Genomic DNA, 122,734 nt, shown 5'->3' with positions numbered 1-122,734 from the left:
AAGGATCTTAACAGCCTTGAACACTGGGCACTATCAAAAAATGAAAATCAATGGTGAAAAAATTTAGGCAAGAAAAACCAAATGCACAGGTATAGTATAGGTAGTACTTGGCTCAACAGCAGTAATTGTGAGAGGGATCTTGGGAGTCCTAGTGGACAATCGCTTAAATATGAGTGTGCTGCAGCTGCCAAAAAAGCCAACACAGATCATGTAAAGTATTAATACCATTTTATAATGCCTTAGTAAGGCCACACTTGGAATATTGCATCCAGTTTTGGTCAACACTAAATAAAAAAGTTGCTGAGACTTTAAAAAGTGTACAGAAGAGCAACAAATATGACTAGGGTACTGGAGGCTAAAACATACGAAGAATAGTTTCAGGAATTGGATGTGTCTAGTTTAATGAAAAGAAAATCTAGAAGTGGCATGATAGCAATGTTCCAATATTTGAGGTGCTACCACAAAGAAAGGAGGGTCAACTTATTCTCCAAGACACCTGGAGGCATGATAAGAAGCAATGGATGGAAACTGATCAAGGAGAAAGCAACCTAGAGAAGGAAAAAATTCCTGACACAACAATCAGTGGAATGACTTGCCTCCAGAGGTTGTGGGTGCTTCAACACTGGAGGTTTTTAAGAAGAGACTGGACAATTTATCTGAAATGGTAAAGGGTTTCCTGCTTGAACATAGGGTTGCACTAGAAGACCTCCAATGTCTCTTTCAACTCTGCTATCATTCTATTAATAGCAGAGATATCACAGCAATTACTTAGTGACCATTCAAATGTATGACAGATCCTCACCTCGAAAGCTACTTATGACCTGGTTTCAAAGATATGGCCACTTTCTCAAAGTCTTGGTTTGAGTGATTTGGGTCTATTGGGGGAGGGGGGATGATGGTGGTTTCTTCCCACAGTGCACTGCCTTTACTCCCCACCTTGGGCTATAAAGCAAGCCTTCAAATTGTGGCTGCTCCGAAATGGCACTCACTTGCAGAAAGAAGCAATGCATCCAAGTGATGGAACAGCTTACTCTCCTTTTCCAACATGGGCTCTGGAGCTTCCAAGTGAGAGATTGGTGATAGGGGTGCGGAAGAGGGTGTGGTACCTCAGGGTACCCACAAGAGAAGGCCCTTGTGGGAATCCCGAAGGGAGGGAACTAGACCACCCTGGTCCCTCAGGATGAGAGAGTCCTTGGAAAGCAAGGATTGCATGGACATCTCGGGGCCTTCCCCACTGTAAGGCACCATATGTCCTTTTTAATGACTGCATTGGGAAAAAGAATAATGTAGGAATTATTAAGCCAGGCAATCATGTGGGAACTTCATTTAACAGCCATCACACGTGACCATAATGGGCAGGCTCCATTATGGTTGTCAGTCAAGGATTACTTGTACTGGCAAGACTATGATTTTCCCAGTTGTAGTATAAGACAAAGCCGGACAGACTTAAAGAGAAGAAATTGTGAATTAAAGTTGGTAACAGAATGTTGAACTGCCAAATAGATTGGCTCTTTGAAATACCTTTCTGGACAAAAAGAGGACTTGGGATTGTCCACAAGTGCTCCAGACAGCTGCTCCTTGTGAGGAGACTGCAACAGTGTTCTTCAGTGGTTTTAGAGCTCTGGGAAATGAAGGAACACCATTTCTGGCGGATATTTGTAAACAATGGACTTACCAGTTAATTTTAAGAATCTCTGCCATTGTAGGTAGACTGTTTTAAAAATGATATGGAAGAAAAGCATGTTTTACCAGTCAAGACTGAGTGATTTAAATATGGTTTTGAAAATAATAGCTACAAGAATGATAAGGAAAAAATGCTACACAGGATATGCAAATTAAACTGGCTGTTGTTTTCATAAGGGATATACAAATAACAAACCAAAAGAGTGACCTGAATAACTTTCCCATACCGGATTTACAGGGGTGTGAAACTAGGTCCCCTCGTGGTACACCTTGGATAGCACTACAGCCGGAACTGAACAAACTAGCAACTGCTGGCAGCCAGATTACTCTATAGACTTTCCCTAGCTTTCAAAATACATGGCAACAAAAGCTATACACTAAATAAATAACTTGTATCAACAAGATTTGTTTAAAAAAAACTTATTAAAGTTTTGAAGAATTTTGTGAGAAGAAACAAAAAAACAATGAAAATAAATCAAGTTCTATGAAATTATTGGAAGGGATTTGTCAGCATAAAGAATCAGGACCATCCATGTAGATTACAGCATAAGAATTTATTGAAGCCTATACAAAAATATCTGCTCAACTAATTGTCATCACTAAATTGTGCTAGAAAAGGGTCAATGGAATTCAAGGGGGAGGGGACTGGACCTGGCTCATTTTGGCAACACAGGAACTCTAAACTGATGAGACATTTTATTCTGGCCCCCAGCTCTGCCTGCTCTTCTCCTACAGGATTAAAGATTAAGATTGTTAAAAGTAAAAGAAATAAATTTGGTTTATTTGATCAATGTCAAAATTGAGATATTGCTATTTTTGCTAAGCCTTATTTGACTTTTGCTGACTAGGATTAAATAATGAGGCTTTATAGTTTATAGATAAAATATGAGATGGGGAAGAAGGGGTAATTTTTTAAATATATTTTAAGAGAAAGAGATAAGTTATCAAAACTGTTTATACTTGTGATAAAGGGGTAGTAATTTCTTCCTATATATATATATATATATACATATACATACATACATACATACATATATATAATATATAAATATATATATTTATTTATTTATTTATTTATTTATTTATTTACATTTATATCCCGCCCTTCTCCAAAGACTCAGGGCGGCTTACAGTGTATAAGGCAATAGTCTCATTCTATTTGTATATTTTACAAAGTCAACTTATTGCCCCCCCAACAATCTGGGTCCTCATTTTACCTACCTTATAAAGGATGGAAGGCTGAGTCAACCTTGGGCCGGGCTTGAACCTGCAGTAATTGCAGGCTGCTGTGTTCTAATAACAGGCTTCTTACCAGCCTGAGCTATCACGGCCCTATATATATCCTTTCCCCCCCATATTCTTATTTTCTAGTTTCTTTTACTCTTTTGCATTTCCTATTTTTCATTCTCTTAGTTTTCTCCCCCAGTTTGTAGTAGCTTTAATCTGTTTAATGGTAATTTTTAATGCAATTTACTATAAAAAAGACAAAGATGAAGAAACAATGGTACTTAAAGAAAATTGTTGCGAAATACCAGGTGCTGCAAGAAGGACAAATCATTTAGTACTAGTGACATTAAAATAGATTTCTCCAAAGATGCACTTCTCAATGAAGCTAAAGCTCTGGTATCTGCAATGCAAATACAAGAGAAGATTCTGAGCTGGGGAAAATAAAAGGCAATTGAAAGAGTGTCTGACAGAAGAAAAGGTTTCTAGATCCTACATTTGATGACATAAGCATAAACTTAGAAAATTTCAAAAAGAGTTACTACCAGAAAATTCTGATGAAATTATTTCCATATTGGGTCCTGAAGAATCAGAAGAAACTAAATGACAATTCACACAACTCTGAGACTTTGTTTCAAATAAAAATGTAGTACTCTGAAACAACTAAGGTTTGTTTATATAATACAAAACCTTAAGTAACTGTATTTTCTAAAACAAATAAAGGGGCAGGCATTTATCTGTAACATTTTAATTTGGTTTCTCTTAGCAAAGAAAACCTGTTAAGAATTATTCATTTTGACAGCAATATCAGACATGTAAATGGAAAAGAAGGTTATATTTGTGTCCATGGATCTCTTAAGAATACAGTTGGTGTGTCTTGGACTAAAGAATTTAAAATAAAAAATGAATGATAAATGAAATCACTGAGAAAAGGAAGCAGGAGCAAGAGTATTCAGGAAGGAAATAATGCATTTGCTTCAGTAGCACATACTTAAACTAGTTATCATTCAGTTATGAGTTTCAAGGGCTGTTACGCAAATGACTTCTAGTCAAACCAATTAACATGGTGTAATGTGGAAGCCATATTTTGAGCTGTAATGTCTAGATTATTCCTAACAAGTATATTAATATAACCCCAATAACTAGATAAACTGCTTATTCTTTAGACTTGGTATAGAAATATTTTGTTTCTATCACTGGGTTCTTAAGCTTTGCCATAACGGATAACCTGACATAAAAAAAAAAACACTCTTCGTGGAATGGTTTAGGAGTTTTCCTAAATCCTAAATGCAAAACAATTCTGCAAGCAACATTGGTTCCTTGCTTTGTTGTAAGCAGAACAACGCAATAATTTAAAGAAGTGTCTTACCTGGATATCATCAGCTACCTCAATTAAATCCAGCAACTCTCAAACTGTTATGAATTCAAAAGAAGAATCTCACTAAATAAAATGGAGAACAGCTTTCATTCTTGTCCTACTGGTTGCTTTGTCTCCTGCACCCATCAGTATAAAGCATATGTCCCAAGGGGCTGGTTTAAGCTGTGGCTTTTGATATTCATGATTGGTTTCATAATCCTGATAAAAAAGAAAATCACTAGGATTATGAAATTGTTTTAATCCACTCCTGACCCTTCCATGTCTGTTGACTTCAGTGTGTAGGGAATGCTACAATAAATGCTGCCAATCAGCTTTGCTTTCTAAAAACATGCCCGCCTGATAACCTGTTAAATTGTGCTAAATGTGAGGTCTTTTCTCCCATTCATTAATTCTAAAAAATACTTCAATTTCCAGTATTATCCCCATTTCCAAATATCATCAAGTCTAAGTGGGGATGAAATAACATGAATTGCAGAGTTTTGTCTGCATGCTTATAATGTTGGAGGACATGTGACAGACTAGTAGGAGACATAATATTGTTTTGAGTTTCTAATATATAAAGATGGCAGAAGAAATGCATACTCTGTCATCCAGTATGTACTAGTTTGTAAGTTAAAATACCATTTTTGACTGAAAAGTTTTTAGTATGAATTTTTGCAACCTTCAGGTTTACCGAAGGAAAAGAAGTTTCACCATAGTCTGTACCCTTTCAAGTTCTTGAAACTTCTGCCTTTAAAAAGAAACCCCAATATAGGTAGTCTTCGACTTATAACCACCACTGGAACCAGAATTTCCATTGCTGAGCAAGGCAGTTGTTAAATGAGTCAAATCCGATTTTATGACTGTTGCCATGGTGGTTGAGCAAATCACTGCAGGTTAACTGAATCATGCAGTCATTATACAAATCTGGCTTCCCCCACTGACTCTGTTGTTGGAAGCTGGCTGAAAAGGTTGCAAATGGTGATCACATGACCTCGGGACACTACAACTGTAGTAAATATATGCTGGTTACCAAGGGGTCAAATTTGATCATGTGATAGCCTGGAGATGCTGTAATGTTCATAAGTGTGAGGACTGCTTGCAAGTTACTTTTTTCAGTGCCATTATAACTTCAAATGTCACTGAATGAATGGTTGTAAATTGAGGACTATCTGTACAAATAATCATTTTAAACCATTTAGATTCTGGCCAAAGAGATTGTTTAACAGACTGAACAAAGGTTTTTAAAGAGGGAGATGCAAAGATAATGGTTAAAATGATGAAGTCAATGGCAGAGGCCAATTTAGTCTCTGGACCCTTTTATAATTGGCATGAAACTACAGATTACCTCCAAGGAATACAATTTTCAAGGAAAAAAGGCTGTCCAGCCTTACATGTATAGCTATATATGCTTTTCATTGTGTACAGTGTCCAAGTGCTAAATTATTATTTTAGTATTTTTATACTTTAAAACAAATGAGTGACATTTCTCCTCTATGCATTAAATTGATCAGAACATATTTTACCCATTGCTCCCATCCCAGTTGATAGTGCCAGAAATAGTACTACAACGGGACAACAAAAAAACGGTATCAATCAACATTACAGTGACAGTATAGGATACAAGTGGAGCACAGTTAAGATGCTGGGCTTGTTGACTTGAAGGTTGGCAGTTCAAGACTCAAGTACTGCATGATGGAGTGAGCTCCCGTTCTTGCACTGCCCCCTAGAGTTGGACACCACTGAACAGGGGAAACTTTTATCTTTTTATAGGAGACAGTCCTGAGCCATCGGATCTTGATTATTATTTCAACTGAGATTTTGAAACAAAATGGCCATATTGTTCTATTTGGGAGTGAACTGTGCTCACTGCCCACTCTACCTGACAGATAGATTAAAAATATAATGAACTCTATTGAACTCTATGAACTCTATTCTCTGAAATGAGAATGAAGAATGAACTATATATGGTAAGCCTTTTTGAATTAGATATGGTATTTGCACTCTTTAGTGTGAATATGTTCTGATATCTTCCTTTATGCTAATCATAAAATTTTACATACTTAACACTGTATAGATACATGTGTTTTGTTCTTAATGTTGATATTATTTACTCTTGGTTTATGCGTCAGTATATTAGCAATTAAAAAGTGAGGAAGCTTAATTCTCTTAATTTGGAAAACAAGCATTATATCCTAGCATAGGAGACCATTGGATTTAACTATTCTTCCACTTCCTGACTTGCCTTCATTGTCCAAACAGTGCTAAATGCTTTCCATAAATAAAAGCTGTTGTATCTGAAAACAACATTTCTTCCCTAACTTTTGGAAGGGCTGTTTTAGCACCATGTTACACATTAGGTTTGTAAAGCACTTTGGAATTGATTCAAAAAAGGTACTTTGGAGTCTGTGAGAATACAAACATAGCACCATATATCTTTAAGGTAACCCAGGATTTTCTTCTTCTTGTATTTGCTGCAAAAGAATAACATGGCTGCTATTCTTTGGGAAAGTTGAATTTAATGGATGATATACTTGGACAACACTAATATGGGATTCTTTACTGCAACAGGTTCAAATGATATGATGATCTACTGGGGAGCATCAATTAAGTTGCTCAGGTAGTGAAAAAACAATATTCGCTGTCTAAAGTTCAACCTCACCAACTTTTTTTTTTGTTTAAAAAAGAAACAAACATGGTCAGCATTGATAGAAATGTAATCACGATTATTTACAATTCTGTCTTAAAGGCAGAATAGAAATCTAATCTGTAAGTAATAAATGTGTAAAAATAGTCTTGTGGATGCCCTAGTCAATTACATAAGGCTTACACAGGTGTGATCTATGTGCCTGATGTGATCAACATCAATGTGTAAGAATAAAAATCAACCATTAAAGACGCATATAACATACAAAAGCAAACAGGCAAGTAGTCATTGGAAAACAAAGCTTGTAATAATGAAAAAGACAGATTAATAAATCAATCACTTGTTCCTTTTAAAGCACAAACCACATTAACTCTTTTTATACAACCATCTAAGAACTATGAAACAGTACCACATTGTGCATTTTTTAAACCTACTTATCAAGAAAGTTAATTCCACACTTCAGAAAAGTCTTATATCCATGGGGGGAGAGTAGGGGAGGGAGAAGGAGACAGCTAAAAGCGCAATCACAGAAAACATCATTATGAGTCCAAGCAAGCGGCAAGTCTTTTCTTCACCTTTTCCACTGAACCAAAAGAGGAGTGGAGAAGGGGATAGAGAAAGGAAAAAAGTAAAGAGAAAAGCACCCACAAGAGGACTATATCACATTCCATAGTTACTTTTGACACCTACAGTTCGGGGTTTTGTAATATATAATCATTATTTAGACCAACACACCAATAAGGTGAAAAATGGGAATGAGATATATCTCAATATAGCAGCAGGGCAAAGTTGGATCTCAAAAGGAAAGTTTGTTGCCATCTCCAATTGCTTTTTGAAGAATTCTTAACAGTATAAGGCCAAAGGCTTAAACATGGTGGAGATAATTTAGAGTTTAGCATGGTAAATGGACTAATCTATTGGCATATTTAGATACGAAGACTGCAGTTCATAGCCTAGTTATCAACCTATAGCACCTTTACTCTACTTATTACAGCAGCGTAAAGAAAGAAAAAATGTGATTTTTCGATCGAGTTAATAAAGATTTGGAAACAGGATATATCCAAATGCACACCTTCCAATCAGAACTAACATAAATATTTTGGCAACATTGTTAGTGTCTTGTATATATTCATATACGAAGCAGAAAAAAATATAGGGGAAGGTATTAAAAGCATAAAAATGGCTCCCCCTCAAAGAAATCTTTCTTCCTTTTTAATAACCAGTGTTAAAAAATACAAACCTTATTAAGTCAGTACAATTTCTTCTAACACAACTGGTTTACAGAAAAATTTAACAAAAATTATATAGGGGGCTAATATAATTGCTCAACTCAGCATGGTGGTTAGAAAAGGAAATAGTTATGTCTTTCCTGACAATTGTACCAGTCCAATCGCATGATTCTGGATCTAACTATAGTAGTAGGTTCTAAAATCTAGAATTTCAATTTATGCCTTCTGGCTTTTTTATGATCCTTAGAGAAAAGTGGGAAAGTCAAGAGATCAAATTTGTTATATATCAACAGGAAATCTTCCTAGTCAAGTTACATTTTTCTTCCCTGCTCTTTGCAAATTTGTGATACTATAATATTAGAGGCCTTATCAATAATGCTTCCTTGAAAACAAAAATATGAGAACACAATCATGGATTAAAAATGTTCATGTGCATCTCTTGAAGAAGTTTAGAAATATCTAGATGTTGAAGACATTGCTTAATTTAGACATAGCACTTCTCCACAGAAAAGAAATACACTGGACACATTTTTGTCCAATTAAGAGGGTTTTTTTTTGTGGGGAGGGGGAAAGATGGACTTCCTTAATGATGAAATTGTCTGATGTTTTTAAAATATTTTAAAAGAAAATGATCTATACAAAGCTTCTACTACTACTACTTCCCTATAGGCTTGTGATCAATTTCAAGCCAAAGTCCAGAATAACACGATGGAATTTCCTCCTTAGACACCAGAATTATATACTTTTTCCTGAATATATGCTTTGCCTTCCAATATGCAAGCTTTTGTTTATTTTCCTACAAAGCACACTTGCTTGTGTCAATCAAAAAGATAAAGAAATCAGGTAATAAAAAGCAAAGCATTAAAACATAGGAGGGTTTTTTAAATGCTCAGAATAAAGCCTGAATCCATTACAATATTCCTACTCTCCACAACTCTGTAACCTTTATAGAGAATGGACAAAGAGCAAGGGACATATTTTAATTCAAATATAACAAATTCTTCTCTGACAAAACAAGGAGAAACTCATTTGAAAGAGGAAACCAAAAAACAGCAAAGTGCTTCTGCATATCCTCACAAAGATGCCTCTACAGTCTTCTTGACAAGAGTGTCAATTCCATTCCATTTCCAAAACAGGTAAACACTTAAAGCCATTAATTCCCATGAGGTTCATAGCTTCCTCTTATCCTCCTGTCATTTAGGTCAAAGAAAATCTAACCATTATGTAACGCTACATTAAATCTATTTGCCAGACATGGAAAAGGCCAAGTGTGTAAGCCAAAAGCATCAACCCTTTTTTCACGTCTTTAACTCTGTGAGGAAAAAAAATATCTTCTGAATATTTTTTTGCAAGTTACATGGCATTTCTCTACACTCCAGGAAAATGGAAACGGTATCCTGGCTATCTCAATATTCTATTTTAGTGATTCTAAAAGCTTTCTACATAAGAAATTCAGATAGACTGGTTTTAATGAACAATTCTGCACTAACCACCCGCAGGAAAATACAGTGAACTCTGGAGATAAACTTCTACATTAGGAAGAGAGACAAGTTTCAATTTCTTAAGTTAGGCTACCAAGCATGAATTCTTTAGGACACACATTTTTTTCCAAATATACAATTCAATTCAATCTAGGGCTTTTTGATGACAGCACCCTGTGGTGGGGGTGGGGGTGGGGGTGGTGTCTTAGTTAATGAACTTGGCTAATCATTACATAGATCCAAAAAAACAACAACTCAACATACAATTTATGAAAATTAGTCAAGTTCTCTAAATATAAATTAAATCTGGAACTTCACTTATGCACAAGGCAGTGATCTTTTTCAGTCAGATGATGGTGGCATGAAAAAAATTGTTAATTGTGGCATAATCTTCCTAATCTGATAGGCAAATTATTTCAGATTGCTGGTACTTCTAAATTTCTACCATCAGGTTACTCCTTCTGCTTAATACTCAAACGTCAGAATTCTTCAGTATATCCTGAATAAACCTTTCCCTGTTATATGTCTTTGGCTGGAGGAATTTAGGGGACGCATGATTTATTCAGATTAACATTCCTTAGGTAGAATGACCTCTCATATTTGTTTAACTGAATGTATAGGTAGTTGCCATTATTCACATGAAGTTCGGTAGTAGTCTATTATTATAATATGTTAAAAAAAAAACACCTCTCATTGAATTGCAGACTCATCTTGTTACAAAACAGCTTAGTGGGACTCCAAAATCCAACTTTTCTACTAGAACAGCCTGGTACTAGAATACCAAGCAATAACTGCTACACTGCAGAAGCACAAATAATGTACAACTCCAAGATCTACTTGCATTACGACCACAATGTCCTAAATCTTCTACCAAGTTAAAGCACAATAAAAAATAACTGTGATTTAAAGTTTCATTCTACAGCTCTCTTGCCTGTCAAGGAGTCCTGATTTGTAGTTAATTTGTTTTGCCAGAAGTTTGTTTTCTAGTTCCTTATGGCTACAGGCACATTATGCATACTATTTTTAAGTCACAGTTGCTTTACAAAGTAAGTCTTGTGAATGGCTTGAAAGATAAAATAAGGAAATAAATTATTATAGACGAGATTATTAACTTGGAAAGGAAAGGAAAAAAAGGAAAAAAGAGGAATCCTCTTTGCTTAAAATGCTTGTGATTTGTAAACCAAAGGAGATTGAACAGGAGAAAGGAACTAACACCATCTAAAAACCTAAACAAGAACAACACAGTCCTTGCTGTGAAATCCTATATCAGTATCAGACTTAAGCAAATCTGAAATAGCTTCTCCCAACATAGGGTGGTGATCTCACAAATGCACACATTGTGTAACAGAGTACAATAACTTTCATTTGCTAATATGAAATACAAATGCTTGGCATACACAACACAGGCTTTCTACTACAAGGAGAGGGAGTGGTCATCTTAAGCATTCATGCTGCTCTATCCTATGGATGCTGGATTTTTTTTAATATGGAATTAAAAAAAATAATCAACTGATAACTTTTTTAAAAAAGAATTTACTAAAGTGTATGACCATCTACCATAAGTCCAATTAGCAGTGCCACTCATAATGCTTGTAAAAGTTGGGCCTAGCACCACACTGGAAATCTAGGACTTGGGGCAGGTAGGTTTAAAAAATGAAACAAAAGTTAACCTGAGGATGTTCTTGGACAGTGATTGTCAGACAAGTTTTTGCCAAAGTATGGCAAAATATTTTATTTATTGAAAAAAATTAAAGAGCCCTTTCTGTAGCAATACCAACTTTCTCAATATTTAGAGACAACGCAGCCTCTGGATGACATAAATGACAAGCTGTTGAGTATCTGCCTGAACCCAGTATATACTGCTAAATGAGTAATCCTATATCCACTACAAGACAGGCCTTTGTCTCAATCAGTTTTGTTTTTCTCTTTTTTTAGCTGAAGTGAATGAACCATACATACAGGAACTCCCTATTTAAAAATGGGATAATGTCCTAGAGACTCAGCTCACTAAAATGAAAACCATTCTTAAATGTACAAACTAAGGCTTTCTTGCATGGATATCTGACAGACTACATCGGATTAGCTCTAGATTCTTTTTTCCAACAGAAATCTGAAGATCATGTTACTATTTCTGTGGAGGCACACGATAAAGAAGATCCAGCTAAGGAAGGTGACAAGATTTCTGGGACCAGCAGCAACAAGTAAAACTCAACAGAGTGACTTTGGCTTAAAATCAATCAATCAATAATAAGAAAAATAAAAATAATCAACTGATAACTTTTTTAAAAAAGAATTTACTAAAGTGTATGACCATCTACCATAAGTCCAATTAGCAGTGCCACTCATAATGCTTGTAAAAGTTGGGCCTAGCACCACACTGGAAATCTAGGACTTGGGGCAGGTAGGTTTAAAAAATGAAACAAAAGTTAACCTGAGGATGTTCTTGGACAGTGATTGTCAGACAAGTTTTTGCCAAAGTATGGCAAAATATTTTATTTATTGAAAAAAATTAAAGAGCCCTTTCTGTAGCAATACCAACTTTCTCAATATTTAGAGACAACGCAGCCTCTGGATGACATAAATGACAAGCTGTTGAGTATCTGCCTGAACCCAGTATATACTGCTAAATGAGTAATCCTATATCCACTACAAGACAGGCCTTTGTCTCAATCAGTTTTGTTTTTCTCTTTTTTTAGCTGAAGTGAATGAACCATACATACAGGAACTCCCTATTTAAAAATGGGATAATGTCCTAGAGACTCAGCTCACTAAAATGAAAACCATTCTTAAATGTACAAACTAAGGCTTTCTTGCATGGATATCTGACAGACTACATCGGATTAGCTCTAGATTCTTTTTTCCAACAGAAATCTGAAGATCATGTTACTATTTCTGTGGAGGCACACGTATAAAGAAGATCCAGCTAAGGAAGGTGACAAGATTTCTACGGGACCAGCAGCAACAAGTAAAACTCAACAGAGTGACTTTGGCTTAAAATCAATCAATCAATAATAAGAAAAATAAAAAAATAATCAGGTTAAGCTGGTGCAAGTTCTCTCAAAGAGGTATTTTAAAGGGCTTAACCTTGCAGCAAGAGAGATCCAGGATCTACATCCCCTTCTCCCCAACCACTTGCCTTTTTTTTTTCTTTTTTAAAGAGTTACCACCTTCATTGCACAGGACTCAGAAACCATTCTCATAAGGTTAACTATCATAAATAATATGAAAACTATGTGCAACAAATACATCATATTTCAAAAAAAAAAATATAAGAAAGTTACACCAAATTAAAAAGTAGCTTCGTGAATGAAGGTACTGCTCTAAGTGCACTTTCCCGGCAAGTGCAGCTAGTGCCTTGGCGCTGGATATGAAAGAAAACACCAAAAACCAGAGCGCGAGCCAGAGTTAAAAACGCCGGTCCAGTTTCAACCAGTCAAAACTGGACTGAGCAGAGACCGAATGATTTCTCAGTAAAGTCCCATTAGGGAGTCCAAATGATGCTTCTTCATCCAGATTGTATGTCCTTGAAGAGATTGTAAACAATCTTTAAGACAGCTCCTTCCTTAAATGTCCCTCTGATTGGCAAAACAAAGTTAGATTTATATTTTAAAAATAAGAAATCAAATTAAAACCAGAAGAAAAGAAAGGAAAACACAGTGAGCTTGTTGGAGTCCATAGGAACCGGTCCGGAAGAGCTCAGAAAATGTGTTCAGATTTTTCTCCTGTTTTTAGCTGGAACTATACCAGAGGATAGACTGGGTGGCAGTTGGGGTTGGGAAGGTAATAAAGCAAGAGAACATGAGGGATGTGGAACTTGACTCTGTGGCCATTTCATGTGTTTGCTTCATCATCTGTGTCTTCTATTAATACTTTGGTGTCATGAATCTTTGACCTGAGAAAACAGGAAATTAAACTTTGATTAATAATTTGTCAATCAATTAATCAATTAATCAATCTTTATTTGGTCATAGATCAGCAGTTAAAACCCAAGTCACAATTAATTAGGATAAAAGAGGAAAAGATAATTGCTCTAAAATATCTAAAAAGGATTAATCTGATTTTGTTTCTTTGACCACAGCTAAGTACTGCTGTGTAATTTGTACAGTATGCCATAGTATATCCATGAAACCCTTTTGGGTATTTTAAAACAATTAAATTTTAATTATTTATTTATCCTAGCAACATAAAACTGTTAACCTCACTGACTATTATTATTAGCAGATTTCATCTATCCCCTGACCCTATGCATTCAAAACACAATCTAAGCAGAAGAATTTTGATCAGGCATATTAATGTTTATTGAACTGAATAAATATTATATATCAACAGCTCCCTCTGCTGAGTACTTGCTAGTATGAAAAGAACCCAGAAGAAAAAGCATTTCTACTGAAATGAGCATTCATTGTAATCATTGTTGGTACAGAATAAGCAGTGATGCTCTATGATCAGAATATAATTTGCCACTGTTGCAAGCTCCTTGCCACAAATAGCTTTATTTTCTAAACAATTCAAATCAAAGGAGGCTTGCATGAGTCGAGCTGCGTATGTGTATGTGCCGGCCTGCCACTCACGTGGTCCGGTTGAGAATAGGCCACAGTCTGGTAGGCCATGGCCCAGAAGTTGGGGACCCCTGTGCATATACATAAACATATATATGTTTCTGTAGGTTTTCACGGGTATAGGTATGTAGGTCTTGGCATTTTCGGGTCTTTTCCCGTGTAAGGTTGAGAGTATCTTGGCAACGTTTCGACGAGGTCTCACCCATCATCTTCAGGCTGGTGTCTTCAGCTTCATGCTTCTCGAGCAAAGAGTGGTCGGAGCTGCCATCTCTCTATAAATACTGATGGGGAGGTGAGGAGTGTTGCTGTGAGCGGGTTGGTTGGCTGTGTGGTTGCATCTTGATTGGTAGATGGAGTGGGTGTTTGCAGATTGGTCGAGGTAGGGAGTGTTGCTGTGAGTGGGTTGGTTGGCTCTGTGGTTGCATCCTGATTGGTAGATGGAGTGGGTGTTTGCAGATTGGTCGGCTGTTTTGTAGCATCCTGTGTGGGTGTGGTCCTGGTCTTTTGTTCCTGAACTTTGGTGTTGTGGCCTCTGAAGTTCTGTGATGTGATGTCTTGAGCAGATGGCTGTGATGCAGCATCCCGGGTCCTGGTTTGGCTCCGAGTCCGAGGTCCTGTCATGTGTTCCAGGTGTGTGTCAGCCTGCTTTGTGTGGGGATCGGAGGGGGCGCAGCAGCCAGTGGTATCAGCATGGTCTGGCTTCTGGATGGTGGTTGTGTTTCATCTGTGGGATGGGTTTGGGTTTGAATCTGGTGTGGATGATTGGTGGTGGTGTTGTATGTTGTCCTGGGTCCGGGGTCAATTTTTGTGGCTGGGACTCATTTGTTGACCAAGGCTGATTTTCAGATGTCTGGTAGGTGGGAGGTGTCGTCCCGTTTGTTCATATTGTGGGGATGTTTCTCTATTTCAATGGCTTCCATAATTATTCTCTTGTTATAGTGTTCAGTTTTGGAGATTAATTTGGTTCCTTCAAAATCAATTTTGTGTCCTGTGGTTTTAAGGTGCTGGAAAAAGGAGGAGGTTTTTTCTTCTTTTCTGACTGCGTTTTTGTGTTCTGCGATGCATGCATTTATTCTCCTATTAGACCAATCTGCAAACACCCACTCCAACTACCAATCAGGATGCAACCATAGACCAACCAACCCGCTCACAGCAACACTCCCCACCTCAACCAATCTGCAAACACCCACTCCATCTACCAATCAAGATGCAGCCACACAGCCAACCAACCCGCTCACAGCAACACTCCCCACCTCCCCACCAGTATTTATAGAGAGATGGCAGCTCCGACCACTCTTTGCTCGAGAAGCACGAAGCCGAAGACACCAGCCTGAAGAGTGAGACCTTGTCGAAATGTCGCCAAGATACTCTCAACCTTACACGGGAAAAGATCTGAAAATGCCAAGACATATATATGTATATGTATATGTAAATTTGAGAAAATAAAATGAAATGGCATGTGAGAGAATTTAAATCTATGTATTAATTGGGATCCAAAATCAAGAAATGAAGGAGATTTTAAATGTAGCCTCCAAACTCCCACCCTCCCAAATCGGCATCCTTAATGTTCAAGCTCATATGAGCATTTGCTAGCACACTGAGCATACCTTCTGGTTGTGATATGCATTAAATAGAATGTTGCCCTGCAAAGTAATCTTTAGAGTCTGTAATCTGATTAGATTCTAGAATCTGATTAGATTCTAGTTTGTATACAAAAGCAGTAGGGTTCAGGTTCATTCTAATCTGGAAGGGGGGAAAAACTGTGCTATAAAAAGAAAAAAAATCTGTTACATGCTATGAACACGTGAGCTTGAATAAGGTGTGAGAGAACCGAAAAAGTGATAAGCCTTTAGAGACCCAAGAAAGAATGAGAATGCTGACTTGAGAATAGCTGCTTAGAAAGAGATCTGTTATTAATGTTTTATAGCAATGGCATGAATATAAATATAAAACCAAGCCTATTTATGATGAAAGATTGACAGGAAACAATTAGTGAAGGGTACAAGAGTGATCAAAAGTTTTGAATGTGAGACATACCATTTTTTGAAACTATCAAAAATAGATTTTGGGGGAAATGGACAAGGAAGAAGAGGGGAAAAGTGAAATGAGAATGAATTCAGGAAAATACAAATTCTTTATGAAAAATAATTAAAAATGTATTAATAGAAGGAATTAAAGAGGATGTGGAAGCTTCCTGCAAGAAAGTAAAACAATTATGTTATAAATTGCTATATAAGTATGAAGGTAAATAGGGAGTACAAAAAAGTATGCTTGTTGAAATAATAAAAAGTATGAGAAAATGTATATAAAAATGATTGCTGTGAAAAATGAGAATACCCAAACCCAGAGACAAACATATAAAATCAGTAAAGAAAAAGAATTTCAAAGAATAAAAATTAAAAGTGGCAGAGCAAATGAGCAATGTTTTGATGGAAATAAAAAACTTCTAGAAGTAGGAGAAGAGAGCTAGTCAAGTAACCGAGCCCTTAAACTTACCAAGCTCAGGCCCAGGAACACAGCCAAGTTTTTAAAGGCCAGTAGGGTTGGGGCCATTTCAGTCTCTGAGAGGAGGATATTTCATAAGGCAGGGGCTTATGAAATATCTTTGGATGATGGTCATTCTTTGATCATTTGGCTCATTTGATCATTTGGCTGATGATCACTCTTTGGCTAATGGGATCTGCAGCAGGCCCAATCCATTGGATCAATTTGGTTAGGTAAAAACTCTTGCAAAAAGTTGATCCCTCTTAAGTAACCTGGTCCCAAATCATGTAGGTGACGTAACGGTGACAACCAGCACCTTGAATTGGACCCAGAAACATGCTGGCAGACAGTGCAGCTCACAGAGTAATGATGTTACATTGTAGTGTAGCCAGCAACATTTATTAGACATGCAGCTCAATTTTACACCAACTGAAATTTCTGAATGCTCTTCAATGACAGCCCAATGTAGAGCATATTTCAGTAATCTAAGTGAGAGATCACAAAGGCATGGGTATAAAGTAAAATAATCAAACAATATAAGTAGTCTTTGATTTATGACCACAATTCAGACCAGAACTTCCATTGCTTAATATGCAATTGTTAAGTGAGTCATCACATAATCACACCTTAATTTATGTCCTTTCTGCCACAGTCATTAAGCAAATAATAGAGTGGTTAAGTGAATCATCTATTGACTTTGCTTATTGAAAACTGAGTGGGAAGGTCACAATAAGCAATCACGTGATCCTGGGATGCTGCAACTGTTGTAATTATATGCCAGTTGCCAAATATCAGAATATTTAGCTGCTGTAACAGCTGTAAATTACTTTTTTCAGTTTTGTTGTAACTTTGGTTGATAAATGAATGATCATAAGTCAAGGATTACCTGTACAGCTTAAAAAAAACATAGCCAAGCACTGGAACTAAAACCAACATTAAAAGATAATAAAACATGCTGGACTCACACACCCATGCTAACCCAGGCCTGGGGAAACAGCCAGACTTTTAGAACCCTCTGAATATAGTCAGGGTTGGGCCCAGATCTATCTTGGTAGGGGAAACAGTGTTCCCCTATCCTGTCCTGCTTTCTAGGTCTCATCAGATGACACTGAAGGAGCTGTGACTCCAAAAGAGTCTTAAAGAGCAATTCATCCAGGACTGTTAATAAGTCTGTTCCTTCTCAGTATTGTCTGGTAAGTCTGATATATAATTTTGTATCATCTGGATACTGATGATGCTTGAATTCAAATTTATTCAACAAGCTCATGAAGATGTTGAAGAAAAGAGATGATAGCCCACACACCAGCAACCTCAGGTTGAGGATCTGATTGTTCCTCTACTAAATCCAACCACAGAGAAAGGAGGGAAAGCACTGCAACATTGTATCTTCCACTCCAAATTCTCACAAGCAAGCTAGAAGGATACTCAGGTTGATGGGCTTGAAAGCTATTGAAAAATCAAGAAACCCAGGACAGTCGCTCTACCACCATCCCAAATTCTTAACATAACATAATAACAGAGTTGGAAGGGACCTTGGAGGTCTTCTAGTCCAACCCCCTGCCCAGGCAGGAAACTCTACACCATTTCAGACAAATGGCTATCCAACATTTTCTTAAAAATTTCCAGTGTTGGAGCATTCACAACTTCTGCAGGCAAGTTGTTCCACTTATTGATTGTTCTAACTGTCAGGAAATTTCTCCTTAGTTCTAAGTTGCTTCTCTCCTTGATTAGTTTCCAACCATTGCTTCTTGTTCTACCCTCAGGTGCTTAGGAGAATAGTTTGATTCCCTCTTCTTTGTGGCAACCCCTGAGATATTGGAACACTGCTATCATGTCTCCCCTGGTCCTTCTTTTTATTAAACTAGACATACTCAGTTCCTGCAACCATTCTTCATATGTTTTAGCCTCCAGTCCCCTAATCATCTTTGTTGCTCTTCTTTGCACTCTTTCTAGAGTCTCAATATCTTTTTTACATTGTGGCGACCAAAACTGAATGCAATATTCCAAATGTGGCCTTACCAAGGCATTATAAAGTGGTATTAACACTTCACGTGATCTTGATTCTATCCCTCTGTTTATGCAGCCTAGAACTGTGTTGGCTTTTTTGGCAGCTGCTGCACACTGCCGGCTCATATCTAAATGGTTGTCCACTAGGACTCCAAGATCCCTTTCACAGTTACTACTATTGAGCAAGGTACCACATATACGGTACCTGTGCATTTTGTGTTTTTTTTTTTTTTTTTTTTGCCTAAATGTAGAACCTTACTTTTTTCATTGTTGAATTTCATTTTGTTAGTTAGTGCCCAATGTTCAAGTCTGTCAAGATCCTTCTGTATCTTGAGCCTATCTTCTGAAGTGTTGGCTATTTCTGTCAGCTTGGTGCCATCTGCAAATTTGATGAGTTCCCCATCTATCCCCTCGTCCAAGTCATTGATGAAGATGTTGAAGAGTATTGGGCCTAAAACAGAGCCTTGGGGTACTCCACTGCATACTTCCCTCCATTTGGATATAGTTCCATTGAGGACTACACGTTGAGTGCGGTTGGTCAGCCAGTTGCGAATCCATCTGGTGGTGGTGTTGTCTAACCCACATTTTTCTATTTTATCTAGTAGTAGGTTATGATCTACTTTATCAAATGCTTTGCTGAAGTCCAAGTAAATTATATCGACAGCATTCCTTTGGTCCACTAATTTTGTCATTTTGCCACTAATTCACAACAAGTCAACCTGAAAAGCTATCAATGCTGTCTCCATACTATGTCTGTGCCTGAAATCTGACTGAAAGGAGTCCAGATAATCAGTTTCTTCCCTTTTTCATCTTCCATGAAAAGAAAAGATTGGAAACGTGATTAAAATTGTCCAGGATGCGTAGGTGCTTTTTGAGGAAAGGGTGCACCACTGCCTCCTTCGATTATAGCATGCATCCAGCTACCTGTAACCTCCCTAGAAGCCTTCATCAACTGGGAGTGTTGTTGCATAGTAGTATGAAGATGAAAAATTTGAAAAATGATAGTAAGCTAAAGAGCAAGAAAAAAATCAAAGAGGTAACAATGGATGTATTTTGAATTTCAGATGAGCTTTAAACAACTTTAACAAGAGGATTTGCTGCAGCATAATGATATGGCAAGTGCACTGTACTCGTTACATTTCATAAATTATGCTGTGTTAGATTGGGAGGTTAAAAGATCTTATATCTAATTTGAGGACAGAGGAAAAACTGAATACTGGCTGGAATTTAAAGCCAAAAGTTGTTCATTACTTTCTCAAATAGTTATTTCAATCAACAACCAATTAAAAGCTGCTAATAACAAAGCAAATGAATTCAAAATTCTCCTTGAAAAATATGTGATAAAATTACAAGAAAGGGGTATCAAAAGCTAAATCTCCAGAGGGTAGAGGATAGAATAACAAGCATTATACTAAAATGATTTAGACAGAACTGCAGCAAATGCAGCACTAATGGAGGCTGAGAAGGGAAAACAGACAATAAGGAAGATGACAAAATTCTTCATGCCTGCATGTCACTGTTTCACAAAGAAAGTGGGAAATGATACTGCATTATCTTCCTTGCCTAAGCACACAAGATTAAAAAGAGTGGCAACTTCCATATTTTCTAACAGGATAATGTTGTTGTGAATGAAATGCATAATAGAAGATCAATTATGCATTCTCTTACCCAGCTGCTGTAATTCAAGTAATCTGAGAGATATTATGTGGCTCCCAAATTACCACAGCTATAATAAAAATTATATTAAATTTAATCTGTAAACTGTCTTTGATGTATTAGAATAAAAAGATTTTTTATTGAGGTGATTTCAAATTATTCATGGTTGGGTTTTAAAAGATGACTGCATTTGATCTTTATTGAAATGCAGAAATCAATTTATGGCTGTAGGAATACAAGGTCATAACACTGATAATCATCTGAACATAAAACATGGCCTTTCAATTACTTTCAAGGTGAAATTATGTTGTATACAACTTCTCTGAACTGAGAATGGGAAGGCAGAAATGATTAAGAATTGCAACTTAATGCAACAAACATATGATGTAGTCCTTTAAAATTTCTCCCCAAATCATATTGTATTGATACTGGTGCTACTGAAGAATATACCTGTAAGAGCTGTTTCTGCTACAAAATAATTAAATTTGTTTAGCATCACCATTTTTCTTTCTATCTCTACTATTGTTTTTAGTTATTCTTTTATTTCTATTTTTTTTTATTTTCACTCCATATAATTTCATGTTTACTTTTTACTTATGTGAAAATCTTTAATAGAAAGAGTGTGTGTGTGTGTGTGTGTGTGTGTGTGTGTGTGTGTGTGTGTGTGTGTAAACTTTAACATCACCATAAAGAGAAGAGCAACAAAAACACCAAATAGAACAGCAATGGATCAGTATGGGGACAGGTCAAGGCCCCTATAGATAAAAATGAGCTATCATAATGCTGCACAAAATGGTGGAAGAAGGAAAAACCCAACAATGAACATGACACGAGGATAGATTGCCTAGAGTTAAACACACATTTACTTATAGGAGGAACTGTCCCTAGCTCTTATAAATCTGATAGCACATCCCATTGATATTTGTGTATAAATTTGTGTATAAACTCCTGTAACTAAAGCCTAGGAATATGCTTCATCCACAAGATAGCAAGCTATTGGAGGATATGATTGAAGATCATTTGGGGAATATCTTTTAGCTAGTATCTAGTCAGTATGCCCAGGTTACCAGTGATGGCAGTAGGAACAATGGAAGATGGGAGCTTCAATAGATTATTAGAAGACCGAGTTACATTTTGAATCTATGCAATAAGTTATGACCTTAACCAAAAGACTTATGCAAGAAACCAATGAATGTGCTTTGTTATAAGAGTTATAGCCCTGAGGGAGCTGGAATCACAGCAACTGCTTAATACTTCCCCTGGGTATTACTGTAGCTAGATTCATTACTTATTAGTAGTGAGTCACACTGTTATACATGTAAAATTATGCAGATTTGGTGTACAATATACACCAAATATAATATTAAATATTTCCAAGTATATTGTAATATTAAAACAATCTTAATTTCATGCTATATATACATGCTTATATGTCTATGTAGAAAATCTGTATGCAGCAGATGTTATGATATACTGAGCAAGGCAATAGATTTAAACTAGAATTGGATTTGGACAAAATACTGCATATAACTTGATAAATTATATTAACCTCTTTGTACTAGGCATCTTAATAGTTTAATCTAATTAGATACTGAATAATCACAAGAATATAAGAATACAAGAACTATGTCATATCCTTATCATAAATTCTAACCTGCCCGCAGTTAAGAAAGTTAGGTACATTCTGCTCTTGCCAATAGGCAGTGAATTACTAGTATCTAACGTGTCAACTTCACTTAGTATCTTAATGTACCGTATATACTCGAATATAAGCCGATCCGAGTATAAGCCGAGGTCCCCAATTTTACCCCAAAAAACTGGGGTAAACTGGGGACTCGAGTATAAGCCGAGGGAGGGAAATGAGGCAGCTACCGGTCAGGGAAAGCCTCCCTACCTCAGCCGAGAAGGCTGGCGGCCCCCGCCCGCCTCTCACTGCACCGCAGGGCTTCCCAGCTAATGCAAAAGCCCGCCAAGTTTGCACCATCCGTATAATGTGAAAAAGAAGAAAAAAACTCGAGTATAAGCCGTATATACTCGAGTATAAGCCGAGGGGACGTTTTTCAGCACAAAAAACGTGCTGAAAAACTCGGCTTATACTCGAGTATATATGGTAACTCTAAGTATCTTTATACCAACCACAGATTTCTTCTCCTTGAAAGCCTTCTGCCCTGAATGGAAAAAAAAAAAGCTACCCATGAATAAAGTTCAATCTACCAAAAATTCTCCATTTCTTGGAAATTGTAGGGCTCCAAGAAAAACGTGGCCTTCCTGTGTCTGTAACCTAGGACACAATTACTTCAAAGAGCAGATAGTACCTTGACATACTACATTTTCAAGGTTAATCTTCCCCATCTTCCAAAAAGCTGACTTTTTCCTGTCAAATACTGCAGAGGGTGAGAATGATCCATCCCAACAAAAGAATAGCATCATATGAGGAAAGGGAAGATCGATAAGCACAGCACAAGATTTAGAGAAAAAGATTTAGAATTCTCTGAAACACAAATGTCTAATGCCAACAACCCTGTGGTAATGGGTATGCCTACATGAGAGAAAATCCAGTTTATCAATTTATTTTCACTGATATTTAACTTCTGGCTACATGAAGAGCGTCTGCCTTAATCAAATTAAATTAAATATTACGTATATTAATTAAAATGCATTAAGAATTCTTAACCTTAGGAAAGTTGGGTATCAGAAAGCAATGTAAACTGGCTTCTTGTGGGGTGGAATGCAATAGAAAAAAATGGTCAGTTTTCTTTTACTTCTCCCATGTTAGATTTATTTATTAAATCTAATTTAGCCCCTTCCAATTTTATGCCCTTCAGAAAATTCAGCACTCCTTTTGATCATTTCAGCTAGGAATTCTGGAAATTGCAGTCCCAAGAATATCGAAGGGAAATACATGGAGAAAAGTTATTCTAATCAAATAAGAAACTCATTGGGCTATTGTGTAACACGTACTGTGAAGCAAGACGTGGTCTGTGCAAAGACACACTCTGGCTACGCTTCCAAACTCTATTTTTCTGGCGGTTTCGGACACCATCCTCCTGGTCCATCATCTGTTCAAGCAGGGTCTGATCATCTGCATTCAGTGGTGCCACTGAAATATCCCGGACAGCTCGGAATTCACCACAGTTATTCAGATGCTCATTCTCTAATCGGAAGAAATTCCACACAAACCGCCTGAAAAGTGGAAGATAATAGCAACTAAAACAAAGATTTGAAGATACTAACATAGAATAAGACTAATGCATAAATGTATTTTATAAGGAAAATCAATTTTCCACTTCTCCCCAAAAGAATGACAAATAAGAAAACTAAAGCCAGAGAATATTTGCATTAATTTTCCAATTGACTAATCAATAGATGTAAATTGAACGACAGTTTTTTAAAATATTATTATTATTATTATTATTATTATTATTATTATTATTATTATTATTATTATTATTATTATTATTATTATTATTAAATGTATTTGCTACCTAGCTCACCATAGGCCTGCTCTAGGTGGCTCACAACCATAAAAAACAAAGAAATAAAAACAAAGTATAAACAAAGTGAAAGTAAAATAATAGAATAAAATAAACAAGGGAAAAACCCAAAGAAAATACGTCTATATGACTAGCAAAAAAGTAAATAATGTAAATATAACAGGTCAAATACTGGAGAGAAAAAAGATCAAAATTTCAGTATAGTGAGTTGATGCGAGCATATGCTAAACTTGGATACTGAAGCCTAGTCCTACTACACAAATATTAAATCTAGGTTTGATCCCCAACAGATAAACCCAAATTCTCAAACTGTGGTAAAATGCAAATTACACTTTCATAGATATTTTAAAGCCCTTCCTAAAAATAATATGGAATTATATTAATTGGATTCTGGGATATTTCTAATAGTTATAAACGTAGAAGTTTCAAATTCTGAATGCTAGAAACCACATTCAAGGTCTTTTTTGATTTGCAGTTTCTGTCTGCATTTTAAAATGCTACATAATACTTTTTTTGAATGCTACAAGCATTGTTCATCTGAGTGGGCTGATTTAGAGCTGTAGAGAGAGAATAAAATATTTTTAATTATAGGGGATAAATGCAGTTATAATTATTTGCAAATAGGCCTTCCAAAGCTCAATAACTATGCTGTTAGTACAGTGTATCTTACCGGAAAACTTCTAGTGGTGCAAATACAGTAGCAATGATATCACCAGCAAATGGGTGAATTTCCATGGTAGTCAGAGAAATCTGGATAGTCCACGCAAAACGTAGAATCACATCCTCTACAATGGCACAGTAGTAATAGGCCTATTAAACAGACAAAATAGGCAGCTGTAATATCGAGGAATAATATCCACCAAATCAACCTCCAAATAAATATATACAAATAGAGATATCCAGTTCTTCATTTTCGGACTCTACCTTTGCAGTCATTTTTTATGGATATACGTACAGTATCATCGGAGATGAGCTAAATTTCTAGCTGTCAACTGGTTGAAGGACAAACATTATACTAAATAAAAGGGCAGAAACAGTTTTATTTCTGATAGTTTGCCGGTAAACTAATTTGATATTCTTTTCTAAACACAGGTAGTCTTTGACTTACAACCGTTATATCTAAGCTCACAATTTCCATTGCTAAGCAATGGTTAAGTGAGTTTTGCCCCATTTTATTATTTTTCTTGCCACCGTTGTTATGTGAATCACTGCCATTGTTAAGCTAGTAACACGGCTGTTAAGTGAATCTGGCTTCCCCATTGACTTTGCTTGTCAAAAGGTTGCAAAAGGTAATCAATCACATGACCCAGGGCCACTGAAACCGTCATAAGTTTGAGTCTTTTGCCAAGTGTCTGAATTTTTATCACGTGACTGTGGGGATGCTGCAAGTGGTTGTAAGTATGAAAAACAGCCGTAAGTCACTTTTTAAAGTACTGTTGGAACTTCAAATGGTCATTGAATGAATGGTTGTAAGTCAAGGACTATCTGTACCTGTTAAGGAACTATAGATCTTTCAAACCATACCATACCATACCATACTATACCATACCATACCATACCATACCATACCATACCTTACTTGTCGTTTACAATCTATTACTACAGTACTTGCAATAAAAATCTATTAACCAAAGACAACAATCATTTTAGTTTTTTGGTTCTATTGTACATTCTTCTGCTGGACAGTAATATAACTGCAAGAAATACTGTATACTTTCATTTTATGTTAGTGCCAAACATAAATATTTTGATGCCTTGAAAGATTTGCTGTCTCTTGCACATAAAAGCTTCTGCACAGTATATATCCTTTTTTTTTGGGCCAAACTACAACTTAATCAATTATTACGTTCCAGACATGCTCCCATCAGTTCAAACAAACCTAGGATCATCTCTAGAGCACCTGGTTATTGCTTTATGCCACTAAGATGTGGGGATGGGAGGAGATGACCAGTGAAAATGTGTGCATGTTTGAGAAACAGGAACAGAGAAAATGAAAGAGAAAATAATTAGCTGCTAAGGTGATGAAAGAAAAATTGAAATTAATCTTTTTGCTCTTTCAGAACTAATTCTTCATGTAGGTATCTACTTATTTTTGATCCTCCAACTATGTTTCAGCTTAATCAGTTCTCTCTTTCAAAACACATTTTTAAAGATAGTGTCTATCTACAATCTAGATAATGCTCAGTTTAAACAGAAATTATTAGCAGAAGCCCTCTAGAGCATGCACACTTAACAGTTGCAGTTTCTCATAAGCATTTCCAAATAAACACTGTCCATATACACACTTTTTGTGGGTATACAATCTCTTCCCGGAGGAAAGTATTTTCACCGGCGTTTTTGTCAAAAAGACCCCAGTCCATCTTCAAGTCCCAGATAAGAGTATAGCAGGAACTAATGAAGTAGAAGACAATCCACAAATAGAAGAATACTTGGTAGTCATTGTGTTTTTGAACTATAAGAAAGAAAAACAATAATGTTAAATAAGACTATATAGTACACACTTCACACCATAAAATGGAATTCAGTTAATTTTGGCAGTGGATGGTATTTTATATAAGTAGGAGCCCCTATAAGCACTGCATTTAAAGAAATACTAGTATCTGCTTTCCACATCTATAAAAAGCCTTGATTATTCACATCTGAATAATCACTTAGAATCTTATGAAAGTATAGCTGGTTAAAAGGAAGTTACCTTTACATGCTACAGGGAAGGATTACCAATGACATTCTGTACCACACCACACAAAGGTCATAAACACTCATCTTTGTACAGTCTGAGGATGTATGTTTATTTTTCTTTAAATGATTGAGGTTACTAACAGTTTCAGTACAGCTCTGCAATTCAGTGTTGTGTTCAAGTATTTAAATAGCTTACTCCTCCTAAGAATACATATTATTTGACTGTCTCAACCTTGTGTTCAACAGGCTGCATTGTATGTGTGTGTGTGTGTGTGTTTAATGATAACAAGATGGTGGGGCTATATACAGTATGTGAGTATTTCATTACAACTGTGGAGCATAAGAAAGTTTGTATAGTAATGAATAAGTACAGAATATCAATGAGTACATAACAACCAATTAAAAGAGTTTAAAATTACATACAGATCATATTTTTAAGGTGACACTACTCTCCAAAAAGGAACTTTATTGCCTATCTACACATTGAGAAAGATCATGTGAATAAGCCAAAAGGTTATTGAAGAGTGTTTTATGGATGGCTGAGACCAAAATAGCACTTTTGAGCTTGAATAAACAAAAAAAATTGTTATGTTTGGGTAAAGGCATTCCAGTAAAAGAACCTCATTCCATCTGTGAAATATGGTGATGGCACAATTGTGATTTGGATTTGCTTTACTATCTCTGGACCAGGATAGGTTGCCATCATTAATGGAACTATGTATTCTGAATTTTGCTAGCAAATTCTACAGGAAATTTTTAGGGTATTTGCTTGTAAATTGAAGCTAAAGAGAAAGTAGGCCACAACTGAAAAAACACAAGTCCTATGACCAAAGAACATTTAAAACAGAAAAAAATAAACGTTTTAAAACAGCCAAGTCAAAACCCTGATATAAATTTTAAGAAATGTGAAAGGATGAAGTGGGTAATTCTAGGAAGCTCACCAACCTCCCTAAATTGATGCGATTTTTAAGGAGAATGAGCTAAAATTCTCCCAAGGTGATGTGTAGAGTGATCAACAGATACTAGAAACATTTAATTACAGTCATTATACTGCTCAAAGGGGAAGACCAGTTAATGAAAGCAAAGGTTCACATACTTTTGCCGTATGCAAATATTTAGTTTTGGATTATTTTCTTCAATAAATAAAGGAACAAGTATAATGTTTTTGATTCACTAATTTAATTAGGTTCTCTTTAGCTACTTTTAGAACTTGTGTGGAAAACAGACCACATTTAGGTCATTATGTTACAGAAATATTAATAAAGGGTTCAAAAACGTTTTAAGTACTACTGTAAGTATACATGAATACTGGGGTTTTTTCTCTGTACTCTAAGAAAAATCACCGAGTGCCAATATAGTGAAAGAGCTAGGATTAGGATCAGAGAACTCCAGATTCTAGTCCAGCCTCAGTACTCTAAATGACTTTGTATCTGATACTATCCCTTAGGGAATTCACTTCAGGGATTGTTGCTATACAGGGAAAAAAATGAAGGGGGAGTTTTATGTGTGCTGCTTTAAACTCTAGCGAAAAGATGAGCAATCTAATAAAATATGCAAATAAATAGCCATGGCTTACAGTTTTAGCTGGTTAGAAACAAAACAAAGCTCCTTTTTTGTGCATAATACTAAGAAAATGACAAGCACCATCTGGGTTTGTACAGCAATTTCTACTGGTAGGAAATACTAACTGGAATAGTTCAGCAGTACACATGACACTCAATTCATCCACACATACATGAACCAGAATTACAGAAAATTATGTCTTATTTTAATGTGCTAATACAATGAATGCTTTTACCTTTAATGTTTAATCAAGGAAGCTTTTTCTGTCTTAATTAAGAACATTTTTCAACTAAATATGGTATATTTGATAAATATCAAACTGTCCCATTCTGTCAAGAAATAATAGCATTTTTTAAAGCTTTCACTTATAGTCATTAAATGATTAATAATAATTAAAGAGATCTTGAGGTAGTTGGACTGCTGATCAAATCTGTGTGCTTTTTATAAACACATTTTTAAAATATTAATATGTTTGACATGTTTATTTTTTAATAATTTTTGCTGCATGCTGCCCAGAATCACTTCTTATGAGATGGGCAGCTACATAAATTTGATAAAATAAATAAATTTTCTTTTGTTCTTTCATTTTATGGAGTAAGGTTGGGCCAAGGAAAAAATAACATTGAGCAACATTGGAAACAACAAAAGGAAAACAAAAATAGATAATCTCATAAATTACTTTGTAAAGATATTCCATAAGGATATTTTAAAAAGGAAAGTATGTAAGATTTCACATGCAATATAGAGATGCAAGCTCTGATTTTTAGAATGATACATTTAGGTAAACTCTATTTAACATGGCTTTTGATTGTTTAGTAAACCTATGAAACAATATTTGTTTGTTTGCTTAATTTATTTGCCAGCTATCTTGCCATGGGGCTACTCTAAGTGGCTTACAATAATAAAAAGGAAGAAAATGAAAGGCATGTAAACTGTACACAATGAAAATACATCAATATGATATCCAAAAAGATGGACAGGCGGAGAGCAGAGCAAAAAGGATCGGGGAAGTCTGCCATCAATCCAACAGTCACCTGCAGCATCAACCTCCCCCATTTGGTCCATAGGCCAACGAGCAGAACTTTAGGCTCTTGCAGAAGGATAGGAGGCTTCTGGTAGATCTTATCTTAAAGGGTAAAGTGTATGGGAAACCTGATTTAAATAATCATACCCTTAGTATGAAATAATTTATCTGACAACAAAGTATTTATCTGAGACAGCCAGATACTTTCCAAGAATAGCTTGATAATAAGAAATTGTGTATGTGAAATACATTAAGCTCTTACAGAAACTATTGCTTAAATGCAGATTGCTTTTGTTACTGTAACCAATAAGGATGCCATTCAAATTTTCTCCAGTAGATGGAAATGGATGCTTTCGCATATAAAACATGGAACTCAATGTTGCATGCAAAAAATTCAATTAAATAATGTCATCAATCCACTTAGCAGTTATCTACTAGGGTATTTTACAACAAAGAGTGAATAGAGATGGCATCCCTGGGGGAAAGGGGGAGTTTGATCCTTTTTAGACTAAATTCATGAAAATCATTCAGACCTAGTCAGGATTACTTTAAATTCTACATAGTGTATTAAATTAATACAGTATACTGTTTACACTAAAATATATATTAAATCTGTGTACAATATTGTTTCATCTAATTTTACATATGCATTTACATTTTATATACTAAAGTCTCCTCTATAATGGATTTTGGGTGCATGTTTTCATATAATTAGAAAAAACTGAATAGAGTTGCTTGACCATGAGATAAGTGGCATATAAATTGTCAACAAAGACATTCAAATACTGCTGAAATAGGGAGGTCCAATGCAAAAATTTATATAGGCAGAAGATAGCAAGTTTCTATCAAGCTATAATTGCTAGGCTCTTCACAAAAATTCTGCCACACAAATGCCAGTCTTTATGTGAACATGTAAACACTGAATAAATGAATATTCAAGTGCATTTTGTAGAAGACATAGCATAAATATTTAAAATTCAGATGGTATCAGCTTAAAAAAATAAATCATTATTTTGCATCAATTGTTTTTGATTACAATGAAGTCCAGTTACAACAGGGTCTGCAATTTTATACAATCCAGGACAGATTTAGTTTTTGAATGGAATGCACAGGATAAAGAATAAGGATAAAGAAATGTGTCCTCCCCACATATTAAAACTATATCCTTCTAATTCATTCAGAATTACTTTTCAGTATCAGTTTTTGGAAGTGTTCTGAGGTCTGCAGGTGGTCTAATCCTAAAACAAAACTATCCCTAATAGTAATTGGGGAGTTATGTACAATTTCATGTGTAAAGATATATTTGTTTTTGATTTTGTAATCATAAATCTCAAGTAACAAATGTGCCTGTTCCACTGTAACAGACCAACACACCGTATTAGACCTTGCAGCATTTTTCATAAATTGGCATATTTACTATCTTGATAATTTATAATAATGTATTCATCATTTATCTGCTTAACATGTAAGTTTTACTACCAGAATGTTTTTAGCCATAATGTCTGGTACTGTCTGGTTCGGTTCTGCAACCCAACAAGAAAAACACAGACTTCAGAGGATAATTAGAACTGCAGAAAAAACAATTGCTACCAACTTGCCTTCCATTGAGGACCTGTATACTGCACGAATCAAGAAGAGAGCCGTGAAAATATTTGCAGATCCCTCGCATCCTGGACATAAACTGTTTCAACTACTACCCTCAAAACGACGCTATAGAGCACTGCACACCAGAACAACTAGACACAAGAACAGTTTTTTCCCGAAGGCCATCACTCTGCTAAACAAATAATTCCCTCAACACTGTCAGACTATTTACTGAATCTGCACTACTATTAATCGTTTCATAGTTCCCATCACCAATCTCTTTCCACTTATGACTGTATGACTATAACTTGTTGCTGGCAATCCTTATGATTTATATTGATATATTGATCATCAATTGTGTTGTAAATGTTGTACCTTGATGAACGTATCTTTTCTTTTATGTACACTGAGAGCATATGCACCAAGACAAATTCCTTGTGTGTCCAATCACACTTGGCCAATAAAATTCTATTCTATTCTATTCTATTCTATGTAACAACCTCAAACTTTAAAGATGAATGCTAATAGCTGCATTCACACTTAATGATCAACTATAATATATGGTTATGTGCACACTGGAGTGATCCAATGCAAAGTGCCAGGATTTCAAAATAGCTTTTCTCCTCTATATGCATATGGAGAGCAATAAAAGCTTCAGTTTCACTGAAATAGATTGTTTTTTTTAAAAAAATCAGAAGCTACAGTTTAAAATAAACCTAGCTTTCCTAAACAAACCACAAAAACAATGCTAGCATGAAGTAGACTTATTTAGAAACTATCTACAATTAATTTTAAACAACAAAATCTGGTTTACACATTATGCTAAGCCATGATACAGTGTATCTATTCTGAAAGGATGGGAGCTTAGTTAATATGGAACACAACCACTATTACCTACCACTATTATGAACATAACCATAATAACTGCTACAATTACACTTATTCCTATTTTATTGCTATTATTGGCTGCATTTTTTTCTTTCAGAGAGAAGAAAATTGAAGATTTTACACAAATACTTAGCCATACATCTAAATTTAAATTATGGCTTACTATTATATGCAAGCCCTGTGCATGTCTCTTCATTTTCTTCCTTTGCAGGTGACAAAATTAATATAGATCAATTATAAATCATTTAGAATAATTTAACAGTAATGAGCAGATTTAATTAGTTGCAAATAGAAACTAAAACAAAGCAAACTAAATTGTCCTATGGTTCTCAGACCCCGTATTTTTGGAAAATGTCAAAAATGAAAGCTGAAAAATAAGGTGAGCTTTGCTTGGCTATTGTATTAGATATTTAATTCTGGGTTTCCATTTTAGAATTCTTAGGTAAAAGTAGATACTTTTGGAACCATGTGCTGTAAGAGAGAAACTATCTCTATCACTGATGATAACCTAGTCATCATGGGATGCAAATTATTTGCCTTACTATGTTTCCGAAGTATCCACAGGAAAATTAGGCAAATATTGAAGGAAGCATCTAAAAAGGGACTAAATATGAACAGCTAGACGAACATGAAGAAAATTACTGAAGACAAGATCACAGGAGCGCTCCTTATAATTTTCCCAAAGAGCCAACATTTTTCTGTCTGTTGCAAAAACTTTTGAATATGTAAAGGATCTAGAATTCAAATGATCCATTCTCCACATATATTTAAATTATTTTCAAAAACTGAGAAAGAAGAAAAATAAGGAGACACTTCTATTTAATTATTCTGGCAGAATTAAAATGTTCTTTTACTGGATCCTTAGGCCATAACTGTCTTCAGTAGTCATTAGGACACTATATTTTCTGTAGAATTTCTACAGTGCAACTATTGAAAACATATATAACCACAAATAAAGAAATCAGAAAGATTTCCAAGAAAAATCTTATAAAAAGGTATCCATTCCTGAACCATTTGGTCTCACCTTCTGAATGTTTGTCTACAATACCCTTAACATCTCTCTCAACATTCATGTTTCTAAGATTCAGTTACTACCTTTATTCCCTATTGTTTCTCCTCATTGGTATTCAGGAGATGTACCAAAATGATGTTGCTTTAGGCAAGCAATTATATCTCAATCTCCACTAGCGAATCCTAACAATTCTCTTCAATGCTATTCAGAACATTGATATTCCAAATAGAACCCTCAAGCACTACAATTCTCTTTTATTGGTTGAAATAAGCCATGGTACATGCACTTATAATGTCTGTCTGTATTTTTAAAAACACAGAATTTCTACTTTGTACTTTCATGTACAAAGACATTTGAAACTAAATCAACATACTGAATAAACACCAAACACTGCAGGTCTCAAATGTAAATTAATAAATGCAAGAAGTATTGTAAACAAATTACTGAATTTATCCTATTGTTAAACAATGGTACATTTGATATTATATTTGTTTGTGAAACATGGCTGAACTCATCCCTCCCTGACTCCATTATTTCAAACAAACAGTATCAAGTTTTTCAATCAGATCGTGAAAACCGCAGAGGTGGTGGAGTGGCTATCTTTTACAAAAAATCACTGAATCTAAAAAATATTCAAGTTGCACATAAACTTTCTCTTCCTGAAACTATTGTATGTGACCTGTCCTTTAACATCACACTTCGCTTCTTGCTATGCTACAGAGCCCCTGACTACGACATCGCTCATGCGAATATGTTAACCACACTGCTAACATGGGCTACCTCTTGCCCATATCCTCTCATCTTCCTGGGTGACCTAAATCTACCTTTTATTAACTGGATAACAAATGAATGTACAACTGAACCAATCCATACTATACTATACAATGCCGTTACAGACCTAGGTCTTGAACAACTAGTAACTAACAATACAAGACTCAACAACTGCCTTGACCTCATCTTTTGCAATAACACAAACTCAATTTATGGACTACAAATAAAAGAACCCTTTTCCAACAGTGACCACTGCATGATAGACTTTTGTCTCAATATACGCCCTCACATAAATCATCATAATAATAGTACTCCTAACTACAATTTCAAAATAGCCAACTATGCCCTTATGAACAACGACCTCTCATCTCTTGACTGGCAAAATCTATTCTCAAACTGTATCACTGCCGAAGACCACTATAGAGTTTTCCTACTTGAAATCAATAGAATCATCAAATTATACGTACCACAAATCACCACCAAAATAAAAAAAAACAAATTACCCATATCAATAAAAAAGTTTCAATCAAAAAAAAAATCCCTCTGGAGAAGAAACAAAAAGGGCTATGTAGCAAACTTCAAAAACTGCTACAGAAATATTTGCAACCAAAAACTGAATGCACCATTTACCACACAAAGCAAAAAGAAGATTCCAATCGTGCTTTTTATAATTTTGTGAACAATAAACTTAGAGAATCAAGATCCACCCCACCACTAAAAGAATCTAACGGTAAAGAATTTAATGATGAAACAATTAAAGCAAACCTCTTTAACAAATTCTTTGGCTCAGTCTTTGTTAACAGTGATGGCACATATCCGACATTCCCAAATCGTACCAACAATGAGTACAACAACTTAACACATATAGACTTCATAGAAGATAATGTTAAAAAAGCTCTTCGCAAACTGAAACCATTTTTATCTATTGAGCCTGATGGACTATGTGTATACTTCTTAAAAAAACTTTCCACTAATATAGCAGAACCCCTAAGCATAATCTTTAATAAAGCTTTCACGACTAGTTCCCTTCCCAAACTTTGGTCTCTAGCCACAGTCATCCCTATCTTCAAAAAAGGAGATCCCAGCCTAGTTGAAAATTACAGACCAATCTCTCTATGCTGCGTCACCTGCAAAGTAATGGAATCTATCATCAACCAATCCATTACCCTCCACCTAGAAACAAACAACCTACTCTCTAATAAACAATTTGGTTTCAGAAAAAAATTATCATGTAACTTACAACTTCTCCACTGCAAAAACATATGGACTACTAATCTTGATCAAGGCAAAGCAATAGATGCAATCTACATAGACTTCTGCAAAGCTTTTGACTCAGTAGTACATGATAAACTTCTCCTAAAACTAAAATCCTACGGCATTTCAGGACCTCTTCACAATTGGATAACTGCTTTCCTGTCAAACAGACAACAAGTGGTCAAAATTGGCAATGCTCTATCAAATCCTGCTCCTGTCAAAAGTGGCGTTTCTCAAGGCAACGTTCTTGGACCAACACTCTTCAAACTATACATAAATGATCTCTGTGATCATATCTCAAATTATTGTGTTCTCTTTGCTGACGATGTCAAACTATTTAACACCACCAACAATACTACTACCCTTCAAAAAGACCTTGACTTTGTATCTGATTGGTCTAAAACTTGGCAACTCCAAATCTCAACGAGCAAATGCTCAGTCTTACATATTGGGAAAAAGAACCCAAACACTAAGTACAAGCTTGATGGACATCACCTTACAGATGACCCCCACCCTGTTAAAGACCTTGGAGTTTTCATATCAAATGATCTAAGTGCCAAAGCCCACTGCAATTACATAGCAAAAAAGGCTTTAAGAGTTGTAAACCTAATTTTGCGTAGCTTCTTTTCCAAAAGCTGTACACTACTAACCAGAGCACACAAAACATTTGCTAGACCTATTCTTAAATACAGCTCACTGTCTGGAACCCATACCATATCTCTGACATTAATACAATTGAACACGTCCAGAAATATTTTACAAGAGGAGTTCTCTGCTCCTCTGTAAACAACAAAATACCTTATACCACCAGACTTGAAATCCTGGGATTAGAAAACTTAGAACTCCACCAACTCCGACAAGACTGTGTTTAACACACAGAATCATCTATTGCAATGTCCTTCCTGTTAAAGACTACTTCAGCTTTAATCGCAATAATACAAGAGCAAACAATATTCAAACTTAATGTTAACCGCTTCAATCTTGATTGCAGAAAATATGACTTTTGTAACAGAGTTGTTAACGCTTGGAACACACTACCTGACTCTGTGGTCTCTTCTCAAACTCCCAAAAGCTTTAATCAAAAACTGTCTACCATTGACCTCACCCCATTCCTAAGAGGACATAAGGGGCGTGCATAAGAGCACAAAAGTGCCTACCATTCCTGTCCTATTGTTTCCTTTCTTTATATATACGCTTATATGTTGTATGGTTGTTTCATGCTTATGCTTATATATACTGTTGTGACAAAATAAAATTTAAAAAAATGGATGTAGGAAAAGCTGTTATGTTTAATTCCTGTCAACTATTAGCAGTTTAAAATGCAGCAAGATAAGGAATGTTTTCTTATCTCTTTCAAAATAGTACTTGTTTCTATGGGATTTCTGTATGAAATTTGGGAAATTTCATTCTACTCCTATGGTTTAATAAATTTTTACTGTAACATTTCTAGCTATGATTTGCATACTTAATTCTTTTTATATGGTTATTATTCATGTTTCACAAAACATTTTAAGTAAAAGAACAAAATAGTTATTTGACATTTTAAAAATGTGTATTTTAACACCTATGTCTGATACATTGGACTAGTTTAATAATAATATTAACAATATATTTGCTACTAAATCGCCTGAAAACTAATAATGTAATATTTAGTAATTAAACAAGTAACTGATGTAATAGGGACTCCCTGCGATTAAAATTCTGGGAACCAGAGGTAGTCCTTATGACCATAATGGAGCCTGCCCATAATGGTTATAAGTTATAATGTAAATGATGTTGTAAATATTTATAATATTATAGTTTTTTGCGATGGTTGTTTAACAATCTTTGCAATTGTTAGACAAATGCTGCGGCTGTTAAGCAAACCAATGGTCACTATAAGTGTGATTTTGCCAAAAAATTGAAGTAATTACTGCTTCTTAGAAACTGTTGTAAAATCTGGTTACACAACCTTAGGACACAGCAAATGGCCATAAATGCAACTGTGTTGCTGAGCTATTTTCTTGTTGTGTCTTACTTGCTAATGGTTCTAATGATAGTAGAAATAAGGAAAGATTTTTTTATTGAATACAGGGTTTAGCAGTCATATCAGGCAGTTGACAGTTTCTGAGCAGGCAGGACAGATGTTTGCATCCATTTAAGCTTCCTTTAATTCCTTCATTTATAATTCCTTCATCTCTTTTTTATGGCAGGAATGGGAACTTTTCCATGAAGAAAAGTCTTCAGCTTCCTTTTCTCATTCTTTCCTTCCTTTCTATTGGTACTTGAATTCTTAGTTTCTTAGCATTTTTGCCTTCCAGCTTAGGTAATTCTCCCAAATTAGACAGAAACCTCTGTACCATTAACAGATGGTTAACCGATAGTAACTTCATCAAAATGAGAAATAGTTTTATACTGTAATTTTGAAAAGAAATTACATCCGAGTGTACTTTTTTGCACACTTTTACATGCTGCTATTGCTCAAAGGCTGGATTTGTCAGAAGGTTGTTGCAATAAAAAGTTCACTCTTCTATACTGAACAATCTCACAAAATGTGTTACTTGATTTCTGAAACATGTAAAAACGCATCAAAATACAAAAGTCAAAAAAGGTGCAAAAATTGAGGTATTCCTCAAGCTAACAATTGTCTCTCAAGTCTAATAGAATACATGTATAGTTTACATTGGCTATTTTAACAGGCAAACAAGTAGACAAGTGAGCATCACAAATTATAATGTTCCCTCTACAAAGTATAACTTTTTATGTGATTTTTCAGCTAATTCTTGTCGCTTACTGACTGCCTTGTTTGGTGGTCATTTGAAGTTATGATCTCATATTGATGTCCATGCAGTATCCATCATGTGATCACCATTAGGCCACTTCACCAACAGGCATTTACAGCCATTGTAGCATCCCATAGTCATTTTATTGCCATTTGTGTGCTATACAATGGGCTTGCAACAAACAGAATCAATTGGGGAAAGCAGCAGTGAAATTGGAAGTTACGGTTCTGTCAACCATGCCTGATTTGTTCAACGACCCATGGCAGAAGTGAGATCATAAATCTATTGCAGTCATGTGATGTTTCACTTAGTGACTGTGAGGTTTAATGATAGATCTGCCAATCCCAACTGTGGTCACTAAGCAAATCCTTATATACATTGTATAAATAGCCTCTATGTATACAGAATCATTTCTACACGACAGACTGTTAATACTGGATTTACTGCCAATGAATGTTTACTGTTAAATTATCTAGGAAAGTCAAACAATATATTCTGCTCAGTGTAACTGAGAGGAAAATAATCAATGCTGTGTGCTATCAAAAACTGGCACAGAACACAATGGCTATGATAAGCTTTCTGGGAGGGTCAGTCACTGTGGTTTCTGATAAATGTTGAACCATGATAGTGAGACTAAGAAACTGAGAGGTTATCAAAAACAGCCTTAATTTTAAAATTGCTAGAGACTGCCTGAATCAACAATTATCTTGTGGAAACCATTACCTTCAAGTCAGAGACTTTATATATTCAAGATATATCCAATTTAATTTCAAATTAGGCAATCACATTCTCAGAGCTAAACTGGGAAGCAAAGCATATATAAAAGACCTAAAAAGACAGGCATGGTAGAGCTGTCAATTTTGACTCATTCATTAAAAAAAATACGCAAAATTTGGTAAATTCTTATTAAAAAAGAAAGGAAAGTCATTCTCATTTATTTCTATCTTGGGAACCTTGGACTATATTCTGCAGTGTAATCCCAGGCAGAGTATTCATTATTTCTTTATTTCATCCCACAGATTTCCACACCTATTTAATCTCTCTCTTGCTTGCTGGCTCTCTTTCTCTCCCAGGGATTCTGTTTCTGGAATACAGCCAGAAATTTCAACATCAAAAAATCAATGAAGGAAAACAAGCCCATCAGAAAAGTTGTAATATGTTGAAGCAGCATCCACACAAAGTAGAATTCATTTCCAGAGTGGAAGCTTAGCGGCCTCACTTCTTCCTGAAATCAGTAACTGGCATATAAGAGCATAGGAAGGATAAGGCCAGTGATGGGGATAGGAAGGTTTAAAAAATAATGAATATTTTGGTTACCATGACAACCATGACAGCTCTCTTCTTTGGCAGAATTCTGACAGTAAGTGAACTGCTTCCTCCCCCATCCCCATCCATCTTTTCCTTCAAGTGAATATCCTTCAGAAACACACATCAATTCTAAATTCCAAAGATGCTTCTGCTTTTTTTCTAGTCATTTATATATCAATGCCTTGGAATAGGGCATGATATCATCTCTAAACTAGTTTCAACATTAAGTTTTGCTTAAACAAAAGACAAAGGAAAGAAAAAGAAAATTCAACATATTTTTGAAAGATGCATTCTAAAAAAGAGAATTTCAGTTTTAACAAAATCAAACTGTTGCTAAACAGACAGCAATAGTCTTTCCTAAAGAAGAAAGTTTACAAAGATTTAATATTATTAATAACTAATTACTGTGACAAAGACAGGGATTTGGTCTTTGAGTGCTTATACTTTGTAACCGAATCCAAATCTATTTAAATTGTAAATTTAATCTCACAATGATTAGAAATAAAGATAAATGGTATCATCCCCTGACTACCATAGAATTGTTCACATATAGCTACATGCTTAATCAATTCTCATAACATCTTTGGGTATGCTAATTTTACACCAAGCCTTTTATGCAAGTTTTTTGAAAGCCTAAGTTAAAAATTATAGAATGGAAGCAACTTAAAATTTACAAAATACTTTATCAAACTAATTATGTTAGTTTTAGGCAATAATTCAAATATTTTTGAATAAAAAGCAGCCTTTGGTGATATTGCAATGATGAGGAAATGGCAGTGTAAAGATCCAAAATGTCAGCCAAACTCACCACATCTCAGTAATAAGAGAAATGCACAATCATTATTTTTTATCCAGAATAATAAAAAATAAAGAATTATGAAAGTTACCATGTTACATTAAATGGGAATGTACCATGTCCCTCTCTGAGGCGGTATGTCAACTAATGAGATATGCCTCCTTTGCTGCTGTCACTGCCCTTTGAAATGAGTCCCCCCTCACTTCTGTTCAGATGGCTCGACCCTATTAGCCTTTCACACAGGCATGAAGACTTGACTTTCCTTCTGAGCATTGAGATAATTGAGAATTCCACTGAGAAAATGTCTGTCATGCTCAACTATGTGGATATGTATAATCATATTTTGATTTCTATTAGTTTTGACTTTGACTTGTGGATGCAACCAAGAGTCATCTGATCAGTTGGGTGGTCTTCAAATTTATTTAAATAAACGAATTTTAATACTAAGTTTATTTACCGATACTAAGTTTATTTATATTTGTTTTATATTGGAATATAAAATATTCGTTTTGAAGATGTAATAGACTATAATAGAGAAATGTGGCTGTTTAGAGAAATCAGACTACTTATTTTCTTGAGGTCTGATAAAATCCAGGCACATGAAGAGTGAATATTGGTCATTTGCTTGTACAAAGAGACAAGTGAAAATTCTATTTCACAGAAAAAAATATTTCACATGCTCTACCTTTGCCATTTATTATCCTATGTTAAACAATTTCTAATTCATGGTCATCTTCGCTGACTATAATTTTATCATGTCTTGAAAACATTTCCTCTATTTTCTTTTTATTAGAATGTTCAAGTATTATATAACCATTTATGCAACTCTGGAATTAGATTTATTTGCTCTGGGTTGTTTCCAGAATTCCAAATAATTCTAACTATATTAAAAAAAAATCTTCTCAGTACCTCATAAACAGGCCAGGCAAAGAAAGAAAAAAGCAAAGAATGGGATGCAGATATTTGAAACTGTCTTCTTTATCTAATCATAGAATTTTTTTTCTAATCATTTTTCATACTTTACTTTGTTTTATAGTAATTCTGGAAAAGATTTTGCTTGCATTTCAGTATCTAGTTAACCCAAAAGTAATGAAACTTACTTCTGGGTAGACCTGTATAAAAATGTATTGCCTATGAATTTGGTATAAGATGGCTGAAAACAATTTTTTTAAAGCTTTATTACTTTAAATATTTAAAGTAAATTTAAATTTAAATTTAAATTTTATACTACTTTATTTACTACTCAGAAATATTCTTCCATACCAGGAATCTCTCTCTCTCTTGACATACTGTACATATTATTCTTACTGAATAAACAAGTCTTACAAACCCTTTCCCTATATTTTTTCCATAATCTTTCTGAAGACAAGGGTTCTTCAGAGTGTGCTGCATTAGGCACCAGTGTTTTATGTTTCTGGAAGTAAGGAAAAAGTAGGATATTTCCTCTTAAAGCCCCACATATGCTTCAAGCAGCAGCATCCACCATTCCCTTCCACCTTGGCTTTTCCTCAAGGAAAACTTTTTTAATTTTGATGCAAGTGTAATGCTAATATCCTCGAAATTGCATGTAAACATTTGGATTTCACTATGATGTTTCAAGTGTTGATTCTTCTTCACTATCATCAAATTGGGAAGAAGATCTAGATTTCCATATGAAGCCTGATGCTCATCTTAAAAATTATTAAAAAATATAAGTCAACTGAAGAAAATTCAAAGTTTACTGGGGTGAAAATAATAGAACAAAGTTGGCAGTTTTTCTATTCTTACATGTAAGTGAAATATGTAAAAAAATGAATAAATCAGTATATATTTTAGAATAGTATTAAACCTCTTGACTGGAGTAACAGTTGAAAGAGGTGGGGTTGGGGGAAAATAAAGATGCCATAACTGCCTAAAGTACTAAGTGCTTTATTCTTCTGTAAAAACAACAAAAGGAAATCACTGTAGTTTCCACAGAGATGTGGGAACACAATGGTTCAGAGATCTCAGTCTGTAGATTAATAATTTAAAAGCAATTTCCTATTGTTTTGTACATATTTCTATTTCAGGCTGTCTGTGTTTGTGTGCCTGTGTATGTGTATGTGTGATCAATAGGTACTTTTTTAGAACTGGTTATTTTTCTTCACATTCATCAGACAATGATATATTTCAGCTTCATGCAGTAGTACTGGTATCAGAGGGGTAGTAATTACTACATACTTCTTGAAATATTATAGATTCTATGAGCTCAACTGTCTTTGTTTATAATAAAAAATACATTTGCATAAATCTTAAGAGACATTTAAAAATGGCACTGACTGTATAAACAGAACAACTGATTTAATTGGAAACAATTAGAATCAATGTACAGGCCTAACAGATTTAAAACTAATTTTATAACTCCTCTTGCATGTATGTTTATGGTACTTGCATTCTTATTTCATATTATGGAACCAAGGATGCATGTCTTCTCTGTCACAGCTCCTGTCCTCTGGAATAGCACTCATTCCATGATAGGTATGGCACCCAATCTCTTAGGATTCCAGAAGGTTCTTTAAGACCTGGCTCTGTTCTTAAGACTAGGATTTGATTGTTGTGAAGATCCTATTGTGTTCTTCTATTGTTGTAGCTGGGTTGTCTTTGGTCCAAGCTCTTATGTTTGAAGTTCTGTTTTTAACTATTTTAATTTTGATATGTTGTAAATCACCCAGAGTCTTTTGGATGAGGCAAATAATAAATTTAATAAATGAAGTAGATGATGATAATGATGGTATCTTTCCTATAATTAAAATTTTGGCAAACTCCTTTGGGAATAGAAAATGCTCTTTTTATGTAAATTGTGGGTGTATTAGTGTATGTGCATGTTTATGCATCATGTACCTGATAGTACTATAGAAAAACTATGCACTAATTTGGAAATAGGAACTGAAATGATATGATTGTCTAGAATTGTAATAAAAATACAATTGTTTTAATAAGTGAGTACAGAGGATTCACTTATTTCTGCTACTTTGTTCATTAAGTTCCATAGCAGAATGGGGAAAAAAACTAAATTTCTTTTACTCAATCTATTCAGTAGAAATTCTTAAAATTTACCATAAATATCTTAAATAGTTCTCAGCCAATGACTATTTGTTCAGCAATACTCTGAAGTTACAATAAAGCTGAACAAGTAGACTTACTACCAGTCTTAGAAGCTGCAATTGTTACAGTATCCCTGTGGTCACATGATCATAATTAGGAGGCTCACAATTATGATGGTCGCAGCATCTCGCAATTATGGATCACCATTTGAGACCTCCACTATCGGCTTCTGAGAAGCAGTCATTGGGAAAGCCAGGAGGGGATCACAAATGGCAATCACATGATGTTTTGCCCAATAACCAAAACTGGAACTGCTGTCATAAGCTGGTGTATTCATTTAGCCTTGGTTAGCAATGGAGTTTCTGATTCCAATTCCATCATTAACCAAGGACTATTTGTGACTCCTAAATACACACAGTCAAGAAGTCTATCAAATCTTGTGCTGGATAATGACCCCAGTAAAGTTAAGTAAGTAATTCTGAGAAATTTCAAATCAGCTGGCACTTAAAAACAGAGACCCTGAACTTATAAGCAAAGACTCCAAAATAATACCTTTGTGGGTGCTGTAAAGGGCTGCAAATGTCACCATAAAAAATGTGGTGGAGTATTTCCCAGCATTAACCAGATGGGGAAAGGCCCGTTTAGTATCACGGTATCGGCGCAGGCACTGGACAAATCTCAGCCAAGCAGGAATGCACTGAACAACTGCACGCACACCATAAGCATAGGTGTTGCAAATATGAACGCCTATAAAAAAAAACTTTCAAAAGGTAAGAAATCTCTAGGAAAATGATATTGTGAATTACAGATGAACAATTCCAGTTAACATTCAACAATATAAATCAAATACCTTAAAATGCCCAGACACGCATAACATATGTGTGTTCAGAGATAAGGGAATATTGGAAAATGAAAACTTAGCAAATAAATACAATTCTTTATTTCCATCCCACTCTATCCCCAGTAAAAGAGATAATGAATATCTATAAACTAACTATTACTAAAACTCCTTGATATGACCTTTAACTAAGTGAAAGAGAGCATCATAAATTAACAATTTTTTAACCAAGATACCTCAAATGGGCTAATTTACAGAATGTGTCCAAAATTTAGGATCCATTACTACCAAGGGAATGAAATATGAGAAAGTTAGGCTGCTCAAGGTTGCTTCAGTGATACTGGCTGTTGCTGCACTGCTGGACTGCTATACTGAGGTCACATAATTTTCATTTCCAATGTTTTGTGAAATTTTCTAGCTAATGTCAAAATCCCCCATTCCCTCTCTCACTGAGGAAGAGAAAATGAAAGGAGAGAGGAGGGAAGAATTCTAATGAATTCTGAAGAAGATTCCCATAAGGAAACTCAATGGGGAAGCTGGCAGAAACTCAGAAATCACTCCTGCTCTCACTATTTTTTTGCTAGCCCTGGATCATTCTGTTTCTCTATTTAGGTAAGGAAATATCTCTCAAACAATGACCCAAAGAGGCAGGGGGTTGTCTAGTGTATAATGAATGTGACTGTATGGTTGCATTGAATAAATAAAGCTCAAATTTGTCTCAAACACACAGTACACACCAATTTATATGGCAGTTACCAAATCTCTTCTCACTGACATACCTGGATCTTCCAGCAATGCATCTTTAACTTTCCACTGGAGCTCAAAACTATAGAAACAGATCATGTATTCAAGGTCCATAAGTATTACAGCCAGACTATTAAGCTGATCAGCGAGCCAAAAATCTGCAAAACCCACCTTATGGAAGGGGGCAGTGAATACCCGAAACTACAAAAAAAAAAAAAAGATTCAAATATAACATTGTAAAACTCAGACCCCAAAAGTTGAAACATTTTCTCTTAAATGGTAAAATTGCATTACAGAAATTATTCTATTATTTAATTTTACAAGGCAGATGTAGAAACTAAAGGACTTCTCAATGCAATTCTATGTAAATAGCAACAGTAGGTTGCTACCAGTTTGCCCCGGATTGGGTGAACCGGTAGCGGTGGCAGCAGGAGGCTCTGCCCACCCACCCAAATGTCTCTGGGCATGACCAGAAGCGTTGAGCACCCGCACCCACACCCACAAGCAAACCGGTAGCAAATGAAATTGAAACCTACTACTGAATAGCATGTCTAATTATTATAAGCTCGTTTTGTCCTAATGCACAGAATGCAACAACCCAATGTTCTAGTTGTTTTGAACTTAAAATTCCCACTAGTTTAGTATGTATGACCAAAGATAGTGAGCTGAGGGTGGTGATGTATCTAACTTTTAAAGTGCTTTGATCACTTTCACTATTTACTAAAAAATTTTTAAAAAATAGAAAGTTTGCAGATAATATTGGACTGGGAATTTGTATTCAAATTTCATTTTACATTTATTATAATAGGGATTCAAATTAAAACTGTATTATAATTGAGAGTTTTGTAATTAATTTCAATAGGGAAACGGTTTAGTAATACTACAGCATTAGTTGACATTAACAATTTTATAGAGTTCTTTTTAAGTTGCGTATCTCCAAGCATCAAGTTTAGGAAAACTATTTAGTACTAAAAATGACAGCGGTGAAAATGTTTTTGCACATTATTGCAACCATAGTGGAAGAAATAGTAAAAACAGATGCTTTTCCATCTCAGTCCATTCTGCCTTCAGCTATGTGTTTCTCAAAGTAGGCCATTTCATGCTCCATTTATCTTAGATTATACTTCTTCCTGCATGGTTAGTTAGAACATCAATATCCAAAGGTTAAAATGGCAACACCAAGATCTATACAATACAAACAAGCAGAGGATAGAGGATTATTTATTGGATTTTTATCCCAAGTCTTACTTTGTAAGGTAAGATAGCAAAAATGCATTATTTCTTCCTCCTCCTATTTTTTCCACAACAACAACCCTGTTAGGTGAGTTGGATTGACAGAGAGTGATTGGCCCAAAGTTATCCAGCCAGCTTTCATGCCTGAAATGGGATTTGCTGCTGATATTTTAGATACCTCTTTATCTTTTTGATTCCTCCAGTCATAAACTAGACAGACACATTTTGCCAAAATATAATTACAATGAATTTTATTCAGAAATTCTGGCATTTGTGCTATTTGGTAGCAATCATTCTTTTCAAAGTATATACAGGTTTAACCTATGGAAATCTTATAGAAATAACAGGGAGTTGATTTACATATAAACCACATGAAATGAGGCAAGAACAGCATAAAACAGCCTAATGCTTGGGAAATATACATTTCTCTAGGAATCTAGAATCTTAGCTAGTTGAATCAAATTCAGAATGAAAAGGAACAGAATATTCATGATGAATGATCAAACATTGTAGTCTTTCAGTCTGTACATTTATATACAGATTAAGCTACATTGTACACCATTTTGAATTTTGTAATTGTAAATAACAAGTGATGATTTCATAATTCTCCTTATTCAATCGTCTCTCCTTCTGCCTGTTATATATGGGTTTTGCTGAGCTACCAGTTGCATCAAATTTCAGTTCCCCACTGATTTCAAATCAGCTAATCTCAGCATGAATGTTACTTAACAATGTTATGAATATTAAGCAATTCATTCTAGAATTCTACTCCTTAAGGAGCTGAGTGAAACGCTACAAGAGAATGAGTGAGCAAAGCAGCACTCTCAATGTTGGAAATATAGGATACAATAGAATGGTACAATACTTGCAGCAGCAATGAGAAGTCATATCTATTACAGATGTTTATATTTTGGATATAAGTACAAAATGCACTAAAAAGTGTAGTATGTAAAGTAGAAGAATTCACAGTACATCTGATCAGTTGTTATCCAAAATGATACTTATTTCAGCAATGGAGATGGAACTACTATATTCCAAAAACAATGTAATGATTTTGCTATCAAACGTATTTGTAGGACTTCAGTCACAAATTTTCTAACTCTGTCAACTTAGCATTTGCTGTTCATTATAAGGATATCACTGATTAAATTCAATGTACAAATTACCTATGGATAAGCAACGGAGCCAGCCCATTTAACTAAATCTAAGAATATTTAATTATAATATTTTTTATAGGAAGAATGGTGAGATTGTCAGTTGCTGATGGGTTTTAGCTAGATCTTGACTTACCAAGAGTTTAAGCAGCCAAAATCGAGACTTGTAATAAAAGGTTTTTGTGGGATTGATAAGGAACAGCAGCATAAATCCATACAAGATAAGTGGGTTTGCCTGCATAGGAAATCCAGTGCTATCTCCATATATGCATGCCAGCAGACTCAGACACCAGAGCATTCCAAGGAATCCAGCAATCTAGAAAAATTACATTTTTAAAAGATGCAAATTTAGCAGTTATGTGCAAATAAGGCAGGACACGCTATATATGAGGAATATATTACTTCAGTATTACATTACTTATTGATTTATTTCAGCTCCAACTCAAATTCTAAGGTTAAATTTTAAACTCATATCGTTCAGGAACAAACTATATTTATTTATTAAATGTATATGTCACCCATCTCACTGTTGCCACCTATCTTATTCCTTTTTTAAAAAAACTTAAAAATAGTTTTATTTATACATCCACTCAAAATACTTTTCCTTATAAACTTTCTACAGGGAGTGTGTTCTTTAAGCAATTTTCACATTTGTTTAATATGTAATTCCTAAGAAAAAGTTTCTGTGATGGTTGTGTTCTGTGTACTGTGTGTGTTTAGAGCTCAACATATAACATAGCGCAGAAGGTCACATGCAGTCCATATGAGATTCCAATATAATATTTAGAGAGTTTTCAGATGTTGGCCACCCTTTTGAGGCTGAAGGCTGGGCATCTGTAGAAAGGAGTGACTGGAGGTTTGGGTTATTGCTATCAGCATCTATCAGTTTTTCAGTGTTGTCCTCCCAGTTAATATGTAATCTCTAGGATTAGATGCCAAAATATTCCTCTGGAGCTTAGAAAAGTCTGGCTTTACTGGAGGGTTTTCCCTCAGTTCTGTTTCAGTATATTCATTGTTTACATAATATCCAACTCTTATAATTTTTGACCTCTGTAAATACAGATTATTAAGACAACCGTTACCCCTACGGCATCTGCATCAGGAATAAGTCCTGGATTAGAAGCATCTGACTGAAATACAAACATGTGTCTTCCTGCAGGAACAGGGCCTACTAAAACTGAACCTAAAACTTGATCGTATTCCTCACTTTCTGCTGAGCCCACATAAATGATTTTCCATTCCAAATCTTTGGAGAGGTCCTCTTTGGACTCGAAGGTGATTTCGAAAGGCGAAGGGTTGTCCAGCACCACGATGTTGTTCACCTGAACCTTTGCCATATTATGCGGGGAAGCGGGGGGGGGGAGGGGGGGGGGGGAAGCCCAGGGAAGAGAACACGCAAACAATAGTTGGAGCGTGTTCCTCCTCCCGCCCAATAAAGTGCTACCACCTATCTTATTCCAAAATCAATTCTATAAGTGGTTCTCGACTTATGATTGATCTCTGAGTGACCATTCAAAGTTACACCAGATGTCCCCAGAGCTATTTACAACATGGTTTTGAAGTTCCAATGGTGCCTTCCAAAGCCACAGTTCAATGATCACATTTTGGGCACTTGGCAGCTGGTCCACATTTATGACCCTTTGCAGTATACCACAATTTTCAGCATTTTTTGCCAGAAACTGGCATTTACTTCTGGTTTGTGGCAAAAAATGCCCATTGGCTAAAATGGGTTCATTTGACAACTACAGTGTTCATTTAATGGCCACTACAAAAAAGGTGGTAAAATTGGGCAGTCCCATGGCAACTCACTTAATGACTGGCATGATTTACTATCATAATTGCAGGCTCAATTACAGTGGTAAATTGAGGATTTCCTGTGTATGAAAAATGACTTCATCCATCGATACTAACACAATACTTTGAATAACAATTCTCACTCTTCCATTTAGATTTCAGTAGATGAATGCAGGATGTTTTAGATTATAGTAGTAAGTGTATCTATAGAATGCCCTTTCAAAAAAGTATTAGCTCATTTCACTTCTGCTGATATAAAGACCTATTTTAATGGGAATCCATTAAAATATTTAATATTTTCAAAACAGAAAGAGAGGCCAGTAATAACATTTCTATTATTATACTGTAAGCCATCCAAAGTCATTGGATACAATATGGCCAGCAAATAAATTTTACATATAAATAAACAAACACTTTTCAGTTATAGCCAATATTTAAACACAAAATATTTATCTAAATATCTAATACAAAAACTTGTATGCGTAGAATTCTGTGGTCAGATGCTGAATTACCTAGTCAGTATGGCCAGTGATGTGAGATGCTTCCATTTTGAAGAAAAATCTTAGAAAAAACCCTTCCCAATAATTAAAACAATATACATATTTAGCTAAAATCGGTGCAATTGAATTTATGAGGTTCAGCTTTTCAAAATAAGTACAGGAGCATATAAAACTCCTTGAATTATAGAACTTACCTCAAAAAGATGCTGATGGGATAAATTACTGCGGGGATTGAGCTCAAAGATGAGAACATGATTCACTCCAGCTTGCCTCCAGCCATATGTGTTTATGCCAAGGAGAAAAAGGAATTCTATCAGAAGAAATCCCCCTCGATAGATTCTTATCAGTGGCCACACATTTGATCCTTCCATTTTAAACACACCTATCAAGCAAAAGATGCAAATCAATCATATACAAAATGAACAACCTAGGAGAGATAACTAAGCAATTCTTTCTTTATAGTAAAGGACATATTATTTTCTCTGTATTTAAAATTCTGCAATAAATGACATTTAAAAGGCACACTTTCTTAATTTCAGCAGTTATGTTCCCTTAATGATCAGGACAGAGTCAGCTGACTCTCTATATTTGCTGAACTACACTTCTCAGCAGGCTGGCCCAACCTGTGAAACTGTAATGAATGCTGGGAATTATATTTCAGTAATATGTAGAAAGTTTCAGCAGGTAGCAACACTTGGCTGATGTCTGAATTTAGAAGGTAAATAGGAGCAGCCTGATGGGAAATCACCAGTATCACCACAGTAACAGTAATAGCAAACCATTTCCATATTGTTGGAAGAAATTAGCATAGTTGTGTCTGTGATTGTGCTTTATCTTGTGATGCACCTTTACCTAGGTGCACATAGAGCAAGTTTCATTACCCCGATAGACACTTGAAGGTGACTTAGACATGACTCTTCCTTTTTTCATTTTACTACAATATATACAGTAGTCCTAGCTGCCATGCATAAACAAAATGCTTTATATGGCCATTTCAATGCAACTGCCAGCATTAGCACAAGGATATATAAGTTCTTTCCCTTTGATGTTCCCTAGCAGTTGATACTGAGAAGCATGTAACCTTTGAAGACAGATATTCTATACAATCCACATCATTAGTTGCTACGGATCAGGGGTGGGTTCTACATTTTTTTACTACAAGTTCTGTGGGCGTGGCTTTATTTTGAGGGTGTGGCTTATTTTGTTGGCGTGGCTTGATGGTCATGTGACAGTGGGTGTGGTTTGATGGGTGTGGCTTGATGGTCAGTGGCTTGGGCCTCTGGTGGCTCAACAGACTAATGCAGTCTGTTATTAACACAGCTGCTTGCAATTACTGCAAGTTCAAGTCCCACCAGGCCCAAGGTTGACTCAGCCTTCCATCCTTTATAAGGTAGGTAAAATGAGGACCCAGATTGTTGGGGGCAATAAAAGTTGACTTTGTATATAATATACAAATGGATGAGACTATTGCTTAGCACAATGTAAGCCGCCCTGAGTCTTCAGAGAAGGGCAGGATATAAATTCAAATTAAAAAAAAAATATGACTGGGTAGGCGTGGCCAACTCAATGTCTCTCATGTCAAGGGGTACCTTGCCTGGCCCCTCCCCTCCCAGCCATTCCTTGTCACACCCAGCCTCAACCTATCTATAGTTCTGCAAAAATATTGTTCACCTTTTTTCAACTTTGTTATCTACATACTATAGACCAGGGGTCTCCAAACTTGGCCACTTTAAGACTTATGGACTTCAACTCCCAGAATTCCTCAGCCAGCTTTGCTGTCTTAAAGTGGCCAAGGTTAGAGACCTCTGCTATAGATGCACTTTCATGGCCACTGAAAGGAGGAAATGGCTCACATGCTTTGCCCAAGAGTGTGATAGGCAACAGTCTTTTAAGGGGCTGCTAGAAAGAAGTGGGGGAAGTATTTTCCAAAGCACCAGAAGGCAAAACAAGAAGCAATGGATGGAAACACAAGAACAGTTTTTTCCCAAAGGCCATCACTCTGCTAAACAAATAATTTCATCAACACTGTCAAACTATTTACTGAATCTGCACTACTATTAATCTTCTCATAGTTTCCATCACCAATCTCCCTCCATTTATGACTGTATGACTATAACTTGTTGCTGGCAATCCTTATGATTTATATTGATATATTGACCATCAATTGTGTTGTAAATGTTGTACCTTGATGAACGTATCTTTTCTTTTATGTACACTGAGAGCATATGCACCAAGACAAATTCCTTGTGTGTCCAATCACACTTGGCCAATAAAATTCTATTCTAAACTGAACAAAGAGAGAAGCAACCTAAAACTAAGGACAAACTTCCTGACAGTGTGAACCTATATAGGTTTCAGTCATAATTTCACATATAAAATAGCCATTCATGTAATACAACCTCCATATTGTTCAAAACAATCATTAGTTTTATGGCTGATGTTTGACAGCAAGCCTAAAATCTCCATTGCCTCCCCACTCCAGAGGAAGGTTACTTCAAAATCCCCATTTCCTCCCCACCCCACTAATCTGTTCTGGGAAGGAATCAAACTCCCCCCTCTTCGTTTCCCAAATAATATATCCCAGATAATTAAGGAATAATCAAGCTGCTAGCAAGGAACCTGCCTGGAATTCCACATTCCTGCCAGCGGCATAAAGGAAACTTTGTAAGCAGAAAACAGCTACTGGTGGAAGCCGGAAGTTCGGCTCCATTTACAAGCAGGCAGAAAACTCATTCAAAACAGGATACTTCATGATGGAAATCGCCCAAACCTTTTTAGAAACACAAAGCCCATGTTGCACAAACCCCAAAACTTCAAAAACATTGAACCATATAAGAATTCCTCCTCTTATCCAATTTGTTGTTCAGTTGACCCAGAAAAGAGCTTCCAGGCGCTCTGTCCATTTAAAATGACAGCGTTCCCCCCCCCCTTCTTTTTTGCCAAGAGATCTCCTGGCTGAGAAGCGAGCCGATCAGTTGGGAGGCTTCTTGGCTTCTCAATTTAAAGGGACGGTGTCTTATTGTTTTTCTCTTCTCTGAGAAGTGAATCTTGATTTTTTTCTTCTAGCCGATCAGCTGGGAGTCGGGAGGCAGCAATAGATTGGGGGCGGGGCCAGGCAGAATTTTTACTACCGGTTCTCCGAACTACTCAAAATGTTTACTACCGGTTCTTGGGAACTGGGGAGAACAGATAGCAACCCACTACTGCTACGGATATAGTCTATCCAGTTTTATAGCCAACCAAGATAATTCCTATTACTATCATATGGCAATAAATCAAAGCTTCTTTATTTACATTCTACTTTTACTATTTTTATAAATAGCTCAAGGCAGCAAACATACCTAATATTCATTCCTCCTCCTATTTTCCTCACAACAACAAACCTGTGAAGTAGATTGGGCTGAGAGTGAGTGACTGGCCCAAAGTCATCCAGCTGACTTTCATGCCTAAAGTGAGACTACAATTCAGAGTCTCCCAGTTTCTAACCTCATGCCTTAACCAGTAAACCAGATTGGCTCTCAATATGCATTTCTACCTAATAATCTGTTTTTCTTTGATGACCTCAAGTTGTGACATGAGAGAGAAAACTGTTTGCTCCTTTTTTTTATACCATTTCTTTCTATCTATCTATCTATCTATCTATCTATCTATCTATCTATCTATCTATCTATCAACACATCTCATATGGACTTATTGCCATCAATAATAACAGCAACTATATTATTTAAAAATAATACACATGCTGAGGTTCATAGCTAAATGCCCCTAATTTATTTAGTTAATATATCAATAATTTAATTACAAAACTATACCATACAAAGTGATTTAGTGATTGACTGAATTTTTTTTAGCTGGAGGATACTACTAGGTGAAGCATATACTTAAAGTAAAGCAAATGCAACAATGCAGGAGGGACAAGTGATAATGTGAATTTATTGGGACAAAAAAGAGTTAAAAAGAACATGATCTCAGAAAAATCTAAGATTTTTTTTAAAAAAATTTTTTTCGAAGAACAAGTACATAGCTTAGCAAGTAAACTAAGGCAAAGTATTTGGGATAATAGTTAAAAATGCTATTCTGTCAAGAGAATGTTCTGCTTTTGTCAGCTGGCAATGACTATGTATCTTATAGTTCCTGGAAATATCTGAAATAAAGATATAATAAATAACTTGATAATTGCCCTAAAATTAACTTGGCAATTTTGGACACTTTCCAGAAAATCATGTGACAACGTGGAGCATATTATGTTGGCTCTAATTCCTATCACTACCAGCCATTGTGGCCCATAGCAAGGAGTTGTGTTAGTCAAAACATCTAGAGGGTATCAGGAGTTTAATTCTTAAAACTTTGCTTATAACTGTAACGCACATCTTGCCAGAAATAGTATTCTATATCTTAGGTATGATAATAAAAGGATAGTAGAGTATACCTAATAAAGCTACTCTTGGAGCTTTGTTTTTTAATTTATTTAAACTCTAATTATTCTAGTCAGGGGTGTCAATCTCATGCCCGTGGGCTGGATGCTTCATGTGCTGGTCACGCCACCCCGTTTTAGGAAAGGGGGGAAATCGTGATACATCACATGATGTGATACTACAAGTTTGACACCCCTGCTCTAGATTCATTTAAGCTATTTTATTTTCCTTTTCCATCTTATCTATTTTTTGTAATAGAGCTTATCAAAAATTTACTTCTGAACAAGCACTCACATGATTGCTATCTAATTCGTAAGAACCCTAGAGATTTTTTTCAGAACTAAATTATGCAAGACAACTTTCCATATATACTTATTTGGTTTCCAAGAGAAGTAAAAGAAATTCTTCTGCTATTTCTCTTTATAAGCTTTTATTTCTCCATGAGCCCCTGAAAAACAGTCTTTATACTGTTCTCAGTTTTTAAAAAAGCAGGTATAAGTGAGAAGATTGCTAAACAGCTGAATTAATTAGTGCCATTGTAGATTTCTTATGACTGGCATAAGCTATACCTTGAATCATTTAATACTACTTCAGTCAGAAAATTTTGAAGTTCTATATCTCTACATTGGCAACTACATATCTCTACATTGGCAACTAAATTAAGACTCCATGAAAGATAAATGAACATAATTCCAGCCTTGGAAAGGTAAGGAATATTTAGCAGCATGGGTACTGTATGTATGGTGATGATTATAAATTAGAAAAAACAAAAGAACTGAGAACACTTCAAATTCTCTTCTAATGACTCTCTTTCAGCTTTTCAAATACAGTGACAGACATAATTAGCAATTGACAGTAGGAATACACTATCTTCTTTCAATTCTACCAAAATATGGAAGGTAATCTCATGATAGAAAAATAAATCAAGAGGCTAAAAAAGGCAAAGTGTAAAATAGATAGTTTCAAATATTTTTAAATATGAGTGGCAAGTTGTGGCACAGACAAAATTCTTATATAGTTTATGTGATTATGATTTAGATCAGATCAAAAAATCAAAAGGAAAGCATTCTGTCCCAAATCCTACATGAAACTGCTAGAATGCATATCATTGTAAAAGGGACGGGGGTGAGTGGGGGAATCAGTCCCAGAGGATGCCGGCGTACTTAATATGCAGAACCAAAAAAGCTATAAAGACCCAGAAGTATTGTTTTGTAAAATGGACATCTTGCTAAAATGAAGAGAGAGAAATGGAATATATGATCTAGTCAATAACAAAACAAGATGTGAATAAAGGAAAAAAATATGCAAGCTTCAAAAATGATTCAGAAGAAGTGCTTCAAGATCTTAGGCAGTATGTATCTGCTATTCATTAAAACAGCCCATTTCTAGATTTCTGCATTAGCTTGGAAAAAAGATGAGAATTTTTAAACAGTTATATTAATTTTAATGAGTAGATCCTTTAAAGGAGCAGCATCTTGTCAAACCCTGACTAACAGAGAGGTCATGAATTTACCAATGGTTCTAAACATTTCCCCAGAAACATTTTCAAGGCATGTACAACCCTTAACAAGTTTTCTCTAAATATCAGATGCAGAAAATTAGGAACTACTTTGACAAGTTAAAGAATGAAAATCTATTGAAAAAGAGTCACTGCAGAGAACATGTTTCAGATGGATTCAGCAGATTTTAAACTAAAAACAAATAACCTAAAATAACTTCTCTCACCCACCCAACAGATTATTACATCCACTTCTCTTTTATCATTGCCTTGCCTCCTCTGTGCGCCAGATACCAAAATAGTACTTAAAACATATAGTATCTGGGGTTAGGGGTCATAGTAAACATTAATCATTTTAAACCAGCCAGCCCATTCTGTATTTTTAGGCAATTTGTAGATAAAAATCAGAAGGCAGAAACCATAACCAGGACAGCCTTTGCTAAGCATTGGCTGATACAATAGCTGTGCCCTGTTCTGGATTATGAAATTGATTTATACTCTTTTCTATCTTTTGGGTAGCTACAAACCAGAGGTGGGTTTCAGCAGGTTCTGACCAGTTCTGGAGAACCGGTAGTAAAAATTCCGACCTGGCCCCGCCCCCATCTATTCTCTGCCTCCCGAGTCCCAGCTTATCGGGAAGAAATAGGGATTTTGCAGTAACCTTCCCCTGGAGTGGGGAGGGAATGGAGATTTTGCAGTATCCTTCCTCTGGAGTGGGGTGGGAATGGAGATTTTACAATATCCTTCCCCTGCCACGCCCACCAAGCCAAGCCCATCAAGCCATGCCACTGCCCACCAAGCCACACCCACAGAACCGGTAGTAAAAAAATTTGAAACCCACCACTGCTACAAACTAATGGGACTGCCCTAAAACAAAAAGTCTCATCTGCTGAAAAATGCAGTTGATCAGTTGCTAATGGACAAGATCAGTTATAGCTGGATAACACATACTATATTGAGGGATATCTCCATTGGCCGTCAAGTTCAATTCAACATCTGGTTATTACTTACAATAACCCTTATTGGTTGGCCCTTGCTACTTCTGGGGTCATCTGTTTAAAGCCAAATCTGCCTGTTCAATATAGGTTAATCAAGGACAGCATGTTGTGAATCTTTTCATGAGATATTAAGAGGTGAAGAGGCAGGTATTGTCAGCTCCCAAGAACAGGAGGGTTCCCACCTGGTTAATATCAAGAAAGATGGTCATTTGTAGAGAAGATGGTGCCCTATAATTGGGAGCAGTTGTCTAGGAAAAGAGCCCGCAACCTGTGGGCTCTGGCCCACTACCACAGCTTGGTCTATTTGCAACCAGGATGCGTGACTGGTAGACCGGCACACACGAGTGCGTGCGCAGCCCCATTTGTGCGAGGAGTGGGTGCATGCACCTGCTGCTCACACAAATAAAGCTGTGTAAACGCATTTCCTGCCCTTCACACAAAACCATCTACTCTCCCCCCCACCGCCCATGCCACGCCAGCCTGGAAAGGTTGGGGAACGCTGGTCTAGGACATGTCCAGTTTTAACACAGTTCATGAACAAATGATGATTTTATACTTTCCTAATGCTATATGTGGATATTAAATTTTAATATATTGTTTTAAGTTTTTTGGTTTTTGGTTTTTTATAAACTACCTACAGTATCTCAGGAAGTGTCATATAAATGGATTTATTATGGAGAATCCTTTAGGTCAGGGGTGTCCAAACTTGGTCCCTTTAAGACTTTTGGACTTCAACTCCCAGAGTTCCTCAGCCAGCTTTGCTGGCTGAGGGACTCTGGGAGTTGAAGTCCAAAAGTCTTAAAGGGACCAAGTTTGGACACCCCTGCTTTAGGTGAAGAATCTCAAGGACTGGAGTCTTTTCTGATGAATTCATTGCTTTATAATTTTATAACCTGGGTAAAATCAATAGTATTTTAAGGGGAAAAGGTATTTTCCATTTCTAACTACCTTCCATCTCCTATTTGTTTGTTGCTAAGGTTTATATTCCAGGAAGTCTTATTAATAAGTTCTAGCAACAGTTTCCAATTAGATGATAAGATTCCTGGCTATTTGCCAAATTCAGTCTGTGAAGAAAGACAGTACAATCTTCCCCTCCTCTCACTTCAAAGAAAGCTATTTACATTTTTCCTCTGCCTGCCTATTTTTGTCCTCTGCTAAAGATGAGTTTGCTCACTGCAAAGGTAACTCAACTTAGCTTACACTTCTTCAGTGGATCCTTATAGACTGTTTTCATTATTGAGATGCAACTTTTTAGAAGTGAGCCCAGACAGATTGATCTAAGGCAGGAGTATCAAACTCAAGGCCCCGGGGGCCGGATTCGGCCCGCAAGGTGCTTAGATCTGGTCCCTGGGGCCGCCCTGGAAACAACGAAGGACTGGCCTGCGGTGCCTCTGCCAGCAAAAACAGAGCTCAGGAGAGCCACATGCATCCCTCCCCAGCTCCTTTTTCACTGGGTGAGAGTTTCAGAAGGCTGTCGCACCTGAAAACGGAGCTCAGGAGCCCATTTTCTCTGCCAGAATGCTTGGGCCACCACAGGAACCCTTGACACGAGTGACATCGAGCTGGCCACGCCTACCCTGGCCACTCCGAGGTCAAATACAACCCTGATGCGGCCCTCAATGAAATCAAGTTTGACATCCCTGGTCTAAGGGCTTCCCTACTCACTCCTTTCTATTATCCTCTGTACTGCTAGATGATTTTTTGAAAATACTAATTTGTCCACAGAAATGCTACTATTTCCATCTGAGAAATTTTGTACAGTACATCAAAACAACAAAAGAATAGAGAAATATTTTAAGAACAGTAGGCTGTCCTGTTATCTGCTTTGATCTCAAACATCTGAATGCAAATATTCTCTTTAGGTTAACAAGATTAGCTTCTAAGGTATTGTTGAAGATCTGATTTAGGGAGATTCACATTTCTGAAGGAACATTTTATTCCATTGTTTCATAACTAAGTTTTGCAAAAAACCTGTATGTCGATGTCTCCTGGATTTGCTTTAACCATATAAAAAACTGATAATTGCAGAATCTCACATAAATTATATCCACTTATTTCAATACTGGTTATTTTGTTTTGTGTCATTTTTATAATATGTCTATGACTGTAGCCTTGATTGTGTGGATCTTAGCCCCATAGATTTTAAATAGAACAAACAAAATTTGGCAACAGACTTTACCCCAAGGAATGAAATAGCTTGTTGTTTGGTAAATTAGTGTGGATAATGTTCACTAACTTTACACATTTGTCTATATAAAACATATATTATATGCATTTTATATACGGGCAAAATATCAATCATGTTTTAACAACATTTGATCCTAATCAATATTACCTCTCCATCATTTGAATTGAGAGTTTACTGTACCATTACACTGGATTGATCCAAAGGCCACTCCCAATGCACTATTTACAATCAAATTTTACAAAACTGTTTAGGAATGAAATTATGCTACAACATTGCAACCTTCATTTATACCACAATATGCTCTCAGCCATCAAAAGACTTGTGTTTTTCCACTTTCAAATTAGCAATAAAATACAAACACACAGATGGTTCTAAGGACATCCAGAATTGAAATAAGCAAATGACACTAGTTTGAAAAGATAAATTTAAAAAAACATTTTAAAAGCCCATTTGTAGTCAGGAAATTGAAGATGTGGTATTTGAAAAACTGAATTATTACTTTAGGAAAACTATACTAAACATCTAATTCCTTTACTTTTTTGAATATTATTTTTTAATTATTCTATAGTGATAAAAAATTTATATGCATTAAAAATTGCATTAGCAGGCTTTGGAACGTTCATGTTCCGAGTACAGTGGTAATATATGGAGTGACAGTTTCATATTGAAATCCAGGAGCAAGCCCACTCTGTTACTCCACAATTCAATGGCATCAGAAAGCTTTATTCCTCACATTTTTGAGAGAAAAGATTTTTTTTTTATGCAATTCAGTTTAATAATTTGCATAAGTGATTAATGGGGGCAGGAATTTCTCACCCTATAGGAAAAAAATTCTGATATATTCTTTCTTTTTTCCTTGCCTGTTCCTTAACCTCTCCTTATGGCAAAGAGATACACGATTTCTGTATTGATCCCTTTATCTGCATCCTTTACCCAGGATTGCTGCTAACCTGTGAGGTAGCTTTGTGCAAAAAATGTTCTGCCACCCCGCAGCAGCCCTGTCTCCTCTATTGCCTGGGCTATACAGCCTGTGCAGGAGGCCCTATCCACCATTCCACCCTTTTTGCTGCCTCTTAATGATGTCAGTGAAGGTACTGCAAAGCATGTGGAAAACCTAGGAAGGGGCAGAGGAACATGGGTTACTCTTTTGTCGCCGCCGCCACCGTCCCCGTAACGTTGTGGTTTCCAGCCTATTTCTATTCAGGGAGCACAAGTTGAATTAATCTGCTCCCCCTCCTCTTTTCATTAATATAACTTCTACATCCATCTGGCACCCACCTGCCATGTCTTTGGCAATGTACAACTTGCACACCTGCTTGGAATGGCCCTGCCTATATCCTATCTCTTCCTCTATTTGTGTCTGCCTTCTTTACCTCTGTGACTGTTGTCTTAGGAGGCTTGCCAGTTCAATGCAAAAATAATACCTGATGCAAAAGCAGTGGCAGTTCCAGAGGGCATTTTTAAAAACACATTATGTTTTCTTTTCAAAGGAGAAGTAATCATGCCTGGAGGGTGCTAGACTTCTATGCAAAGCTCTAATCATCTGACATGATGAAGAGAGGTGATGGGAAGTGAGACTGAGTGCTGACTTATTTTATTGTGGCTGCCATAGGAAAATAGCACCAAAAGCAACTTTCAGTCTGCCAGTATTTTACATGCTGTTTGCTATAGCATTTACGAACACTGAAGAAAAACTGATTTAAAGGCAAGGATAACTTTTTCTCTCCCCCCCACCCCCAGCTCTAGTAAATAAGAACAGCTATCTTCAAAATCAAATAAATAAAGGAGAGATTTCAGGAATTATGTGAAAATAAATTAATATCAAAAATATGATTTTATACATTGTTATACATTATACATTAATAAACTTATAAGGCTCTATGCTGGTTTAAATTGACATATTATTATTTAATTATTAATTATTAAAACTATATTCTATATTTATTTTCTGTGCAACCCTGATCCCAACAACAGCATTCACTTTATTCACGGAGGATTGTGACATTCATTTTAAAAAGTTACAGTATTGCAAGTTTTGAGATTCCCTGGCTTAAGCCTAGTTGACATTTGAGGTTTTAAAAACTTCTGAATATTATAATATAAATCAGTTTCATTGTTTCTTCAGGGTCAATAATTCTGACTGGAAAAAAAAAGGTTATTCAAAATATTATTGTGAGCTTAATACCTTTATTTAGATTTTGAAGTGACTTGATTTAAAACTCATCCTATCGCAGTGATGGCGAACCTTTTCGGCACTGAGTGCCCAAAGTGGAACATGCGCGCATGCTCGCTCCGGCCACCTAGTCTTTGGGTTTCCGGGGCTCTGGCACGCACGAAGATCAGCTTGCCAGCGTGCATGTGCATGCCAGAAACCAGAAGGGGAGCTGGCGACAGTGCGCATGCCCACAGAGAGGGCTCTGCGTGCCACCTCTGGCACACATGCCAAGGTTCGCCATCATGGTCCTATGGTAATATTAAAACTACACACACACACACAATCCTGAAACCAAGTGAAGTTTACTTATTGAAAACTAACCTGAAAGTATGAGAGTGATATTCAGCACAATGAATATTCCACAGAATAACCCGACCCTGAAAGTAGTCCATGCTGGTGCAGGCTGTAGAGAGAACAGAAAAGATTTTATTTTAAATATCTGTCTCAGTTTTTAAAAGATTGTGCTGACATTATCAAACTTACTGATATATCCGTTTGCAGGCAAACCAATGACTGAATTCCTTTCTGCCAATTTATATTCCTACTGTGCTTATTAATGAAGGTTAAATCTTAGACCTAAACTAAATATGGTGAAGATATGTGACTAAATCTCCTGAATCTTACTTTTACTCAAAAGGATGACTATCCTGCTGGCAAAGCAATATTGAGGAAGGAGATGTAGGAGATTAATGCGTTTCTTCCACTGTAAATTTTCTCTAAGGTTTGTGTCTGAGCTGCTGCTTGTTCCAGTGAGAGAGAGAAATGCAATTATTGGAGAAAATGGCAACATTTTTATGGCTGAAAATACCGGTAAGTCCAATTTAGGGAGATATACTGAAGCCTTTAGAAATACTTTTAAATACTTTTTATACTTTTAGAGCAAGCTGTTTACTTGCTCCAAAGTACAAATAAATATTGAGAAGATTTGAGTTATAATTTTGCTTTGTAAAACACTGCACAGCTATTATATGTGGATTTAAGCAACAATACATTAATAATGGTCAAAAAGCTACTTTCATAAAACCAGGGAGGGAATTAAATAGTTCAAGACATTGTCAGGTTGTGTGGGCCTTAGCACAGTCCTAGTTGTACCCCATTGTTATTAATAAGAATATAATTATTATTCATTGCCATTTATTTATATCCCGCCTTTACCTTTGTTATAAATAAGTCATTGTGGCAAACATATCTAATACTCCTTCCCCTTCCTAGTTTCCCCACAATAACCCTGTGAAGTGAGTTGGGCTGAGAAAGAGGAACAGGCCCAAAGTCACTCAGTTAGGTTTCATGTCTAAGATGGGACTAGAACTCAGTCTCCTGATTTTTAGCCTGGTCCCTTAATCCACTAGGCCAGGGGTGTGAAACTTGCATCGTCACAGTAGCGTCACATGACGTAGCGGGAACCCTTCACTAAACTGGGTGGGGGCAAGGCCAGCATGTGACGCATTTGGCCTGCGGGCTGTGAGTTTGACACCCCTGCACTAGACCAAGTGGAGTAACTATAATCAACAGTTGTTTCTTCTGTGGCCGGCTTATCCACAGAATCAATGGAATAAGCATTAAGTAATGCTCAGTTCTAATTGGCTTGAGGCAGGTATCATTTGTTTAAATTCAAACACTGCTGTACACAGCATTTGATGCCAAGTATTGATGATGATAAAGTATGACAATGATATAATGTCAAGAAAATTATTTAGCTCTCATGACATGATTGGGTCAATGCTACTACTGAAAAAGCTTTTTCAATAAAGAAGCTGTTTTGCAGCTGTAAAGCTGCTAGGGCCAGGGTCTAATCAAAATCAAAGCAGCAGTTAGGTAATTAAGACAATGCTGACTGGAAAAAGGAAGCAGTGTTGGAAAAGGAACGACACTCAATTGGCCTCAGCAGACATAAAAAAAATCCATGGACTAAAAGAATATTTTGCTTCAAATGAATGACTAAGATCTCTAATGACTTAGCTATATAAAACCTTCTGTTTTCTGTTACTGTTGCTGTTTACAGAGCTCTTTGCCTACGACTTTTCATGGAATAAACAGCAGAGGAAAATAAAATAATTAATTGGAAGTACACATGAACTTTTTTATTCTAACATCCTTTCTATTCTGCCATTACATATTAATGCACTATCTACTTCCAAGATTTTTAAAATGAAAAATTACAAAGAAAAAAAGCAAAAGATAATTCAAGTTGTGAACTTGATGCCAACTCTTAAATGATGTCCATTTATCCAAGAAAATATAGTGAAGAACTTCTTCTATTTCCATCACCTGTGCTGCCCCTAGTGGTGGGACACGTAATCGTTTCATGGCTTTCTGTCGGTCTCCATCTTCCAATTCATTGGTTACCACTGTCTAAAAAAAATAGATAAAAAGTTATAACATAGTTTTAAAAAAAACATGAAATAGGTACTAAAAGTTCAACTCCTTATTTAAAAATATACAGGCGGTCCTTGACATACAATCATAGTTGGGATTGGAATTTCCATCACTAAGGAATATGGTTGTAAAGTGCAATGTCACGTGACTGTTAGCTATGGCAAACCTGGCAGGCCCAGCTGCCTAACTCCACATACACAGGGTGGGAAACAAGAGGGTCTCTCAGGTAAAGAGTGTGGGAGTGCCACAAGGGTAGGGGAGGCATTGAAAGGTCTGGCACAGGCCACGCACAAGTTGGAGGGTGGGTTCTGCAGTGTGGTGCAAGTTTAGGAGGCCAGGGATAGAAGGTACAGATTATATACGCATGTGTCGTGTCCCACTCCTCCGCTGACGGCCGGGTCAGGGAAATCCGAATCAGGCGTGCCTCTGCAGCTCTGCCAAAGTCCTAGCAAAGTTCTCAGGGCAGGCAGGAGACCAGAAAGTGACTTCAGCAAGATATGTTTAGACTTTGCCTGACTCAGAGAATGCCAGAAAGCAGGTCCTTTATATAGGCCATGGGGTGTGGCTCTATGACTCAGCACTTATCCAGGCCTGCCCCTCCCTTCCTTCTGTTGCCTCCGTCTATCAAGTATTCTGACGCGAGGGTATTATTTATTTATTTATTTATTTATTTAATCATATTTATATACCGCCCTATCTCCCGAGGGACTCAGGGCGGTTAACAGGCACTTAAAAACACATAAATACAGAGTAAAAAACAATTAAAAAACTTATTCTAAACGCCAAATATTTAAAAATATAAAAAATAAAACCCAGTTTAAAACCCGTAAATTTAAAATCTAACTCAGTCCTGCGCAAATAAATAAGTGTGTTTTAAGCTCGCGGCGGAAGGTCACTCCAGTCTGCAGCTGTTGGTAATTGACCTTCCTCAGGCTCACATGCTGGGGAGGAGGGGGAGGGGTCTAGTTGCTCCGTTTGCCTGGGCATGGAGCCAGAGCTGGGGGCTGGAAGCATACTAGGACATTCCTCCGTGTTCGGAAGCAGATAAGAAGGCCCCGGCTGTGGTGAGATCGGACGAGACACAAAAGCATGTATATAATATGTATATAATATGTAGGAGTACTGGGGAATGGACATACTGGAGCTCAGGTGTTTTTTGGCATGCATTACAGCTCTCGGGTTGCAAGAAGCCCCTGAGCTACAGCACAATGCCCAGCTACAACAGTGTGGTTCAAAGGTAGCTGGGCATTACGCTGCAGCACTGGGGCTGGAAGAAGGCCAGGCCTCAGTGCAGCATGAAACCCAGCTTCATCCCTGTCATCAAAAGGATTTTGTGGGGTCCTCCGACTCTGGGGCTGCAAGAAACACGAAGCCCAGTTCCAACAGCATAGCACAAAGGGTCTCTCGTCCCAGGGAAGCTGCAGCCCAGTCTCAGCCATTGATAATCTCCCCCTTTACCCTGTACTCCATGCCCTAGCTTAGCGTTGCCATCTTCTCCTTCCTTCTGCCAATGAAGCGTGCCTGGTCTGTCCCTTTTTGAGGCAGCTGTTGGCCACACTTTCTCCAGGTATCACTAGGAAACTGCCATGCACGGCCTGGGGAAAAAACCCTCATGCAGCTAGCAGCTGCCTTCCCAGGGCCAGACCTGGTATGCTTGGGCAGCAGCAGGAGCAAGAAGATGGCAAAGCTCAGCTAGGGCATCAAGGGCTGCAGACTGCAGGGGAAGGCAAGAAAATACCAATGGAAGAGACAGGCATTGGGGGAAATTGAAGTGCCCCTGTGGTTGTAAGTGTGCCAAGTGCCCAAAGTTTGATCACGTTCAGCAGTGCTAAAACTTTGAACAGAACAAATGATTATAAGTCTATCACTACTTGTACTGGTATACAAATACTACTTGTATCAAAAATGACTTTACTTAGTAGGATTTTAATTTCTACACAATTATAAACCTGCCATATTAGCACTGAAACAACCCAGCTCCCAAATAACATACTGGAATTGATTGATTTGAGTGTTTTCTAGGAGATTTTATTTGAAAACAAAATTGTTTAGGTGGAAACAAAAGTAGTCAGTAATGCTCTAGGCAGTTCATTTCTAGAAATAATGTAACATGAACCAATGCTAGCCCATTTTGGAAGAGGAGATTAATCTAGAACCATCCCTTACGTAGTTGACTATACCTCTGTTTCAGAGATGAGCTGAGTGATTTTCTTGCAAGTATAGAAAGGAGCCACTTCAACATGAGCCACTCTCCAGTCAGCACCTCGTGGTGTCTCCAGGATCTTATCATGTTTCTTCAAAATCTTACGGAACCCTGTGAAATTTAGATTCTAAAGATAAAGATAAAACAAACCATGTTATTTGTTTGGTTTCTGCACATATTACCTTTTTGTTTGATATTAGGGAATTGGGAAGGGAAATAAATCACCTAGAGGAAGAAACTATAAAATCTTTTCCTTCTTTTAGAGAAACATATTTTACATTTTTCTTTCCATAATAAAGCTAGTCTTTTTTTCTTCAAAATTAACAAAGCGAGCTTTGAAAAATCATATATTCCCTCATAAAAGATTGCTGCTACAAGAGTAACCTTTTGTAAATTGCATGTTTAAATTAAAATGCCAGAGCTAAAGTCTGATTGTAATCTACATTGTTGTCCTTCAGTTTTATACATAATAATGCATAAAATTGATTGTAATCACTAATAGCAACTCCATACTTCATACAGACAAAAACAGAGGATTAGAAACATGTCAACATTCCCAATTCACTGCCGAACACATTTTTGAACACCTGGCATATAAAGTGCCATTCCTGGGAATAATTATCAGAGAAATTGAATATTTAAAGAAGGAAGTTGTTGGGTTATCAAAAAAAAGCAAATAAAGAATTAAAAATTAAGGATAAGGAAATCTTTACTTGCTTTAATTCATTGTAATACATGGGACTTAGCAAAAGCACTGTTGTTATTTTAAGCCTATGGCACATTATATTACATTTAATCACCAGGTAAAAGTGTGATTTATTTTAAAGGTGTAAATTATTTTAAACATAACACTGAGTATATGAATGTGTATTTATATTTATTTAATTTTTAAAAACAGTGCAACTGAATTTAAGAAAAACTCAATAGTTTGAGGCATTATATATAGTAACAGTAAAACTGTATCACTGTATCATTATTATAGGCTAATATATGTTAAAAAAGAAACCTAACCTGGTTTAAAAACAAAAGTTTTATACTAAAGTAAAATATATATTCAAAATCAACCTATTTTTTTTTTAAAAAAGGGGAAAATCATATAAAATAAGAGGGAAAAGCTTCCTTATAAACTGAACATCCAAAAGATAATATTATTTGGAAAATGATCTCATTTAGGCTAGTTGGTAATTTCATTTCCAACTCTGAAACAAAACAAAGAACAGAACCAAAATATGATGCCTATGGGAAGAGTTACAGCAGCTCTACAGAAATTATTTTCAATTAAATCATGCCTGGAGTGATTTCATAATGGAGCTCAGTAGGATAGAAAAGCAAGGAAACAATTTGGAGATGGGAAGAGGAAACTAATATATTAATGATATATATTATCTTTAATAAGAAATTTTAATTATTCTCTCTTGAAGAAACCCAGCAATCTCCCACGAGAGCTATACCTCGTTCACAAGCCTAAATGGGGGGGAAAAAATGAAGTGACAATTTCAGGCTTAGGTTTTTATTTCTGGGTTGAATAACATTGATTGCTCTGGGAATAACAACTTCTGACAAATCTCAGCGACACGAAAGGTTTGACAAGTCTAATACCACATTGCACTGTTGAATTCTTGCTAAAATCTTTCTATTCCAACTGTATATTTTGAGCAATAAGGAGTTAATCATAAAGGATATTAAACTGCAGGACTTCAATGAGAAGAGAAATGAAAAAGGTAACTGTTTCCCAAACAATCCATGTAGCATGGAATATTACCAGAGATAAAACATCAGAGAGCTTCTCCTCAACCCTCTCTCCCCCTAGAATATTTGGATTATTTTTCCCCCCTTTTGTCAAATAACTACAGGCAGTCCTCGATTTATGACCACAACTGACTCCAAATTTTTGTTGCTAAGTGAAACATTTGCGAAGTGAGTTTTGACACAGCTGTTAAGTGAAATCACTGCAGTTGTTAAATTAGTAATACAGTTGTTAAGTGAATCTGGCTTCCCTACTGACTTTGCTTGTCAGAAGGTCATAAAAGATGATCACATAACCCTGGGACACCGCGGGACACTGCAAATGTCATAAATATGAACCAGTTGTTAAGCATCTAAATTTTGATCATGTGACCATGGGGATGCTGCAATGGTTGTAAGTGTGAAAAACAGTCATAAGACACTTTTGTCAGTGCCATTGTAATTTCGAACAGTCACTAAATGAACTGTTGTAAGTCAAGGACTACCTGTAGTGCTAGAGGATAAAGGACAAATTAACTAATTATATAAATGATGGTCTACTGATAGCGACCCAATCTCTTTAGTTCAAAGAAATTTTTAGTTTGCACTAGGGACTATAACTACCATTGATAGGAAGAGGTATTCCATTATCTGCAAGAAGAAGATTTTCATGTGCATTGTAACCCAGCTCAATGTTATTGTGTCAATGGACAGGTTGCCACATTCTACATCAGAATGTGGCAACCTATGGCCAAGAAGATGCATCTATCTAATAAGTTGACTTTGTAAATATACAAATAGAATGAGACTATTGCCTTACACACTGTAAGCCGCCCTGAGTCTTCGGAGAAGGGCGGGATATAAATGTAAATAAATAAATAAATAAATAAATATCTTTAACATGTTTTGTATTACTCCAGATAGCAACTGCAAAATTAGCCTAATACCTAGTTTTTCAAATGTTCGTGGGAAACAAGATTTTACTAGTCATTAGTAAATTTAAAGCAGAAAAGTGAAAACGTTTCTGAACTGATCTAAAGAGTGAAATGGTATCTTGAAAATTAATTGTGGGCCCAAGCTCTTCATATAAAACTGTATCTCATTCATAACCATATAGGTATCTGCACTAATTGAATCTTAACCAATAGCTATATGATGAATCAGATAAAGGGAATCTGGTTGCAAATCTCACTCTAATGAAGTTTAATCCCACCTTAATCACTGGAAACATCCTTTAATGATATGATCAATACCTGATAATTCTGCAGTAGGATGAGGCTGAGGTAGAACTCACTGAAGGCCAGTTTCAGGTCTTTGATGTTCCTATGCTGAACACGTTCCTCATGAGACAGATGGAAGACTGGCTTTTTACGTTGCCGCAGGGTAGTAAGACCACTGGTTTCCTTTTGTGCATCCAAAGTTGATTGCAATTCATTCTGTAGTGTAGCAAATCTGCGCTGAGCTTCTGCCAATTTTTCTATGGAATGAAAATACAGAATATGTTTATATATTATATTAAGTAAGCTCAACATAAATAACACAGATCATGTTGCTCTTCCCCCAAAGGAGCAGGTCATCAGCCAGTATTTTATAGCACAGATGGATGCTGAAATAAAGAAAATCCAGTTGTCTTTTGATGGGTATTTTCCCCCTACAAGATGATGTTGGGGGGGGGAGTGTAGTTCATTTAACTACAATATGGATGGGGATAATTAATTCATAATGAAAAATGCAAGTGTGTCCAGTTAAGAATCTTGTAAACATATAACTTTAAATGATATAATTAAAATGTACCGTATTTTTCGCACCATAATACACACCAGACATACAATGCATATTAGCTTTAGAGGAGGAAAACAAAAAAAATCTGCCTCTGCCTCCAAGCATCCATCTGGTATTCATCTGGCTAGCATCCTAACAGCAAACAGCCTAGTCAGCTTCAGAACGTTATTGCAGCCCCAGCATGTGGCTCGTCAGGGCTCCTCTTCATTGCGCCCACCACTGGTCAACTGAGCTGAGCTGCTGCCGGTGGGGAATGCTCGAGCCTTCGCTGCCAAGCAGTTGATTGGTAGCTGGATCAGACCCCTGGAATATCGCCAATCAGCTATCCTAGGCCACCACCAGGGATCACAGCTGCTCCTCCCTATCACCACCGCCTCTGTTTCCCACTAATCGCCACCATTTGCCGGCGAGTGGTGGCAATACCTGGTGCCTAGAACAGCTGGTCAGCGGTATTCCGGGAGGCCAATCCAACCACTGATCAGCTGCTCAGCAGCAAAGGCTCCAGCAGCAGTGAATGGCAGCAGTGGTGAAAGGCGGCAGCAAATTAAGACACATCTATTTATTTGCACAGGACTGGGCTAGGATTTTAATTTAATGTAGTTTTAATGGGGTTTTATTATTTTAATTATAAATTTTAATTCAGCCTTATTTAATAAGTTTTTTAATTAGTGTTTTATTTTGTATTTATATTTGTGTTTTTAATAGGCTGTAAACCGCCCTGAGTCCCTTGGGAGATAGGGCAGTATAAAAATGTGATTAAATAAATAAATAAATAAATAAATAAATGCCTCTGCACCAACCCCCTTCCCACCCACCGCAATATTCACTATATAAAATGCACAGACATTTCCACCCACTTTTTGGGGGGAGTAAAGTGTGTCTTATAGTGCGAAAAATACGGTATCTGTCTGATACTTCTATAACTCCTGATTGTTTGACATTTCTCTTTGAAAAGGGTTCAGAAAATAAAAATCACTTTCACCCCTTATTACCCAAAGCCTAATTCACAGAAATTTATTTTCCTGAGCGTAAAATATAACACTGCAATCCACATATAAGCATTTCTTTATATCAAAATCCTACCAACTAACTGCTACATACGCTTAGATTTTTTTTTCATCAAGAAAATTTAACTTTTTACTATCTACAACTAAGCCCTATGAAATAAATTAACACAATAACAGAATTGGGAGAGATTCTGGAGAACTTCTAGTCCAACCCCCTGCTCAAGCAGAAGATTCTCAAGTGGCTGTCCAGTCTTTTCTTAAAAGCCTCTAGTGATGGAGCACCCACAACTTCTGAAGGCTAGGCATTCCACTGATTAATTGTTGTCACTGTTAGGGAATTTCTCTTTAGTTCTAGGTTTCTTTTCTTCTTGATTAGTTTCCAATCATTGTTTCTTGTTTTGCCTCCTGTTGCTTTGGAAAATAGGTTGATCCCCTCTACTTTGTGGCAGCCCATCAAATATTGGAATACTGCTATCATGTTACCCCTAGTCCTTCTTTTCACTAGGTTAAACATACCCAATTCCTGCAACTGTTCTTCATATGTTTTAGCCTCCACTCTGAATCATCTTTGTTGCTCTTTTCTGTGCTTCCAGAGTTCCAGTAGACTACAAATAGACTATGTATGTACAAATCTGACCTACAATTCATTCAAGACAATGACAAATGGTTTTCATAAAATCTGGATGATACTCCCTATGTCCTTAACAGATAATTCCCAAACTATTACAGCTATTTACAAGAAAAAAACCCTATAATAGATAGATAGATAGATAGATAGATAGATAGATAGATAGATAGATAGATATAGCGTCTGATGTAGTTACCAGATGTTAACATTTGGCCCATATTTCTCCTTTAACAAAATTTTGTCATAACTTAATGTTATGTGTAATCTCAGCAATGCATACGCTTTTTAAGGTGTTATATGCCATTGTTTATTCATGTACCAACAACGGTCTATTACACTTCTTCGTAGAATAAAATTTTTAAAAAATAAAATTTTTACCTGAATAAAATGTGTTGATTTTGGCAAGCTCCTTCTCACAGGTTTGGAAAAACTTTTCTTCAAACTTGGCAAAATATCTCTTTACAGTATCTTCATCTGTGACTGGAGAAATAGAAAAAAAATAGAATCTGTAAAAAGGTTCTTAAAATCCATTCTGATATTAATCTTAGCTTTCTCAATTAATATCTATGTAATCTTTTATCTGGAGGCAAGCCATTTCTTGGAGTCTGCAACATAGTCAAGAAAATAAAATCAACAGACTCCCTGAAGAAAAAAAAATCCCTCAAAATTTTAATGGGTTTTTTTTTTTAGTTTTTTTAAATTACAATCAGTACCCACTATAAATCAAGGAGTTGGCAATATAATTATTTGTAGGAGAATTTTCTCCTTTATTTGTTTTAATAATGGAGATCAGAATACCTGTCAACAGAGGAACAAATTAACAGAGATGACCACTCTAGTAGGTGAGCATTGTATTCCTTTTCTTTTTATCCTGCAAATTATTCAGGGGTTTTTCTATTGTTATAACTATACAATTGCAAATTATAGCAGATTCAATATGCAATTAGAACAGTTTTATATCTTGTTGCTTAAACTTAAAAAGCCTTTATTATTTAAGCATTTATTATACAGGGTTATTTCAATTTCTATTGCTATATCAATGCATAATAAAACACATGGGTATTTTATATATATCTATATTTCAAAGTTATGGTTAAGCTATTTAGGATGTCTTTTACAATTTATTTTCTGGGGAAAATTTAAAAACTATACAAATCTGATCAAGTTATTATTGCAAACATCTCATAGAGCAGGAAACAAGATGTGGTCAAGCTAAGTTTATATAATTTTTGCGATGGGGTGTAAAACTTATTCACAGAGAAAAAACAAACTTGATTTATTTGAAATGCCTTAAACATTTTGATAAAATGGATACTATACTATTTAATATTTAACTAGGACACCTTAACTAACAAGATACAAATTTTCCCCTCTTGTAATTGAAAACAAACCTCTAAACCATGACCTCTGATTTATTGCTACTGGATCTGACACTGGAGGAATTTACAATTTATGTAATATGATTGATATCTACTCAGGAGTACATTCTACTGAATTTAAAGGAACCTATTCCCAGACAAATAGTTCATAATTCTGCTGCCTAATGAATGAATAAAAAATATTTCAAGGAACAATTATGCTTCTCCCTCAATTAAATGCACAGTATTTCAATTAATCATAAAACATAATACATTCCATCAATCTAATATCATATTATATACATCTTTAAAAAATTACAATAAAAAATTATCAGAGTAATTAGTAAAAAGTACTGGGAAATAAATAAATGTATATCTGAAATTTTCAAAGCAACAGTTCTTTAATTTTGAGTGGAAGTCTGACTACAAAACAGCCTTGCAAATCTCCCTTTATCAATGGGTCAAAGGGCAGGACCTCATGTATTAATTATAAAGCCAAGGCTGACTCTAATGGATGCAGGCAATCCTTCTGATAAGCTAGTCTCAAAACATTCAGGGTCTAAAGGTCAATACTCACACCAGCTTTCCCCAAATCAGAAAGAATGGACTTCAAAGGTCAGAATTGCTAGCCACCATGCTGACTGCTGATAAGCATAGGAAATTTCTATAGGCACCCTGATTGGAGAAATACTGATGGATAGCTTAAGTTACACACACACAAAAAAGGCAAGCTGAGTAACAAACAGAAAATGACAGTATTTCCACATATATAATCTCTAATATTATTCCTGATGTAATATTCTGCATCATCTGAAGTACTTTAACCTATCTTAAAATTATCCTTAAGCAGTATTTTTTCCTGCATTAGCATTAATGAAAAAAGATAGACACATAGTGTATAATTTTTAAAAAAAGATCTATTAGAATTTGCAACACCACAAATGGTTTCACAGAAAGAAAACCAAAAACAAGAAGATATATGGGCAATGTTTGTGATTTTAAAATTAAACGAACTACCTGTAAACAAGAACCCTAAACTAGTCCTTTAAGAATTTATGGAAATGGAAGCTTTTGTTCAACGGATGGAGGAACAGGCTGATAACAAATAGTTGATAAAAAGTAACAAAACTGGTATCCAGGAATAATCTCCAAACTATCAAAATAAAACAGAAAAAAACCAAATATTTATGAAGTCCAGTTACCTTTTGAAAAGGCACCTTTGAGACATTTATGATTTAGATTCCTAATTTGTTTCACTTGTCATGTATGGCTCCCAACTAAAGCTACTGAACTATATCATCATTGAGATACAATTTATTCCAGACAATGACAGCTGTCTCATAAAATCTGGATGACAGATCCCTATGTCTTTAACAGATAATTCCCAAACTACTACAGCTATTTACCAAAAAAACCCTGCATAAAAATAATGGATAGTAACAGACTCTCTTGCAGCTTCAGGTTCTCAGTGAAGCTCTGAAATGCAACTGAGCAATTCTAAAGGATCTTCAAATTGCAAAAGATGAGGAAAGACTGCCGTTCTAAAACATCTGGGAGAATATCACCCTGGGTAAATCTGATCTCTTCTAACCTAAGTTTTGGAGGGAATTCCTAGTTAATTGGCCAACAAAATATATCCATTTGTTTTTAATGCTCATGCACAATTATAACAAAGAACAAAACAGGAACCTGCAGATAATTTTCTGAGGTGTGAGTCCTCCAGATTCTCCAGCATTTTAGTAAAATGGCCTTATCCAACAGGCAGATCTTAAAGGACAAAGCAAGGCAAAATTGGACAGCAACATAGAAAGAATAAGTCACTTTTAAAAACAGAACCATCTGGTGTTCCTGCATGTCCTAAATTATAGCTCCAACCATATTATGACCCAATTAATTCTAAAAGAATTCTAACATTTTAACATCTAACATCTAACATTTTAAAATGAAGGGTCCACGGAGCTGTAAAAATACATAGACCAAGGTGTGTGTATGTGTGTGTAAAATCCATTCATGAGTCAGGCATGTGTATAAGAGATGAACTGTTCTTTGCCAGTTGGCTGAGAGGGGAGTCTTCCTCAATCCAAAAGCCACCATTAGACCATGTTTCAGATGTTCACTGATCACAAATAGTTCCACATTCCAGGAGCCCGGCCGAAGAAACAAGCCTTTTTAGAAAACCAGAAATCCTACACTTGGAGCACTACTAGAGTACATTTCATACCATTTTTGTACTGTCTGGTACATGAACATAAATCAACATAAATGGTTACAGTGATCCAGGTGGGATGTGTTGGTGGGGAATAACAATGGTGTAGAAGCCAACTCTAAATAGAGTGGCATGGCATGTGATCTGTCATGAAGTAGTACTTCAGATAGTTATACCTGAATAGATCATAGATCACTAAATCAATGGAATTCACAACCACATTTTGGGATATATTAAGAAACACCATTTCTAAGGAGACTCTGAGCCCCTTTTCCCTGGCAATGGTCTTGTATATATGTCTACTGGTACCATCTGCCAGCTTCCTTCTGGCTTGAACTGAAACCTCAATTTCCACATATCTGTGAAGTGGGCCACCACTTCTGCTCCCATGGTACAACTGGCAAGGAGCCAGCATAATCTGAGCCTTTGGCATAGAGGAATTTCACCAATTCATATAGTCTAATGTGGATCAAGGGAAAACTCATGTGAGGCCAGCCACTGAGCAGCTATAGAGTGCCCTCATTGAGCCCTCATTTTATCACCATACTTGCTTGAACCTTAACCCTAATCCTTACTTTTGCTATATCAAAGGAAAGAAAATAAATCCTCATTCCCAGCTTCCTTGCTAGTGGGCACTGGAGAAACACTGGAGGGCTTGAATACAACTAATATGATGGCTTTATGATGGTTTTAAAGATGTGTAAAGGATTTGAAAGTAACAAGAAAACACCATGAGGAACTCTAGTAGTAGAAATACTAGAGGAGCGAACTGTCCTCTAATCTTATTGAGCATACCAAGATAGTGGCAGTTCAATCAAGCTTCTCTAAATGTTTCCCATTCATCAAATTTGTTTTGATAGCAATCCAATCTAACCCCCTTGACATTCCATAGAAAGATGGATTGAAAGTTGACATAGAATAAGCATAACATTTATGCTGTCACCAAGGGGAGAGCAGAGCGCTGAGTGGTGGTGGTGGCAGTGGCAAGAATGAGCAGGTTCATGAATCCACGTTCAACAAGCTCAAATGTCAACCCACAAAGCAGCCAATACCGGTAAAAAGCACTCCTTCCCACAGACATCCTCCTTCTACAGAATATGGCTGCTTGATATTCTGAGGAGGGATAATTTGTTTGTCTGAACATGGTATACAAACAGCCCTTTGGAAAGGCTTTGCAGAACTCTGCTATGGATATGTTATGTGCCACACTGAAGAGGAACTGACTGGTTTAGGAGACAGTTTGCTAAACTAGTTAAAGGTTACAATATGTAGATTCTTAATTGAAATCTGATGATGCTTTGCCTTGTATTAATTTGAAAAGTTCATTCCACAGCTGGGAGAAAAAATGTTTTGAAGAGACACTCTGTCCAGTCATATTGTTACAAATATAAAAGTAGGCTGTACACAGCAACTAACTTAAGCATGTTTGCAAAAATATTAGTTTAGCCAGGCTGGAACCCCTTTCACGAAAAACAAAATCTTGAACTTCTACCAAATTCTTCCCCTGCTTTTAGAGTAGGTGGCCCAAATTTGACATTGTAAGGTAAAGGTAAAGGTTCCGCTCGCACATACGTGCTAGTCGTTGCCGACTCTAGGGGGTGGTGCTCATCTCCGTTTCAAAGCCAAAGAGCCAGCGCTGTCCAAAGACATCTCCGTGGTCATGTGGCTGGCATGACTCAACGCCAAAGGCACACGGAACACTGTTACATTCCCACCAAGGTGGTCCCTATTTTTTCTACTTTAAATTGACATTGTACTTTAATGTTAATAAACAGTATATTCTACTTTGACTAAGCCTTTAATTTCTCTATTCACATTTTCTTGAACAATAATCTTGAACATAATATTGTTACTCAAATATTATTATTATTCAATTTTCAGTATAGTTACTCACAACCAAAGTAAGAGCAATTTTATCCTAAATCTGTAATAGTTATAGGTGTACAGAACTGTCTTCGAGCTACAGAGAAGCTTAAGGAAATCTGACTGGAAAAGGAAGTTTTCTGCATCTCTTATTGACTAGACTACGATTCTCTCTAGGATAGCAAAAGTTTCATCAGAAAGAACTGAATTTATTCTCAGAAATTTATCAAAATATTAATTATCCCATATATTCCACAACATTTCTGCACACAGAAAATGGGGGGTTGGTCCTCCCTGAACGCCCTTTCTCAGGAATGTGGGACACCTCCTCTTCCTCTTGCTTCCCAGCTTTCAGACTCGGTCTGATTGGGAGAGATATGCCTTTCTGAGTTGCTCCATTCCTAACTGCATGGCATCACGGAGACACTGAAGGAGCCTTGTAAGACTGCTCAGCACCGTAGCCACCATCAATGGTTCTGCGATCTAGCGGCCATGTGGCTGGGCCTGCCAACACGGGCTTTTCTTCCTCAATTTGAGGAAGGCTGCGGACGGGGTGTCCACCCCATTGGATAGTGCTCCAGAGCCTCTTCTACCTTGGCTTCAGACCTAGTAACTTTTTGTCACAAAATTTCTCCTGCCACGTATGGCTTAGAGGCCTAGCCATTCAGGCTTCTGCCACTAATCAAAATGGCCGCCACTCCATCCAAGCGGCCTAGCAAATGGGCCCTTCAGGCAGTTATCGCAGATGGGCTTAGTTCCCAGGTGGAGGCAGGCCCCTCGGGCTCCAGAACCCCCCCAATCAGGGCAAGGCAGCCCACCCTTCATCGACCAAACCTCCAAGACAGACTCTAAGACCTCAGAGGAGGAGGCCAGAAAATGCCACAGGGTGATTCAGAAGGCCACAGAATGAGCCATCAAGGAGGCTGGCAAGAAGAGTCAGGGCCACCAGGCCCAACCAGCTTCTGCTCGGATCAGATAGCACCACCGGCCCCTCTGCAACAGTGTGCCATTGCACCCTGGTCCCCAGATGAGGCGGGGGACCCAGTCCAGTAACTTCAGGGCACTAACAATCTCCTGTTTGGACCTCTCAGGCCCAGACCCCATGGCCACTCACTGGGCACAACCTGAGAGGCACTGGGCTTCTTCAGTCAAGGGCACATTTACACCTAAGGCCACTGGCCTCAGGCATGTCCAGCAGAACGATTTTCAGTTACCAGCGGGTATGGCAGCCTTAATTTCTGAAGCCGTTCAGTGCAGCATAGCAGCGAGTGTGCAACAGAGGACCCAATCATGGGTCTCTGATTACCCCAGATCCCAAGGAAGCCACCACGACCCTCAGTTATTGGGGGAGTTGGGCCCTTCCCAGGATCTTGATTATCCGGCTGCTTCCCCTAGCCAGGATTCCTTGGCAGGAGAGGACATACTGAGGGATCTGGATTTGTCAGATGACGAGGACCTGGTCCCAGACCAACCATCCTTTGTGGGTCTCTTCAGGTCCTTGCAACATAAGGCCAAGGCCACTACCCGGCTGGGTGTGGTCCATCCCGCCTCTGACCTTCCAGAGGCGAGGTTCACCCTTTAGTTCCCTTCTTTTCAGAGCCTACTGTTGAAGTAGAGGAGGTACCCGCTCCAAAGTTGTTTACGGATGTGGTGCACAGATAATGGTCTACATCTATCTCAGGTCCCAACCCTAATACTCTGGACCGGCTTTACAAATTGGGTGCTGATTTCAACAGGCTCTTACAGGTACCCAATGTGGCAGATGTAAATATGTGACAAAGAATAGACATCAGTGAAATATGGATAAGCAACACAAATTTCAAATACAAATATTAAGCACTGAATCATCTGTAAAATGGAACAAGCTATGAAATGGTTTTTAAAGCAATCACTTGCTTCTTAGGTCAGCTAAAGAAAAGACTATCCTCTAATTGACTTACAAATATTAGGAAACCTATGTGTGAGAAAAAAAATCTGCTGTTGACAGATGCATATTTTGAATACAAATTTTTTCAGGTTCAAAATTATACATCCAATTCCTAATCAATTGAAATTAGATATTTTAAAATATCATACCTTTCAAGTGGATGGATAATAAGTAGAAATCATCTCTTAACATAGCTGAGCTTTTGCTGAGGAAAGAACTCAAAAAATGGAGATTCAACTGGGAATTAAGAAGCCTTAAAATTGCTTTACTTATCTAAATTATATTTATTGATTTTTTTAGTGAAAATATATTTATGGATCAGAAAAAAAAACCACAGACTGTTATTTTTTTAAATATTTTTTTAATATAATACACACCATACATATTTTGTGGACAGTGTATTGATTGGGTCAAATCCAATGCCCATAATCCAGAATGCTGGGTTCAATTGTATCAAAGTCAAATAAAGCTTTAATGTAGAAAATGTATTTTGTGCTAAGAAATTAAGAGATAAGCAAGCAATAACAACAAAAAAGAAAAACAGATATATTAAAAATGGATGCAACTAAATACAATACTGTTAAATATGAAGATAGCAAATAATGTGCATAAATGCTCAGGCATTCTGGACAAATAAATGGAGAGCTTGCTTTCTATTGGAATATTCTGGAATAATTTGGAATTTCCTGTACATGACCAAGAATAGTTGACCTCTGGCTGCTATTGTTTCAGCTACCATAGTAGTTCAATCTTCGCCAAGGGATTCTTCTATTTTTGGTTCAGGACTAAACTGTCAAGACCTTCTTCTGAAGTGAGAAGTGAAATGAAGGTATTACATGTATGCTCTAAATTTTTGACTACCATAGATACTCTGCTACCTCTGAAGACAGTGGAAGCTAATATTCGATTGAGTTTAGCATCTTTAGCTTTTCGTTTGGCATTGATCTTAAAGAACATCTTGTAGCTCACAGAGTCTAGGGATGCTAGGAAAACGACGCTTTCACAGGAATGCACTGACAACATAAGGTAAAGGTTACAAATACTTTTACCCTTTCTCCAGTGCCAAATAACAAACTCTGGAGAAAACTCTTCAGAAAATGAATTAGCTCAGTCATAAAACCTTTTTAATTTCACATTATGTTTGGTTTGGGCATAATCACACTATAGGAAGTTTACGCTTACTATACTTACCTGTTTACTTTTACTTTTCTATTGTATATGTTACATCTATTTTTGTTGCTATCAAAATTCATAATAATCCTACACAATTAAAAAAATATAATAATATATCAAGAAAAATAAAGAAGGCATGTCATAGCACAGTCACATATAGATCAACTTCTCAATCACCCCCAGTGTGCTGCTACTTCCTACCATTAATTCTAGTTTGTTTGCTAAACTAACTCATTCAAACTTGCATAATAATATTTTACCACATCAAGCCTTTTAGTGGCTCATTATGCATGTTGAATAATTTCTAATAGCTAGGCAAGAAAAAAGATAACAAAGCCATCTTAGTGGTACTTTTGAACTATGGTGCTGGAGAAGACTCCTGCGAATCCCTTGGACTGCAAGGCAATCAAACCAGTCAGTCCTAGAGGAGATCAACCCTGACTGCTCTTTAGAAGGCCAGATCCCGAAGATGAAACTCAAATACTTGCCACCTAATGAGAAGGAAGGACTCACTGGAGAAGAGCCTAATGCTGGGAAAGTTTGAGAGCAGAAGAAGAAGGGGACGACAGAGAACGAGGTGGCTGGATGGAGACACTGAAGAAGTAGGCATGAGCTTAAATGGACTCCAGATGGTAGCGGACAGGAAGGGCTGGAGAAACATTGTCCATGGGATTGTGATGGGTCGGACATAACTTTGCAACTAACAACAACAAAGTGGTACTTTAACAGAGCTTTTAGTTGCATATTCCAGTTTACAAAGTAACTGTATTACTGTACAATCAATTATTTAATGACATGCTCAAAAGGGGATTAAACAGGGGTGCATTTTGGCCCCCTTGCTTTCCAACTTTTATATAAACAACATGGTAAAATGGCTAAAGAAACCAAATTACACCCTCCCCAAAAAAATAGGTGATAGAAGCATCGCCCTGCTGCTATATGCAGATGACGCTGTGATCCTCTCCAGGACACCAGTAAGTCTTAAAAGAGCCCTGCGAGCCCTTCTCCAGTAGTGTAATTACAATAAACTGTAAACAGTTTATTAAGCATAAAATAAATTATGAGAAAGGCCAAAACTTTATTCATGATATTTAAATGGTCACAAAACAGAGCAGGTAACCACCTTCAAATACCTGAGGGTGGTCATTCAGGCCAATAAGTCAAGAAAAGCATATGGAGAATATGTGGCTGCCTCGGGCCAAACATCAGTGAGCCTTAAATTTTTCCACACAAAGGGAAGATATTATGTCCCTGCTGCAATTAAGCTCTTTCTAGCCAAGTTGCTAGCACAGCTTCTTTATGGGACCTTGCTCGGACCATCAGCTTCGTGTTTTACACCATTAGAAATAGTTCAGTCCAAATTCATTAGATCAATTCTCCAGATGCCGCATTGTGTCTCAAATGCACTTCTGTGCCCGGAGACAGGATTGACAAAAGTCGAAGCAAGAATCTGTATGGCATTCTTAAATCCCTGGCTAAAGCTTAACTTCTTTCCACAAGGTCTTGCTTCATTAATTATCCAAGACAAATTCTTCTCATCATGGATCAAGGCTGTCGAATCCAACCTTGCCAAACTAGGCTTCTCCCTAGCTTCAATACTCAAGATGAACTATGACCTAGCAAGTCAAACCTTGCGACAAAGGGTGAAGGACATCGAGAGGCAGGCAGACTTAGGGAAAGCCTCTGGTGGCTCAGCAGACTAAGTCTGTCTGTTATTAACACAGCTGCTTGCAATTACTGCAAGTTCAAGTCCCATCAGGCCCAAGGTTGACTCAGCCTTCCATCCTTTATAAGGTAGGTAAAATGAGGACCCAGATTGCTGGGGGCAATAAAAGTTGACTTTGTATATAATATACAAATGGATAAAGACTATTGCTTAACACAGTGTAAGCTGCCCTGAGTCTTCGGAGATGGGAGGGATATAAATTCAATTTTTTTTTTAAAAAAAGCTCCACTGTTTCTGGCTCCAGATGCCATTAGATATGTTGTTGCTCCTACCAACTATCTTAGTCAGTTGAGTCAGCAAACCACCGCAAAGCATTTTCACTCGAATGGTGCCATGCGCTTCCATCAGCCATCCTGTACAGCAAATATAAAATGATACCGTTGACGAAAGATTCTGTTCCTGTGGTTCAGGAGATATTGTGGTCTGCTGGTGGCCTGCGGAGCTGGCAGCAGTCGGACAATGAGGAGTTTGGGGAGGAACACGGGCCAATCCTGGAGTCTGGGGAAGCCTCCAACGAGGGCTCTGCATCAAAGGCAGAGAGGGGAGCAGGGCCATTTGGTAGTTATGTGCTGCCTCCGGAGCCTCCAGAATCTGACATCAGCGAGGCAGAAGAATAGTGCGAGCCTGTTCCCAGTGTGCGCATGCGCAGAGCTGCCAGAAGGCAAGAACAATTAAGGAAAGAAAGGGTGACTCAGGAGTAAGGTTTGGAGTTGATTGGCCCATCTCATAAGACATAAAAGAGGAGCAAACGTATGTCAGCCTTTGTAGGAAGCAATTAGTTCATATAGTCAATTCAAGCTCTGAGAAGTCCATTTGACTCTGTGCTCCATTTGGCCTTACAAAACTAATTGACAATTTGGCAGCATTTCAAGGGAGATAAAGGTGGGTGCTTCTCAACATTACCCTGAATGACTGTGTCAACTTGAGCAGACATCTGTCGGAATCTTCATAGACTGTTTGAGAATCATTACAGGCTGTGAATGACCATAATTCACAACCATCTCAATAAGAGAGGTTTTTTGGGACTAAAATTGTGATTTATGCTTTCTCAGGAAGCCTAGGTCAGAACAGGAGAGGTGGAGACTGGTGGAGATATTCCTTTTACATGGAGATTAGAAAAAAACATATTCTGCCAATAACTGTTAGGTATCCTGGCTGTTCCAATACTACCTATCTTCAGTGGCTGCTTAAGGATGAACAGTCCATAACTACAGCGCAGGTGGCCAGATTCTGTGCAGCCGCACTGGGGATTTGTCGCAAACTTGTGTCTTCTCCACATATATTAAATGTGGCAAACCCTTTGTACTGCTTAGTCTTTTCCCTTTTAGCGTTGAACCTACAACAGCCACACAATTTATGGTTTGTAATTTTATTATAGTTAGACCAAGTATAATTGACAGACTGGATTTTATTATAGATTTTAGTTGTTATTTATTATTTTTTACTATAACTTTTAATTGTATATTTACTGAGCATTTTGATTTGTTCTGGTCCCTGGTCTAAGACTGTAATAAACTGATTGATTGAATGACATCCTATAAAAGCACGCAAAAAAATAAACCGCAAGCATGAAGATGAAGTAATGTCTTATGTCAATTCTTCACATTTCATATGAGTCAGGTATATGACAGAACTTGAAACTGTTCTCTTAGTCAATAATGCTAAGTGCCTCAGATGGAATTTGATGTAGCCCATTTGCATTTAACCCAATTGCTATTAAGAAAATTGTATGACAGTTTTGGTAAATTCTGTTTTCTCAAATATTCATCAATCTTTTCCAGGGAGATTACCTGTCTTTTACACAAAGTTGAATAAAAATTTCACAACCTCAGAAACAAATAATGAATAGCCCCATAATAACCTTTGAATATCAGAATCTATAAAAAGATTAAATTAGGGAATGCATCATGTCCTGATGGACTACCAAGTTCATACTGCAAGTGTTTCAAAACCAATTTTTGCAATGACTTAAAATGCAATGAACATCCATTCTGCAAGGAACTGCAATGCCACATTCCTGGAAAGAGGCCAATATTGCCTTATTACAAAGGACAGCAAAGACTCAAGCTCAACTAAAATTATAGACCGATTTCACCATTGAATAATGATTATAAAATATTTACATAAATATTGGCTGAAAGACTAAAGATGATTCTATAGGACTTTATGGTGACAAATGTGGGTTTTATGTAAAAGAAAACTAAGAGACAACATGAGAATTATATTGGATATAGTAGTAGGGCATGTCAAATTTTTCCGCTTTCAATTTCCAAATATTAGAGGTACTCAAAAGTGGTGATATGCCTTGGTGATTGTAAAGGTATTTTGGTTACTTTAGTATAATTTAGATGTGCTTGTTAAATAATTACATAAATATTATAACTTTTCAGACCAGCAATTCCCCAGCGAACAATTCAGACCAGCAATTCCTTAGTACCATCAAAGAAGAACATTATTCTGTGTGCAGTGAGCCAGGTGGAACATATCTTTATCATTTCACTCCAGAGAAAGGCTCAAAAACAGGAAAATCTGCTCAAACGATTATTTATTTATTTATTTATTTATTTATTTATTTATTTATTTATTTATTTATTTATTTATTTATTTATTTATTTATTTATTTATTTATTTATTTATTTCTATTTTTATACCGCCCTTCTCCCGGAGGACTCAGGGCGGTGTACAGCCAAGTAAAAATTCAATATATAAACATTAAAAAGAAGTTAAAAAGAAATATTATAATGTGGCCGAAATTTTAAAACCATTTAAAATCTTAAAACATAAATACCCCAATAAAATTTCAATCCAGTCCCGCTTGAATAAATAGGTGCATTTTCAGCTCACGCCGAAAGGTCCGAAGATCAGGCAATTGACGTAAACCGGGGGGAAGTTCATTCCAGAGCGTAGGAGCTCCAACAGAGAAGGCCCTTCCCCTGGGGGCCGCCAGCCGACATTGCTTGGCGGACGGCACCCTGAGAAGGCCCTCTGTGTGAGCGTACGGGTCGGTGGGAGGCACAAGGTAACAGCAGGCGGTCCCGTAAGTACCCGGGTCCTAAGCCATGGAGCGCTTTAAAGGTGGTAACCAAAATCTTGAAGCGCACCCGAAAGACCACAGGAAGCCAGTGCAAGCTGCGCAGGATTGGTGTTACATGGGAGCAACGAGTTGCCCCCACTATTACCCGCGCAGCTGCATTCTGACTAGCTGCAGCCTCCGGTGCACTTCAAGGGCAGCCCCATGTAGAGAGCATTGCAATAGTCCAAGCGGAAGTGACAGGCATGAGTGACCGTGCATAAGGCATCCCGTCAAGAAAGGCGCAACTGGCGCACTAAGCGCATTTGGTGGAAGGCCCTCTTGGAGACGGCCGCCAAATGATCGCCAAACGACAGTCGCCCATCCAAGAGGACACCCAAGTTGCGCACCCTCTCCGTAGCCAATAACTGCTTCCCACAGCCAAGATTACAGATAATCTTGTGTATTTCATCCTGTGTTTTTATAATAAGTTGCTGTAAGACCATCTGTACCAGGGGTTTTCCCCATTTTTAATTGTTTAATTGCCTCCACTATTTCTCCAGTAGCTATCGGCCCGTTCAGCTCCTCCCTCTGTTCTAATGTTAGAATATTCACCTTATAATCTTTCAAATAATCATAAATGTCCCTATCCAATATTTTGTCTTTTTGCATATAGTGCAGTATAAAATTCTGAGAATGCCTTTTAATTTTATCCTGTTGGTATATCTCTTTACCTTTATATTCTATTTTTTGTATGACACGTGCTTTCTGTTTCTTCCTTAAATTATATGCCAACCATCTCCCAGGTTTATTTGCATTACAAAAGGTATTATGTTTAGCATATTGTATATTCGTTGCCACCTGGTCTGCCATTAACATATTAAATTGACTCTGTAATATTTTTATAGCCTCTTTAAGTTTATGATCTTGTGGGTTTTGAATTAATAACTGTTGCTTCCTTTGAATTTCTTCTTCCAAATATCTACGCTGCCTTTGTTTATTATTCCTTTGCCTGTTGTCCAAATAAAATCAATATCCTCTAATAAACGCTTCGCTCGCTTCCCACCCAGTTCCTATAGGTGTCCCTTTGTACATATTAAAATCAAAAAATTCTTTTAACTGTTTCTTACAATAAGTTACATTATCCTCATATCTAAACAGATTTTCATTCAACCTCCATGTTCTACCACCTTTTTTCCCTTGTAATAATTCCATCCATACTGGGCTATGGTCAGTTAAACACCTCGGAAATATTTTGGTTACTTTAGTATAATTTAGATGTGCTTGTTAAATAATTACATAAATATTGGCTGAAAGACTAAAGATGATTCTATAGGACTTTATGGTGACAAATGTGGGTTTTATGTAAAAGAAAACTAAGAGACAACATGAGAATTATATTGGATATAGTAGTAGGGCATGTCAAATTTTCCGCTTTCAATTTCCAAATATTAGAGGTACTCAAAAGTGGTGATATGCCTTGGTGATTGTAAAGGTATTTTGGTTACTTTAGTATAATTTAGATGTGCTTGTTAAATAATTACATAAATATTATAATGTGGCAAACCCTTTGTACTGCTTAGTCTTTTCCTTTTAGCGTTGAACCTACAACAGCCACACAATTTATGGTTTGTAATTTTATTATAGTTAGACCAAGTATAATTGACAGACTGGATTTTATTATAGTTAGACCAAGTATAATTGACAGACTGGATTTTATTATAGTTAGACCAAGTATAATTGACAGACTGGATTTTATTATAGTTAGACCAAGTATAATTGACAGACTGGATTTTATTATAGTTAGACCAAGTATAATTGACAGACTGGATTTTATTATAGTTAGACCAAGTATAATTGACAGACTGGATTTTATTATAGTTAGACCAAGTATAATTGACAGACTGGATTTTATTATAGTTAGACCAAGTATAATTGACAGACTGGATTTTATTATAGATTTTAGTTGTTATTTATTATTTTTTACTATAACTTTTAATTGTATATTTACTGAGCATTTTGATTTGTTCTGGTCCCTGGTCTAAGTCTGTAATAAACTGATTGATTGAATGACATCCTATAAAAGCACGCAAAAAAATAAACCGCAAGCATGAAGATGAAGTAACGTCTTATGTTAATTCTTCACATTTCATATGAGTCAGGTATATGACAGAACTTGAAACTGTTCTCTTAGTCAATAATGCTAAGTGCCTCAGATGGAATTTGATGTAGCCCATTTGCATTTAACCCAATTGCTATTAAGAAAATTGTATGACAGTTTTGGTAAATTCTGTTTTCTCAAATATTCGTCAATCTTTTCCAGGGAGATTACCTGTCTTTTACACAAAGTTGAATAAAAATTTCACAACCTCAGAAACAAATAATGAATAGCCCCATAATAACCTTTGAATATCAGAATCTATAAAAAGATTAAATTAGGGAATGCATCATGTCCTGATGGACTACCAAGTTCATACTGCAAGTGTTTCAAAAACCAATTTTTGCAATGACTTAAAATGCAATGAACATCCATTCTGCAAGGAACTGCAATGCCACATTCCTGAAAGAGGCCAATATTGCCTTATTACAAAGGACAGCAAAGACTCAAGCTCAACTAAAATTATAGACCGATTTCACCATTGAATAATGATTATAAAATATTTACATAAATATTATAACTTTTCAGACCAGCAATTCCTTAGTACCATCAAAGAAGAACATTATTCTGTGTGCAGTGAGCCAGGTGGAACATATCTTTATCATTTCACCCAGAGAAAAACAGGAAAATCTGCTCAAACGATTACAGATAATCTTGTGTATTTCATGAAGAAAGGCATTGACAAAAGCCTGAAGGCCCATTGGAGGAGATTCTACAAATGTTAATACTGGTAGTGAAGGTGGTGCCATGCACTGGGTAGAGGTCAAGCCAGAGCTGCCAGAAGGCAAGAACAATTAAGGAAAGAAAGGGTGACTCAGGAGTAAGGCTTGGAGTTGATTGGCCCATCTCATAAGACATAAAAGAGGAGCAAACATATGTCAGCCTTTGTAGGAAGCAATTAGTTCATATAGTCAATTCAAGCTCTGAGAAGTCCATTTGACTCTGTGCTCCATTTGGCCTTACAAAACTAATTGACAATTAGGTCTCTGGCAGCATTTCAAGGGAGATAAAGATGGGTGCTTCTCAACATTACCCTGAATGACTGTGTCAACTTGAGCAGACATCTGTCGGAATCTTCATAGACTGTTTGAGAATCATTACAGGCTGTGAATGACCATAATTCACAACCATCTCAATAAGAGAGGTTTTTTGGGACTAAAATTGTGATTTATGCTTTCTCAGGAAGCCTAGGTCAGAACAGGAGAGGTGGAGACTGTGGATCACATGCTCCTTAGATATTCCTTTTACATGGAGATTAGGAAAAAACATATTCTGCCAATAACTGTTAGGTATCCTGGCTGTTCCAATACTACCTATCTTCAGTGGCTGCTTAAGGATGAACAGACTATAACTACAGCGGAGGTGGAAGGCCCTCTTGGAGACGGCCGCCAAATGATCGTCAAACGACAGTCGCCCATCCAAGAGGACACCCAAGTTGCGCACCCTCTCCGTTGGGGCCAATAACTCGCCCCCCACAGCCAAGATTACAGATAATCTTGTGTATTTCATGAAGAAAGGCATTGACAAAAGCCTGAAGGCCCATTGGAGGAGATTCTACAAATGTTAATTTTTGTAGCACAAGGTGTAATTTTGAGAAGATAAAGTTAACAGTATTTGTGGAGTATATGATCAGATGTGGATTTACCTTACCTTACCGTTGTGCAACTGCAAAAATAACAGATTTGAATTCTTGATAATGTCATAAGACATTACTTCATCTTCATGTTTGCTGTTTACATTTTTTGCATGCTTTTATAGGATGTCATTCAATCAATCAGTTTATTACAGTCTTAGACCAGAAACCAGAACAAATCAAACGCTCAGTAAATATACAATTAAAAATTATAATATAAAATAATAAACAACAACTGTCCTTTGTCTCCATTGCTTTTATCTGATTTTAGTCAGGTATATGACAGAACTTGAAACTGTTCTCTTAGTCAATAATGCTAAGTGCCTCAGATGGAATTTGATGTAGCCCATTTGCATTTAACCCAATTGCTATTAAGAAAATTGTATGACAGTTTTGGTAAATTCTGTTTTCTCAAATATTCGTCAATCTTTTCCAGGGAGATTACCTGTCTTTTACACAAAGTTGAATAAAAATTTCACAACCTCAGAAACAAATAATGAATAGCCCCATAATAACCTTTGAATATCAGAATCTATAAAAAGATTAAATTAGGGAATGCATCATGTCCTGATGGACTACCAAGTTCATACTGCAAGTGTTTCAAAAACCAATTTTTGCAATGACTTAAAATGCAATGAACATCCATTCTGCAAGGAACTGCAATGCCACATTCCTGGAAAGAGGCCAATATTGCCTTATTACAAAGGACAGCAAAGACTCAAGCTCAACTAAAATTATAGACCGATTTCACCATTGAATAATGATTATAAAATATTTACATAAATATTATAACTTTTCAGACCAGCAATTCCTTAGTACCATCAAAGAAGAACATTATTCTGTGTGCAGTGAGCCAGGTGGAACATATCTTTATCATTTCACTCCAGAGAAAAACAGGAAAATCTGCTCAAACGATTACAGATAATCTTGTGTATTTCATGAAGAAAGGCATTGACAAAAGCCTGAAGGCCCATTGGAGGAGATTCTACAAATGTTAATACTGGTAGTGAAGGTGGTGCCATGCACTGGGTAGAGGCAGAGCGTCCACTCTTCTGGAGCTGATTGACTGATCAGAAGGTGTATATGAGTCACCTTTGACGTGCAAACTGACTACAGTGGAAATAAAGAAGCTCACTGATGAAGCAATACAAGTATTGGTACCACAGTGGCCTTGTCATGCCCAATCAATAGAGAGATGTGTGAAACAGGTTACAGAGACAGGAAGCAGAGTGTATACAAATGAGAAATGTGAGGCCAAGAAGCAAGTTGGCGGCTGATGTCGAAGAACAAATCAAAACAAGACTTGATGAAATTCACCTAAACATTTTTGTAATTCAGACGATTGCTTTCTGATGTTAGTTTATGAGTGCATGGATTAATTTTTGCTTAGCTTGATAAGATTCATGCAGAAAAAACTTTAATTTTTGTAGCACAAGGTGTAATTTTGAGAAGATAAAGTTAACAGTATTTGTGGAGTATATGATCAGATGTGGATTTACCTTACCTTACCGTTGTGCAACTGCAAAAATAACAGATTTGAATTCTTGATAATGTCATAAGACATTACTTCATCTTCATGTTTGCTGTTTACATTTTTTGCATGCTTTTATAGGATGTCATTCAATCAATCAGTTTATTACAGTCTTAGACCAGAAACCAGAACAAATCAAACGCTCAGTAAATATACAATTAAAAATTATAATATAAAATAATAAACAACAACTGTCCTTTGTCTCCATTGCTTTTATCTGATTTTAGTCAGGGTATATTAGACAGGGTGAGAAAATCATGGGATTGGAAATTAAAAACAGAGGCTTATAAATTGAGGGCTTTGCTGATTATTTATTTTTGATTCACAAAAGTCTCGGAATGGGATTGTACACTTACTGAAGGACTTTCATTAGGACTTTCATACATTAGCTGATTTTAAAGTAGATCAACAAAAAACAAAGATTTTGGTTAAAAATGTAAGATCAAGAAACTTTGATAAAAAAGACTATTTTTAAAACTGAGAAGAAAGTTAAATATTTAGGGATTATAGCAGGGGAGAAATCTAAAAATTTTCCCTACCGGTTCTGTGGATGTGGCTTAATTGGTGGGCGTGGCTTAGTGGTCAGATGACTGGGTGCGCATGGCTAATAACAATAAATAATAAAAATAATAAACAAAGTATACAAAACAATAAGAGGTACCAAAAACCAACTTTCACACTTTACATACACACAACACAACACAACACAACAGACTAACACACAATGTAAAAGCAGCTGCACTTTACCCAAAACGGCCCCTACAACAAGCAGAAACCTCACACAGCCACAAAAAGCTCAAAAACCAACTTTCACACTTTACACACATACAACACAACACAACACAACATAACTGACTCGCACACAATGTAAAAGCAGCTGCACTTCACCCAAAATGGCCCCTGCAACAAGCAGGAACCTCACACTTTCACACTTTACACACACACAACACAACACAACTGACTCACTCACACACACGAACACAAAATGCCACATACAGCTTTGTGAGATTTTGTGTGTTTGTGTACTTGGAGTGAAACACTACAGAAACACACCAAATCTCAGAAATCTGCACAAATATTTTATTATTTTATTTTATTTATATTTTTTAGATCAGGGGTCTCCAACCTTAGTAACTTTAAGGTTTGTGGAATTCAACTCCCAGAGTTCCTCAGCCATCAAAGCAGGCAGATTGAGTTGCTCACTGAGGAGAGGGACTGAAGGCAAGCAGATTCAGTTGCTATCTGATGCAACTGATGTAAAGCATGGCTTTGCCAGCCCAAAAGGAGCAGCAATAAGGTAAGTGTGGACGGGGCGATTGAGTGGGCATGGGCGGGGGCTTTTGTAAGAGGTTATTAAAAAATGATTTTAAAAGCCTGTGATGATCAGGAAACTCATCTGGGTTTGCCAGAGGAAAAAAAGGTTTTAAAAGGCTCCTCTGACAATCCCAGCTAAAGTTGCCTGCATAGCCCAAAACCTCTTAAAAGGATTTTTTCTACAAGCTCTTCGGCCGAAAAGAGTTTAAAGGGTTCTGACGATCCCAGTTGAGCTGCGGGATCATCAAATGATTTTTTTTTTACTTTTAAAGGCATTTTTTCAGCTGAAGAAAAGATTCTTTTAAAAGTAAAAAAAAAAAAAGCTCTGATAATGGCGTGGCTCAGCAGAGGCAGGGGGTGGGGCCAGGGATTTTTGCTACTGGTTCTCCGAACCACCAGCCGCCATCGCTACTGAATTGGGCGAGCCGGTCCGAACCAGGAGCATTTCACCCCTGGATTATAGTGACTAATATGAATCACATGCTATTTCAGAATAAATATAGTAAATTAAGCAATGACATTGAAAAGATTTATTGAGGTGACAAATTGCAACTGTTGTCTTTGTGTAAAACCTCTATAATTAAGAAGAATGTTTTATCCAGGATGTTATTTCAGTATTTCAGAGAACTAATGCACCATTTAAACAGCGGCAAAAAGATATTTCCAAGTTTGTAGGGCAAGGTAAAAAGCCAAGAATTAAATATAATTAAAAATGAGAATTAAATATAATTAAATTAAATATAATTTAATTCTCACAATATTAAATAACAGAATAAATGAAGCAAAGCAAACTCACAACACTACCACACATCTCAAGTACACTGCCACAGTATCACATGATCACATCCCATATTCTCACATTTGCTGGATTCACTTCTATCCTAGCTCAAAGCCTGGATAAAGAGCCAGATTTTCACAGTTCTCTGAAAGGTTAATAGGGTGGGTGCCCTCTTGAGGAGACTGTCCCACATTTATAGTAAGATCTGATTGCTTCACTGTGTTAAAAAGCATACCAAGTCCTTATCCCAAGAAACTAACTCTAGCAAAAGAGATGGGGTTTCCATTTAATTATGTAGGTAGCATTTCTTCTTGTGACCAGTTGCTACTGTTTATATTATTGAAATGTTAACATTATTTTTTAAAAAAAATCAAATACTGTTCTGGAGTTCTTAAGAGTGAAAAAAATTAAGTATTTCATTTGTGTTTTAGACAAAAAATCCTTACTATTTCTTCCCTTTCCACTAATATAGCAGAAAACATCTTTTCCAAATCAAGTAGGAGTCTTCATATCATTAAAAAATAAGGAATGTTGATCTTAGTGCTCTCTCTCGCTCTCTCTCCCTCTGAGTATTAGTGCTCTGTCTCTCCTCCTCTGAATATATGTGTATGCGCACAAGCACACACACATGGGTATGAGAAAGAGATAATGCTATAGATATACAGCACTGTATATTTATAGCTCCAAAATCACACCTTTCCTATTTTTATCTCACCTTGGTATTAGGTTCATACTACTCAGCATGCAAAATATGTACTGTGTGCAATAAGTACATCTGTATTAGCATTGTCAGATGTAATATTGTAAACCTTTTTCATATCTTTTTAAACAATTCAAATGCTATTTCATATTTTTAAACATTAACATTAAGTCAGAGTTTTGAGATTTTGCTTTAGATGGCTGCTAAACGTATTTGTACAACTCCTTCACCTAGTAGAAATCTTATATTATATATAAGAAATCTTATATTATTTTTATAGAGAGAGATTATTAAATAACCTAAGATGTTAAATATTAAGATACAGATTAAGTAGACAGTGAAAATATATTAAAATATAATTAAGAAGTAAATGATAAAACTTAAATTAGTTAATCGTTAAAATGGCATATTTCTGTAACTAAAGTGATATTTACTCTCACAATAAAGTTAAGCCTACTTAGCCACAAAATTATTATAATATGTAACTGACTTTTTCAAATCATAATTGTGTTATAATAGGGCATGGTACAAATTATTTGCTTAAGTTTTTGTCCGTCAGTGTATCTCGTAAGACATGTTAAAATAGATATAACTGTGTGCAACCTGTCCCAATAAATCTTCAGACTTGTGCAATGTTTCACAACATACTTAGAATCTAAGGAATTTTCTTTTTCTTTTTTTTTTTACAGCTGAATCCCAGCCAGAGGCACTATTATGGGCAACAGTGAAAAAGTCAGAAAGGCAGGGCGCAGCACAGAGACTTGTTGATCTTAACCATGAAACTTTTATATTAAAACTTGTTTAGACACTCAATAAAGTATTAGAGAATTCTGCATTTGGCCTTGTTCTACAACATTTTTCAGAAACAACTCAGTTTACAGTATAGAAATCTAATAAGTTATGAAAAGATATTGTATCTTGATATGGTCACATTAACAGCATAAGCTTAGGTAAACAAATACTGAGTAATGAGTGGACTATTTAATGCAACAACATGTTCACAAATCATAAGCTAATGGGAACTCAGACTGCTGTACATTCTGTACTCTCTCTTTCTAAATTTGCCTAGAACTTTCAAGGCAAATTGGAACCTTTGCACATAATATTTAAGGCCCAGTTTATATAAAAAGTGGGCATGTGTAGAAACATAAAGCACACAAACAGATAAGATGGATAAAAGCAATTTATTCCAATATCTTGAAGTTTTAAATTCTCATATCCTCAGTCAATATAGCTATAGTTAGGATTTACAGAAGCAGAAATTCTAAACATCTGGAGAACAGCAGCTTGAAAAGCATCCTGAAAAGATTATTTTCCCAGGGGAAAAACTTGAAGTATTACACAAAATAAGGTCAATTGGACCACAAAAGAGCTGCTAGACAAGCTTCTTTAAAATATGAGCTTAAAAAAGCAATTGACTGGGGTTATTTGCATAACAAAAACAAAAACAGTGCTTTGTTGAATCAGCATTTATATTTATGTACAATATCACAGCTCCTGTTACAAGTCAAGTATATGTTTGTCTCACAATGTTAAGTACCTATTAATGACATTTTTCAACTAGAAATCCTTAATAAATCTTATGTTTAAAAAACAACAACCAGACACCAATGTTTATTGTTCTGTTCAAAATACTAGTAACTTGACTTAAATAGTGAAAAACAATTTTGCTTACTGAATGTCTTACTAGAGTAAATCCAATGTGACTTTTGTTACCATTTTTTGAATTATAAATTCAAAATATAAAAACTAAGATTTTATTCTGAAAATGTGTATTTGTTAACAGTCTGGCAGTGATATGAATACATTGGACTTACTTAAATTAAATTGGCATTATGGGCAGCATAGTTCTTTATTTTATCCCTGAAACAACTTACTATAATTAACATGAATAAGGAACAGTCAAATATAGAGAGGATTCACTACACTCTATCAATTAAGGTACTTAAATTACTAGTTAGAAAATTTTAGATAGACAAACTGGGCAGCTAAGTTTTGAAGTTGGCGCCAGAAATCATAACACTCCAAGGAAAAAAGCCAACACTACAGTAAACATGTCAGGTATGATCTATGTCAGGCACTTACTCACCTGATTTGGAATTTCAGCAACAATGATGCAAACTAAATGAAGGGGTTTTCTGGAGTAGTTTATACTGAGCAGGTGAGTTATAATTAAGAGTATGCTGCTTTTTTTAGTCCAGAATTTTATGAAAAACAGTATAAATGCATTCTCCAAACAATACAGAAAAAAAGGGGAGAAAGACAATTATCAGGATGCCAAATAGCGATTGAGATTTGGGAATATTTCTCAAAAGAATGTTCATTTACCTATTAAAAAAATAATCATAACTCTTTTTAATTACATCATATTCAGCAGCTATTTTTTAACATCTGGACTAGAAAAAAAATAAGTAAGAAACATGAAAATTCATACTTGAAGAAGTAACCTTTATTTGATAACTACATATACTCATACCTTCAATATAATAGCTCTCAAATGCAAAACAGAATAGTTGATAAAGAGAAAGCTAACAGCAAATCTTGTACAATGCATAAATAATTATTATAGATGGAAAATATGCAGAAAATGTTCTGTTCTAACCTTACAACTGTAGCAGTAAATACATGCTTTCCAATACTGACAAGTCACACAATTTTAGGCAATAAACATGAACACAAATGAATAAGCCCTTCAGCATCACCTGAAATACTATTTTTTCTCTCTTTTTTTTTTTATTTGCATTTATATCCCGCCCTTCTCCTAACCTGGACGAAAGCAATGGCACATCACTTCTGTGTTGTTGCCAAAAAATCAACAACCTTACTGGAATGTTTATCTATGAAATAATAAAACTTGATCTTGACTTGAAGGAGACTTTACCTATAGTATGAAAGTATTGAGGTAGTACACTTTTCAAAGGCACTTATGTTGTCCAAAGAAATCACGGTTCAATTAGTATTAGGCTTTTTTAATTAGCCTCATAATTCTGAAATTTCCTGTGAAATTTCTGCAAACAAGTAATATAGTGGAACATGTTCTGATTGCTCCCTTTGGGTCTTTTTATAGATAGGCACAGCTAACAAATTGGGAATCCTCTCTTGTTCTGAAGAAATTATGGTTTGTCCTTGGGTTGCTTTCGGGGGATGGGGGTTCTGAGATAAATCTATCAGTGTCTCTAATTAATAAAATGCACATGGACTATTCCACACTTCTCTATTTGCTTCAAATAGAAGGACATGAGAGGAACATGTTTCACCACACTGCTGGTTTTACCGATTGCTGATCCAGAGCAGCATATACCAACATGTTGTTATGACATTTAAAAGGCTAGGATAGAGCAGTCCAATCAGTACTTTAAGGCAGTGGTGAAATTCATATTTTACTATCAGTTTTGTGGGTGGCTTAGTGGGCGTGGCTTGGTGGGCGTGGCAGGGGAAGGATACTGCAAAATCTCCATTCCCACCCCACTCCAGGTGAAAGATATTTGTAAAATCCCCATTCCCTCCCCACTCCTGGGGGAAGGATATTGCAAAATCTCCATTCCCACCCCACTCTGGGGCCAGCCAGAGATGGTATTTGCCAGTTCTCCGAACTACTCAAAATTTCCACTACCAGTTCTCCAGAACCTGTCAGAACCTGCTGGAGTTCACCCTTGCTTTAAGGCCTTCTTTTCAAAAATATTGATATCTGCTCAATGCCAACATTTATTTTATCTGCAGAAGGAATTCCTATCCAGTATAAGCTTCAATTGGAGAAGCTTAGGTATCTTATTTTTAATAATCTAATCCATCAATACAAAAAATTCAATTAATTCAATGTCATTTTAACAGATCAAATATTTTATGAATAAATCAAAACACAAATATTTACAATAGCTAGAATTCTTGATCTTTTTGCCTCAGATGGGAAGATCATCCTACAGTGTAGAAATAAATCAAAATCTAGTGACTTTGCCTTTATATATGTGTGTGCCTGGCTAGTCAATGAACATGTGATGATAGTTGCTGGGGGCTACCATTTCCACAGTAATTATCGGGAAAATCTGGATAGAATCTGAATGATTTTCAGTATGAATCCATATCCCTGCCAGAAATTGCCAACTGAAAACAGGAAGTATTGAATTAGATTAGCACAATTTTTCTATGTGGGCAAAATGTTGTGAGCGCTCATAGATAAAACTTTTTCTACATGATGGGATTTGCTTTCTGACCCTGAGATGAATAGCTAACAAACTGCAACAAGTTTGGTGCATATAATACTACAGTATCTATTATAACTGCTAGCCCTTGGATTTTTTCCCCCCCAAAAGTATTTAGAAGAGGAATGCTCAGTTCTGCATTCTGGATAACTTAGGATTTTTAACTGTAGAAAAGCTTCTTCAGAGAGGTTAGTGTCTACAAGTTAACACAGCTACCTATATAAAGTTCCAGTTGGTTGCACGGATAACTGTACTGTCTACAGTACTGGTAGGAAAAAAGCCACCTCATTCAGGAGGAGCTATCCAAGGTCCTGTTTCATGCTGTCTTTTTCACTGGGTCTTTGTGCAGATTTTTGTTTACTGCTGTTTCCTCCTGAAGTACATGTACCTTACCTACTATAATATATATGGGCTACTGTTTGTTGGACGGTGCAGGTGCTGCAGTTGTTGCATTAGTGGCTTTTTCATTTACAGCTTGTGCTTATATAGTGCTTCAGCAGTGTCCCTTGCTTCAGCAGTGTGTCTTTACCAGGGGTGAAATGCTCCCAGTTCTGACCGGATCTCGCGATCTGGTAGCGATTGCGGCCAGTGGTTCGGCAATCTGGTAGTGATCGCCAAACCACCAGTGATACCCGGGCAGCGGGTATCTGTTTTTAACCAAGAAGTAATTTGTTTTTTACAAATTACTGCACAAATTACAAGTGCAGGTCTGTACACATCTGTGATGCGTGCGCAGGGCTTGTGGACTTCCAAGCTGCACAAAGCTTGGAAGGAAGGTAAGGAAGGTAAGTAGATTTCACCTCTAGTCTCTACCGAGCATACAGTTGGCATATGAGTAACATGGCCTGTCCACCAGGTCTATGCTCTCATCCGTAGGATGTGAACTGATGGTAGGCATATTATCATGCCTAATATTCAGTAAAAACAAGTCAACTGTAAATGGTTTTAGTCTTCCAGTCCACATTTCACAGGCATGCAGAAGAATAAACTATGGCTCTGTAAACATTTAGTTTTGTTATTGAGCTATTCTCCTTGTTGCCCCTTCCCTCCAGTGGAGCACAATCTATCAAAAGCAGAAGTTGTCTTTGCTATTTGCAGTTAATTTCTGCATCAATAGTTACTCCTTGAAGAGGACACTGCCAAGGTAATTAAACTGGTCCATTGTCTAGTTTCTGCCCTTTGATTGTGATTTGGGGTTCTGTGTACAATTCATAAGAAGTAGACTGGTGCATAACTTGGTCTTTTGGATATTGATAGTAACTTTAAAATTGTCGCAAGCCATGGAGAAGTTATTCATATATAACTTGCTCTAAGCCAGCATTCAAAACACAGTCATAAGCAAAGGGGAAGTCTCTCAAAAGTCTCTCTTCATTTTAGTGAGAGCTTTAGGCCTCCTCACATTGAAGAGCTTCTTATACCCCCCCATACCTGAATCTGATTTCAGCATCACCATCCTGGAAGGCATCGTTCAATGTCAGGAAACATCATGCTGAACAGGACAGCACTCAGCCATGTTTGACATAATTTGTAACTGGAAAAGCCTTAGAGGATTCCCAGCTGTCCAGCACACTAGCCATCATGGAACTGGCATACCATCTGAATAAATTTTGAAGGGGCAGCCAAACTTCAACATTATTCTCCTCCACAGGACTCTTTGGCTAATAGCATTGGAGGTTTTTGTAAAATCAACAAAGATTGTGCAAAGTTCACAATTCCTCTTCTCCTAAAGTTGGCACACAGCAAAATCATGTCAAGAGTCTCACAAACTTTTCAGAAAGTGCACTGTGACTCTGGCAGCAGGCCCAGCTCAAACTCTTACCAGACAATTTAGGACATTTGCAAGGGTTTTTCCTGCAATGGAGAGTACCAAGATTCCTCAGTCACATACTTGTTGATTGCCCTTCCTCATGTAGAGATAAATGATACATGCATTTTTAAGTTTGAGATTTAAAGATGCATCTTTAAGTTACAGATTATATAAGTATAAAGTAATAGCAACAGAGCACTAGAATCCCAAATATAGTGGATCCTGTGCATGCTAGGATAAATATTTTAAAGAATATAGTTATAACCTCCCCCCATTGATGGGAAAAGGAGGGGAGATACCTTTTTAGAATGCAGCCAGAGCTAGCCTCAAACTGAAGGAAATCTCTTAAAGATTTAAAATTCAGAAAGTTGGGAAAATCCAAGAAAAAGAAAGGTTTAAGTAATTTGCACGAGGAATATGAATTGTTAAGTTGAAAGCAGAGCAATTTAGTACAGAAGCCAAATAGTAAATAGTTTTTTTAAACTATTCGTTTGAAAAAACAACTCTATCCAAATAAATTTAGTTGAGTTAAAATGTCATAAAAATATTAGCTTTCCTTGTTAGTGAATAGAAAAATGATTTTTGGACAAATATGACCTCTGGCTGCAAGCTGCCCCATAGTCGAGGATACTTCACCAAGTAATATGCCACCACTTAATGGATGGGATAGTTTGTCGTCTTAACTTTTTCAGTATTCCTGACAATTTCAAAAGTGGTATTTTATTCTGAAAACGTTAAGAATAGGTAACTTCCTCTTTCCTTCATTACTGCATCAAGATTATCATCTCATCCCCTGGCTGGCATTCCAAATATTATCCTGAAATTCAGGATTGCATACAATGACCAACTGGTATACCTTGTCCCTATATAACAACTCAAATTAATTGACCCATTTCTGGTATGAAGTGGAGAGCTTCCACATAAATTAAAACTTTAAATGTCTTATTTACCTACATTTTAATTCAGGCCAATTTCTATTATTTTGCTCTGCAACTCCCAGAAACACTAAAAAGCAAGATCAATTGTCAATTATTATGGGGAATTCAATCCCAAACATTTTAAAGTCAAGTTATTACTCATATATAATAATGAAAAACACCTAAAGAAAAAAATAGTGTTGGTATAAAGATTTTGATGGTTTTCACTACCTGCTTCAATATAGCATCCTGCTGATCCTGAACAATGAGGCATTACATATCAAAATTCTAGCTTATGCACAAGACTTTTGTTCTGCTATCAGGAATTCATTATCAGAAATACAGGCCTCCTTTTCTGAACCTAGGAGCCGTAGAATGGCAGTCTGGTTCTTACACAGAAATTGATGCTGTGATTGTAGCAATCTGCAGCATTAAATTTTGTGGGGGGAAATGTTCAGCAGTTGCACTGTATTAAAACTCTGAACATTTTTTATAATAAGATGAAAATTTTGGACCTTGCAATTAATATTCATAATTCCATCTCTTTGCACTGTCTTGAACGTGAACTCTTCCAAACTCTCAATTGTTAAGTATCCATCCATGAGTAAAATTATGATTGGCTACCATCCCCTTTTATTTCTAGCCAATGATCATCATATAAAGGACAGCCCATCTGTCTCCTGGCTTCAAGCACAAATCTACTAACTCCACTACTACAAGAGTTTTGTATGGAACCAAACCCTATTAAACTAGGGTTTAGATTACTGATGATGTTGACTGCTCTAAAAAAGCCATAGGTAGTTACAAATAATAATAATAATAAAGGGATACTGCTGTCTGAAGCATCCTCAAATTAAATTCACTGATTATTAGGCTTATGTCATTTCTTTTATTCCCTAGATAACCAGTATGTATTCCGCAATAGAAATCATTAGTGTAGCTTTACTATTTGCTAAAAAATAAGATTCTTTTGTTGAAACACATGGATTTTATTGATTTGTGCCAAAGGATATGGCTTCAAACAGTGAAGGGGGATAAGCTGCCTATCAAACAAGCTTAAGAAGGTTTGACTTTAAAATGCAGCATTAATATTTCAAGGCTGTTTTCTAGCCTGTTCAAGTATATTTCTTTAGTCATATATACTTGGAGACTAGAGGAGTAGTCATTGATGGGAAATAATTTTACTATATGAGATGCAATGATGTTTTCAGTTAAATGCTTTATTGGCTTGATACAGGATATTAATGTGACCTGTTTTTAACTCACTGTCGATACCCACAAATATCTTATTCTTCCTTTAAATTTATCAAACTGAAAAGGATTCTGGAAATGATGTCAATGCTGGAGAACAAAAATGACTGTAACTTTGCTGCTGGTAATCCTTATGATTTATATTGATATATCGACCATCATTTATGTTGTAAATGTTGTACCTTGATGAATTATCTTTTCTTTTATGTACACTGAGAGCATATGCACCAAGACAAATTCCTTGTGTGTCCAATCACACTTGGCCAATAAAAAATTCTATTCTATTCTATTCTATATATTTAATGCACTTAATTTAGGGGTGGGCTTCAAAAATTTTAGCAAGGGGTTTTCTGCCCGGTTGCTGGGTGGGCACGGCCATGGTGGGTGTGGCCTAGTTGGCCTCCTGCACCATGGTGGTAGTGGCATTTTTGCTCTCCCCAGGCTCTGGAGGCTTTTCTTGAGCCTCCGGGAGGGCGAAAACAGCCTCCCCAGGCTCTGGAGGCCAGAAATGGGCCCGTTTCTGGCCTTCCCGAACTTCTGGTAGGCCCTTTTTTCGCCCCCTCCGAGCCTCTGTGTGCACCCTGCACTTACCTGTATCCAAAACGGGCTGCGTGTGAACTCCTGGGAGGGGCAGGACAGGGTGGGTGGGGCCAGCCAGGAGTGGGATTTGGAGGTTCTCTGAACTGCAATGAATCTTAGCTAGAGGTTGTCCTGAACACCTGAGAATCCCAAGTATCCCACCCCAACTTAATTTTTCAAGTTTTAACTACATTTTAAACAATGCAATCAAATAGAACAATTAGTGATTAAATAGTTAATATGGTATCAGTAGTTGGTATACTTTTTCCAAAGCCAAGAAGATCCTAGCCGGAATTATACATCAGTTTCAACAATGAGCATTTTGAATTGTCAATCAGCATGACAAACAAGTGAAGTTACTATAAGGGCAAAACTATATTTGAAATAAATAGCCAGTAAACTGATACCATTTCATATACTCTTATTTAAAGTGTGATTTTTGATCTTCAGTAAGTAGTTTGGATTGGTCAAGAGCTACTTTAATCCTCAGCTAAACATCATTAACAAACTGAAAAATATTTTTAGAATTATGCATTTGTTTCGCTCCTGGAGCAAATTAGTTTCTTAACTACGACAAATTAATTTACCAGCATTACTCTAGCAATTAAACTCTATTTTATATAAAGCATCTTTAACTTTAATAATTTGTTTAGTTATTAAAATATATTTGAATACTGATTTAGTGACAATTTTGTGATGGAACTATTATAAGCAGAGATTTATTCTATTTAAACTTGACTTAGAAGTTTTCTGAATTTAAACTATTCAATAAAATATTGAGATCAGGTTTTTTTAGACTTGTTCTTTACTTTTCTGTCAAGTAATGCAAAACTTTAGACTGTGCCAGTTCCCATGAAAGTTAAACAACTTTCTTCCTCTGTTGCAAGTCAGCTGTTATCTATCTTGTCATATTCCTGTCAGACTAATTCAAGGAGAATGTTCAATACGCTTTTGTTTTAAAAGAATTCCCAGATATTAGCAAGTGATGAGTGTATTTTCTTGTAACTCATTGTTTAACTTGATTTTTCAGACTGGTGTAATTTGCACATTGATATAGAATCATGGCCTAGTGTCACACTACCTTTCCCTTGGTCACTTGGCAACTTGTTTAGCACTCACAAATTATTGCCCAGGGCTCCACAATCATGTATTCACCATTTGCAATTTTGTCTGCTGGCTTCCACAGACAAGTTGTCTGCCAAGGGCAGCTGAACTCCTTCAGCAGGATGGAGAAATGGAACTCATATCCTGGTGACCTGAGCTCTATTTCTATATACAGGTCATTTTTGGATGTGAAGGAGAGCTGATTTTCTTCAAGCAGCATGTAGAAATGGGCCTTCTGCACCAAAGGCATTCTCTTCTGCACACAGAGAGGAACTGACATCCTTCAACCACCCCCTAAAGATTAGATGGAGCTAAAACCTAAACAGAAAATGGAGAGGCAGCACGGCACGATAAGGAGTGCAGCATCTTTACAAGGGTGAGGGAAACCCTGGGAGGCCTGGCCCAGGTTATGTGTGAGTGTCTCTCAGAGTCTGAAAATCCTGCTTGAATTTTGGCAGGAAGGATTTTCCGCTCGTAAGTGGAGCCTCCCATGGATCTCTCCCCCGAGGCACCTCTGTCTGCTTAATAACCCATGCAACTGCTTAATGACCAAAACCAGGAGTGCTGGGATTGTAGCAGTTGAGCAAAGCTTAATGACTGCTTCACTCAATGACCAAGATTCCGGGGTCAATTGTAGTCATAAATCAAAGACTACCCATAGGTGTACACTTTTCCTATTTTCTTTTCACAAATGCTAGCTACATCTTCAACCACAGATGTAAAGAAAGTACCACAATTCTGCATTGTTATGACCTGCCTAAATACTGTTAATAAAATAAGCTGCAGGGTTCATTTAACAAGCTAAGCCATAAACAAGGAATGAATAACCTTTTTTTTCTGTCATCTTAAACAGCATCTGTGGGGGCTGAAAAAAACAGTGAGCTGTCCGAAGCCCAAACCGGACAGAAACACCAGAATATCTCCAATGTTCCTTTCTTTTCTCCCTCTTCCACATTTCAAGGATAGGATAATTAGGGAACTCATCCCTTTCCAAAGTTATATTTTTCACAGTGCAAAGCCCAACTCCATACCACACTGTTAACCAAAACAAGCCATATTATGACCTAGTTTGATGTCTGAGAGAACCAATTTGGTATAATGGTTAAGCCATCAGGCTGGAATTGGGTGACTTTGGGCTAGTCGCTCTTTCTCAGCCCTAGAAAGGCCAGTCACTTCTGCAAATCTTGCCAAGAAAGCTTCACGCATTTGTCAGGACTCAAAACTCACACTAAGGCATTTACCTCCCAATTTTTCAGAACCTGGTTAGTATGCAAGGTTTTTTTTTCCAAATATAATTTAACAAATTGAAGTTATTATATCCAAACTGGCATGTGCCTCATATAAACAGAGATTATTAAGGAATTTTAACCCAGCAACAACAGCTGCAGCTGTACAAGCCTGGGCAAGACAAGTTTTAACACTACATGTCAACACACATCTTCACAGTCTTCCCTTCAAACTAAAATGGGAACCGAGAGCTATAAGCAAGGACACATTTAAACGTTTTAAATTGCTTTGCATTCAAAGGCAAATAAAAAGGAACATTCTGACCACCTGTTGCAAAACACAACCAAAAGACTAAATTTCACTGTGAAGTATGATAGTAAAATAAAAAGGTGCAGCACTGACTTTTTTTTTTAATTACTGGACTTCAGACATAATTAAGATCCTTGAAAAATTCAAGTATATATGAAACTATAACCTTATTTTTCCAGTTACTTTATCCTTTATTCAGCAGGTTGTTGGAAGATTAAGGGCAAGTAGTCTAGTGGCTTATCACCAAAATTCATGCTGGATTATTCACATACTGGTAAGATTAGCAGTATTCTAATATGCATGCTATATAGTACATAACTTCAATCTCCCTTCCCAATCCATGTCGTATAAATTAAAAAATTTGATTTATACCAAGGAAAAAAAATACTTTTGGCCAGAGCAAATGTTACTGAAATATGAATCCAAGTATTGTCATCTCACTGCAGTTAACTGCACAATGGAGAGATAAAGTCACAAATACTAAACATTAAAATTCAAACAACTTTATTGCGGTCATTTAACATACGTGCACACACACACATAATAAAAAGCATCATTCTTATTAGTTCTAAAATGTAGAATTATAGAGTCACTGTCAAATCTGAAGAAGGTACAATGCAGCAGCTCACATAAGAAAAATGACCAGTGGGTAATGCTTGCTTTTTTTTCATTTGAATTTTATATCCCGCCCTTCTCCGAAGACTCAGGGCGGCTTACACAGTGTTAAGCAATAGTCTTCATCCATTTGTATATTATATACAAAGTCAACTTTTATTGCCCCCAACAATCTGGGTCCTCATTTTACCTACCTTATAAAGCAGGGGTGTCCAAACTTGGTCCCTTTAAGCAAAGCTGGCTGAGGAACTCTGGGAGTTGAAGTCCACAAGTCTTAAAGCAGTGGTTCCCAACCAGTGTGCCGCGGCACTAAGGGGTGCCGTGAGATCTTTTGAGGGTGCCGGGAACTTTTGAGCTACGGATATTTTAAATATCTATTTCCTTATAAGGGTGCCGGGAACTTTTGAAAGGCTTTCCAAGGGTGCCTCAAACAAGAAAAGGTTGTGCCTCAAACAAGAAAAGGTTGGGAACCACTGTCTTAAAGGGACCAAGTTTGGACACCCCTGTTATAAAGGATGGAAGGCTGAGTCAACCTTGGGCCTGGTGGGACTTGAACTTGCAGTAATTACAAGCAGCTGTGTTAATAACAGACAGACTTAGTCTGCTGAGCCACCAGAGTTCAATTACACTTAATTAGTCTTTATATAATTTTGTCTGCCATTGCACAGAACCTGGCAATTTTATATATTATCTCAGGATTAATATAATAAAATAAGAATTGCTTGTATTGCTGGCCATTATACCCTGTTTTACTAACCAGGAGTGGGGCAATTAGAGCATTTTGGGATGCTCTGTAAAACTGGCAGTACAAAAGAAATATTCAGTTGAAAATATCCAGTTCAATATCTTCCAACTAGGAGTGCTGAAGGTACATTACATCGGACTAAGGTAAAGGCCCTTCTCTGGTTGGAAGTATTAAGATGTGTGAGATACATAGCTGGTGCCAAAATGTATTCCTAACTGTCCATCATGGGAAGCTAAGTAGTATTTCCTGCATCCAGTTTCTTGGTTTATATTATGTTGATGTTGTTTGAGTGTGGTTCTTGCCTGCTCATAGCTCAGAGATAATACTGTAGATAAGTAGGAGAGTCCTACGAGACGAAGCTTCTTGTATATATGCTAAAAATATACTGTGCATATCCCATCTTTCTTATGTACAAACTGCTGGCATTAATGTGTTATTTCTAATTTATAAATCAAACTGCACTTATTGTTCTATACTTCAACATTAAAAACCCCTAGCATTTCTAATAACCCAATGAAATGTATAGTTTCCACTATGTGGAAATGTATAGTTTTCACTATGAAATACAATTTTTAAAGTCTTAATATGTCAATTTTGGCCACAAAAAATATTAATATTCCTCTTTCATGTAAATGTCATTATATACTCTTGTAGATTCTGAATACAGGTTTGCAAATTAATCAAATATTGTCACAATTTAGTACTGGGCATGTTCACCTAGGAGACAAAGATTAACTTGAGGTTAATTTGAAAATGTTCAAGTCTGAAAAATATGGAAACAAGGAAGTAGTTGACTTATTTTGTAGGTTTGTACTTTATTTATTGACTTTAAAATCAATGAATCATAAAAGCAGTTACCTAAATGCTCTTCTTGGCATTCTTCCTACAATAACCACTATACTGCAACATCAAAGCAAATCAATAAAATTAAACTGTCATTTCTATTATGAATTACATTACAGGACAATAAAGTTCTTTTGAAAGGTTTTAATACTGTTATAAGAATTCTATTTTTAAAAAAATTAAATTCTAAATTTTTATTATGAGGGCTCTTAATTTCACAGGATGCTGGTAAACTGTAGTCTGATTGTTTAAAATACTATTAAAATATATCCAACCTCATTCAAAGAGTAGAAAGTAGTGGTCTCTAAATATTAGAAACGAATGAACCTCTCTCCGATTAAAAACTTTGAGAAAATCAAAGAGAAAGAAGATACAGAATATTATAAGGTCTGGAGCAAATGGTATGAATGGTTAGAAAATAGGTTAAGATAAGAAAATTGAACAACAAGGTAAAATGTAGATAAAATAAAGAACAGTAGATAAATAAAAGTAGAATAAGATAGAATTAAAATATGTATAAACAATAGGAAAGGACTGCGTTGAATAAACAGTGATATGTATATAAATGTTGTATGTTTTGTCTTTCGTTTCAATGTGTTTAAAATAGAAACTTTAAAAAAAAACTTTGAGAAATGCTTGCTTCAGAGTTTTTAATTGGAGAGGGGTTGTTTCTGGAACACTGACATGTGAATTGATTAAACAGTGTGACAAATTGTATTTTTACAGAAAAGCACTAACAACTCATTAACAAAATATTATTTGCAAAAGTGCCCATAGCAACTGCCCATGCTAAAATCAGAAGTGATAGTATAAATGTCTATTGACAAACTGCATCCTTATGGTGCAGGGTTATAACCAGTGGTGGGATTCAAATAATTTAACAACCTAATGATTTCTTCCAACAACCAGTTCACCAAACTGCTCAGAAAGTTAACAACCGGTTCTCCCGAAGTGGTGCGAACTGGCTGAATCCCACCACTGGTTATAACATCCACCAAATAATGTAATGGAAAGTGTGAACGGTTATTTCAAGTTGTAGCAAGCACAGGCAGTGTGAACGGTTATTTCAAGTTGTAGCAAGCATAGGCAGTTAAGTACAAGCACAGGATTAACATAAAAATATTAATTCTAAAGTGGCAAATTACTAAAATAACAGCAATTTCAAGATGCCTTATCAGTAAATTCTATTGCTTACATATGAACATTTGGTGTACAGAGCAGGAAGCTGTGAACTATTTCTCTTTTTATCGATCTTACAAACATATATAGGGATGATATTCCTATCTGACATTAAGCTATCCACAAAACTCCCTTTCCTTACATTTCTGAACTCCAGATTTATAAATTCCTTGGTTGTTAGACTTTCCTTTCATTTCCAAGAAGCATCCTTCTTTAGCCTCAGCTTGTCAGCAAGCTACCTTTTCAATACCACTGGGTCCATTAAATGCATTCTTTTTTTCTTCCACATTAGTGTTGTTTGAAATGGTATCTTTAGGGTTTTTTTCAAGATATCCCAGCTGGTTGCAACACTAAAATTTTTCCCATTACATCTTCATTGTTTCTTTTAGTGTACTAAAATTAGCCTTTTAAAAATATGTGGTTTATAATTTGTTATTTTTTAATTAAGCTTTTTGTTAACATCAAAAATTCTAACAAAGCATGGCCATTTGTAATCAAAGTTTCCACATCTTTAATATTGTCAGTAAACCTCTATCTGTTATTTAGGTCCATGAAGCACATCCTCTATAATCTTTTACATTCCGTCCCCTTAAAACAACAAAAATTCTAAGACATTTCTTAAGTATGAAGAATTAGAAAGTACAATGTGTGCTGAAAACTGCACTGATACTGAGAAGAGCTATATTCTACTAACCAAATAAATATAATTGGGGCCCAGAAGACATCTAACGTAAAAGCATTTGCAAGGATAGAATTCTCTACCACTTTATTCTCAATAAGAATAACATATTCTCATCGAAGGCAAATCAGAGCTGCTATAAGCATACTAATAATTTTCTCAAAGCAAGATGAAATTATTTGATTTAGAAAAATTACTATATCAGTCAAATTTACAAGTTTCCAAAATCTAGTTCATACTGGATTACATTCATTTAACCTGCTGGTAAATATTTCTGAATTTATGTTAATATACTGTGGTGTGGTAGCGAAGCAGTTAAGACGCTGGGCTTGTCAGATTGAAGGCCAGCAGCCCAGGTTTGAAACCTGAGCATCACACAATGGGGTGAGCTTCTATCCTCGCCCCAGCTCCTGCCAATCTAACAGTCAAAAAGTTTAATGCAAGTAGATAAATAGGTACCATTTCAGTGGGAAGATAACAGAGCTCCATGACGTCATGCTGGCCACATGACTGTGGAAATATATTTGAAGAGCACTTGCTCAATGGCCTTGAAACGGAGATGAGCACTGCCCCCTTTGGCATTAACAACTAGCAGTATAAAATCCACAGAGACACCTTTACCTTTAACATTACTATAGTCAAAAGATACATTTACATAATTTTGATAATATTTGTAAATTAGATAGTTATGTTTTTTCTAGTCTATTCAGTTAAAAAGCTGGTTGCTCTTATACATAATTATTTTAGAAAGATACCACTGACTTGGGCTGGAAGCATGGTGATTGTATAGACAAACATTCTTTGACTTGTCTCCAACATTAATTTACAGCTCTTTCAAGGTCACACCAGCAATTTCCTTGTTTTTGTTCATCAATTTTACCAGTTGCTTTATCCTTTTTCCTACTTCCCATAAACCTGCCAAACAGAATCCCCTTCATGCCCATCTTCTGTTTGCATCATCTGTTCAACATATATTACATTACCTCAAATAATCAGTCTTTATTTAGTCCAGAATTGATGGATATGCTTTTTACAATCCATGATACTAATATCTGCCTCTAAATTTATACTTCAGAGACACTTGCTTCTTTTTTGGATTATCAGTCTTCAGTTCTCAAAGCGCACCGTCACCCATGGTAATACATTGGTTTTCCAATCTTATTTGTCATAGAAAAGACCTTGTCCTTCATAATCTTGCCTAAGTCTGCCATTAAAACAAAGAAAGCAAAACTACCGATCACCTTTACTTCTTTACTGTCAATTTCAAATTCATTTAGCATGTGGTTTCATGCTTTAACATTTAATGTTAATTCATAGTTTTATTTTCTATTTCCATAAAGAGCTATTCTAAAGCTTCTTTATGTTTACCTTTAACCAAGTTGTATATCTGCATGTTTCACTGTTTTGACTCTCAATTTTGATTCTAGCTTTCACTCCCATTCTTGTTATTATTATAATGTATTTATTGTATAGATTAAAAGATATGGGGATAATAATCAGTCCCTTTCTTATATAAACCTACAGAGTTTTCCAAATTCAGCTGGTTCCAATTCTAATTGTATTCAGATGCCTCAGATGTAATGCCATCTATGTTAAATCTATAGGGCAGATTATTCCTTGCAGCCATTAATTCAATCAGTTCTGCACAAGCAACAATGATACATAACCAAAGTTATGTAAAGTAAATTGAAATAATAATTTGTGTTACTCATTAGTTTATGACCAATTTTACTATATTGAAGCAAATCCTCCAAATCCAAAAAATTCCAGTATCTGACTTTTTCCCCATCTAAGCAACCCAATAATTAATGTCTTCTGTAAACATTAGATTGCTAAAAAAGCAACATGCCAGAAAATCCAAGGTGAGAGTTAGTTTGATCTAAGGCACTGGCTTAGAAAGCAGGAAACCACGGAGTCAAGTCCTGCCTTAGCCATGGAAGCCAGTTGGGTGACCTTGGACCAAACACTCTTTTTCAAGCCAAGTCACTTCACAGGACTGTTATAGAGAAAATAGGAGAAGAAAGGAATATTTGATAAGTTCATTGTCTTGGGTTATTGGTAAAAATAATAAAGATGGGATATAAAAATGAATATAATAAATAAAAATTTTAAAACATAGAAAAGCTAGACTTTAGTAACTTTTTGTATTTATACAAGCATTTAACCAATTTCTTTGTACTTTGGTTTTAAAATAAAATTGTAAGAACACAGGAATATGGTTAGTACTAATTTAATTTAGTATAATGCAACATCGCCATCTGACCAAGTAGCAAGATACCCTTGTGCAGTTTGGAAACAACATTTTGAAAGCAAGGCAAGGATAGATAAATGCCTATTTCCTAGTTACCCACAACTGCATGTAAATCTTTGCTACTTTGGGGGATGCTTTCTTAGTTTTATATTTTATGTAAGATGCTGGGACTCTTTTGATTGTAATGGGTTAGAAATGTGAAAACTAAACAGAGAGGCCACAGGTTTTAAAGAGGCATGTAACTGCAGTGAATAATTCTGATTGTCGCATGCAACTCTTGAGGTCTTATTTTAAAAACAAAGACCATATTAGTCTACTTCCATGATAACCCTTATTATTTTCTCCTCTTCCTCCTGTGCAACAGGAAAGTAGTTACAGCTGAGCAGATTGCTTGGCTTTTGTTCTATGAATTACAAACCATGAATTGAAATAAATCATATTTAATTTCTACAAATATTATTTTAAATGCTGTGCTGTTTTATGCCTGCGACAAAGAAGCAAAATGAAACCTCTAGCACCTACTTTTGGAAAAACAGAAAATATTACAAATGAGAAGTTTCAAATTGAGTTCTGAGAATACCGTAATAAAAATTGGGAGTTAAGGAAGAACATGATACAATACTGATTCTGGCTTGTAACATTGTTAATTGTACACAAAACATTTTTAACTTAAACCACTGTACGTTTAAAACATCCCACTTAACATAGAAACAGTTGGTTGGTGCTTGAAATTGATTGTTTTGATCATTTAGTGTTTTCAGCTCAAAAACAAACTGATCAAAGGACTTCTTTTTAACCCCATTTTTTGTCTATATAGAAAGTGTTATCTCAGAGGGAACTACTGAACTAAAAATTAATATAATTAATCAATATAATTAAAATAATTATAGCTTGCATTATACCTTCTATAGAAGGGGCCTGGTCCTGAGCAGCATACAGCATTTCTTTGAAAGCCTGTCACAAAAGAAAGAAAAATAAATTTGTCAGAACTAGCACATTAAATCACTTGATCTGCATACTTTAAATCGATTAGCAATTAAATCCCATCACCCCTTAAGGCTAACAAACAAAACTAAGGAATGTAAATTTAATGTTATTTCACTTATTTCCAATGTCAGAGATAAATTTTACACACTGACCACAAACATTTAGCACAAGGAACAAACTGACTAGCAAAACAAAGCTCTGTTATATTTTTCACTTCTCTCCATTTTCTATTATCAGTCACATTAAGTTTTGTAAGATTAGTTGGAAATTGGAGAAGAGGAAGAAGCATCTCAGATTATATTAGCAACATCAATGACCACAACAGTAGTCTATAGTATGCATTAAACAGGTAGTCTTCGATTTACAAAAGTTCCTTTAGTGACCATTCAGTTATAATAGCACTGAAAAAAGTGACTTATGACCGTTTTTCATACTTACAACCATTGCAGTATCCCCATGGTCACACGACCAAAATTCACAAATTGGCAACTGACTCATATTTATCACAGTTGCAGTGTCCCAGGGTTATGTACCACATTTTGCGACATTCTGAGAAGCAAAGTCAGTGGGGAAGCCAGATTCACTTAACAAGCTTGTTACTAATTTAACAACTGTAGAGAGTCACTTAACAACCGTGTCAAGAAAGGTTGTAAAACAGGGGGAAATTCACATAACAATTGTCTCGTTTAACAAAAGAAATTTTGGGCTCAGTTGTAAATCGAGGACCACTTGTAATAATTATGCTGTTTTCTATCATTAGGAACATAAAATGTTGTTTCTTCTATCTGTATTAAATTTCAGTAGGGACCCTTAAAGGAAAGACATTCAATTACGCTGACATCATTAGATGAAAATATGGAAAACTCAGAGAAACTGATTAGGAAACATTAACGCCCATAGGTTAATGTTAAATATTAAGACCCAAATATTCAGTAATGTCAATTAGCAGAAGTTGAGTTCAACTCGTGTGGCATCTAACTGTTGAACTATGGATTTTAACTTAGCAAACCAAACTTTAAGGCCTTAGTCTTTCACCTAAAAGTAAGCAATGAGTGATCAGCAGTCACAGTTTAGAGGAAAGCAAACAGAAATAGCAAAACACCTCTGAAGAATTATTAGCTTCAATTAGAAAAATTTATGACTTTGCAATACAGATACAAAGTCTAAAAGGACAACCTGGAAATGAAGATGGAAAAATGGAAAAACAAATTGCTTTCAAAACTTCATCAACTGACCTCCATGTTGTAACAAATTAATTGCATGCTGATCTATATCACAACAGTTTAATACAAATTTTAGAATTATGCTTTATTGAATAAAAACATCATACAATTATGAGAGCCAAAGCCAATCTCCCCATCAGCTGGAACATTTCTGACACTTCAAGTTATTGTTATTATTTGGTTAATTAAAGAGAGCAGAGTAAAATTGGTATCATTTTTCTTTACCATTATTAACTCTGTGCCTTGGAATATTAATTTATACTATGTTTCAGTAAGCAGTATATTTGCACCAGAGGCGCCACAGTTTTACTAAAGGCTCAAAACATGTTGTTATATTCTTTTTAAAGATACAGAATTTACTAAGCAAGGACAGATTGGGGCTCAGCCTCAAATCTATTTCCAGAACTTGAAACTTCTATTTGTGCCAATGGAAGTATTTTTCATTGAGTTAATTGCTATAGGCAGGGCAGGGCTGCTTTTATTAAGGGTGGAAAAGATTTTGTTTCCGTACTTCAGTTTGAATAGCTCTTGTCAATTCTGTGTCGTTCAGAAATGGACACTGCCAATGTAACCAACATTTCAAATAATCTATCTTTGTTTCTGTACAAATTGTACATGTAAGCTTAACTTCAAGACTAGACATAATGCTGTTTTCCATATAACCAATCTGATTGTCTTAAAAAGAAAAAAGTTATACCATGCATTAGTTCTACAGTATATCTGAAACTTAACTTGATGAACTAAAAAACCAATTAAAGCACTCTGATATTTAAAATTCAGTTTGTAGTCTGACATATGTTGAATACAAAGATTGACAAAGACTTGCAGATATCTGATGACATGGTGTCATCATCATCTTTTTTTTCCTTGCTATCTTCCATGTTCCTTCAAAATTCTGAAGGACTAAAGATCCTCTGAGACAGACCGAAGATGAACAAGAAAAGAAATGATCTTCCACCACCACCACTGGTAATTCTGATGAAAGCATTCACCATTACAGGTAGTTAACAATGGCAACAGAACACAAATTGCCATTGCTAAGTGACATGTCATGCAGCATGTCATGTGACCATGTCACTTAGTGATGGCAATTGATACTCCTATGTGCTGTTATTAAGCAAATCAGTGAGAAAATCAGTGACAATGTTATATGGTTGCCATTTGCAACTTCCTACAGATTCCCCATTGATTTTGCCTGTTGGAAGCTGGCAAAGAAGGTTGCAAATGGCAATTGTGTAACTATGGGATGCTGCCACCATCATAATCACAAGTTAGCCACCAAGCACCCAGATCTCAATCATGTAATCACAGGAACATTGAAACAGCTGGAATTCCGAGGACTAGTTATAATTATCACTCATTTGAACAGTAGCTGAATGAGTGGTCATTAAGTAAGAACTACCTGTATATTTTACCCCAATTTTTAAATATTAATGAGCTAAAATTAAGTCTTACAAATGAAATTTCTCAGATTCTCATTAAACTTAAAACATCTTTCTCGTCTTTCACAGCCTGCTTTCCCAATATGGACTAAGTCAAGATCATGAAGATTTAGATACATTCTTGTCTAATCAGATTCAAGAGAAAAATGTGTAATCCAAACTCTGCAATAATTTTAACCAGGCCATAACTGTTATATAAATAACTAGTCCAGGGGTCAGCAATCTGTAGCTCTGGAGCCACATGTGGTTCTTTCACCCCTCTGCTGTGGCTCCCTGTCACTCAAAATATGTCTCACAACCGCCAATGTGCAACATCCATCAGCACACAATTTATTGAGCTTTTCAATCCCTGTACGCCAACCATGGATAAATCCAATGGAGAAGAAAACAGAACTTTCAATTCAATTACATATGCTAGTGTTGTGGCCGCTCAAGAAATAGTCAGGCACGGGAAGGGTTTTGTGGCTCCCGATGTTTTCTTTTCCGTGAGAAATGGGTCCAAATGGCTCTTTGGGTGTTTAAGGTTGCAGACTCCTGAATCAGTCTATAGTACGTTTCTAATAAACAGTAGTGTAACTACAATAACTAATCACAATTAAACCACAATGCAGTAAGGCCTAGACATGCTCTCTTCAGAGTATCCTATTGAAATGTTCCACAATTTTCAAATCTAGGCCAAAATCTTCATGCTACAATATGAGTGAACTATGTGTAATGTTTTAATCTGTGATTGTTTGAAATTATACTTCAAGATGCAGTTATCACTTTTAAAACCTTTAAGCCATAAGGTTGGATTATTTGAGAGACCACCTGTCATTGATCAGTTTTGCCCATCCAGTAAGATTCAATAGGAATCAACATGCTCTGAGTTTCATCTCTTAAACAATATTATAAGATGCAGTAAACAAATCTTTCCTGTCACTGCATCTGAGAGTTAGCCCAAAGATACATACTATCTTACTCTGACCCTACCAATTTGTACTAAAGTCTTAAAGACCTAGCTTTTCTCCAGACATTGTGACAGGTAGTTTTGTGACACTGTCTGTTATGATTCTTTGTTGTATTTGCTTTATATTTAGCAGGATTCTTGTATTAGTTTTATTATATTTCATACACCCTAAGAGTTTAATTTTGTTCTACTTGTTTGGCACCTATACCAATCATCCAATCAACTGCATATTTTCCCTACATTTTATTCACAGCCTTTTGCTGTACTTCATTCTGGAAGATGAATCCATTTCCAGCCAAGGTGGAAATGGTTTACAATGCATTTTGTTAATTAGCTGAATCTAATTGGGACTGCTTTCCATTCCCCCAGGACGGAATATTTCTGTCCACACAATACAATGAACTACAAAATAACCACATTTATAATCTAATGTACTATGCACATCTAATTCATTGTTTATTACTCGGTGCATTTGTGAACCCATAAAAAGTGAGCTAACGGTAGTTAACTGAACTTTGGTAAGTATGGCATTCAAACATAACCACCAGCGAAATATGTCATATGTTTAAATGGAGCAGTGGGAAGGTTCAATATTTTTGACAAAAGTTATCCTGATTAGTTATAATTAACCAGATATAATTAGACCATAATTTGTCCACTGCTTTTTTCAGGTAGTTCACACCTTTTTTCAGTTGACTTATTAGAAATCATACTACACTAGTGATCGGTGTAATGGCTGAGAAAAGCATGGACAGCTATCAAAGATTTCAATGACATAGGAGACAGATTGTTTCACAGCTATAGCTACTTGCTCTGGCTTGCTGTATTTGATACAGCTTTATGAAGTTTGTTCTGCAGTAATTGGGAATTATCAGGCCTATGGATCTTTCTACCTAAACTTTCATGGCTTTAACTGGAATGTCAAAGAGCATCCAGAAATGTCTAGGATTTCTTAAGTGTCCAGGATGGATTATCCCTGTTGAAGAGTATATGGTCAATAAAAAGGTTGCTAGGAAATGTTATGATCATAATATCATAATAGGCTTATGAAGATCTCTGTATTTTATAAGAGCTAGTATTTCCTGCTTGATTTAAAACACTAGGCTAAGTGCAAGGCCTGCATTATGCATCAGGCTGATCACATATTTATCTCATGGTTGCCAAAAGCAATATTAAAATTTTCCAGAACCACTGATAAAGTTTTTTTTAATACCTCACCTGGGATATCTTAAGACAGCTCTTGCATGGAAACTGACAGATCAATAAAATACTTTCTCTCTGAACAAATATATAAATCCATTTTGGACTGTACAATGTTGAAAATTCCATCGCATATAACAAAATTGATCTTCCTTGGCAAAACTATATTCACTATTAAAATCTGATCATAACATAGGTATGTGGAAATGTGTCATGGCTTGAAGAAAGGAGATTTTTGAGGTCCCCCCATGAAAAAAAGTTGTTCATGCTCTCCAGGATAGAAACTTTGTTCAAGCCATGACACATAGAAATAGTTACAAAACCACTTCCAAAAAATTTGGTTTTACCAGTCCACTCTCAGGCAGATTGTGTACAAATGGAGGCAATTCAACATCATTGTTACCCTCCTCAGAAGTGGTTGAGCAGCAAAGAGGGGCATAATATTCTGGGAGGTGTGAAACAATCCCAGAATAATGTCTAAGAAATTATAGAACTTTCTTGCATTAGTGAATGTTCAGTGTTCATGGAACCACCATCAGGAGAACAAAAATAAATAAAAATGGTGTGCATACCAGGGTCGCAAGGAGAAAATTACTACTTTCCAAAAAGAACATTGCTCCCTGTCTACAGCTTGCAAAAGACCAGGTGGATAAGCCAGAAAGCTTTTGAAAGAATGTTCTGCGGATGGATGAGACCAAAAGTAACTATTGGCTTGAATGAAAACCATTAAACATATCCCTTCTGTGAAACATGGTGGTGGCAGTATCATACTTTGAACTTGTTTTGCTGCCTCTGGACCTGGACAGTTTGCCATCATTGATGGAGCTATGCATTCTAAATTGTACTAGCAACTCTACAGGAAAATGTCCAAGTATCTGTCTATGAACTGAAGTTCATGAGAAAGTGAGCAAGATAATGATCCAAAACTTCCAAGGCATACAATGAAAGAATGGTTAAAGCAGAAGGAAGTTAATGCTTTGAAACAGCCAAATCAAAGTCCTGACTGCAATCCTATAGAAATCCTATGGAAATGTTGTGGAATGATCCGAATGCAAAGAAGCCCACAACATCTCCAAGCTGAAACTGTTTTCTAAGGGGGAATGGGTTAAAAATCCTCCAACACAATTAGGTTCTCTTTAACTTTAAGATTTATGTGAAGAATAAATCAGGTTTTAGGTCAGAAAATACAGAAATAATGAAAATTCAGAGGAACCCACAAACTTTCCCTTATAATCTTCCAACACATCTAGAACCAATTTCTCCATATTAGTTAAGAGGCTAATTATTCTAATAGGAAAATGACTTATATAGTTGGCAAATAATAAAAAAAATCACTAAAACTCGAAACAGAGGATTCCACCCTCCCAACAAAAAACCCTACACAGATTACTTGTGTAAGAAAAAACATTACAGAGATAAAATAAACTGAAATGTTTAATTACTGAAAGCTTCAAATATAATGAATGAATGAAATGCTATAAGACTGGGCTAAAGCAATTGATACAAAATCCCCATTCCCTCCCCACTCCTGGGGGAAGGATATTGCAAAATCTCCATTCCCACCCCACACTGGGGCTAGCCAAAGCTAGTATTTGCAAGTTCTCCGAACTATTCAAAATTTCCACTACCGGTTCTCCAGAACCTGTCAGAACCTGCTGAATAGCACCCTGAGGCATGGAATCAATTAATTGAGGTCCCGCATATAAACAAGTCTATAGATGTTTTCTGATGCCCAATCCATCACACACCACACACACACAAATATGGAAAAGTTGAAACTATGAGTTATGCAAGCTTGGTTCTAGAAGTATTTCCAGGAATTACCACACCCACATGCACACCATTGACCAGGCTCAAGAGACTATAACTTCAAATCAAAAAAAAAAAAGTGCAAAGTTTTAACTTTCAGAATTGTATCAACACATACCAATTCAGCAACTAATTAAGGATAATTGTTAGTAGTTAGTAGAGGAAAAACCCAAGTGTCAAAAGTGGAGACTGAATAACCCTGGGATACAGTGCCATCTAGTTTCCTTCAAAAGCAATTCACAGCCAGCCTTTCAGGTGCCTTCCCTTCTCACCTTCTTTGGGAATAGCAATAGAAGATCCAATATAACAGCCTACTACTAAACAGGAGTCTTCTGACCTTCGACAAAAGAAACGCTGCTTAGCAAAAGCTCCCACGCTCCCTGAAGGCTATTCCTTTCCATCTTGATTATACATATAAATATGTCAAGGTGCGGAGCATCAAAGCCCAAGGAAATCTCTGGCAAAAGGAAGTTTCAAATGGAGACAAGTTAAAAGAAAGCCCCGCCGTCCCTGCAAGACTTGGGTAAAAATGCACGCCGGGCTGAAGCAAACGAGCCCAAAAGCAGAGCAGCAGAATGCAGCTGGAGCAGGGAAGAGTGGAATTCTACCAGGGAAAAAGGCAGGCCGAGCTGGAAGATCAGCGAAGCATCTGCGATGCCGCTACGCCCAACCGTGGGGTGGGGGCGGCGGCTCCAAGCGACTACATCAAATGGAGACCCTACTTGAAAGCCTTGGCACCAGACACACCCCCCCCCCCACATCTCCGCCGCCCACCAAAATCGCAATACTGTTGTTTCCACTCAACTCTTTCGGCTCGAGACGCGTCGCCAAACCTTTTTCTTTGGACCAGGTGAGCCGCCCTCCCCCCACAACACACATACACACGTCCGCTCCCAAGCGCGCATCTTTAATTCACGTTTTCCTCCAAGGCCCCACAAAGGCAAACCCAAAGAGCTTTTAGCCTCTCCGACGCTACCCGCTCCTCTCCCTCCGAAGGCTGCTCTCCCAGGTTTTTTTTATTTTCCCTTCTTTTTGCCCCCCGAAGAGCTCAGGTACCTCATACTGGATGTATTGCTTCCGCCACTCCGGAGTGATGTGTGCGGAAAGGTGCTCGGCGAACTTCATGCTGCTGCTGCTGCTGCCGCCGCCTCCCCCTTAGGCTTCTTAGCCTTGCCTGCTGGAGGCACTGCTTTACTTTTCAGCTTCGCTCGAGCGTCTCAGAGCCTGCTCAAGAGAAGCCGGAGCCGGCTGGGATGTCTCTTGTCGGTGCTTGAGCTGCGGGCGACGGACGCGGACGCCTGCGACCTCCGCCGCACATGAGCCCCGTCCCTTAATCCCTCTTTCACACACAATGCCGGCCCTAGCGCGCTTTCCCGCTTCCCCCTTCAGGAATGCCCTGGCTCGGCTGCCGCCGTCGTTGCCCGCTGCGGCCCCGCAGCTTCCTCTGGCGCTCCTGAAGCAGCGGCAACCTCCGCCGCCATCTTTCCTCTCCTCCGTTGGCCTGGGCCCGCCTTTCCACACTGAGGGACCTGACGTCATCACCCCAGGAACCGCCTTCCTCCCGAAGAGCAGACGTAAGGCGAAAACAAAGGGGGGGGGGAGAACCGAACACTGCTATCGGCCACGCCCACTTCCCCTCCTCGCTGCCTTTCTTTCCATCCCACACAAACGGAGCGAGAGGGGTGTGAGGAGCTCGGAGGGGGCGGAGCCATCGTTCAGAAACGCCCACGGCACGCCCTGACTGCTAGCGGATTTTCAAACAAAACGGGATCTTCGAAAAATCCCTTATAAAAATGGGACGCCCCCTTTTTCTGCCCTGCGGCAGCGACTTGGGGGCGACCGGAAATATTCCGCGCGGCGTCCTTGGCTAACATTGAGGCAAAAGGGGTTGACGTATTAAGGTCCCCTTTGCTTTATCCTAGGGTTACTTTGTCCGAAAGCCTCGCTTGAAGGGAGGAGAATGCTGCGTTTTGTAAAAATAATGTTATTAACATACTGGTTCGAAAAAGTGATTTTTACACGGATAATTAGCATACGAGAGCTTTCGTTTTATTTCTTTCTAATGACATTATATATAATGCATGTACACACATACACATGTCATTCTATGATAGGTACATTCACTGACTCCCACATAAATTTTCTTTGTGTGCTATCAAGTTTTTTGATCACATAGATTGGAGAACATAACGACTGATTAATTAATTATATACATCAAGTTCCTTCATGACAACTAACATGTCCTTTCATGTCTTCTAATCTGCATTCATAGCTAATGTGACTTGCTGTTAGTGGTCCATGTATCTTTCCTTCCACCTTTCCCAGCATTAGAGCTTTTTCAAGAGAGAGAGGTTTTCACAGTGTGTCTGAAGTAATATAATTTGAGCATTGTCCTTTGCGCCTCATGTGACAACTCTGAATTGAGAAAAAAAGAACCAGTTTGTATTTCCATGTGCTCACAGCATGTCAAGTCACTCATAACAAAGCACTTGGTGAAGTTTAGCTTAGTATCCAATCATAATTTAACATCAGTGTATAGACTTGTATAGAGAGTCCACAGATCAATTGGATATTTTGTACAAAATGTTAAGCATGAATAATCAGATCCACATATGAAGAATTCAATTAGCTATGTTATTGCTCAAGACAATGCATAGAAATGTTCTTAAACTGATAGCATTTACGCCTGTGTTACATAAGTTTCAAAGACATTTAGATTTTGCTCTCTTATGTCCACAGGGATTCCAGACTAATTCCCTGTTTGACTCCTCCCACTGGCTCAGACAGTCTCCCTCCAAGATGGGGATGGATGGATAAATTGTTTCATGTATGCTGTGCCCATTTTTCACTCACAAAAGAATATTCTGATGAAGAAATCTATGGCAACACTTTGCAAAAATAGTGTGGCCTCACACACATGCTCCTAAACTCCACTTATTAGGACAAATAAATAAGCATGAAAAGGAAGATCCAGGATAAACTGCAACTAATAGTTCAGGAAATTTTGGATTTTGTCCCATTTTCTTGAGTTAACTTAAATACTGCCCAAGAACTGAAGAGAAAGGCACAGCAGCTTAAAGTGGGCAAAGTAGTTGGGTAGATACTTCAGTAGATCAGCCACTGATGTATCATCAAGGAAGCATTCCAGGTACAATAATTGTTTCAGAAGAGAGAAAACTCTAAATGTGGAACAACTAAAGATGATTTAAAGCTGCTTTAGCTGTGGGCTAGAGATAAGACAAAACAACAGGAATATGTTATAAAAACAATTAGCAGGGCATGTTTGAGCTGTGATTAGATGAGCCCAGGAGAAAAACTTTGCTCATCCCTTCTCAAATAACCAGAGCTTCCTGGATCAGATCAAGCAGTGTATTGGGCTAACCCTGAGTCCCTAATAACCTCTCAACTGCTAATACAAGCACTACATAAGGAAAATACAACTTTCCTGATAATTTCTCTCAACTGCTGTCATTGAGAGGCAAAGTACTTGTAAAAGGATTAATAAATAACTATTATGTTTAATAGACATAGACAGCCATGATTTAACCATTTCACCAGGTAATGGCCTGCTTTGAATAGGATAGAGTATGGTCTCATAGTTAGCTCTTATATGATTGAGAAGGAAAAACAATCTTTAGGCCAAGCTGGCTCAGTGAAGTTTTCTTGCCAACAGTATGAAGAGGTTTGATGTTAACTTCTGGGGAAATTTTATGGCTTCTCAGTCAAGCCTACAGAAAGTGTGGCACTTTCCTGGTGGCCTCCTATCCAAGGAGTAATCCTGCTTAACTTTTTCCAAGTACAGTCATAACTACCTTATGTCTAACTGAAGATTATAGTCACTTAGTTTAATTTAACTTAATTTGTGCAGGGAAACCTAAATAATTCATACTTATGGGAAAAACTGGGGAAGAAGAAAGAAGGTTAAACTGTACCCTTTCTCAGTTTCTTCTTTCTTTATGGACTGGACTTCACCCCACTGAATTTCCAATCAATATACTGTAGCTATTAACATACATATGAGGGTGGTGGTGGTGGAAACAAAGCTGAAGAAGGGGATTTATTGGTTACATAGAGCACAATTTATGTTAAAGACCTTACAGCTCTCATAGCATAAGAGATGTTCTGAGTGGATTAACATTTTTATGATCCTTCTGAAATGGCCTGAATGTCTAAAGTAGCATAAAAAGATCAATTAAACCATCTAAATCTTTTCTTATTTTTCTATATTAAATAAAGCCATTTATTTATCCAAAAGAGCAGGATTTTGTTTTGCTTTTTTATGTATTTGCAAAGCAATCAAAATCTTCCCTAGCAGCAAAAGAAGAGCATGAAAGTAATGTAGGGCACAAATTTATACTATAAGGCCATGATGGCGAACCTATGGCACACATGCCAGAAGTGGCACACAGAACCATCTCTCTGGGCACGCGAGCCATCACCCGTTGCTTTTCCGGTTCTGGCACGCTGACCAGCTGGTCTTCATGTGCATGAGACCACCAAAAACCAGAAGAGCAGCAGCCCAGTGCACATGCGTGTGCTGGGTGGCTGCTCTTCTGGTTTCCGGCACACACACATGTGCACTGGCCACCTGGTCTTCTGGTTTTTGGCTTGCATGCACATGCAAAGACCAGCTGGCCAGTGCGCATGCTGGAAACCAGAAGATCAAGAAGAGGAATAGTCATATAGTAAACCTTATCATATTAAATTCTTATACTGTCCCATTGTCAGGCTTCACACTAGGAAACAACAGTAAATCAATTTCCCAAGAATTAACCCTTTCTTCAGTGCTAAACTTGATTTGGCAAAAGACTAGTAAGAATCAGACTCTATATCACACATAGCATGCTTTAGACCATGAGTGTCAAACTTGTGGCATCACGTTGCTGTCACGTGACGTTTCATGATGATTTTCCCCTTTGCGGAGCTGGGGTGGGCATGGCCTTCACATGACGCATCCAGCTCGTGGGCCACCAGTTTGATACCCCTGCTTTAGCCAAACTGATTGCCATTGCAGAGTAAAAATTTATATTTTATCTTGCCTTGCTGTGTTAACCTGTACTTAGTGAGTCACTTAATGATCTTGAGCAATCATGATATGTTTACATAACAGTTTTTTCTAGCCTGGGAACTACAGGTTTCACTTCACCTGCTTCAACCCTTATATCAGTGTTGGTGCACTGTTGCACCAACTTCAGAAGTGATCGTTAGGGGGAAAATCAGTTTCGTCCTTCTCTACCTAATTACACTAACTGTATTTACACAACACTCTAATTCATGGCTATCTGAATGATGAATTATTAAGTTCATTTGATTGTATGACTCCACCCAATGAATTGAAACAAACCTTACAATAAGTATATTGGCTGAGTTCCCACTGAACACTGAACCGCAAACTAGTCAGCCATATTTTACCTTAGCATATGCTAATCCAGCTATTAACAGAATGAAATATAAGATCTAGACTAATTCAGACAAACTGCATCAGTCCAAGCATGTCATCACCAACAGATAAACTTGTGATCTATAGGAAATTAATCCATGCAAAAATTTGCAAAGAGACAAGTAAATGGCCTGAATCAAATCTTCAAGCTCTTTGACATCTAAGTCAGAACAGTTGCAAATGATTGTTATCTTTGTAAATAAGTCACTGCTGCCAAAGTTTCTACTAGTTGCCTTGGGGTATAAATTAATAAGAGCTCTAAGTGCTCAGGACAGGGTTGCTGCATGGTATTATGTAAATGATTGGCAGTATAGAACTTCAACTGGAAAACAACAGTACAGTTGTTTTCAACTGTTTTCCAGTTGCACTAAGCCATAATGTGGTTTGTTTGGCTTAGTGTATTAGATGAATGCCATGACCATGTTGAACATATATGGCTTAACATGTTGGATAAACTGTATCTAAGTTTCTCAAAACTGCTACCATCACCACCACAGGAAAAGATCTGATTAAATTTTGGTGCAGAAGCTGAAGTTAAAACCAGACAAAATGAAGTATTGTCAATGAATAGGCAATAGTTCTGGGACTGATGTCCAGATTATGGAGAATGCAGTTACTGTCCTTGTAAGAGAAGGGGGCAGAAGTTTGGGAGTGCTGACACTAGATTCACAGATGGTGGCAATGGTAAATAGTGCATAAAAATATTATTTCAGACTTAATATCAGCTCGTTTCACATTTGAAACTGTTTGACAACTTCTTAAAAGTTTTTTTAAAAAAA

The 122,734-nt window shown here is 36.6% G+C and overlaps 1 protein-coding gene and 1 pseudogene across 2 annotated transcripts; both read right to left on the bottom strand.

Annotated features, from left to right (window-relative positions):
* Positions 1 to 11,905: 11,905 nt before the first annotated feature.
* XPR1 (xenotropic and polytropic retrovirus receptor 1) lies at positions 11,906 to 118,037 on the bottom strand. Of its 2 annotated transcripts, XM_058174883.1 has the most exons (15): positions 117,572 to 118,036; positions 109,808 to 109,859; positions 70,202 to 70,303; positions 67,660 to 67,883; positions 64,659 to 64,808; positions 62,371 to 62,454; positions 60,424 to 60,505; positions 48,983 to 49,170; positions 46,631 to 46,810; positions 44,143 to 44,308; positions 43,078 to 43,272; positions 26,107 to 26,273; positions 24,492 to 24,631; positions 23,289 to 23,510; positions 11,907 to 13,513 (listed from the first exon to the last, which is right to left on the bottom strand). In XM_058174883.1, exons 1-15 carry the CDS (start codon positions 117,638 to 117,640, stop codon positions 13,453 to 13,455), a joined length of 2,082 nt encoding a protein of 693 aa, XP_058030866.1. In that variant the 5' UTR covers positions 117,641 to 118,036; the 3' UTR covers positions 11,907 to 13,452. The 2 variants fall into 2 exon arrangements, with proteins under 2 accessions (XP_058030867.1, XP_058030866.1); XM_058174884.1 differs by lacking the exon at positions 43,078 to 43,272 and having other exon boundaries at positions 11,906 to 13,513; positions 117,572 to 118,037.
* On the bottom strand, positions 47,243 to 47,885 carry LOC131194166 (histone chaperone ASF1-like; annotated as a pseudogene).
* Positions 118,038 to 122,734: the final 4,697 nt, after the last annotated feature.

This window comes from Ahaetulla prasina, chromosome 3, assembly GCF_028640845.1.
Source record: "Ahaetulla prasina isolate Xishuangbanna chromosome 3, ASM2864084v1, whole genome shotgun sequence".
In the NCBI taxonomy this organism is placed as follows: Eukaryota; Metazoa; Chordata; class Lepidosauria; order Squamata; family Colubridae; genus Ahaetulla; species Ahaetulla prasina.
The sequence above is the reverse complement of the archived record's forward strand: the minus strand, read 5'-3'. Positions and strand labels throughout refer to the sequence as shown.

Bases quoted from the DNA above. Each gene is read 5' to 3' on its own strand.
- XPR1 (XM_058174883.1), bottom strand. From the start codon at position 117,640: ATGAAGTTCGCCGAGCACCTTTCCGCACACATCACTCCGGAGTGGCGG. The intron at 49,171-60,423 runs GTTAGTTTTCAA...TTTGCTTGATAG, and splicing joins TATCACTCTCATACTTTCAG to GTGTGTTTAAAATGGAAGGA. The intron at 44,309-46,630 runs GTAAGTCAAGAT...TTTTTTTTGTAG, and splicing joins TTTGGCTGCTTAAACTCTTG to TTTCGGGTATTCACTGCCCC.